The following is a 116,345-nucleotide window of genomic DNA, read 5'->3' as shown; positions in this document are numbered from 1 at the left end:
CTTGTTCATAATCGATATAATCAAAGCAAACTTCTTTATTTGGATCATTGTGGCTATAGTCTATAGGCTATCAGTTAACTATTTTTTATTTATCAATTATTATGCAACATTGCCGACATAAAATATCACTTTGCAATCTTTGCCACTAAGTCTGGGTTTAGGATATCTTATATAATGTCATGGTAGCAACTTTTGACATGAGATGAAACCATTACAGATTGAGTGAAATAATCTCCACAAATGTTTTAAGTATGGTTCCATCATCCCTACTGAAATGAGAGAAGTTCGATGGCAGTTTTATGTCTAAAGCTGCTACTTAAGTTTCAATAAACACATGATATCAGAAGTTTTTTATGTCACTATATATCATATTCTATCCATATACAACTATATAGATATTGTATCAACTCTTTATTCTATACAATCCACCAAATAGATCCTCAAAGTTTATGTACCTGCCACAATCATTTAAGAAACAAATTCAAATTGTGAGGGACAAAATAATGTAATTTAAGTAAACATCAAGATAAAACTATTTTACACTGAAAATATGTCTTTTAATTAGATTTAGAAAATGCAAACTTTGTCCCCTAAAAAAAAAAATGCAAGTTTGTGGCTAAGTAACAATGCTTCATAAAACACGTTTAAATAAAAAATTCTCATGCAACTTCAAAAAAATGATCGGAGCCTAAGTTCATCGGCTCATCTAACTATAGGTTCTCTTGCTTTCTTCCAAATATATCATTTCTCCTATAGATTCCCCTTAACATATCTTGTCATTTTTTTACTACCATTTCCTTTTGCAACTTTTTTTAAACAAACAATTTTATTTTTTTTAGAAAAGACAAACAATGTTAGTATGTTAATTATTCATTTGTTGATATTTTGTTAAAGGTGAGAATCGAATTATAGGCCATCCTTAACAACCTGTTCATCAACTCTTTCACCTCAATCAACCAAAATAACTTCATATTCATTAATTGTGCAATTACTACATGATATCCCACATTTAGGGATATGAGTAGACATGACAACAAAGATTATACTTGTGGGTATCCGCACGAACCAAAGAAAAAAATTTGGGTTTTTCATCTTGGACTAGGGTTGAGTTTTCCCGGATTTCAAATCACGGATACGAGACGGATAATAGGGATATAAGTACCTACCCAAAACTCATACCCAAACTCATCCCAAATGTAAAAAATTTAATTTATTATCCCTTATATATATATATATATATATATATATATATATATATATATAAACTCAAACCCTAAATCATTTTACTCACACAATCACCTCTCTAAGTTCTGTCTCTTTTCCTTCCACAACTCACACCCTCGGTCTCTCTCTTACCATAGCCATCAATCGTCGTCATCTCTTTGTTGGGTAATGCATTACAACATTGAGCTCTGGGCTGAAAAATACTTCTTTTTTTATTTAAAAATTATTCATTGTGGGGACGGGGATGTGTCAAGGATACCTGAACCCTCGAGGACGAGGATGAGATTTGATTTCTCATCCCCGTTGGGTATGGGTAGAGTAACTGATAATTATTTGAGAGAGTAGGGTATGAGGACGCGGAAGGTAAAATCCGTCCCCACTCCACCCAATTGCCATGCCTAGATATGATGCAAGAAATGCTCTACTTTCCTAACTAACAATGTGTTTGGATGAGAGAATGTTTTTAGGCAATGAATTTTTTTGAGGCAAATAAAATTCTTTTTGGTAAATTCACTTGTTTGGATGGAATAATTAGAAGAATTTTTAAAATGATGAAAATATGAAGTATCTTGTTTAGATTAAATTTAGAGAATTTCAAATGACATCTAAAAGGTAGAAATTTCAATTTTCTTCCATAAAAATTTAAATTTTTTGCAAGTTATTAGTTCCCAAATTTTCTAAGATTTTCAAATTGATCGCTATAAATTTGCCAAAAAATTATTGGCCACTCAAATTTGCAATGATTACAAATCCGCCCCAATAAATTTTAAAAATTACAAATTGGCCCTTATTTTTTAATGTCCAAATTCGACCCATTTTTTTTTATAATTTACAAAAGTAGCTCAACAAATTTGACAATGAAGTCTTTTATTACTATATTCTAAAGAAAAACATTTAGAAATGAAAGGAATGCATTTGAATTACATTGAATTTAAATTTAAAAAAAAAAAATCAATTACCTCATTCCATCACACTTTAAATATTCTAGAACATCATGCAAGGCGGAGAAAGAAATCTTATATCCAAAATGTGTAGATCTCTAATTGGAGAGAAACAATGTGTGTACGAAAAAATTGGAGAGCAAAAAATTGAACAAGTCGTGAAAGTAACACATCGAAGAATTCTCAACTTAATGAATAAAGACTAGTTTTTCTTTCTGTGAAGACGATAGGTGTATGACAACAGTAGAAGACTTGCCAACAATGTTAATTGCCTTTCGAATGGGTGCCCTATACGATAATGTAATCCAATTGTGTTTGACTATCCTTGCAAAACGCCAAGTAGATAAGACTAATTTTTTTTAGAGGATTTTTGAAATTTAGAATATTTTCATGATTTAGATTTTTTTTAGAGGATTTTCAAAATTTAATATCTTGTTTTTTTCTTTTCTTTTCTTTCTAATATTCTATATTAAATTAGAACATGATATATTATATGATGTTAGAAATATATTAAATTTTCTCTCTTTTTCATGGATCAATCACACTCCAAAATTACAATCTTAGAAAAAAAATAAACCTATGAATTTTGCGAAACTTTATAAACTCCTCTTGTCAAATATTGGTCAAATATCACACTCTCTGCTTTAACCGTTAGACTCCATGACGTAACCGTTAACTCTACACGTAAACGGAAGGTTATGCCACATCACTCAAGGTAATTCTTTGCATGTACGCGTATCGTGTTCCACTCCACTGTACATAAAGAGATATTTTTGTGAGAAATGATATTTGTATAACCATTTTGGTACAACTTTTGATAACTTTCTCTCCCATACTCACATTATATTTTTATTCTCTCTCTTCCTTTTTATCTCTCTATTGTTTTTAACCAATGAAATGAAAGAATAGCAAGGTTGTCCCAATAGTTGTCTAAAAAGGGTTGTACATATACCTGAGCGACTTTGACATTTGGTGACTTCGTTGTATTTCACTACTAGGAAAAGCAAAATTAGGGAGGGAAATTTGTGACGGAAAACATAAAATTCCTCATAAATTTTTTGGTCGCAAAATTTAGTGACGGAATTAGAGAGGGATTTCATGTTTTTCCTCACTAAATTTCCCTCACTAATTTTTGTTTTTTTAGTAGTGTTTTAGATGAGAGAGTAATAAATGAATGATTAAAATAAATCATTTTGATGAGAGAGAATTATTGGTTAGGAGAGAGAGATAAAGACAAAGTCATCAAACACAAAGTCACTCGTATAACCCCACTCACACTCACGCAACACATCAACTAGTTGCGCTACACTGGATGGTTATTATTGTTCAATTAAATAAAATACGGCTGAAGTGTACTTTAATTGTGAGTGACTTGTACTTTATTTTTTTTACATAAATGACCACATTTTTTTTATTCACCAAAAAAAAAAGTCAAGACATAATTTAAAAAAAAAAAAAAAAAAAACTCAATATCCAAATGACCACCTTAAAATGAGCACACTTCAAGATCTCTCAAGCCTGCAAGACCAAACCAACTTATGTGGATTCAAGACATTAATATTAATTTTTCTTCTTCTTCTTCTTCTTCAAAAAAAGACATCAATATTAATTTCTTTTCTTTTTTTTTTTACCAAAAAAACATATATTAATATTAATTAGCTGAAGACGAATAACAATTTATTTTCTTTTCAAAGTGTAACCTTGTATTCTAATTGTTATCCGCATTACTATATGTAGTTAAAGTTTAGTGTAAGTTCAATTAAATCAATCTTGAGCAACTTCAGCTCACAGAGAAATGCTGACAGGACCAACTTTCCTAACGCAGGAGTGGGTTAAAACATTTGCAATTTTTGAAAATAAAAAGAAGGAAATATAAACATTGATGACAACCATATGACATTGGATTCTCCTTGAACTTTAGCTGACAAGTCAACCAAAAAAAAATTGAAAAGAGAAAAGAAAGAACTTGAAGATTCTCTCTGTTTGCTTGTTTTACACCAAATTATGCATCGTTTCTATACAACACCTGTGTCACAAGCAAAATATCTTATTTTTCTCTTATCCCTAAGAGAAAAGGTAATCCTATTGTATCAATCTATACTCAGAACACAGTAAGCACTCCAATCCAAAGAATTTTTCAATAAGGAAACAATCTGGCCGTAACTTGCCAAGCCTGTTAATTTTCTTGCACATGGTTAATTAAGCAATGCCACCTCTTTAAATAAAAGTATGTACCATGAACCAATAATGTATTCATCATATAGACAAGGCAGGATAGTTTTTGAATCCATAGCTAGAACATCTTCACATGAAAGAACCATGGCAGAACAAAAGCTATTACCAGACACACCATCAAGAAGTTGCAGAATGGCTGCCCGCGCCAGCATCCAACCAACCTACGGGGTGACGTACTATCATTGTCAGTGAATCCACTTTCACACCATTCTTCCATGAATGCATTAGCAGTAACATCGGACACGTTTTTGGCAGTCTCGCCACATATTTCGCACAACCTGTATGATCAGAAAAGATACTAACACAACTAAGGAACCTCAGGTTTATTCAGCCAAAAATATAGCATAAGCATATTTATCACATGATCAGAGAAATAGAAGATTCAAAGAATCATGGAGATAAGAATAATGCTTTTTTTTATCAACCACGAACACGTCAACATGAAAAACACATGCAACCATATGTTAGATACCAAACAAGAATCCATATCATCATTTGGATGTCATTTAACAGCAGTCCACAAACAACATAATTCAATTGCTAATCATGCTTATATCTAAACCAAATTCATCCATCTCATAAGGAACACCAATGGTTCATTAAGTCCATTACCAATAGATATTCAGAAAGTCAGGGTGCAAAAAATGAAACAAAACAACAACGAGCCACATACATCAACCAACTACTAATACAACTGCAATTTAGAAATTACAATTTTTAAAACCGGCTTGTATGGTGAGGAGTGCATGATGCAAAAAGCCCAACGATGGACCCGATAGGCTCTGATACCATGTAACAAATATCGAGGCCTAACTCATCCTTACAAAACCGGCTTATACAGTGAGGAGTGCCTCCTCTTTATAAACTCTTCTCAAGTATCCTATCTACCCGATGTGGGACTAAATCCCACCGAGTGTTGGCCGCTAACAGTTAGTACATTGTTAGAGGGGAGGGGGAAATGTTAGTTTCTGGGAATCCAACTGTTTTGTTCTCATTCTAATGCTACATTTATAAGGATGCTGCTAAACTGAAGATTTCACAAGGCAAGTCATTGTACAAAGAAGAAAAGATAAAATCTACTCCCTCCGTTTCAAAACGAGCGTCTCTTTATCAAAATGAATGTCATGTTCACTTTTCAATGCAAACTTTTACAATTATGCCCTCTAATTAATGGTGTGTACACTATTTTCAAATTAATATGTTCTACTTTTATGGGAAACACACCAATAGTTATTAAGGGTAGTTTAGTAAAAGGATTATATCTTTAGACAACTATATTGCATTTCTTAATATGTGTACAAAAACCATAAAAGACGCTCATTTTGAAACCATATAGAGATTATACATAAAAAAAATAATGCAATGCTAATAGGTTTATTTTCTTTCTAGATATCATTCCTAGTTGGATTATTAAGTAACGAGAACTTAAAGGTCTGTTTAGTCCCTATAGCATTGTTCAAAATACACAATGTCAACATTGTAAGCATTATTGCAGAACTCAAATGCACACATAAATAAATAAACATTATTCTAAGAATTAGTAATGAACAGACATTAACAAAAGAAAAAGTTACCTGTTTCCTTTAATCTTGAACCATGCCTCAGCGCAATGGCTGTGTGCGATTCCTAGCTCATCTTTACATGCACAACCAAGCATAATCAAACCTGTACTTTTATCAGCAATATTTGGAGTGCCAACAGCAGTTGCTTCTAACGGTTGCCCAGAGGCCAGATGGCAAATCCTACAAATCATTTCGTCATCCAAATTTTCACCAAAACCTTCACATGTGCCACAGTTCATATCAATCACACATGAATTTTTATCGGTCTCAGACACCCCTTTTGGTGCTTTTATTGATAACTTGCGCAGCCCTGATTCATTAGTTTTAGCTTCCAATTTTCTATTATCTCCATTGACAGTGACACGTTCAACTTGAGCAGAAGAATCTATTACAATACAGGTCTCTAGTGTTTCCCGATTAAGCGAATTATAACTAGTCCCTTGATCAACACTATGCAATTCATTGTCGATTTTTTCAGGATCACCACCAATGTTCTGACTCCTAACTTCTAAAGCTTTCTCCTCTAACTCCTCATTCAATACAAGATCATTGCACGTCTCTTCTGAATTCCGATCTTCACTGCATATACTAACCCTGACACCCAAACTATGTCCAGCTCCTGCATCAGTTGCAACGCCTTCAACCAAATTAATCAAATTCTTATCAACCCCTTTATCAACATGATCCAACATTTCACCACTACCTTTACTTGTTCCCTGATCCATAACTCAAGTACCAATTCCTTCCACTCAATTCCAAACCTGAAATGAAATTCCTATAAATAAAAAACTAAACTTTTTATTTCTAATTTACATGGGATGAACAATGTGATCAAATGAAAGTTAAAAAATCCATAAATCTCAACGACCCATTTCATAATTTGAGCCAAAATCTTCAAATATTGTTACAAAATCATAAATAAAAAAATTTCTGCATGCAGCACTGAATTCCTCAATTTATATTTTAAATAGCATTTACGAGTCCATTCTCATTATGAGTGGCAAGCATTGACAGAAATGGAATTTGGAATCCAAAAAGCAACCGATACTGGATGCAGATTCTCTGGATTCGTCAAAACCCGCCATTGCGGCAATAAACGCATCTGTATCATTGAATTGAGATTGAATTGCATAATCATATGGTCGATTTGCATAGTCGAAAGTCTATATATACTAATCTACAAGGCATCTTACACCAGTAAGAAAAATGTGATTGGAAAGTATGTACTATCCTAGAATAGGAGAATAAATTGATAATGGAAGACTTCCACACTATTGATTTTTTCTAATGATTTACCAGAAACCTCTGCAAGAACACAAACCATCCTTGAAATGGTGAAACCGGTTTGAATCTCTCAATACAATTTCCCTCTTTGTTGTCTTGGACATGAACTTCCCCATCTCATGACAGTCCCCACATACTCTTTGATTCTTCGATACCCTAACAGTCCTCCCAGGCGGTAAATTTAATATACCGAACGCCATTGCTGACTTTTCACTGTGTCCACATTGAATCATTTCCTTCTCCATATCATCTTCATTAATCAATACATACCTGAACATACTAAAGTAATCTTCATTCTGCATTTGCATTGTCAATTTTCTCAGCAACACGTCTATCCTTTTCGCTTGAGGGTGCTTACTGTTCCCAGCGACAAAGATATTAAACTTTCCTCCGACTTCGATCCAACTACAACCTGGATTCTGTTTAAATCCCCTTTTTTGCATCCTTTTTCGCAACTTTTTCACTTCTTCCCATTTTTCTGCTTCTGCATATACATTAGCTAGAACAACATAATACCTTGTGTTGTCTGGCTCTAGCTCAAAAATATGTTCCGCCACTTTTTCTGCAAGCTTCACGTCATGATGGATCCTACACCCAGAAAGCAAGACACCCCAAATTGTAGTATCTGGTTTAATTGGCATCGACTCGATGAACTTGTAAGCCTTTGATAGATTTCCCATCCGGGCAAGGAGATCCACCACGCAGGCATAGTGTTCTAACTTTGGTTCGACGCCGCATTCATTTCTCATGGAGTTAAAGAATTTCCAACCCTCATTAAGTAATCCAGAATGACTGCAAGCATTAAGTATCACGGAAAAGGAGGACTCGTCGGGCTCGATACCTGCAATCCTCATCTCATTGAAAGTGGAAATTGCCTCGTTTCCAAATCCATGCATGCCATATCCAGCTATCATAACAGTCCATGAAATCAAATCCTTTTTAGGAATCATATCGAAAAGTAGTTGTGCTAGAACAAGTAGCCCACATTTGGCATACATATCAACAAGTGCACATGCTACATGCAAATCTGAAAAGTACCCTCTTCTTAATATGTGACCATGGATCTCTCTGCCTTTGTCTAGAGCTGCTAATCCTGCACAAGCTGGAAGTACACAAGCCATTGTAATGTCATCTGGCTTAAATTGTTTTTGCATGTCCAAAAAAAGTTCTAGAGCTTCATTGGGAAGTGAATTTTGTGAATAACCTCCGATCATTGTATTCCATGAGACAATGTCCTTAACTGGAATTTTAGAGAAAACTAAACGAGCTTCTTCCACGCTTCCACATTTTGCATACATGTTGATGAGAGCGTTAGTGACAGGCAAATTCGACCCCATGCCATTCTTTATAACGTAACTGTGTACATCCCTTCCTTTATCCAAAGAGCTGCTACAAGCACAAGCATGAACAATGCTTGTGACAGTATAAATATCTGGCCTAACACCCTTGCTTTGCATTTCATCGAATAATCCAATAGCATCACTGTATAGACCTTCTCGTACATAAGCAGCAATGGTTGAAGTCCAAGAAACAATAGTTGTGTCACCCATCTTCACAAAAACTTCAGTTGCGCCATTTAAATTACCACATTTTGAATACATGTCTAGTAAAGTATTGCTAAACACAACTTCCTCACTAAAACAAGCTTTCACTCCAAAACCATGAAGAGCTCTACCAAGTGAAAGATTCCCAATATTTGCACAAGCCACAAGAACACTAACCAAAGTGGTCAAATCCACCTCAACCCCCAAAATCAGCATCTGAATGAAAATTTCAAGTCCATTTCCAGAAAAGCCATTCACAACACAACCATTTATCATAGAATTCCACGAAACAACATCTGGTTCACTCAATTCATCAAACAGATTATGTGCACTCTCAACTCCACCAAATTTGAAATAAGCAGCAATCAAAGAGTTAACAACAGCAGTATTAGACCCAAATCCTAATTTCAAAACATACCCATGAACCCTTTTACACTCCTTTACTTTTCCCAATGCAGCAAAACACTTCAACACACAGGTAAATGTATAACAATTCCCTACAACTCCCAACTTCTGCATTTTCTTAAAAAGACTCACACTTTCTCTAAAATTACCAATCTTTGCATATTCAGACATCAAAAGATTCCAAAGAAAAACCTTATCATTCATAATCTTATCAAATATTTTTCTCCCTTGAACCAAATCACCGCAATTCACATACATAAACACTAGTTTAGCTCCTAAAGCCTCGTCAATTGAAATTCCATTAGAAATAATAACAGAATGAACCCTTTTTCCATCTTCCAAAGATTTCTTCTCAGCACAAAGCTGCAAAACGGAACAGTAACTATTCAACCCAAGTTCATAGCTTTTTGACTTTGTGAGTAATTCAATAGCATTTCTAAGATCACCCATTTCGCAGAATTTGTTAATTTTTGCATTTTGGTTTTGGGTTACGCTGTGAGTGGTGTTGGTGAAAGATGGAGAGACACAGACAGTGGAATGTAGAAGACATGTTCTACGAGGTTGTTTGAAGAAGATGAAGCGGTTATGAGATTTTTTTGTGTAATTTGAAGTGGTTTTATGAGTGTGATAAGGTGAAGAGGTTGGTATAGTTTTCGACACAGATGACAAAGTCGTGAAAGTAAACATTGAAGAATTCTCAACTTGATAGCTTTTCTTTCTGTGATGACGATAGGTGCACCCAGAATCACATACTGAATTCATGGTAATCTCAAGATGCACCCTGTCTCTTATGTTTTTTGAAATGTCAATTTGTTTCTCTTCAGGAGGAAAATATAATTGATCATCCAGATCGATTAGTGCATCTTCATCGTCATCGCCACTTTTTCCAAGGGTTGGAATTTTGTCTTCCCCAAAAATAACACCGAAATCCATAGTCTCTGGTTCATTAACAGGTGGTTCTTCAGTGAGTAAAAGGGAGAACTCGGAGAATATGCTCTCAGCAGATGGCATGCAACACCTTCAACAGAAAATCACATTGAAACATGTTATTTTGATTGAAAAGAAAGTAGAAGAAATAATCTGTACTGTGGAATAAGACAATATAGAACATGCAAGGAACTATGTTTGTATATTCTCTTTTATTTTCACATGGAACAACCAATATCATTTTTCAGGCTTGACAGGCACGCTTTTTGGTTTGTTGCTTTATTCAACAAGTGCTTGCATGAAACTGCACATTTACACTTTTTAGTACCCCATACTCTCAATATTCTCATAGAATGATAGAACAATAAAATAAATATCCAGGAAAATAGTCTACAACTAAGCAATAGATAAGACTGTAGTTGTGATGCATTGCATCTAGACGCCTAAAGGGAATTAATCTGTTAGAAATTGTTGTAAACATACATGAGATACCATGTCACTACAACTGCCAAAGAATTACATGCTATTATCACACCAAAATCAGGTTTGGCATTGTGTAAGCTTTAATAAACTGAGATTGATAATGGAATACTATTGTTCCAGAAAAAAAACAGACCAATCATTGAACAATTACAACTTGGGGGGGAGGGAGGGACAACATTGGGAGGAAATCATCCGTAATTAACTGGACCAGTTACACCATACATTCTGAAACGTCGTGTTTCCCTCTATAAAGTCTATTGACCATCACCCAACCTACAATAAACTACCTCAACCTCAACCTCTCTCTCTCTCTCTCTCTCGATTAAAAAAATAATTTTTTAAATGCAAAAGATGTATAAGAAATCCTAAAGGCCTAAACTTAAAGAAATTTATAACTATATTCAATATGAGAGACATTAATAGGTAAGTAAAATATATAAAACTAATGATATTAGTTGTCAATTAATCTAATAATATGATGAACATTTTAATTAGATTAATTGGGAGAACCATAACCTAACATATATTTTATGAAACATTAAATAGTTTAATTTTAACATATAAAAAAATTATTAAAAATATAGGGGGGGAATCTTTCAATAAAGCTAAGGACTGAATGTAAAACAGAGAATTTAGATATATTGTACCAGTTTTGTCCCTAAATATAAGACCCTCTTGAAAAATTTCGTTGACTCCTTTTAAAGGGAATCTTTCAAATTTTCAACTGCATTAATTATTACTTTATCAAAATACCCTTAATTATTATCATTTTTTCTTCTAATCAATGAGCAAGCAGTAACAAATACAATAAAGGATAAACTTCATGGAGGTAGTAGATGCTAGGTAAGCAGACTCCATTAAATTGAAGTTTCACATTCGCAAAAGCAACAAAGGAATGCACACAATACACATATCATTCTATATCTTTCCATTTAATTCTTAAGCTGACTGGTAAAATAAGAGACATGTTCCCACCAAACTCACTGGCAGGCTAAATATTGTCTTCAAAATGATTGGGACATGAAACCATTCATTGCAACACAGGCAGGTACAAGAATGTTAGCACGACTATTTAAATATGCGGGGAAAATAAATTTTCCTCATCAAATAAACTCATGCTTTCAGTGGTTCAGCCTTCATAATAGCTTGGTAAGTGGGTTGTGATAAAATTTAGACACAGAGTACGCAGCAAACAGACAAGGAACGGTGTCTGTAACTGGTTACAAAGTTGCAAATTTCAATTTTGTCAAATCAAGCAAGCACTTTAGTAGTCTTAGCTTTAGATGTTAAAAATCAGACCGAGTAGAAATAAAAGGCACTCATGTCACCATTATAATCACAAGCTATAACTTTCTTTAAGGGACGCTGTCAATGAGAAAGAAATAATATCTTTTACACTGATGTTTTTACAGAGGAACGGCAATCATCCAAAGTAACTGAAGACGTCGAGTTTATGCTCTTATCATCGACTAGTTTTAAATCGGATGTAAAGAATAGAGTGATTAAGAAAGTTTCAACTAGAGAGAAAAAGAATACTCCAAAAAATGTATTTCATTGTAGTAGGCAGGATTTTTTTTCTTAATGCTGTTTGAAATGGAGCAGACACTCCTGGCTAGTTTGGTGTGTAACTTTTTCCTAATTAAACTAAAAACAAGTCAGCTACTCCATGTTTTGAGACACATACAACAACTCACCCTATTCCTGATCAGCATGATTCCTACATGGTGTCAAGGGGTTCTTATCCAGCATTTTTTGGGATATTAGATATAGTCACATTCAAGATACATAAACGAACATAAAGACAGCAAATGCAATTTAACCACGTAAATTTTATCATTTGGGGTAAAACAAATATAAAAGCAGTGTATAATCAATGGCACATGAAGGGAGAGGAGTCCAATTCCGGGCTATGAAGCATGACCGGCACTGGACATGACACTACAGTTACACGTAGACACCAGAAATAATTTGCGAAAATAAAAGTAATTGAATGTGACCACATGCGACAGTGTCGTGTTGGTGCCCTAAACCAACACATATGAACACTGGAGACACCTTCAATTTGAAGTGTTGATTCTTCATGGATTCCAGGTGTCGAGGGGTTATTTCTTTCTTTCTTACTTATCACATTTTTGGGATATTAGATATATTTGCAGATGATGCGTAAACAAACATAAAGAAAGAAAATGCAATTTCACCATAGATATTTGAACATTTGGGGCCTGAAGGATTAATCTATGGCAACAAACACAAATGTAAAAAGGCGTAAAATCATGAAAGAAAACAACACATAAGCTAAAGATGATAGGGAAATACCTATTACACACAAGCGTGAGGACGGTTTTTATGATCCCATCAAGCCTCAATTTCTTCTTCTTCCTGGTCACATCAATAGAAATCTGAACCGGAGCCCCATTCGGAAAATCCTTCACTGCTTTGGTAATTCACAATCCCATAACAGAAGCCTTATTTTTGGAAACATCAGTTGAAAGGTTTCCTAGGCCTAATCTCTCCAAAGTAGTGCAATACTCCAAATGTAAGATTGAAGCATTTCTCTTGTATATAACCGCACCTTCCCAAGGCAACCCTTCATCTTCATCAATTTCTTCTTCTTCTTCATCGCCCCAGTCAAAGGATGTCGTGCCTTCTTCGGTGTATAAATCACGACCACTCTCCTTACATTTTGATACATACTTGTGTAACACATTTGATTCAGTTCTAAAGTAAACACCGCCTATATGTCTTGCTTTACAAATGGGAACAGTTCTATGTAGAAAAGGGGTGAAGGAATTACAGGAAAATGTTGTTAAGGAATTGTTCAATTGAGAAAAACACAAAGGGGCTGAAGGGGATAAAAGTGGCATTATCAGGTTTTAGTATGAAAGAAAAGGGTAACTTAGTATACTCAATTAAAAGAGCAAAGAAAAAGTGAAAGTGCTTACAGTGACGTAAGAGAGTAGATGGAGAAGATTAGAAGCGTTGTTTTTTCTACCGGTGCTTCGGAAGCGGCCGGCAGACTCAAAAGGTTGGAAGTTCTTCCATACGAGAGAAGACCCGTGATTCCCTCTGCTTGCGGACTGTGCTGCTAAAGTGCTAAGATGATGATGAGTTGAGGATGTAGTCAAATGTGAAGTATATAAATTTGGGTTAATGAAGTAAATTTTGTTTTTATTCCCTATACAATAAAATCTCACTTTTCAGTCTTTATAAAATTTTCCATCAGCAGTTTAGTCTCTATCAAAATTTTCCATCAACATATTTTATCCCTAAAATGCATAAGAAAAATGTCACAGGAACTAAAATGTATGATTTTATTTTGTAGAGACTAAAAGCAAAACTATAAATATTTACGGGAAATAAAAACTTAATTAACCCTATAAATTTTTAAATTTAGAATGTTTTCATGATTTAGATTTTTTTTTTTTTGAGGATTTTCAAAATTTAATATCTTGTTTTTTTTTTTCTTTCTAATATTTTATATTAAATTAGAACATGATATATTATATGATGTTAGAAATCACTACAAAAAAAATAAAAATGATGTTAGAAATATATTAAATTTTCTCTCTTTTCTCGTGGTATTTATCTTTCTTTTTCATGGACACCCTCCAAAATTACAATCTTAGTTAAAAATAACTATGAATTTTACGAAACTTCAAAAACTCTTATTTTATCAAATATCCCACTTTGTTTGTTTTAGCCGTTAGATTTTATGACATAACCATTAACTGTACACATAAAGAAGATTGTTGTTCCCACTTCAAAGAATGCTAGGAAACACCATAAAATATCAATGTAACCTCATCGGCAATTAACCATCGATAATTTTGAACTGACGACGGTTAAATGTTAATGGAATTCAGGGTTAAAGTTGTCATTAACTCGTGTTTAGCATTGTTTCTCACATATTTCTGTGGCTCTCTTACTCCCATTATCGGAACATTTCCACCACCGTTCTTAATTGATACAAAGCCTTAGAACTGCATCAAAATTCATATAACATCATCGGTATATATTAATTAATTCCAAAGTCATAAGTCAACATTTAGACCCCTTTAATTCACCAAAAGAAAAAAGAGGATAAAAACTTAAAAAAATAAACATGCTCATAATTTTTATTTTCCTTAACTGGATCCTCATATCTATCTATCACTAGACATAGCAGAAAGGAATCCATACCCAAAAAACAAAACAAGTGAAACATGATACACTATCACACTTCCACATTGATATCTTCAAGCACCTTTGATGAAGGAAACAACTTGGTTAAGCAAAACCGCAGCATTGTCACAGGTTGGTTTGAACATATGAAACACATGATTCTCATCCTCTGTTTCAATCACTTCAACAACACCACCCCAACCACTTTTCTCAAGCAATTCCTTATAATACCAACCCCTATCCTTCAAAATATCTTGCCCAGCAACACAAATAAGCAATCTCTTACAACCCAACTTCCCCAAATCCGGATCATTAGCCGGGTTAATCAACGGGTCATCCGATCCATTCGTAGTTGGACATGCAAAACGCCATAAATTATGAATCTTTTCAATATATTCAGCTTGTTTCAGTTCTGATCCAATCCGATCCACACCCCAAAAATAAGGATGAATATAAAAACTCCCTTCAAGTTTTACACCATCCAAATTTTCCTTCCCGACCCGAATACTTAAATGGTGTGCAATATTAGCCCCAGCACTATCACCTCCTAAGAAAACTTTCTCAAAATCTGCATATTGATTCAACCATTCATCAGAACCATTTCCACCAACATGTGAAGCAACCCATTTGAGTGCAAGCCATGAATCTTCATGACCCGTGGGAACAGGATGTTCCGGTGCTCTTCTGTAATGAACAGAGACACCAATAACGTTAGCAAGTGAAGTAACAGAGTTGAGGTAGTTATGGTAGTTTGGTGAAAAAGGAGTTTCAATGCAGAAAGCACCACCATGGATGTAAACAAGAAGAGGGAGTTTTTGGGTTGGTGGGTAATTGGTTTTTGGAATGAAAAGTCTAGCTGAGATGTTATGTTCTTCGGAGATAACAACATCTTTTGATTCAACGTTGGTTTTGGGATCAAGAGATGGAGGAAGAACTTCTGTACCTGCAAGTCTCTGAACACGACCACTTTTGTATAGTTTAAGAACTGGGGTTAGATCAACGGCTACTTCATCGTCGATGGTGGAAGAGGTTGAATCCATGGTTGATAAGGGTTTTCTTCTCAGTTTCAGAGAAAGAAGAAATGGTTTTGATGATTTATGAAGGGGAAGGGTTAAGGGAAAGGAGAAGGAATGAGAATTGAGAATCATGAAGTTTGAGTTTGATTTTGTAGCCACATAGAGAGATATTTGAGTTGGTGGTGTCCAGTTAAGCTGCAGTACACCTTATCATTTTGTTTCCTATTATTTGTTTGTTTTTCATCATTAGTTTCCTATAGTTTTGTTAGGAAAATAAATCAGTTTCCTATTTTTTAAACAAAAATAAATAGTTTTCTATTAAATAAAAAAAATAAATCAGTAGTTTCCTATTTAATACTCCATCTATCTCATTAATTTTGATTGTCATTTACTTTTTTTTTCTCAAAATAATTGTTGTTATATATATCAACAGATTTTTCAACGGAAACACTACCACAAAAAAAAGTCACTACCAAAAAAGATTTTTCGACAGAAAAATAGGTGACGATTCTTATAAATTAAAATTTCGAGAATAAAATGATAGAAATGTGTATTATTATGTTTGTTATAAATTTATTAAATTTTATTCCTGAGAATAGAAAAAGATTCAGATAAAAAGGTGAAAAAAAGTTTATATGAAGTTGATAGTAAATCCATGAGTAACTACATATTAACCTCCAAACTATAAAAGATTATGAAAATATTAAAATATTAACCAAATATATTTTTCTAAAATTACCTTGGAATACAACTGTCATTTTTATATTATAAGGAAAGTGTCCCCGTAAACTTATCTCAGTTGGTAAGGACAATGCATAATATATGCAAGATCTGGAGTTCGAATTACGGACACCACAAAAATAATATTATAAGGAAAGTTTTGTTTTTAGGGAATATTATAAGGAAATTTATTCCTAGAGAAAAATTATGCAGAAGTTTTTCTTAACTCATCCAAACATGCAAAGTTTTCAAAAAAATAAAAATCATTCAAATACACTTAAAATCTTATTTATCTATCAATAAAAGTTGTGTAGAGTTACTCATATTGAGTTGACACCAATTAAAATCATTTATCTGTCTTACAATTTAAGTTATTTAATATGAATAATAGACAAAATCTACTTGCCAACTTATGGTGCATTTGTAAATGGTGACTTGCAACTTAAAGCTTACTCTATCAAACTCCAACAATATCAAGACTTGCACTAGCTAAATAAATATGGAGTCTAGATGTTCCTCCTTCAAAGTCTTATGTATGGAGGTTATTAATTAATGCATGATCATGTACCTACAAATAAAAACTTGATGATGACGAGTTGCAATATTACCTTAATGTGTAATCTTTGCCTCAGGAATATAGAGAACTTATTCCAAATTTTCTTTGAGTGTCCATTTGCAATCAAACTTTGTTCTTGGTTTGCAAACTCAATCAATATGATTCTTTAGTTCTCCTATATGGATGACATTTGGAAATTTTGTGACATGTCTTGGTCTCTACAATGTAAGGTTGTGATTAAAGCTGCTTTGATCAATCTTCTCAACATAATTTGGTATGTCAGGAACCAAACAAGTTTCAACAACAAAAACTTGATCTGGAGAACAACTATTTCTATTATCATTGCCAATACATCTCTATCTGGAAATGGAACTAGCAAAACTTCTAACAATTCTATCAGAGATTTCACTATACTCAAGCTTTTCAAAGTCAACATTCAACATCCAAATGCTCGTTTAATTAAAGAAGTTTTATGGCAGTCACCTATACAAGATTAGATTAAATGAAATATTGATGGAGCATCAAATGCCAACCTAAGTAATTCAGCATGTGGAGGCATTTTTAGTAACCATGATGCAAATGCCTTATGCTGTTTTGATGAACCTTTAGGCATAACTTCTTCCTATCAAGAAGAGCACTGTGGTTTTATCAGAAGCTCCTTTGTTTATTAGAGATTTATATAAAGAACAAACTAGGTTGGCCTAATTATAGATTTTGTACTTGATCTCTGGAGTTTTGGCCTAGTCCTTTCCATTTTATACTTTGCATCTCTTCTAAACATTTTTGGGTTGGATAGAATCTAAAATTCTAGCACACTTGTTTTAATAGGTTCTGTATGATGTTTCAGCGTTTGCAATGTTATGATTAATGTTTTAACATCACGCGATAAACAGAAAGATAAATGATATATGAACATCTATTAAGTGACAACTTTTGCAACAACTTTCTTTCACATACTCACATTATTTTTTTCTTTATCTCTCTATTGTTATGGTTTCCGTGCCAATACCATTTTTTTCTTTGTAAAATATGGTTGTCAAATAAGTTGTCACCAAATTGGTTGTTCAAATAACACTTCTCAAACAGAAACAATAACAAGAAAAATAAATGACAGGAAAGTAAAGAACACAATGAGTTTGTTGACCCAGTTCGGTGACAAACACACCTACTCTAGGGGCTACCAAGTCAGGAAGAAAATCCACTGGTGTAGTCCTCATTCAATAGCTCTTAGCAAACTTCTCGTTTACACTATATGACCTAGGACCTACCCGTATAGACTTCAACCTAGGAACTCCTAGGTTTGAGATCTCATCTCACTATCCTAATGGTCAGTCACATCCCCTGTGACTTATTAGACCTAAACCAAAACAAAGTAGAAGTTACCTTCCAACACAAACAACTAGCACTTTGTTTACAAAGAGTAATCAATACTCACACACAGTCCTAACAAGTATCACAATTGATACAAGAAGAACACACAGTAGATTCTAAATTTGTATCACAAACGATACAAGAGCATAATACATGAAGACTCAAATCCTAAAAATCTAACTTTTAGAATGACAGCTTGAATGAACAATTAGGTCTTGACGTCTTCCTTATATAGTGAAGCAGTTTGGGCTAAATAATTCGTTGGACTTCAGTAAAATGCAGATCAGTTCAGCTTAATCTGCAAAACAAGAATCATAAACAAATCTGGAAAGTCCTAAAATGTCGGAACATTTATAGGATCGTTCCAAACAATAATAAATATTTCCTAAAATATAAAATACACTTTAGAAATATTCCACAGCTGATTCTTAGAAGATATGCGCGTTGCTTGATCAATAAGTTAAGGAAATATTGTTTCCTTAAACAATAAAGGGCGCGCGTACATACAGGCGAGAACGCAGGCATACTGAACCGTACGAGGATGTTGGAGCATCGTATCTAACATCTTCCAAAGACGCCTAAACACATGTTGAAACATTGGTTCCAACTTACAGAACAAGATATTTGTTTTTAACAACAATTCAAATACCCAACAGAATCTTAGCTACCACCATTTTGGTTTTAAAAAAAAAATGTTAGAGAGATATACCATTTTTTGGTTTTAAAAAAATGTTATAGAGATGATATACCTTTTTTTTATTGAAGTAATGAAACAATAAAAGTTTAAGAGCATCTTCAATGAATATTATCTAAGTAACTCACAGTGAGTACGTATTATATCTCTCATTTAGTGATCTTCATTGTGTCACATTCACATTTATACAACCTAGAATATTTTTACTCCAACAATACATATTTAAGCAACTCGTAAGGTACGACAACTGAATTTTCTTTTTTGTTGACTGGTTGCAAAGATAATCAATTTACATTCATATGGAACGATGGCTTAAATAAGCTACTTTGCAATTTGTTATGGAACTTAGATTGCCACCGACGTGCTGCTCAAATGGAAACATAAATTATAAAAAAGCTAAATAGTGTTTGAAACTCAGTGATGAAACCCTTAATTCTAAATGCTCAAAATATGGTTTTAGTTTAAGTGATTATAACATTTTTTGTTTTGTTTTAATCAATGTAAATTTATTTTTTTTTAAATTCTGTCCTTACAAATTTAAAAATTATTAAGGTTTTTTTAGATTACCTTTGAAGAATGGTGGGTAATTTACCCACCAACCAATGAAAATGAGCAATTTGTTGGTGGGGTCAAGATAGTTCATGGATACCACTTAAAAATATGATTATATGGCTAATGTGTATTAATTGGAATAAATTACCCACCATTCTTCTATAGGTACCCTAATTATCAACAATTATTAATCTTTGACTTCATAAGGGATGGGAAACAAAATGATAAGGTGCGCGGGTTTAATTATTAGACACCACTACTGAAATGTATGTGGCTACAAAACAAGCTATATCTTCATGAATCTCATTGCCCATTCCTTCTCTGATCTCTAAAATTCACAAAATTCTTACACACAAGAACAACATTTATCCACCATGGATTCAACCTCCACCATCAACGATGAAATAGCCATTGATATACCCCCAATCTTGAGAGTATACAAAAGCGGTCGTGTTGAAAATTTAATAGGTGAAGAATTTCTTCCTCCATCCCTTGATCAAGCAACCAACGTTGAATCAAAAGACGTTGTAATCTCCGAAGAACATAACATCTCAGCTAGACTTTTCATTCCCAAAACCAATCACCCACCAATCCAAAAACTCCCTGTCTTTGTCTACTTCCATGGTGGTGGTTTCTGCATTGAAACACCTTTCTCACCATGCTACCATAACTATCTTAACTCTGTTACTTCACTTGCTAACGTTATTGGTGTCTCTGTTCATTACAGAAGAGCACCGGAATACCCTGTTCCCATTGCTCATGAGGATTCATGGCTAGCACTCAAATGGGTTGCTTCACATGTTGGTGGAAATGGTTCTGATGAATGGTTGAATCAATATGCAGATTTTGAGAAAGTGTTCTTAGGAGGTGATAGTGCTGGTGCTAATATTTCACACTATTTGGGTATTCGGGTTGGGAAGGAAAATTTAGATGGTGTGAAACTTGAAGGGAGTGTTTATATACATCCTTATTTTTGGGGTGTGGATCTAATTGGTTCTGAATCAAATATGGCTGAATTTGTAGAAAAGATTCATAATTTGTGGCGTTTTTCATGTCCAACTACGACTGGATCGGATGACCCGTTGATTAACCCAGCTAATGATCCGGATTTGGGGAAGTTGGGTTGTAAGAGATTGCTTGTTTGTGTTGCTGGGAAAGATATTTTGAGGGATAGAGGTTTGTATTATAAGGAATTGCTTGAGAAAAGTGGTTGGGGTGGTGTTGTTGAAGTTGTTGAAATAGAGGATGAGGGACATATTTTTCATCTGTTCAAACCAAGTTGTGAGAATGCTATGGCCTTGCTTAACCAAGTTGTATCCTTCATCAAAAAGGCTTGAAAACAAAATCAAAATTTCATGTTTCCTGTTTTCCTCTATCAATAAGGGTGGAAGACTCGAAGTGTTATATGATCATGTTTCCTTTATTTTGTTTCCTATGTATTTATCATCCTTTTCCTTTTTATTTATTAGGTTATGTTATGGTTTCTGCATGTTTGTATCCTGTGTTTAGTGAACATAACTACAAGTAATCTTTATGTGCATGTCTATTCTATTATTTTGAGTCTTTTAGAACTTGCTTGCTATTTGGACACACATTTGTGACAACAATTAGGACAGTTTTTTCTTTAAAGAGAGAATTCTTGTGATACAAAAGTTGAATTGCATCGTTAGTCAACTTCATTACTTCCTTAAACTTGAAATTTTGTGTAGTTTTTTCTTTTCTTTTAAGAAGATAAAATGGAATATATTACTGAAAGCCTGGAAAATCAACACAATAAATGCCAAAAAAATCAGCTGAAAGAGTATAAGTTACATCATAATAATCTTAAGTTACAAAACAAAAAGTGGCCATATGCTGAGACCCCTATTACAGATAGATGTCCAATCAAGGTAATGGTTTAACCACCATATGAAATTATGTGTTGTCAACCACTTTTTTAATCATTAACTACAAAAATGCAAGACATTAACCAAATGTCTCTAGGATGAATTAAACTTATCCTATAAGCATGAACATGTCCTACCAAGATAGCGCCTAACTCGACCGGTCTTTTAAAACTAAATTGATCAAATATAGAGAACATGATTCTCGTATCATCGTCATCTTAAAGTTGTATCTTGGTAAACCGAACATGTTCATCTGTGTCGATTAACATACAATGATATTCAACACTGGCTACCATTCTTGTATTGTCGTAGTTGAGACGGCTATTCATTTAGTCAACTTAGTCCTTCAAATCAAAGGTGTATAACATCAACATTGATCCTAAATTGTGTTTCTCCTTGTTGTAGTAAATTGCAAGTAGGTTTGAGTTTATTTCGAGCGGGTAACAATTCATTGTTTTGTGGTGTGAATGAAAATGAACAAACATCAATTTATAGAAGTTTATTTGTGCCGTAGACAAAAAAAATTGTTGGAGCGTGTTAGACCACACAAAATGTCGGTGCATTCTAAACCACATAAAAAAATCATGTGTTCTACTGGTTTGAATTCTATAATCTAAACACGTAATTTACATATTTTACACGTTCAAATTTTAGAATCCGATAGTTTTTGTCATTTTGTTTGTGTTAAAATTCTATAATCTAATTCACTAGGCTTTAAACACACTTAATTTTTTGTCATTACTGTATGTGTTAGATTTTATAATTCGATGGTACAAAATGCGTAAACTATTATACATTTGAATTTTAAAATCTAAATTCGGTTTGAAAAGAAGATCAAAAACGGTTTCTTCTATAATTTAAATTGAATTCTCCCAAACAATTCATACTTAAATATATATCATTAACCATTTTACTTTGACGTTCAACAATATTAAGAACTTCCCTAAAAAAAATGAATATTTAGGAACTCAAACAATACTCACTTTAACCTTAAATGTAGGTTTAGCATGTTGGACAATGAAATATAGAAGAAAAAATGAACCTACAATTAGAGGAGCCAAACCAACCAACCAATGAACTTTCGCTCCATTGACTTTTTTAAGTTTCATGAGGGATTTTAGAAACAAACACGCTTTATAGAAGCAATTTTAGTTAGCCGCAAAATTTTCACTTTGTACATCTAGTAAGAGTTTAACGAGCATACATTTGTCATTTAAAATAAATTTATTATTGGGTTAAATATGTCGTTAGTTCCTACAAAATCACAAATTTTCAAGTTTAATCTGTATAAAATTTTAATGTTAATTTTAGTCTTCCATAATATTGTAGTTTATACTTGTAAAAAAAATATTGTAGATCATAAGAATAGTTCATAATTTGAAAACTTTTTCTAAAAGATAGATATATTTAATTCTCCAAAATAATCCATATAAAATATAAATAGCCCCTCTAATTCAACTAATTATTGTCTGTCCCTCGCTTCAATTTTGTTTATCAAATGATTGCATGTCATCCCTAAGAAAAATGATTGCATGTCATAAACTTTGGATATTTTGAGATTTTCAAAGGTTTAATTTAACAATTTTCAAGTTCTGTAATAGAAATATGGAGTATTGGATAAAGGAACAAAAATAAAAATTTTGTGTTAGATAGTGATAAAAAGTAGTAAAGTCAATTTGTAAAAAGTTTATAAATTGTTGTTTCGAATGTAAAACAATTTTAAAAGTAGTCAAGTTTATAAAGTGCTACTGCTACATGATTGATTTTGTATAAAAGTTAAATACCTAAATTTTTATTCAAGGGCAAGATTGAAGGATAGATGGATTGATTCATGCAACAATTTAACATCATATAATAAAGTCCCATGAACGAATTGGATCAAAATTATATTTTCTCCTCAACAACCAAGTTAAATTGTTGTTTTTACTAAGTTAATTTCACAACCAATTCAACACAGAGCAATAAATTTGCAGCAGTAGCACCTTGAATGGAGTTAGATCGACCCTCATCCAAATCCCTCATTTAGTATTACCACAAGTGTACAGAAAACTTCGACATAAGCCACGTAAACTAGGAATGACTATTTAAAGTCACGGTTACTTTCTACCCATTCCGTTGAGATGAGATAAAAAAAATAAATGATAAGTTTAAGAAAGAAAAAAAAAACTACATTTTTAATTTTTAATTTATTGAATATACATACGATTTTAGAGATAATAATTTTTCGTTGGACTTTCTAACGAATGTCTTTATAGCAATGTTTTAAAACCCGGATCGGTGATCGACCCAGTCAAAGCACTGGGTCATTGATCGGACCGCATGACTATTGATAAAAATATTTATGCTCAAAAATTACATTATAAATGAAATTTTGATAAAAAAATCTGCCATTTTTTTTTCTATTTAAAGTTCGTACATGAATAACAGCTGCAAGTTTGCAAGTTAATTTCTTAACTGCAGCACAATTCAATTTCAATCCAAATTCAAATGAACTCATACATTAAACAATAGTTCTGCATAAAAAACCTCACAAATAAGTTCTAATTTAGATTCCATCTTTTAAAATTAAAACATATAGTATGTTCTAAACATTGTTGGAAATCATAATATGTACAGACTTACAAACCTAAGTAAGTTTTGAACATAGTCAACAAAAAATAATAGACTAACAAACCTAAGTAAGTTGTAAACATAGTCAACAAAACACAGATACGCAAATAAGTTATAACAATTCACTAATCAATAAACTATTTATGTCCATGGAGTCAAATTATCATAGTCTTGATATCCATATTCATCATCTTCATAACTTTATATATGCCTTGTCTTTTTTTTTTAAAAAAAAATGGGTCGGGTCAGGTGGGTTAAACTAGTTCAGCGGTTCACCCATTGACCCGGCCGGTCACACTGAGTTTCAGCAGACTAATTGTATATCCGGTCCAGAAGCTTACCCGAACGGTTGCACTCTCCGATTCCTGGTCTGACCGGTCCAACCGGCTGGGTCGGTCCGGGTTTTAAAACACTTCTTGTTATCATTTTCCATCTTTTAATGTCTTTATTGTGGTCTTTATTCAATAAACTTAGAAAATAGATTTTTTCCTATAATAATTATCAAAGTGTTGCATCCATAAAAAAGTGAGGTATAGACTACCTTTAAAAAATTCAGGATCATTTATTAATCAATCAATTAGTGTGTTATTCTTAATAAAAAACTGGTACGAATGTAGATTGAAGAATATTATTCCATATATCTATATGACCGTCCAACCAAATCTAAAAATTTATGTGTCTTATTCTTAATCAGAAACTTCGTATATAGCTACAACAACCCTCATAAATTTCCTCCATGTGAAAATGAAAACTATGAGATTATCTTTACCTTAGTTATTATATTTTAGTTATTATATTTCTTGAACTTTTGTTTCTTAGAAATTCATTTTAATATAATTTATTTCTATTTAGATATTCTAAATATTTCAGTGGCCATGTTTATAATGTTATACATATGTTTGGAAAAGTAACCAAAAAAAAATACATATGTTTGGAAAAATGAAATCATATGAAAATTGAAAAAGTGTACATGAATTAACTTAAGAATAGAGACCGAAGCTGCTAGCGAAAAATACTATGAGACTATAAGTTGAAGAATTTTTTTATGTAGATTAAAATCGAAATTTTATAGTCACTAAAAAAGATTTAATTCTTTCGGTAAAAAAAAAAAAAGATTTAATTCTATCATCATTAATATAATTAAAATGATTGTTTTATGATGTTGTTTTACAAATCGTTTATCATTCATAGTATTCATTCATATTGAAAACTGATAATGATCATTTTCATCCTTATTATTTTTATTTTTTTACAAATGTGAGAATTTATTTATCTAAACATCAATGAGAAATAGATATATATTTTTTGGTGAGGAGCTTGATTTGTAACTTCAAGTGATAAATTTTAAATTCTTTTTTTTGAAGAAGCCTAAAGATATAATAAAAAAAACATCTCTTTGACTCGTAAGGAGTGCTTCAAAGAGAATAAAAGTGTTTATAACCATATAATGCTAGATAACTAGCCAAAAAGAAGAAAAATGAAATATTACAAAGTAGAATAACCAAGACAGACTAATAGGTTGGACCACCTTGTATGATAGTCATAAAAATAATGAGAGTGTTATGTGATTTCAACCACCACACAAATGAAGTTTAATACGCTCAAGTAGCTAGTCCAACGGGCACTCAATAATATTACGAGAAATCCTTACATTGCGTTCCTTCCAACCATCCAAATAGTAGCCAACCAAATAACTTATAGACCAAACCAATTTTTTTCCCCAATAACAATAGAACTTCCAAATTGTTGTGCATGATCTAGAATATCATCCGGGTCAACCGTTGAAATACCCAACCACTTATGAATGGAATGCCAAATACTGTCAAAAAAGTTGCAATTTAAGAATAAACGGTTGATTGATTCTTTGTTATCGAAATTGACACTGATGAAAATCGAATTAGAGACTTTCAAAGCATCACATTCCAAAATCTCAAGCCAACATAATCAGACCAACTTAAGTGAATTTTTTAATAATAATTTCCCTTTCTAAACTTTTGTTTTAAATATTGATATTTTGATACAATATACATCAATTAATTTTTCATATATATATAAAACTTTAAAATATATATAGTGAAGATATGAAAATACCAACAAAGATTCAAACTGGTAGAAGGGATTAGACTCCCTCTCACAACATAGCGAACTATTGTTCGAATTCTAGTAAAGTGTGCAATATTTCACTTAACTAGAATTCTTGATGTTGATAATAAGATATAAAAACTAATATTAAAATTTGAACGCCTCAAATAAAATAATTTTTTTGAAGACATTTCTTAGCATTTGTCAATAAAAAAACTAAGATGTGAAATGGAGTGGATATTTTTTTGCTTCTTGTATCAAACCCATAACACTTTCCATAAAAGCAACGGAAAGATATAATCTACCTACTCTCATTCACCATGAATTTTTATGTTTCTACTAGTCTATCTACCAGTAATAAAGCTGTTATAAAAGATGAGCTAGCTGCCCCAGCTTATTTTATTGATTTGGATTTAAGATGTTACAGAATCTCTACCGGATAAACCTAGAACTTCTCAGAGTTTTCATTCACTCTAAACTGGATCGTCATAATATGGTAATAACCTAGCTATAGCACAAGTTTGGGATACAACAGGCAAACATTTGAATTTGAACTTAATAACTTCAACCATCATCATCTCTCAAGAAAAACTTCAACGGTCATAATTAGTGTGTTTCCTGACTTGCAATTTATCTTGTTATAAAGGTTCTATTTGGTAAAAAATAACGAATAATTGATAAGTTAGATTATAGTGGATAAACTTATAATAGATTGCTGATAATTAAGTTAGTCAATTCTTATAACAAATTGTTGATAAGTTAGTCGATTAAATTTGTAATGTTTGATAAAATTAACTGTTGAACTATCTTATAAATATGAAAGGATATAAAAAAAGATATTTAATTAATACTTAACTTTTACTCCCTCCGTTCCTTTTTAAGTGTCGTTTTAAAAAATTTCTACGAAAATAACAAAGTGTATTTTTACATATTTTCTTCCTATTATACCCTCAATTTAATCCACCAATATATCTCTATTTTTTTTATTACACTCTATCTTTCCAATAAATTTAATGTTATATTTTTCTCGTAACAAACATTTTTTTTAAGATTGTAACAAACATTTTTTACTTACTATCTTTTTTTTCCAACAATTTTTTTTGCACACTCTCTCATAACAAACAATTGTCAATTTTTTAAATATTATTGTGCACATCTCTTTAATTAATTTAAGTCAATATAAAAATTATTCCAACTTCACATTAATCAAAAGTTAAGAAAAAATTAACTTTCCTCCAACTCCTTTAATCAAAATTAAGACTTCAACTATGACTTCAACCAATGCTAGATCCACACGGGATGAAGATAACTTAGTAGAGCAGATAGAAAAGAGCAACAATGGTAGTGGTACAATATTTATCTCTTTACATTTGTTTAAATCTGAAGATAACAAGAAACAAATTTTGTTTTTAAAAAAAAATTTTAGTTTTCCAAATATATAGCATTAATTAGTTTTATTAAAAAAGATAAGAGTAATCAAACAAAGAAAAAGATACGAGTAATTGATAAAGAGTATAATTGAAAATTGTACCCTTAAAATACCAAAACAACAGTTAAATAGGAACAAAAAATTCACCCTAAAACGACACTTAAAAAGGAACGGAGAGAGTATCAATTAAAATTACAAGGAAAAAAAATTGAGATAAAAAATATAAGTCTTTTTTTAAAGGAAATAAAAAATATAAGTTATAAGCTACTTGAATTAACTTATAAAAAAATGTTATAGGCTAATGAAAATAAGTTTTAAGTCCATGAAAAATTGGGGGTTATCAAACTGGTTTTTTCAAGTAAAATGAGCTTATAAGACAAGACATAAGTAACGGTTCCTTAAAAAAAAAGACATAAGTAACGGTAAAAAAAAAACAACATCTTTAAAGTTTTTAGAAGGAAGATTTCAAATATTATTTTCTCATTGTACCTTCGATGATTATAACATAAGAGTATATGTTTACTTTTATTTTTTGTTACATAAGGAAATAAAAGAAAAGAAAACAACTAAAATAAATCACACTCCAAGAGTGTCACCTAACAAACAAAGCCGAAGAATGACATGACAGTGGTTCATAAAACATAACGAAGGTATCCAAAAAATTAACTCCCAATTTTGCTAAAATATCTACACAAGCATTCCCCTCACGAAGTATTTGATGGAGGGTAAGATTCCTATCTCTCTTTGTATAATCTCCAACATATTTTTATAATGATGTAAGATTCCTATCTCTCTTTGTATAATCTCCAACATATTTTTATAATGATGAAAATGTCGTGTGCACATATTAATTAAGCGCGTCCGGCGAAGAGAATTAAAGTAGCAAATAACATTCTGCAAGCCAGATTGCCAACACATATAGGATCATAGTGATTTCAGGTCGAAATGTGGCATACACCACTGTCAATATGATATTATCTTATCACACTTTACATAAATCATTATGTGGTATTATCATGGTGGGTCAATTCATAAATATTACACATAATATTTATATCTATGTGAAAACTTGATATCTCATATCCATGACACGTGAAATAAGATCGTCATAAGTTTATTCACAACAAAACTTAACTACAAACACTTTAAGGATAAACCTACTTTGAAGAGGGTTGATCACAATATCATCAAGCATGGGTCACAATTCAATGTGTATTTTTAGTTTTAACTCTCTATTGCCTATCCCTTTTTTTGACAAAATCATTGCCTTTCAGGTTTAAACTTTAAATTTGTTAAAAACAGTATTATTTAACAGATTTCATTCTTTTTACAAAAAGTGAAAATAGCTTTATTTGTTTTCTTAAAAGGAATAAAAGAAAAAGAAGCTCAAACAAGATATAGGCATTGCAAAGCTCAGTGTATTATTATCATCCTTGTAAAAAAAAGTGTATAGTCATCATTGTAGAAAGCATGTCACATGGGGTGTTACAAAACGACAGAAAATGCATGCAATTTTTTTTTTAGTTTATATGCATTTTTCTGTCTTAAAGATTTAAAGTATAGTACAATTTTAGTTTACGTAATTTTGTTAGAAAATGGAGTAATTCAATATTAAAACATTGAACCGTAACGGATTTGTAGTTATGATGGCAATGACGTTTTTTACACCTATGATCCGTTTACTGCCAAGGAGACAAAAAGGACCCTCCCTACTACAGTTATTTAATAAATCTGGACCGTCCATTGTAATCATTACCCTCGTTAACATTTCTATTCGATCACACTCTCTTTTTAAGCTCCTTCTTCTTCCACTTCGCTCTCTCCCTCATCTAAAAATAGCAAAAAAAAAATGAGTGATTGTAAACGTTCTTCTCCAACAATTATAGCTAACGGAACTTCCATTTCCAAGAAAAGAAAAATCACTGCTTCGCAGTTTCAGTCTTCTGAAATGAAGCATCAACTACCAAACTCGCTAGCTGAAGCTGCAGAAAATATTCTTTCGTCGGCTTCCGACGAGTTTCGCTCGGATCACACTCCGCTGTTGACTTGCTGCAGCTCCGGCAAGGTTACTGAAACCAACGACGTTAAGGAGCTCGACACTACACCGTTAGATCCAGAGGTTTGTTTCTCAAAATTCTGTATTCTCGAAATGAGTTTCCCTTTTCCAATTCCTCAGTTTTTTTTCTTTTAATTAACTCGTTTAATTTAATTTATTTATATAGTTTACTAATATTTGTGAATTACTGTGATGATCTTGCAGCTGAAAACTAAGTGTTTTGAAACGGTAGACAAAACGAACCACAATTTAAAATCGTTCAGGTAATTTTTATATTTTATGTTTCAGTTTCTCTTTATTTTCACGTTCAATTTTCTAACAAAAAAATTTGTCACTCATCAAATGCTACCTATTCAGGGAGGCGGAGATTGATGAATTCTTTGCAAATTTTGAGAGGGAAGAGCGGAAGAGATTTGCTGAGAAGTAAGTATATAATAAAACTACCACCTGCTATAAATTATTTTAACTTTTATTTTGAAATGAGTGACACAAGATAAGGAATGTGAGCAGTGATCTATTCCCTGTCCCTGTCCCTGTGCAGTGGCAGAATCAAACCCTAACTAACCAACAACTTTACTGCGTTGTTTGTAGGTACAACTTTGATATTGTTAGAGACATGCCGTTGGAGGGTCGTTATGAGTGGGTTCGTTTGCATTGAATGTCTTGAATGAGAGATAGAGAGAGTAGTGGAAAAAAATTAGAGTGCGTGCATTTTTAGTTTTAGTGTCAGAGAGAGAGAGAGTTATGGAGTGTGCTCAAGGGGAGAGTTAGTACTTACTTAGCAGAGATTATAGGTTTTCACGCATTCAAGACATCGATAATCGTTTTAAATTCAAACTCAGCATTTTGAATGTGTGTTATCGATGTTTCAAATGCGTGAAAGCGGTAATTTATTGCTCAAGGGTTGTAGAGAGTAGTGAGCAGTAGTGGTGCCCACTAGACAAGGTGACCGCATAAGTAAACTAACCTGACACAAGGTTAAAAGAAATTGACCGTGCAACATGGAGAGATGGTGATGCTGTTGACGGTTAAAATTTTTGTACAGATATAATTATATAGTATAACTGCTTAATTTCTCTTTATGTTGGATACAACAAAGCTAGTTTTTCTGCAACAAATCTCAGCTGAGCTTTCTCATAGATACAATTGTACAAGTTTAGAATCTTGTTATTTTCTTCAGGTTAATCAATTATTACAGTGGCATTGTGTCTATTTCAGTGCTTGTTTCCTGTACAATTAATAAGGGAATTAATCATCTAGATAGGTTCTTTGTTAGAGTGATCTGATCTATTTACATTATTCATTATCATTGGAAATTATATTGATACAACTTCAATTGCTATTTGGTACTAGTTTAGTAGTAGTAGTAATTTTATATGAAAAGTATCTTTTGTTGTAACTTCCTTTTTAGTGCACGTTTCCTTTTTGGCTTTCCGCAGCTTCAATTATCTTTATTTATTTATGTATGGAATAGAATTTTACCTTTTTCTCAACTTTAGGCTAATTTGGAATATCCTCTTGATCCCAAGTTATGATGCCCCAACTCAGTGTAGGGACCATGTGCCTGGCACATAAAGAAATATGACTGCATAAAACTACAATTAATTAACTCTTAATTTTTTGATCAATAACTAGTTAACTCTATATTCTCATATCTTATGCCCGCAAGTTAATGATTATAGATAGTAGCTATATTTATTCTTCTTACCAACATGCACAAAATTAACAACCACTTACAATGACAACCGAACCTACAACCTATACCATATTAATATATGTAAGGACTTAATCAGTGTACTGACCCTATAGGCTATATCTTTCAATTTATGGATCTGTTTTGTTAATTAGTGACCATGTTCCTATTAGCAATTTTTCCGTAGGGTTAACTTTTTTAAATGAACATAATGCGTATGAGAGAATCTAGACCATTTTATAAGTGTTGTATATATTGTCTTTTGGATTGGTCTTCAATTATTAGAAAGTTTGCTAAGTATGTACGTTTGTTTATCTCTTAAAAATATTAATGGTACTGAAGAAACTATTGCATGCCTTTAATTGAAAGCGAACGTTTAACAGTTCACATGACAATATATACCCACTAGCCAAATTAGCAAGTGCTATTGTCTTTAACATATATAGCATACCTAACTAGTAGCTTGCTTCATCAATTAGGTAAATAAAAAAGTAGCTTTTAATCTTTAATTCTGTATGTTTCCTTTCTCTCTTTTACTTCTTGTTTTTTAACGGTTGCAGATGTGACATAATATTCGTAATGAATCATTGAGATAAATAAGAGTAATAATAAGTATAAAGCTTTCATATGACTGCAGAGTAATTGTTGAAACGAGGTAAATTAACCAAAAGGGAACAAGGTTCATAGCTCCCATGTACATTGTCATCATTACACACGTGTCCAAAATTGGAACACCACTACTATCCATGGACCATGTCATCATGGAACCAAATGTGCAGTTTCCAGACCTTGATCCAGTATTCATAAACATACTACTTTTTTTTTTTTTTTTTTTTTTGTGATAGAACCAAAAAACCAATAAATAAAAATATATAAATGATGAAAGTAGAAGACTTGCACGTGGTATGGTGGAGTAACATCTCAAGGTTTAATTTGCTTTGGATCTGATGTGCCATTTTAAAATATAGTGCACAACACACAGGAGAGGCATGTTTATTAAAAAACACACACAAGAGATGCATATGGATTTTTTCACCAGCACTGAAAATAAAAATACAGTAATATTCTCGTTTTTATATAAGAAATATATGCCAAAAACTTTTCTTTTTACAATTACAAATATTTAACTTTTTTTTTCATTCAACAAAATAGTCACAATACATGATACAATATAATCAAAGAGTTGACGACTACTATATGATAATGCCACTTGAGTTAGTAAATAAGTTACATTGTTGGCTTGCCTCCTAAATCCTAATGAAACTTACCCTAAAGTTTGATAAAGAGTGCATAATAGTTTTACAATCATATAATAAAGCACTGAACTACATTCTTTGACTCAATCTACCCGACGTGCCTTCGACTACTAGTATACAATCCAGTTGTATAGGCACTCGAGTATAACCCAGATTCATAAGTCGGAGTTTTTTCAAATCCCATGTTTCAACCTCTTGAGGACTAGGCTAGCCAAAATTCCAAATGGTTTATGCAAATATAAAGTTGTCTTTAGGTGTTTAAGTGGTTCGGACAAAACCGACGAAACCGAAAATTTAAAACGAAAAAGTATCCGGCTTTATCTGGTTCGATTCAAAACCGAACCAAACAGACCTAAACCAATCTGATTTGATTCGATTCTAGATTTTTTATTTGTTGATCCAAAGAACCAATATAGTACCTAACTAATGCTAGTCCACTCTCCATGTTGCTAATATCACCCCTCCTCACACACTTAACGTTAGTCCCAACATTAAATTCAACGTAAAATATTTTTTATTCCATTCGGTTCCTTTCACTTTCTATTGTCTTTTTATAAATAAAAAAATATATTATATTTTAAAAGTTATTTTTGCGTGCTTTTGACCATGTGCTACTATATTAGTTTTTTTTAACTAATTGTTTGAGTCATGCTAGTTGTTTTACTAAATCAACGAAGACACCTTTTCTTAATTACACTTCATTATCTCCCTTAATTTTTGGCCAATAAAAAAATTTAAAATAATCTTAAATATAGCGAAAATTCCTATCACGAAAGCATCCCGATTGTTGTGATACGACACTTTTGTTTTTTTATGTATGTTTATCTCTTATGCGTTTTTCTCTCTTCTACGTTCTTCTCTCCCATTGCTATCTTTTTAATTTTATTTTTGAATATAACCATTGGCATCTTCTTCTGTAATTTATCTCTCTTTTTTCTTCCACAACCTTCACCCCTTCAATAGCATTTATCATTGTCGACAAAAATGGACTCTTCTCCAACGTTCAGCATGGTGTGTGTTTTATTTAACAAGAATAGATAACAAGGTTCACAATGAAGTGCCACAATCCTAACCAATCATGGTAGAATACTTGGATCTAGTCCAGAAGAATATCAAATGATATTAATAGCAGGTGCAGTTATGGTGCATAAGGAAATCATTATGCACCCTGCATAAATCCAAAAATGGTTTTGGAGTACAACTCACATAAACCATTTCCACAGTAAAATGATTTTGGTATAATTGGGTTGGGATTTATACAGAGTGCTGGAAACCATTAAGTACATCTAATAGTTTTGGAGTACAACTCACAAAAACCATTTCTGAATTTATACAGGGTGCATAAGGATTTCCTTATGCACCATAACCGCAGCCATTAGTAGCGGTGGTGGACCTGTGATTCAATTATTTTTATAATACTTTTAGGAAAGAAATATGAAAATTAGCTTTCTCAAAATTTCCGTGAGCATATGTCTCACGACATATAGCATCACTCAATTTAATTGGCTTAAACATTTTCTTGATCAATTCTTGATAAAAACTTTTTAGATAATAGCAATGCTTTTCCTTAATTACACCTCGGCACCTCCCTTGATTTTCGGCCATAAAAAATTTAACTGACTTAAACCTTTTCTTAACCAATTTTTGATAATAAAAAAAAACACAACAAACATATGATAATGACGCATAACATTTTCCTTTCAATTGTAATTCTTCTAAGTACATTTAATATGATCCATATCATTCTTTTCCAATTTATTGCTACTCATAAAGATCAAACCCTTACACCAAATCCATTAAACCACAAGAAAAATGGTTTGTCACACATTGACCAATTTGCTTGATTTTTGTCAATTTCATTAGGAATTTGGAACATAAGTTTGAAATTTGAGGGGTGGGGTGGGGTATTTGCTAATATGTGCAAAAATGACAAGAAATTAAAAAAAATTAAAAATTGGAAGAAAAAAAAAAGCAATTACCTCGTATGATGTGGCATGCCATGTAGACAGCCAACAACCACATTATGTTGACCAACAAAGATAACTAATGCAGGGGGCAAATTGACTAATATTTAACAATTTTACAAGAGTTTTTGCCTTTTTTCAAATTACAGGAGTAATTGCCATATTTATAATTTTGGAGGGGTATTTGCCTATTTATTGGTTTTCTCTTAATCAAATAATTAAAAAATATTAAATTTGTATTTTCGTTGAAAAGTAGTAAACAACCTAACATTGCGGTAATTATAAAAAAAAATACTAGATTGTTTAAAGATATTAAATGAAAATTATCACTATTAATGTAATGTATCTATTAAATATTGTTTTTGCAAAATTGCATTTTTGGTCCCTTAACTATTTAGGTAGTATCGCTTTGGTCCCTTAATTAAAATTTGATTTATTTTGGTCCCTTAACTTTTCTCCGTTACACATTTTGGTCCTTTCCGTTAGTCTTAATTCAAAAACGTTAGGTTTTCTTCATTTTCTTCTGGATTTTTTTTTGGATTCTTGTTGTTGAAGTTTGATGGAGATGATATGAAGATGAAAAAGAGAAGAAGATATGATTCATATCAGATGTTGATTTCATTTGCTTATATAAGCAAAAAACAAATTTTTATGTACATATATATGAAAGTCGATATGATTCAATTTTGAAAACTCTTGACTATTTTCAAAAGGGAAATGCTGAGAAGCCCAAAGAAGAAATTTTCTCTTGAAAATTGTGTATTCAACACATTGAAATTTTAAAAAGTAACTTCTTCTGCATAAGATTTAGCATAACCCTTTTCAAAATATCAAAATTAATGTAATGTATCTATTAAATAACTTTTATTTTATATGAAAACACCGTTCAACGTTTGCACCTCATTTGTTGCAGATTTTATGTGTTTATATCTGCATAAACAAATTTTTATATACATATTTGAGAAAGTCAATATGATAAAATTTTAAAAACTCATACTATTTTCAAAATATCTACTAAATAAATTCATTTTATATTTAAAACACTGTTAAGCACATACAATTAAGGAGATCACATATTTAAATAAGGACAATTATGAAATTTTGTTGGAGAACGATTTTTATATATTGTTAGTAGATTTGAAAACTCTTGACAATTTTTAAAATATCAACGCAAATATAATGTTTCTATTAAATATTTTTTATTTTATATACAAAATGTTGTCAAATATTTGCATTGTACTCGTTGCAGATTTTATGTATTTATATCTCAAAAATCTTAATATGTACCAATATGAGAAAGTTGATAATAGGGGTGGGAATAGGTCGGGCTGAGCCGGACTTTCCTTAAATAGGTCAGGCCTAGTTGAAAAAACTAAAGGCTAAGTCTGGCATATTAGTCTGTCAAAGGCTTTATTTTAAAACTAACCTGACATTTTTAAAAGCCCGAACTGGCATATTAGTCTGTCTAAAAGCCTAATTTGTAACAATTTTAAATATAACATTTGATATATTTATAAAAAGGATAATAAACTTTTTTTTAAAAGGTTAATAGGTCAATAATTTTTTTGTAAAGCATGCACATCTATTTTTCTCCCACTTTATTAGTGTTTCTATTTGGTAAAGCTAGCACATCTATTTGGTAAAGCTAGCAAATCTATTTTGTAGAGGTTAATACGCGTGTATTATATAATGTAATATATATTACACATACATGGACCGACTTGATAGGCCTAGTAGGTTTTTCTACAAGCGTTAGCCTAACCTATTTTAAATAATGAGCTTTTTAAAAAGTTTGAGCCTAACATATTTAATAAACGAGTTAGGCCGAATCAGGCTTTAAGTAGGCCGGACCATAGACCCAGATCTATTCCCACCCCTAGTTGATATGCTTAAACTTTAAAAATTAACAATTATTTTAAAATTATCAACATTAATGTAATATTGTTCCTATTAATTTTGATTTTTTTTTTGTTTTTTTTAAGGAATTAATTTTGATTTTCTTATATGTAGATTAGTGATATTAATAGATAAAGATACGGGGATAAACTATTTTCCTCATATATATTGTCGTAGAATAGTAGATATATATTATTGGTGCAATTCTTGGTTTTCGTTGACTTACAGTAAGTTCGTGGAAAAAAGTGTTTGCCTTTAACTAATAGCCGAATAACATAAAACTGAACTGAATATACGGAAAGATTAGGTCAAAAAATACGAGAACACACAACACTATTGAGTTCAGAATTGAGAATCAAAACAGATCAAGAGAATTGAGAATCAAAGAAAAAGGGGAAAATTAAGATGGAAAAAAAGAACACCTTCGAAATGGTTTCAGACGATTCAGATCACAAATTCCTCAGCCACAACATCAGTGGAAACTGCTTCAGAGATACAAAAAGCGCCCTCTACAAACGAATCATGAAAGAGTGGAAAATTCTCGAAAACAATCTCCCCGATTCCATCTACGTCAAAGCATATGAAACCCGCATCGATTTACTCCGTGCCGTTATCGTCAGCGCAGCCGGTACACCTTATCACGACGGTCTGTTCTTCTTTGACATTCAATTCCCTGACGATTACCCAAACAGTCCACCAAAGATTCACTATCACTCTTTCGGGTACAGCTTAAACCCTAATCTTTACCCTGACGGCACCGTTTGCTTAAGCCTTCTCAACACATGGCCTAGTACAAAGGGCGAGAAGTGGGACCCAACTAGGTCTACACTTCTTCAGCTTTTGGTCTCTATTCAAGCACTTGTACTTAACGAGTGCCCACTTTTTAACGAGCCTTTTTACCGTATATTCAAACGTTCTTTCCATGAAACCAAGTCATTTACATACAATGAAGATGTTTTTGTTAAAACGTGTCACGCTGCATATTTGATCATTCGGACACCGCCAAAGAATTTTGAAGTATTTGTTAAGGAACACTTTCGTGAACGAGGACATGTTCTTCTCGCTGCGTGTAAAGAGTACGTGAATGGGCACGTGAGGGTTGGGTATTATGGTTACAACACCATGGACAGCAGCAGCAACCGCGACAATTCTTCGACGGTTATTGAGGTTAGGGAGTCTTTTCAGGTGTCGTTACGGAGTGCTTACCGCCGTTTGTATACAAAGTTTAAGGAGTGTGGTGCTTCGTTGGAAACTTTCCATCATGACTTGGAGTTTGAAGTACAAGTCAATGCTGGGAGTGGAATCTGCGAGAAAGCAATGGCAATGATCAAACAAGCTTTGGGATGGAAGAAGGAGAGTACCTAATAACTAACTGCATGCATGATCATGGTTATTTTTTAATTATTCAAATCTCTTCTTGTTTTATTTTCATATGGTGAAGTTTGTTTCTCTCAAGTCTCTTTCGAGTATGAAATTTTTCTAGTTTCAATTTATAATGAAATGTTTCTGGTTTCAATTTATGACTAAAGTAAATGAGAAATTTTTACATGGAAACGTACATAACATGTGGCACTTACAAACATCCAATGAAATCGTGACATATCATTATATAAAAAAAAATGAAAATAGAAACAGAACCATCGTCATCCTTTTGCAACGTGGTATAGATCATGTCTTATTTTGAATCGCTCATAAACTGAATCTATGTTCTTGTTTTATATTTCTTTAATAGTGTTTGTGAAAATCTAGGAACATGTTCATCAACCTTAAAAAAACATTCAGCCACCATATCTCAACTCATGGAAGAGAAAATTTCAACATTTCAAGAGATTTGAATTTCCAAATGCAAAGTTATTAAAACTAACTATTTTAATATAATTTGACCCATTGCTCGATTGGATTGCAATAACACCCAATACAGCATGGTTTAGAAACAATCTCCGCATGATTTGGATCCGTTAATTATGGTGTTGCAATGAGTAGTCGATGAGCCATAACCATCTTCACAATTTAAACAACAAGAGAAGTTTGGAGTTTCTAGAATTATTCCACAGGTTTAAGCAAAGAGAAGAGAAAGAAAACTCATTTTTATTTAATTTTAACATTTTAATAATTTTTTAAGCTTTTATGACCTGTCATGATTTCATTGGATGTTTGTAAGTGCCACATGTTATGTACGTTTCTATGCAAGTATTTCTCTAGTAAATACGGTCTTTGAAGAATATAAACATGTATATAATCTTGTTTTGAAATTATACTATATAGTGATGAAAGGGAATTAAATATCTCATCAACAAATGAAATTGATCACCAATTAAAGATTCAAATTAGATCTTTGTTGGATTCTAAGTTTATAGGTTTATTCACCTTTTAAAAAAAAAATTATAGGTTTATTCTCTTGAGTCTACGCTGACAGTGCAAGAAATACTCAAAGTCGAATAAAGTTGTGTAAATACAAGAACAAGTACCAAGTATAAAAAATATGGAGAAAAGTAATCGAAAAAAATTGTGTATGAGAATGGTATTATTATTACTACTAAGAGTGAGTTACATACATCAATCAAACAATCAATAACATGTTTATCCTTTTAAGGGAGGATGTGTGATATAATATGCAATCTTACATAATGAAATGAACGTCCGAATAAAGAGAACAAATCTCATATTTATCGTATCTTCCTAACTACATTTAAAAACTTATTTTGCAAGTTTCTTATTGTATTCGAATTTTGATCTTTTATGGCCTCTATTTATACCTAAAAACAATTATCTTGTTAGCAAACATCGGTAGATATATGATTAAGGCGGATAGGCGTGTTTCCTCTCAATTGATGGAAGGTTAGACAAAGGCTATATATAACAACCAAGTTAAAGATATATATGATTCTTTCTCAAACATACTGACTAGTACATAAGTTTTGAAGACATCAATCTAAGTTAAAGCTCAGTAGAATTGGATAATGAGGCATCCAACCTACACTCAATGTTTACAGCGCCACTAACTACACGGAGAAAAAAAAGTAAGGAACCATGTCGTGGAAGTTGCGCATTATGGATCTTGTCAAGGGATCATATCGTAAAGTGGGGAGTTGACAATCAAATGTGGGGTGTCATGAACCCTTCAATGAGGAAAAGTAACACATTATCGGCGAAAGTAGTCGAGTGAGACTAGACATTGTGGTTCATATTGTTTCGGCTAATGGAAATAGTTTTGCATATAAATACCTACTTGGTACAACATAAAACATATGATCAATCAAACACATGATATTTTCACCATTTTTTATTCCTTTATTATTCAATATTTATCTTTACTTTAAATGCATTTCTTAGTTTAGTAAAAACTCAAAAACAACCATACTTAATGTTCTACTAGAGAAAATAAGGAACCGCGTCTTTCTTCCTCAATGTCAATTGTTTGAAGAAATGGAATCAAATTTGAGAAATCAAACGACTCTTTGACTAATTTCTAGCTCCATCAATAAATTTGGCACGCCCTGTGGGACAATACGACTTTTTACCATTGAAAAAATCAGTTCTTTAGTTGAAGATTATGTTTGGTGTATGTATTTAAGATTTGGAAAATGTTTTGGCAGTATGGATCAACTGTCATCATCAACATAAAAAAGGCTAGACCAACAAAGACCGAAATGAGACTTTACAGACTTTAGAAATGCCAACATATGAGGCTCCTCCTAGTGTTTTTGAGGCACCATTAATTGATCCACCTGAGACTATAGTAGTAATGTTAATATCTTTCATTAGCCAAGATATTGACATAAGTATATGTGCCATCATCGATCAAGTCTCTCGAGAACTTGCTGACATTTTTAAACTCAAGGTACATAACGAGGTTCAACAAGACAAGAAGTTGGAGACGAAACAAACTTATTATGGCGATAATTATATCACATATACCCCATGAGGAGTTTAAGAGAATGAAGGTACCTTCTTCTACTCCAGTCTAACAAATTTAGTCGATCATTGCTTGGATAAGACCTTAATAGGTTCAGTCGATACATATACATAAAGGTTTCTTATAATTTCGAGCCTAGTATTTTTGTCATAACTAACCTTATGAGGCACCTACTGGTGAATGATCCATACACTCAGGCTAATCTTCAGGTTGGACAGGTATATATGGCAAAGAGGTCACCTAACGTATTAGGACAAATTAACATTACAAAAATGTCGCCTTATTGCAATATTATACATGTGAATACCATATCTTACATCACAACGTCTAGTTGTAGATTACTCGATTCAACAACTATGAATAAATCCACTTGATTTCAAAAGAATATGTTTATAGTTGATTAATAAACCGAAAGTTAAGGATCACTTTGTTGGATAGTAAAAAAATGCTAATTGTAATGTTTGTTTTATTATTCAAAATACCAAACTCAAATATAGACCGTCCAATCTTAATCAAACGACAATCGATGTCTCAAATGTGTGTTGCTCTCATGAGCCGGGTCCATTATTGTGTGACTCGAAAGAGAAGGTGCATGATCATGAATCTGAAATGAGATGTGGGGTCGGTCATCTACAATAATGAAGGCTTAAGCAGTTTCCATCACCTTGAATTGAACTCAATCTAAAATCCAAAAAAACACACGAATCCCTAAAACTAAAGGCCAATTTGGATATCCAGTGTCTACTCAGCATCACCCATCACCCACCATTTTTTATATTCATTCTTATTCTTTATTACTCATAATAATTAAATTAAATCTAAATATTATTCTAATCTCAACAACAACAACACAATCTTTTTCAGATTCAAAACCATCACTGTTATTTTTGGATTGACCATAAAAAAAAAAAGCTTCAAACTTTTGAATTTCTCAGCTGAAATTCACGTGTTTCGCTTACTGGGTCAATCTCATCTCATCGCTATGCGTGGAGTTGAAGGTTGTGCCGTACGAGGCGGTAACATCTACTGGGGAAGAAAACATGACACTGATTTCAAAGGAATCGTTGTAATCTTTGCTTGGGTTTCAGTTCCACAAAACCTGTTACGAGAATTCGTTGACCTTTACTCTTCTTTGGGTTGGAATTCTCTTGTTTGTTATGCTCATTATCTATCCGCGTAAGTTTCTATTTTCTAGCTTCTAGATCATTTTTTTTTTCCAATTTCGTTGGCCATGGAATGGAATTATTGGATTTAGAGCTTGATAGATTGATGGGTTTGGTGTTACTTGTAGATGGAATTTTGTAAAAATCAGAGCTTTCTTGTAAAGTTTAGACTAAAATAATAATCTTTGTTTAGTATTTTTTGGTCATTGAAAGTATAATCATATACGTTTTTTATTACTGATACTGTTCTTTGGATTATCGATCAGAATTACTATATTTTGGAGGTTATTTTAATCCTTCTAGTTAAGTGTTTTGGGTTTTACTTTGCCTTAAGCGTGTGGAATGATTATAGCAACAAAAAATTGCCTTGGATGATGCTTTGCATGTGAAATTAGCATAATGATATTTAATGTCAAACGTTTGATCGTATGCTGGCACCTTTTCTTAGCATTAGTTGTCTGGTTGAGAATTACAAAGAAGAGAAGTGAAATTTGCGAAGTTAATAGATAAGTGGTAGAAAGTAGAAACTATATGCCCGTCTGCTTTGGCAACTTGAACAGGGGACCGTTTGTTGAGAATAGAATTATAAAGTTACTCCAAAAATTGGGTGGGTTAGTAATGTATGTGTAGCTTATACAGACTTGTGAAATTAAGAATATGGGTAGGTTGGAGAGGTTGAAAATTGTTTCTTTTAAGTATTTAATTCATACCAAAATATAGCGTTCAATCTTGTAAGACAGCCATGGATTCAGCTGGAACACTTGTGGAGGGTTTGTGATTTCATTTTTATCCCTATAGGAATGTAAGAGACTAGCCTGAATATGCATTTCTCAACATATTACATTTATTTAGCTGCTTCAATTTCTGGTTGAAGTGCTCTATGACAAAGCTCAAATAGTTCGATTTCAAGAAAAAAAATGTTCTACTTCCCTAGTTAAGTTAATGATATTTGGAATGACAAGGTTATTTTTACTATTATCTCGCAAGAGCATATTAGTATATGATCGAAACAGTGAAAATAAACGTATGAAACTATGTATTATTGAATAGTAAAGATGAGCTCAAGAGCTCTACAGTGGTGGAAAATAAAAAAGGAAGGGATAAGCCAGAGTTTTGAGAACTTCTAACCAGAGCTAAATGCTCCTAAACCAGAGAAAATATTCCCCTAGCCAACTCTAAAAATATTCAGAATGTCCCTTTCCACTACCCAACTCCCTCACATGAGATTGGTGCACACCTCACTAACTAACTCATCCTCTCCCCCCTTGCCCCACCTTTTTTCCCTTCGTGCAAACCTTCCAGAAGCTGGCTCGTGATGGTTTGCCCCATTGCTTAGCTCACCATGGGCTATAGGCCCAGGTGTCCTATCAATATACTTGTAAGTTTTATGTAGCTTGGTGTTTTGCTATCCTAAATCTGTTCTGACAAATACTTATGCGCGCTCAATTCATAACCAACTAAGTATCTATTGGTTACATGTTATTTTTTTGAATAAGGTCACCACCGTATTAAATTTGTACTAGCCTTGACTCATTGGTTTGGTGTACAATACTGATGGAATTTTTATATCACAATTTTCTCTTCATCCAGGTTCAATGAGGAAAGTGCAGTGCCATTGGCATTTTATGTTTTTGATGAACTTATCGAGGTTAGTTTCGAAATTTTCAAAACATGCCAAGATTTATAGCAATGCTCTTGTCAATTTACAATTAATTAGGGAAATGCTAACAAGTGCCCTTGGAGTACTTGTTTAGAAGTCAAAAGAAGAAACTTTTTTTTGGAAATTGTGTTTTTAACGCATTGAAACTTAAAAAAAGAACTATTTCTACATAAAATTTATAGATCATTTCCTCTTTTGAATCCTGGCACTTGTTAGCATAACCCAATTAGTTATTCTGTGACCCCAATTCTCTGGGTACCAATTCTTAGCTGTGTCATAGTCATAGGTTTAAGTGAAAAGGTTGCTTTGGGTTACGCAGGTGCTAAGGACCAGGCCATGTCCTGTTGTGTTTGCTTCTTTTTCTGCTGGGTCGAAAGCTTGTCTGTACAAATTATTTCAGGTAATTTCAGTCATCCAATTTTTATCTTTGGTATGAAGAATATTATTTGAAGTTGTGTATGTCTTTTGGGGTAGAAATGCCTACTATAATTGATTTCCATACAAATGCAGCTTAGTGAAGGAAGATGCACAGCTCCACTCAACTTGGTAATGCAATTTTCAAACCTCACTTTCTACTTCAATTGATGTGGTTTTCGACATCGCGGCCATTGTGGAATTTATTAATTCTTTTGTTATTTCGTAGCATGACTGTCAATTGTTTAGGAACTGTGTTTCTGGACATATATATGATTCTGGTCCACTAGATGTTACAAGTGATTTTGGCTTCCGCTTTTCTCTACACCCTTCCATTGCAAAAGTGCCCGGACCATCAAAGCTTGTTTCTTGGGTAGCAAAGTCTGTTGCATCTGGTTTGGATGCTTTATACTTGACTAGATTTGAATCTCAATCAGCTGATCATTGGCAGGCTTTATATTCTTCTGTTGTAAGTAATCTATCTTGACTATCTGGAATGTTTAGTGCCATGTTTCTGTTTTTATTTTTTACTTTCGTAAATTAAACCTAATTTCTTTGTTGTCTTCAGAATTTTGGGGCTCCATTTCTCATTTTATGTTCGGAGAATGATGAACTTGTGAGATATCAAAGTATCTATGATTTTGCTCAACGATTACGCAATCTCAACGCTGATGTCAATCTTGTAAATCTGAGAAGCTCATCTCACGTTGGTAAGTCTGAGACCCATGTTAAATTATGTTCTGGCAAGCTTGAACGAGTTTAACAGAGTTATCATAATAGTTATTATTATCTCATTCAGGTCATTATGAACATCATCCAATCCAATACAGAGCTGCTGTGAGCCATTTATTGGAGAAGGCCGTGTCAACGTATTCACGAAAAGTGATACTTGAACAAGAAAGGACTGGTATCGATGGTATGCACGACGAGATATCTGAGTTAATCTGTGACCTGCAGAAAGTTGCAATTAATTCAAATGAGAGTTTTAGAAGAGTTGCAGTGGGACCAAGTGACCACTTCTTTTTGCCTAGTTCAGCAGGACATAACAACAATGATAGAGAATCTGTGATTCCACGGGACGAACAGAAAGAAGAACCTGTTTGTGCTCCCAGCTTCCCAAGCATCAGCGCTCATAGTGTCCTTGGGCAATTTCTTTTTGACGTTTGTGTTCCAAAGAATGTTGAAGGTTGGGATGATGTGAAATTTTGTGGGAATCGAAATGGGAGGTCACGTGTGTCACCTTTTAGAGGAATTAAACGCATTGGTCGCTCTAGGTTATGAATGTGCTCTCTTAAATCTGACTTGAGAAGATACTTTGTGGTAATTTTGTTTGAAGCATCGTGAATTTTACGAGACAAAGGAGGATATGAATATGATAGATTTTGGTGCAACAGTGGGCCGGCCGTTGTATCGTATCTGGCAGTGCAATGGTTGCGGTGATTCAACTATCGGTTCTGTAGTTGAATGTGAAGATTGATATGGATAAAGATCGTTTGAGTTCCATCAGATTTGATTGCCGTAGATATAAACAGGTGATCATAAGTTATAATTGTTGTCACTCAGGAAGGGGAGTGGTTGATTACTTACTGTTAGAAATAAACTGGGTGATGTTTGACTAAGGTAACTACTCCATAGGTAATATAATTGTTTGAAATGGAAAAAGATATACTGAGATATTTATAATTTTCTTTTTGACAATTCTGAGGTGAGGTATATATATAGTTAGAACATGAAAATCTTTGTGTCTGTATATATCTGTGGGAATAAATAGGCCATGTTTAAGGCTTAAAAATTGTAAATTAGACATGTCTAACATGTAAGAAAAGCAGAATATTCCGGTGTTTTACTTTGTTTGTATTGTTTGGCAGAAGTTGATATGGCGTATGGTTGCTCAAACATTTTGTGAACAGAACTTTTACTAATTCGAGAAGTTTTAGGTAATGAGATTAATGTTGGTTTTTTAGAGCTAAATGAGATTAATGTTGTCAGTCAATGAAACTACTCTCTCCAAATATGTCACTTTAACACTATTTCACAAACCTCATTGCCTCCCGTGTACACCAAAAAACAATATATTTTATTAAAAATATTGTAATAAATAATAAAACAGTATAACAGAAAAAGATACATTAACGCTCAAGTGGTTATATATATATAAAAAAAAAAAACAGAGAGAGGCATTAATGCTTTAGCAGTATCTTGAAATTTTAACAATCTTTTTTACCATAATGACATAATTTGGGAAGGTTTATTTTTTTAGCTTAGTCAATATGACAAACTAGCATCACACACAATCAAATGACAACACCCCCATATTCGAACGGGTGCGGTTATGATGCATAAGGAAATCCTTATGCACCCTGCATAGATCTAAAAATAGTTTTGGAGTACAACTTACAAAAACCATTTCTAGATTTATGCAGATAACTGCAGCCGCCAGCAGTGGTGATGACTAATGAGACAAACTGAGCATTTGAATTGATGGTTTGGTTATTTAATTGGTCATATATGTAAATATACATTAATATTACAAAATGGGGATGTAGCTCAGATGGTAGAGCGCTCGCTTAGCATGCGAGAGGTACGGGGATCGATACCCCGCATCTCCACTTTTTGAAATTTTTTTCTTTTTAACAAAAAATTGAAAACAAAAGTTATAAAAAGTGCCCTCACGCAGGATCGAACTACGGACCTTCAGTTTACAAGACTGACGCTCTACCACTGAGCTATAAGGGCTCTTGCTGATAAATTACATACTGATTTATTTATATAATCTAACCATATATCTCTTAATTGAAAAGCGTAGGTGTCCATTTAGAACATGAGACACATAAATGAGTGCAAAGATGAACTAACATGTTATAGGTTATATTATAGCAGATATTTCGGAATGTTTTTGTTGTTAAAGGTAATATTTTTGTTACTGAGAGGTAGTAGATAAAATGATGTTCATCAAATATGAATTAGAGTCATACCCATATGCAGGTTAGATGCAAGATATTTTCAAAGAGGCTTCCTTCAATACAAATGCCCACTTTATAAAAATTCAACAAATTATAAATTGATTTAATTATATTATCTTGATCATTTTAATTAATGATTGAAATATCTCTCCTTTTCCAAAATATGACTACTACTCACCAAATTTTTCAACATTCGAAGCCAATTAGCACACAATCATTTGAAGAGACGCTTTCAACTTTTGAACAAAGCAAATACAAGGACTGATAAGTTTTCTTATTGATGAAAAGACTTGTAATTTATTTTGTAGACATGTTGGAACAAGATATCCTGCTTTGTTTCTCTGATAGGTGTTCTATAGCGTAAACGTAAACACGGTATACATAATTGCATTATTCTTTCAAGTAATCCGAAAATGAAAAAGCATCAAGAATATTTCAGCAGCTATTTTCAGCAACATTCGAGAACAGTCTTTAGACTATGAGCTCAAAACTTGACTTCTTTCTGTATTTGTCATGTGTTAACTCATAATTTGGCAACTTGATTAACGAAGGTTGGATCCACGCAGACAACCACCTAGAGAAATGATATAATTAGATTGTTACACAACAATTACAAAATCAAAATAGCACTGTGCAGAATTTCATAAGAAAGAAAATTACCTTCCCGACGCTTTTGCCTGAATGGAGATATTCAACAGCATCAGCAACAGAATGCAGGCCTATAAATTTCTTTGGATCCACAGCAACCTGTGTGAACAAATGAGAAAAAGTAAAGAAACACAAACTTTAAAACTTATGAAGGATAACGACTAGCAAATACGAGACCGATATGCCTTAAAAATATTTATTGATCCACAGAAATAAAATGCATATAAATTACCTTCAGTTTTCCCTTAGAGTAAAGGTCAAATAGTCTATCAAGATGTTCTTGATAAAAGTGACTGTATTGCACCAGGAAAAAGCCAGCCTGAAAAATTGGCCAAATATATATGACCATAAGAAAATTAAATTCTTAGTAAATTATGGAAGTTTGAATGAGAGATTGAAATCTTGAGAGAGAAAAAAATTAATTTGGGTAACAATCAACCCAAATACGTAGCTATTTTCTGGGTTGATCATATTGATTGACTATAATTAGAAATATTTCAGATTTTGGTAGGAATTGTAAATTGTAAGATAAATCCAAAATTTCCCCGGTTTGTTTATGGTGTTTAATTTATATTGTAACTTAAACCAATATATCAAAATCATTTAATACTAATATTTATTAGTAACTGCTAAGCTACAAGTGATTTTCCTAGCCATGGATTAATAAATTTTAGGTCTCCAACATTTAAAAATCTAATGTGCAGTTCTGTCATGAAAAATATAGTCTCTGAAGACTTTATTTTATCAGTAGCCGACTCAGAATGTAATGTAATTAAAATAGTCAGTAGTCAGAACAAAGCCAAGAATTGAAAGAGCAAGTATTTCTCCTTCTCACATTTTATCACAACAGGATCTGACTGGGGCCTAAAAGTTCAACTTTCTAACCCTACGAAAAATGTTTGACTCCTTAGGAGATGGATATTTATAGCTCAGTGTGTACCAAGAATAAGTGACATAATTAAATAAGCAAGCATAAACAACAACAAAAGTAGTGGCTTCCTACAAGTGTGTAACTTCATATTTCTACATACCACAGTTTGACTCTTCGCCAATAGCTTCTCCAACAGTCCAGGATATTTTGACGGTGTCCAACCATGTTCTCCTTGATACTGATATTAATGAAAACAATATAGTAGTTAAAACTCACTTTCCATTATACTTAAATGAGGATATTATCAAAGGTATTGCTTGACTTTAGAATCGCCAAATGAATCATGCTACCATGTCAAGATAAAGTAGCTAGTACTAGTATTTTATAGATGCAGTGAAATTTTCACAAGTACCAGTATACAATTGTGGCTTGAGAAGAAAAATAAAATAAGTAAAAACCTGAGAAATCATGCCAATGACAATGAGTCGTCCATGGACAGCCAAAGCATCCAAACACAATTTTAACATGTCACCACCAACAGACTCGTAGATGATGTCAATACCTTTCGGGAACTCTTTCCTTAGAACCTGCAAAAGTAGGTCACAAACTTAATACGTTGATAGGACACAGTTTCCGTAGGCTATGTCCATTTGGTTTTAAGCTTTTGTCAGTGGACATAATAAATTAATATTGAAAGTTTTGCCTATATAATTGAGCATATTTGTTTATAGAGAGTATAGAAGCGTTCCCTAATGCAATATGCTCAGCAGAGATGTTGTATCAATAGATTCACTGTTGTCAACAATTTTAAAATGGATTTCTACTTTTCTTCAATTCGAGAAAAGATAAATTTTTCATTTTCTTCTTTTTATTTTTTGTGAACACAAATCTTCGAGGCTCACTGGGTATCTGTTCCTGCGTACATCTAATCTAATGCCAAAAATACAACAAAAAGATTGTATGTATATCTTGTGCCAAAAATGATGCAGGTCAAACCACTAGTCCACATATACAACAAAAAGAATAGTTAGTAAGGTGTGAAGAACCAAAGGACATATTTGCATAAAAAAACATTAAACATGGTGTTACATAGTTCTTTTATGTAATTCATTTAAACAAAAATCACAACATTAAAACAGTGATGGGAACCACAACCTAAATAAAGCATTTTCTTCACTGGTTCAGATCAGCTACGATCAAACAATGATAATATACCGCAGTTATTGTTAGCAGAACCCCAAACAAATCGAAGGATTAAAAAAAAATACCGTTTTTATATCTTCGCTATTATAGTCTATGACTCTGTCGACTCCCAACTCTTTCAGAAGCTTGGCCTTTGTCCCACCTCCACAAGTGGCAACCACGGTATTACCTGCTAATTTTGCAAGCTGCATATATAATCCAGATTACAAAGAGAGGCAACAGAACATTAGACTAGGAAATCTGGATAGAAAAACATAGTTATCCAGTAATAGATTTGAGCATACCCAATATTTTTTAAAATTTCTTCTTCGTCTGATTATACTACACAAAGTAATATCTTACAACTACAGTTCACCTGAGAAATCATCAACTGTTTTGAGTCTATCTTGACTACTTTTTCACCTTTCTTATTTTCATAGGCATAGGATCTCATGTTTAGAGTCCAAGAATCTAAGAAAATTGGCATGAGCATATACACCAATCATGTCTCATAAAATAACTGAAACAAAAAAACTAGAAATCTGTCTTCTTTTTTTCTTTTTTTTTTGAAGAAACCAAACTAGCCCACCGAAATTGGCACCGGGGAGAATCGAATCAAGGTCCCAAACCAACACCACCGGGCCAATCCAAGTGGGTTAACTAGAAATCTGTCTTGAATAGTAAATTATTTATCTTAGGTCTTAAGGAATCAATGGAACACATGTAAGAGTTTTTTTTAATGATCTTAAGAACAAGTAGTGTTTGGCAAAAAGAGAGTAAAATTATTAACAATAACAAATGCATTCTGACAAAATAAGATCGTGGAGTAAATAGAGAAAACAAAGATGCTGAATTTTGTCTAAATCGTGATGTTTGGTTTGCCATTGCCCAGGCTCTGCCTATAAGTGCAAAATATCAAGAAGCTTCCAAACCGCTCAAACAAATGATTCCTAGTAACATATACACAATATGCATATGTACGAGAAAGGTGGAGTTAGATTTGTGAAGGCACCTGAACAGCAAATTGCCCAGTTCCTCCTGCCGCAGCAGTAACAAGGACCACTTTTCCAGATTCCATCTGTCCTGCCTTTACAGTAAACAGAAGTTATTATCAGGACAGACCAATCAAGTAGAGGATTAACCAACACTAAATATAAGCTTCATAGATGGTAGTAAATTATGAAAAGGTTTGAATTTCAATGATACATGAGATGAGTAGAGTTTCAAATATTAGCAAATCAGATAAGTCTGAAGCAAAGAGACAAGCATAGATTAATCAACCTTTTCTAGAGCAATTGACGCTGTTAATCCTGATGTCAGCATGGCAACACCTTCTGGATCTGGTCTAGGCACTGGAAGGGCATATTTTGAAGGAATCTAACACAAGAAAAAAGCCAAAAACACAACATCAATAGTAACTTGCATCATAATAAGCATTACAATGGTATTACCATCACATCCACTTAGTAATCAAAACTCTTAAGTTTGATAACAAGTGGTAGATGGGAACACCGATGATTATGTCTTATGGAAGAAATATTAACAATATGTTAAACACTGCTCACCATTGTGAATTCAGCATAGCCTCCAAAAGTCATGAATGCACATGGCATGCCAACTTTCAAGTCAGTGACAGAATCCCCAACTGCTGCAATTATTCCCACAGCCTATAATATAAATGAAATTCAATACACGAGTATAGGCATACAGCATCAAGTGGAAAGCTTCATAAAAGAAATCTATGTTTGGTGATACATCATACCTCAAATCCTGCATCAAATGGAAGACGGGCTGTGGTCTCCTTGTTATTGCCACCAAAATAGCGGCCTGAGCTAAAATTTACCTATCATTACAAATTCTTGTTAGAATTCTATGTAAACTTATGATTTTTAGATGAAATGAGGGTATAGCATGTTAAAGATAGATCCAAAATAGTGTTTATGTATACAGGAAAGTCGCAAGTATATTCGATTTACTAAGATTAGCATGTATTTCATGCCAAGTCTATGCCGTTTCCCTTGAACTTGAATGTATTGAGCTAACCCGCAGTAACTCTTTCAGTCAACTAGTTTAACAGTCAAACGAAAGCATATTTACTACAATTGAGGTCATTTGGCCAGAAGGAAGCTAAGGCCTGGACATGTCTCTGAGAGACATTTAAAAACATAAATGCACACACAAGTCCTCTTGAACGATGTAACAACTTACATCACTAGCATTTACACCAGCATAAATTATCTTCACAAGAACAAGGTTTGGTTTGACAGGTAATCTCAGTGGTGCTCTCACTATGCTGGTAGCATTCCGAAAGTTGTGAGTCAAGGTCTGAACAACTCTGCAAACAGTTAGCAGTTATATGAAACCACTAAATAACCCATCTTTGAATGAATAAAATCATGAGATGGCATAGTCAATTAGAATATGTAATTGCACCTTTTCTAACACGGTGGAAATAGAAAATAAACACCTTCTAATGGCATACGTGTGTGTGTGTGTGTGTGTCATAACAAGAGAAATAGAATTGAAATACACACATTTTCTCAAAACTCTCGGGTAGTTTAATTGATGGCGCTTTGTATTCAGCTCTTCTCCTCAATCGTCTAGGACGTACCAAGTACTTTGCTTCTTCTGATGGGGTAGGCCAGTACTCTAGACCTCGACGATTAGAAATCCATAGGCAATGGCCGGCTTTACTCTCATCCGTGATGAGCTCAAAAGCACCTTGAGAGGTTAAAATGTTTTCATATCAAAATTTATGTATACATGATAAGAAACATATAGATCAATCACTGAATTATTAACACGGACATTTTCATAATGTGTATTTTCTACTTTGTAATCTTTTATCCTGTTATAACTTGTTTATTAAATTTAATGGTACCTTATCCAAGGTTAAATTCTTGCACATTAAATTTTTTGAAATATTTAAGTGAAGGATAAATCAGTTCATTTTCTATGATCAGTTCAGTTCAAGCATCTCAATTTTCAAGTACCGACTTCAAAAAATGTATAAAGAGTATCTCCAACTCGGCACTCTTTATTGGAGTTCATACATAAACACATTACTCATTTTTACGTTTTCTGGTTTAAGCACTGCATACTTTCAATCCAGCACCTTTAAAATATTTACTAAATATAATCCTCAATTAATTGAACGTCTTTACGTTTTGTTATCAAAATATTTATTCATTGCACTCTAACCCACCACAAATGACATGAGAGAGGGGGGTACTTTTAGAAGTTCCAACTTCCAACGCCTATTAAGAAGTTTGCTCCAACAGTAATACTTAATAATACTCACTTCTTCTTAATGCATAAGTATCCTTGGAAAAACTCCAATAAATCGGTTTTCATATAAGCCGGTTAGATAGTTAGCCCAGCTGAGTTTTCACATCAACACTTTTAACTCTAATATAGTAAGAAAAGGTTCTTAAATATTAAATGAAACTGTTGAAAGCTCATCTAAATAACTTGTTGCGTCACCTTAATATATGAAGTTGTTTTCTATGAAGAAAAAAAAAAAAAACTTGAGCCACATTTATAGATACTCTAACACTACGCCACTAGGCATCAATTTAAAGCACAAGTTAGAAAAAATTAGGAGGTGTGCACGCAATGTAAGAGAGGGTAACAGAAACCTCTCAACCAGCTCTATGAGGCGGCGAGTCGACATTTGCAATATTCACCATATATAAAGCAGAGCTCTACAAATTTGTGATGTAAGAGTCTACAAAGTACAAACACCCACGCTCTTTTTGCCAAGGCACACCAAGGAACAAAAATACATGCAGACTTACCTTTCACCACCATTTCCATAGGTATAAATCCCCCCATCATACTAAGGAATTTGGGATCCACCTTTAAGCCCAGCTCAGTTTCAACAAACTGCACTTAACATCAATATTTGGGGAATTATAGTAAAGTGTAGTAAAGCATAAAATTTATTTTGAAAATAGAAACAAATTCAAAACCAATCCATGTTGGCTGAAAAAATAAGGAGTTTGGTTTTCCTTAAACAATGTCATGCCCATGTTTTGTCTAAGTCTTGACGACTTGAGTGCTACAGTCACATACCAAAATTGGTGATTATTTTCAGAAAAAGTTTCAAACTTTGTTGTACAAATTTTCATAAATAGAAAATGAAGAACAATGTGATATTTTAATCATTAAAAGTGAAATAAAAAATACAAATAAAAAAACGTAACACCAAATATTTTTATAGATTAAAGATTAATATGACAAAAAATATTCACTCTTCAAAGCCCAAAAACAACTCTTACCTCAGGGCAAAGCACATTGACTCGGATTCCTTTACGTTTATATAAACGAAGTGATCTAGTGAACATAACAACACCACCTGCAAAGTGAAGAAACAGTATAGGAGGCTATAGTAAGTTATTTTTAGGTAAGCAAAAAATTATATAATACTAGGAGTAGAGGGTGCTCCTGCTCCAGATCCAGGAAGTAATAGTAAGTTAGCATAAGTTTTGTGGATATGCATAACTCATTGTTTGGCAGTCAACCAAAAACAACTTTTTTTTTTACCTTAAATTTTTCATAATCGGAAAACAACATTTTAGCTAAAAGCTCTCTTCTTAGAATCTTGGCTGTAAGTAAAATATTTCTTAAATTTATAAAATAAATTCATTGACAGTGAAAAGATGCCAAAAATATTTGACTCATTTTTTCTGTTGTATTTTTGGGATAAATAAGAAATTTTACTAGAGAACAAAAAGATGAGGTGCATGTCAAAGGATCCATAAGATACCCTCAACCAAAGCAGGTAAATGACAAACCTTTGGAGCCACTATAGATAGGGTCAAGATACATCGGATAAAGACCAGAAGCAGAACCCATATTGATGATCGCACCAGGCCTTTTCAAAGCTTCCATGGTTTTAATCTATTGAAATGAAGACAATCAATGTCACCAATAAGCAATGGCTGTAATGTGATTATGTGGAACAAAAATCAGGACATTTTTCACATTAAGAATGTAAACCAACTTTGTTTAGGAAGAATCGAGTAAAAGTCAGTTTAAAGGATATGGAAAAACAAAACCAGGTCAAATTTCAAACTCACTGCAAGGCGGGTGGTGTCAAAAACAGCAATAAAATTCACATTAAGAGTGTGTCTCCAGGAACGAGTGCCATCCGTTTGATCCTTATCGAATGGTATAGGGTTTTCAATCCCCGCACTGATGATACAAATGTCAAGTCCTCCAAATGTTGAAACGTGCTTCTCAAATGCAGCAGCCAGATCCCCTGTTGGTGGCTCTATGTTAACACATCTGTATACACTTATAAAATAACAAACTAGCAAGTGTACTTGAATTTGTGACATTTACTTACAGGGTTATGCTAACTAGTTTTACTATATTTAGTTTCTTAACAAGTGCCCCCCAAGGGCACTTGTTAGCATTTCGCTTTCGTATATTATGTTACTTCGTGATAGTTGGAGGTTGGAGCCTGTTTGAAACACTTCCCAAAAACTCTTTTTTAGTTTTTAAAAACTTGAAAATTAAAAACTTTTTTGCTAAACTATTTTTAAAATTACAGATTTGGAAACTGTTTTGAATTTTTTAGTTTTGGGGACTAGAACTAAAACAGTGTTGTTACTTTCATTTATCTTTTTCCTGAATAAATTGGAAGTTAGGGGAAGCACCCAAGGCTGTTGTGACGGCCAGGAGATGCCCAATCTAGATAGTTATGATACAGGTACAAATCACAAACAATTTCACGGAGTCTAACTACTTAACTATTCCAAGAAGAGTAGCCACTATGTTCATGTTTGTCATCACGGTGAGTTTGTCAGAAGTACGTTGGCCATCGTGATTTTGCAAAAGCTACACTCTATAGTTTCTGCAAAAACACAGTGACTCGCTATGAATCTATCAAACTCACCATGAATCCAAATATACACCATGTATCATTGGCACTTCAGATAAGTGGTGCCCGACATATATTGGTGTCGGACAGTGTCCGACATATACATATGATAATACTCGGTTACTTACTTGAGTTGGTGACATCACATTTGACAAACAAGACAGATGGATGGTGTAAGTTAGGATGAAACTTGGTATTAATTTTCTCCACAAGGGTTGCGGTTTCTCTTCCTTTTTCTTCAGAAAAATCAACAATTGTGATAAACACACCTTTCTCTGCAAGAGCTAGCACAAGACCTTTACCTGTATAATAATTGAATGAATTTGATATTAACCGAACGAAGGTTGTTGGAATAATTGAATATTAAAGAAAATATGATTTGTGTGTTACCGATTCCAGAAGCACCACCAGTGACGAGTGCTGACAAACCAGCTTTGATCTCCATTATTATCAACACTGATTTTCACTGCAAAAAAGTTGAAGAAATTGAGTTGGTAGTGTAGTGTGTATAAGGGAAAGCTATTTTTCAACTTTGTTTTCGTCGAAACGACTTATCTACCCACGAGTCACGGAAATGTCTATGGTGGACTTCTGATGTTCGCAGGCATAACATTAATAGTCAACTGTCCGTCTTTGACTGTCTGATTACATACATGATGATGAGTGAAAGAGGACTGGGACAACAAGTATATCTATCCAAGATATATTTAGACAACATTCTTTTTCCTTTTCTTTTGGAACCAACCAAACAATAAATAGAGAATATAAAACCACAATCTGGAGTACGATAAAGTTGTTCAAATATCATTACTCATCTAAGAAAATATGACTCCACCACCACTATGTGTCTATGAAGTAATTTCCGCTAAAATTTGTTAAACTCGGCATAAGTATAGAAGCTTGATTTCTCGAATTCTATTTGTTAAAACCTATCTTCCTTTGGGTTCTTTTTGCGAGATTTAAACTTGAACACATTTATAATGGGGTAATAGTTATTTTTGGTTTGTAACGAGTTGTCATATAGTAGTCTTTGGAGAAATACTTGGTTATGCAGAACACCAAATATTACATGTTAGGCACAAACACACATAAAATTAAAAAAAAAATTAAAACGAAAATGATTGAAGTGATATCAATTGATGTGACTATTTTATTTATCTTTAAAAAAAATTATGTGTGTCTAAATTTTGTGCTTAATTGTTTGTGCCTATGCAAGACTATCTCGTAGTCTTTGATTGTATCAAAATTATAAAATAGTTTTTCATTATGAGGAGTATTATTTGAACAACCAATTTGATTGACAACTTACGTGACAACGATAATTTACAAAGAAAAAGTAAGTATTTGCACGGAAACCAAAACAATAGAGAGATAAAGTAAAAATGATGTGAGTATGAGAGAGAAAGTTGTCACAAAAATTGTCACCAAATGGATGTTCAAATATCATTTCTCCTTCATTATACACTTTGTGATCAAAATAGTTTTAGAGAAATGATATTTATACAATCATTTTTTGATACTTTTAAACAATTTTCTCTCATACTCACGTTATATTCTTACTCTCTCTTCTTTTTTTTCTCTCCATTGTTTTTGACCAATAATAAGAGAGAAAAATGAGGTTGTCATCAAAGTTGTTAGCAAATGGTTGTTCAAATATCATTGCTAATAGTTTTAACGCTAAAATAATCTCATAATGCTTACAATAACTTTTTTTATATAGGGACTGAAATGGTGGTAAGTATATATTTATAAGAACTGGTATGACAATAAGTTAGTATATTGAAAGACTAATATCACAATATTAACGAAACATTTTTTTAATATCATGAACTATTTTGACTAAAATAGTGCATAATCAATGACTATTGTGAAATTTCAATACATTGAGGGACAATTTTGTAGTTCATTACACGTTCAAAGATCAAAATGATTATTACTGTTGTTTATAATTAACTTGAGTTAATCATTGATGTTTTAAAGAGTTAATAATGATCGACAATAATGTAATTATTACGTGTTGAATTCGTAACTTGCCTACGAAGGTTTGTTTATTATATTGGGTCATGCTAACTTGTACCCTTATAGCACATGTTAAGGATTCTATATATGATAAATATTTATTACAAAACATTAATTTTCAATCTCTAAAAGAATAAATTGGTACAATTTCATAGACAATATTTCTGCTTTAGGCTTCTTAACATGTGTCCTTAGATTAACATTTTCCTACTATATTTTGGTGTGGATTTAATTCACTTGTGTTGCATGGAGCTATTGGTATTTAGGTATGTTATTTTTTTTTTTTTCATATTCAAAGAAAATGGTCTAACTCAATCGGTATTTACAAAAGGATAAATGTAACTCAATTAAATTATATTGATGTTTTATTGGCAAAATGGTTCTTGAACTCCCTTAATTTAATTTTAAATAATGATTTCGTTCTTTATCTTTTTTCATGTCATTTTCGGTCTTTTGACATATTTGCATATCAATTTTCAAACATCAAATATAAAATTCTCAAGAGTGTAAGAATGAAAGACCATATATTTGAACTTTTTTTTTTTTGGTAGATAGACGAAATGGTAAAGCCATTATAAATTCATATATTTGAACTTTAAGAGTACATCAATGTGTATTTCCCAAACTAACGAACAACTTTTCCAAGTTGAGTTCTCCTCCAACCTACTTCATGTTATTCGATTTGATGTATAGACAAGTTTTATTTATGAGTATGTTCTTTTATTTTTTGACGAATTATGAGCATGTTCTTTTTTTTTTTCAAGAATTATGAGTATGTTCTTCTTCAACCAATTTCTTTTGTATTTGAAGTATATTTCTAGAAAGGGGTTTGAATGTTTATTTATATTGGTTGTGATTTTGATTTAGAATATAAGCTAATTATTTTGATCTTTTGTAGACTTATTTAACTACTCAAAATCAAAGTTACATGCATGGACGGACCTCCTTAAAGTATAAGTCATAAATTATTTTTGTGTCTTTTATGTAGAAGTGTTACTGTTAGAACAAGATATCTCGTTTTGTTCTGTTGATATGTATTCTGTAATGTAACTGTAAACATAAACTTGGTATACATAATTGCATTATTCTTCTCACCAAAATAAATTGCATTATTCTTTCAAGTAATCAAAAAATGAGAAAACATCGAGAATATTTCAGCACTGGTTTAGCAGCTATTTCCAGTAACATTTGAGAACACTCTTTAGGCTAAGAGCTGAAAACTTGACTTCCTTCTGTATTTGACATGTGTTGACTTATAATTTGGCTGCATGGTTAGAGAAGGTTGGGTCCACGCAGACAACCACCTACAGAAATGATATAATTAAATTGTTACACAGCAGTTACAAAATCAAAATGAATAAATTAAACTTTCAACTTAATTCCTATTCTATCTCCTAAATGTCCCTAAGCTATGAAAATATAATAAGTAGTCCCTATGCTATTTTCAATTCATCAAGTTAGTCCTTCAACTATCATTCTCTCCAATTTTCAAATCAACTGGGCGAGGGCGACTGACTTGATTGATTAATAAAAGTTTAGAGACTACTTATTATATTGCTATAGTTCGGAGGCCAAATAGGAGAGAGATTGATGGTTTTAGAACTAAATTGAAGGTTTACTTGCTATACAGTGTTTCTTAAGAAACCAAAATACCTTCCCGGCGCTTTTGCCTGAATGAAGATACTCAACAGCATCAGCAACAGAATGCAGGCCTATAAATTTCTTTGGATCCACGGCAACCTGTGTGAACAAATGAGAAAAAGTCAAGAAACACAATCTTCTAAACTTAAAAGCATGGCAACTGAGAAGGATAACAATTAGCAAATAGAAGACCAACATGCCTTAATTTTTTTATTGATCGACAGATATAAAATGCATATAAAATACCTTTAGCTTTCCCTGAGAGTAAAGGTCAAATAGTCGGTCAAGATGTTCTTGCCACATGTGACTATATTGAACCAGGAAAAAGCCAGCCTGAAAATTTTGGCCAAATATATATGACCATGAGAAAAGTAAATTAGCAGTAAAAAATGGAAGTTGCACAAGATATCGAAATATTGGGGGGGGGGGGGGGGGAAATAACTAATAAGCAATCATAAACAAAACAAAACAAAAAAAGTAGTGGCTGCCTGCAAGTGCCTAACTTCATATTTCTACATACCACAGCTTGACTCTTCGACAAGAGCTTCTCACATAGTCCAGGATATTTTGACGGTGTCCAACCCTTTTCTCCTTGATACTGATATTAATAAAAAAGAAAATAATTAGTAGTTAAAATTCATTTTCCATAATACTTAAACGATGATAAAATCCAAGGCATTACTTGAATTTAAAATCGCCAAATGAATCATGCTACATTGTAAAGGTAACTAGTACTTAGTAATATTTTATAGATGCTGTGAAATTTTCACAAGTGCTGATGTGTATACAATTGTGGCATGAGAAGAAAAATAAAATAAGTAAAAACCTGAGAAATCATGCCAATGACAATAAGTCGTCCATGGACTGCCAAAGCATCCAAGCACAATTTTAACATGTCACCACCAACGGACTCATAGATGATGTCAATACCTTTCGGGAACTCTTTCTTTAGAACCTGCAAAAGTATGTCACAAAATGAACACGTTGATGGAAGCAGTTTACATTGGCTATGACCATTTGGTTTTATGCTTTTCTCAGCGAACATAATAAATTGATATTGAAGGGTTGGCCTGGTTGATGGAGCATATTTGTTCATAGAGAGCATAGAGGCACTTCACGATGCAAATTGCTCAACAAATATGTTGTATCACTAGATTCACTGCTTTCTCAACAGTTGTAAATAGGACTTCTACTTTTAATCAATTCAAGAAAAGAAATATTTTTTTGTTTTCTTCTTTGTGCAAACAAATCTTCAAGGCTCGCTGGGTTCTATTCCTGTGTACCTCTTATTTAATGTTCAAGAGTTTCACCTTGGTGCCGTTTCTCTATGAAATGGTAAACTGTATTGTATGGTAATGGTATAAAAAGGAAGTATAAAAGAAGGGAGTAGAGGTTGAGGTCTATCAATAGTAGCAATATTCTGGAAACTGAGTCTCAAAACTCTTTTAACAAAGTATATGAGATGGCATAAGTAGCTCCCCTAAAATGTTGGATATTTCCGTTAGCTATATATATCAAAGGACCCGAAAAACATGTGAGTGTCTTAATGTGTTTGAGTTAAGTTCAATGAATGTGCTCTTTTAGAATCTAATTATATGCATGTATGTATGTATATCTTATGCCAAAAATGTTGCAGATCACACCAATGGTCCACATATACAGCAAAAAGAGAAATTAGTAAAAATGTGCAGAGGGCCGAAGGACTTATTTATGTAAAGGACCCATTAACCATGGTGTTATATCATTATATGATTCTTTTATGTAATTCATTTAAATAAAAAGTGTTAGTTATGATAACTGTGACCTTAACAAACAACCAGTAAAATAAAGCGTTTTCTCACTGGGTGGGATCAGCTACATACAATCAAACAATGGTATACTATCGTAATGACGTAATGTATATCATAGATATTGTTATCAGAACTCCAAACAATTCAAACGATTAAAAAATACCGTTTTTATATCTTCACTGTGATAGTCAATGACTCTGTCGACCCCCAACTCTTTCAGAAGCTTGGCCTTTGCCCCACCTCCACAAGTAGCAACCACGGTATTACCAGCTAATTTTGCAAGCTGCATATAGAATAAATATTACCAACCCACGCAATGGAGAAGAACCGCAAAGAACAACTAGCAATCTTTTTCTTAAATAGTGATTAGTTATCTTAGGTCTCAAGGAATAAAGGGAACACATATAAGAGCTCTTTTATAACCTCAAGAATGAACAGTGTTTGGTAAAAAGAGGAGAAAGAAATAGCATCAATAACCAATGTCCTCTGTTAAAATAAGATCGTAAAGTAAATAGAGAAAACAAAACATGCTAAATATTGTCTAAATCATGATGTTTAGTTTGCCATTGCCCAGGCTCTGCCTACAAGTATAAAATATCAAGAAGCTTCCAATTCGTTCAAATAAATAATTCCTAGTAATACGTACAATTAATGCATATGTTAAAGAAAGGTGGAGTTAGATTTGTGAGGGCACCTGAACAGCAAATTGACCAGTTCCTCCTGCAGCAGCCGTAACAAGGACCACTTTTCCGGATTCCATCTGTCCTGCCTTTGCAGTATACAAAAGCTCTTATCAGGACATGCCAACCAAGTAGAAGATTAACGAACACCAAATTTAAGGTTCGCAGAATACATCTGAAGCAACGAGACAATCTTATATTAATCAACCTTTTCTAGAGCAATTGAAGCTGTTAATCCTGAAGTAAGCATGGCAACAGCTTCTGGATCTGGTCTAGGCACTGGAAGGGCATATTTTGAAGGAATCTAACCCAAGTAAAAACTCAACATCATCAGTAACTTACATCATAAGAAGCATCACAAATTCACAATAGTATTACCATCACATACACTTAATAATCAAAACTAGTTTGATAAAAAGTGGTAGATGGAAACACCAATGATTATCTCAATGTATGAAAGAAGAATATTAACAATATGTTAAACACTGCTCACCATTGTGAATTCAGCGTAGCCTCCAAAAGTCATGAATGCACACGGCATGCCAACTTTCAAGTCAGTGACAGAATCCCCGACAGCTGCAATTATTCCCACAGCCTAAAATACAAATGAAATTCGTTACATAAATGAGTATAGGCATACTGCATCAAGTGGTGAGCTTCATAAAAGAAATCTATGTTCTGGGAGACATCATACCTCAAATCCTGCATCAAATGGAAGACGGGCTGCAGTCTCTTTGTTATTGCCACCAAAATAGCGGCCTGAGCTAAAATTTACCTATCATTACAAAGTTTTGTCAGAATTCTAGATAGAATTATGGTTTCTAGATGAAATGAGGATATAGCATAGCATGTATAATAGATTAAGAAGATTAGTGTGTATTTAATTCTAAGTTCAAACTGTTTCCCTTGAACTTGAATTTTTTGAGCTAACCCGTTATTCTCTAACAGCCGAACCAAGGCCCATTTACTACAGTTGAGGCCGTTTGACAGTAAGCTAGGACCTGGTGGACATGTCCCTGAGAGAGATGTTTAAAAAAAATAAATGTGCACACAAGTCCTCTAGAAAGATTTAACAACTTACATCACTGGCATTTACACCCGCATAAATTATCTTCACAAGAACATGGTTTGGTTTGATAGGTAATCTCAGTGGTGCTCTGACAATGCTGGTAGCGTTCCGAAAGTTGTGAGTCAAGGTATGAACAACTCTGCAAACAGTACGCAGCTATATGTAACCACTAAAGAACCCAACTTTAAATGAATAAAATCATGAGAAGACATAATCAAAATACCAGCCAATTTTAATATGAAAATGCACCTTTTCCAACACTACGGAAATAGAAATGAAACACCTTCCAGAGGCATACATGTGTGTGTATGTGTGCGTGTGTGCCACAGCAAGAGAAATAAAGTTAAAATACTCACGTTTTCTCAAAACTATCTGGTAGTTTAATTGATGGAGCTTGGTATTCAGATTTCCTCCTGAATCGTGTAGGACGTGTCAAGTACTTTGCTTCTTCTGATGGGGTGGGCCAGTACTCCAGACCTCGACGATTAGTAATCCATAGGCAATGACCGGCTTTACTCTCATCCGTGATGAGCTCAAAAGCACCTTGAGAGGTTTAAATAATTTCATATCAAAATTTATTTATGCGTGATAAGAAATATATATACCTATCACTGAATTATTAATGATGACATTAATCTGTCAATAAAAAACTCAGGGACATATCATTAAAATATTAAATGAAACTGTTGACAGTAGGTCCAAATAACGTGTTGCTTCGCCGTAATATATGAAGATGTTTCCTTTCAAAAAAAAAAACTTATGATTTATTTCTAAATGTTCTAACACCACTCCTCCAGTTAAAATAAATTAGGAGATGTGCATGCAATGCAAGAGAGGGTAACAGAAGCATGTCAATCTGAGGCAGCAAGATATTTGCAACATTCACCATATATAAAGCAAAGCTCTACAAATTTATGATTTGGTACAAACACCCATGCTCTTTTGGCCAAAGCACAACAAAGGACAAAGAAACATACAGACTTACCTTTCACCACCATGTCCATAGGTACAAAGCCCCCCATCATACTAATGAGTCTGGGATCCACCTTCAAGCCCATCTCAGTTTCAATAAACTGCACTAAACATTTGGGAAGTTATAGTAAATTGTAAAAAAAAAAGCATAAAAATTGTTTTGAAAATAGAAACACATTTAAAACCAATGCATGTTGGCTGAAATAACAAGGAACTCGATTTTCCTTAAACAATATCATGCCCAAGTTTTGTCTAAATCATTATGACTTGAGTGCTATAGTCACATACCACAAACAATGATTTTTTGAGAAAATGTTTCCAATGTTTGTTCTATAATTTTTTAAAAATAGTAAATGAAGTAAAGAATAATGTGATGTATTAATAATTAAAGGTGAAATAAAAAAAAATATTTCATTAACATAAACAGTTTCTATTATTTCCATAGATTAAAGCTTAATTTTATAACCAAAAACATCCATTTTTCAAAGTCCAAAAACAACTCTTACCTCAGGGCAAAGCACATTGATTCTGATTCCTTGACGTTTGTATAAACGGAGTGCTCTAGTAAACATAACAACACCACCTGCCAAAGTGAAGTAACAGTTTAGGAAGCAATAGTAAGTTCAGTTTTTGGGTAAGCAAACAATTAGATAATACTAAGAGTAAAGGGTCCTCCATGGAGCAATGGTAAGATATAAATTATGTGGAGATACATACATAACTCATTGTTTGACACTAAACAACTTTATTTGTTCTACCTTAAATTTTTCTTAATTTGAAAACAACTTTTTAGCTAAAAGCTCTCTTCTTAGAATTATGTTTATAACAAAAATCTCTTAAACATAATAAAATATGTCTTCGGCAAAAGCTTAAGGATATCTTATGGATCCTTCAATTTAATTTTTTAAAATGCAGCAGAAAATTCTCAAGCCGGTAAATGACAAACCTTTAGAACCAGTATAGACAGGGTCACCATACATTGGATAAAGACCGGAAGCAGAACCCAAATTGATGATTGTGCCAGGCCTTTTCAAAGCTTCCATGGCTTTAATCTATTGAAATGAGGACAATCAATGTGTCAATAATAATCAATGGCTTCAAGCCCCTTTATTTATTTAAACAACAATGTTGAACAGTGTGATTATGTGAAAGAAAATCATTATATCTTCCAAATTAAGAATATGAACCAACTTTCTTTAGGAAGAATCAAGTAAAAGTCTACTTTAAAGGATATGAAAAAACAAAACCAGGTCAAATTTCAAACTCACAGCAAGACGAGTGGTGTCAAAAACTGCAATAAAATTCACATTAAGAGTGTGTCTCCACGAACGAGTGCCATCCGTTGGGTCCTTATCGAATGGAATAGGGTTATTAATCCCCGCACTGGCAATACAAATGTCTAGTCCACCATATGTTGAAACATGCTTCTCAAATGCAGCAGCTAGATCCCCTGTTAGTGGCTCTGAGTTAATACATCTATATAACAAACTAGCAAGTGCATTCGATGATTTACGGCATCCATATTTACTATATATTACATTACTTCGTGATAGTTGGAGGTTGAAAGGTATGGAAGGCAGACTAAATGTTAAGTGGTGTTAATTTTTCTTGTTGAATAAATTGGATGCTATTGCTAGGGGGGAGGCGCCCAAGGCTGTTGATAGGGCACCAACAGCATGATAGGGATGCCGGTATAGGCCCAATCTAGATAATTATGATTCAGGTCTTAGTCACAAGCAGTTTCAGTCAGTAATAAGTATTTAACTAATTCCGGGATCTCCTAGAAGAAGGTTGTCCACTATGTAACAACGACATTTCAAATTGAAGGTGTGTATGGTGTCAGACAAGTGTTGGCGCGGGACACAAACACATTTACTTAGTTGTAACTATTACTAATGTCAATGTATTTGTATTAGTGCCGTGTCCGTTGATTCATTTTAGAAAATTTGGAACCTCATCTATAAGAGGTGAAGGTCGGCCAAGGTGCTTATCCTGTAAGTGGTGTTAATTTACTACATGGAATGGAAACACAACACTATAGCCATACTTACTTGAGTTGGTGACGTCGCATTTGACAAACAAGACAGATGGATGGTGTAAGTTAGGATGAAACTTGGTATTAATTTTCTCCACAAGGGTTGCGGTTTCTCTTCCTTTTTCTTCAGAAAAATCAACAATTGTTATAAATACACCTTTCTCTGCAAGAGCTAGCACAAGACCTTTACCTGTACAAGACAGAAACCATAAACATAGAATCAGATTACACGTATCAATAGTATCAAACATATATATATTTATTTACAAACAGAAATCATTAATATGATGATATAATTGGCTATGCAAATATTTGTTTGAAATTGAAAAGTGAAAAGGAAGAAGATATGATGATTGGTGTGTTACCGATTCCAGAAGCACCACCAGTAACGAGTGCTGACAAACCAGCTTTGATCTCCATTCTTTTGGTACCGTTCTTCTTCTTCTGAACCTGCTTATGATGTTATCAACTTTTTCCTCAAGATAAAATAAAGACGTAATAAAGTTTTGGATTCGTATCAGATTTCAAGTGAGAGCAATTTTTTAATATTATTCTATTAATCGATGATTTCTTTTCATTTACGTGTTTATCTTGTTATAGTAAGAAATTGAATAAAATTTAGTTATAACCGTCGATTTTTGTACGTTGCTTTCGCCGAACCAACTTGCATAAAATGTGTTTGGTGGTGGTATTGTCTCTTCCCCGTAACATTGGCCGGTCTTTGACTGTCTGATTACATATATACTAAATCGAAGATATGTGATGTCACAACTTACCATACATTTATTGATTGATTGATTGGGTCACATTTTCAAATATACGACAGTTGGTTTAAAATAAAGTTAGAGAAAATATAGGAAAGTATATGGAAATGGTAAGAAAGATGTGAGAGGCTTTTTTGGTTTCATAGAAAGTGAAACGAAAGATGATCAATACAAAACAATAAAAAGGAAAAATTGTAAAAAGGGTTTTTTTTTCTTTTTTCTTTTTACAACTTTGCCTCTCATATTCATCTTTTCTTCTCAATTTTAGAAGATTGGAAAATTTGGCTTGATCATAAGTTAGTTATTTTGAAATCTGACTCCAAGACTTCTATGGATTTGATTATAAGAAGTCATAGCATTGATTTTCATCCTCATACGACTACTTTTTCTCTCATTAAAAAGTTATACTCTCTTCTTGTATAGTTAAGTTTACTCACACATTAAGGGAAGACTAGTTAAATTTGAAGCAATGAATATCGACATTTTGAAGATGTGGAGTTCTCCTCTCCCACAATTAGACTCACCTTGTTGGCCAACTCTTCAGGAGTTTTGAGGCAACGCATTTACTATTTTTCTTGTCTTTTTCTTTCCATTTAATCAAAAAAAGAAGATTGTACTCTTGTGAGACATTGATACCGATTTTCTTATCTACTATAGTTTTTCTCAGAGATCTTATCTATAGTTGAAATTTAAATTATATGTAAAATTTAGATTTAAGATTTTTATTCTCTTCCTTGAGTTTTCTCTTCTTTTCTTTTGTTCACAATTTATGCTAAAAAACAAAATAGCATGCCTAAAAAATACTCGGGTGCTTAGTTTATAAGTCATAATTCAAGATCATATCGTTTGTTACGGTGGCTGAGCCCCTCTAAAGCTCGGTGGACCACGTCCATCCCACTAAAAAAAATTAATTTTTAATCAAAGTAAATTGTTAATATACGTTTGGCTTTTAAATAAAATTAGATTGCAGGCCGCTGTAACGCCCCAATTTTATTTAATAATTTTTAGTTGATTTAAAGTCCTTTATATGATTTTTAAATGATTTATGTTGATTTTGTGGTGTGGGTATTTTATTAAATGAGTTATTTTACTATTTAATAGAATAAGTGGGAATTAGTAATTATTGGAGTTGTGGGGTTAATTAATAATTAATAGAATTAATTGGGGAGTTAAAATTGAAATAAGTGGGGAGTTAAGAAAAAGGGAGAAGTCAGAGAGAAACTGTTTTTCACGTACATCAGTTTTGGGAGAAAACAAGAGAAAGCAAGAGAACCAAGGGAGAGCCAGATGAAGAGAATCAGATTTGTAGAGCTTTGTTCATCTGAATTAAGGTAAGGGTGATGCTAACTTGCAATGATTTTAGTTTATATAATTCTGATTCTGTTTGGCAAAAGTTATGAATAAATTTGGTGAATTGGGAATTGGGGGTTAGGTTTTGGGAGTATGATTCTTGAATTGAAAAGTGTAGAAACCATGACAATTGTGTTAAGAATCGATGTTCATGTTGTAGAATAAACATAGGTTGAGTTTCCTATCAAATTTGGGGTTTGGGTGGATGAAAAATTGGGTTTTTGGCTGAAAACTGGTCTGTTCCCGTAGAGCTGTTCGTCGCAACTCGCCACAGCGAGTAAACTTACTCGCCTCGCGAGCTGCACAGTGATAGCATCACCTGTTTCGTGTTCTTGCGTCTTTTTCACACGTTTCTGTTTTGAATTGGCATTTGGTGTAAACATGAAAGTTGTAGATAATTTTGTTAGCTTTCCAATGGCTTTGGTTTGAATCGAAAATGATATTTGGTTTAGGAGTTATGATGAAAATACTCCAAGGAGGTCTTAGTGAAATCTTATGAAAATTCAGCACAACCATTTCTAAGTTAATCCAAAACTTATGGGATAATTCCAAGGCTCAAAACTAGAAGTACTATGAGTTCAATTAAGGTGTTTACGAGTATTTAATCCATGTTGTGAGTTGAACTTTGGGATAGCAATGAAAGTTGTATAGGATATTAAGGATGATGTTTGAAGCTGATTGTGATGAATTGAGGTTATTTTTAATATGATATAATTGCATACGCATTACTTGGATTATGTGGGAATTTTAGATAGTGTTGAATTGCAAAGATATTGTTATATCACGCTGTCTGTATACTGTTTGTGTTGCTGTTTATTGATTATGATTGTTAATGATCGTTGGTTTATACTTAACTGCATTCAATTAGAATGTACAATGTGTTGGTTCGAGTTGTAAGTGGCGAGTTGTCGTTTCTAAGTAACGGAGTCATAGGTTGTTGATGTTGACCAAGTTGGGGAGTGAGTGAGTTATTATGCACGATCGTTGTCGTTGCCTATGTTGTTGTTGTCGTAGTTGAGTTGTATGCTGATATACACAAGTTGAGTCCTTTCATGATTAGGAAACCGTTGAGGGCTCATGCCCTGGAATGCTTTGTCATTCAACTGTTGAGGGCTCATGCCCTGGAATGTTAATCATTCAACTGTTGAGGGCTTATGCCCTGGAATGCCTTGTCATTCAAATTGTTGAGGGCTCATGCCCTGGAATGTTAATCATTCAACCGTTGAGGGCTTATGCCCTGGAATGTCTTGTCATTCAAATTGTTGGGGGCTTATGCCCCGGAATGCTTAGTCATTCAACACGATAGAATTGGTGCTACCTTGATGTTGTTGTTGTCGTTGTTGTTGATGGAGAATTTGTCGTAGTTGATGTCGTTGTCGATTGATTGTGTTGTTGTCGTTGTTGTAGATGGAGTTGTTGTAATTGTGGTTGTCGTTGAGTGAGTTATTGTTGTTGTTGTTGATTGAGTTGTTGTTGTCGTCGTTAGTTGATTTAGTAAGTGTTTTTAAGGATGAAGAAGTATGAATATTATTGTTGAATATATGATGCTAATTATGTTATTTAATTAAGTTGATGATTTATATATCTACTATTATTGTTTGTGAATCTCACCCCTTCTGCTTGGAATTGTTGCCCTTCGTATGGGTAACTTGCAGGTATTAAAGCTTATTAGAAGTGGTGGCTCAAGTGTCTTAGGGCTCTGATACGTAACGGGATGGGAAATTGTTGTCGTGTTTTCATTCCTTATGTATCATTATGAAACTGTTGATGTTGAATTTAATCTTTACAGATATTTTGTTGAGGCCGTGTGCCAAGGTTTTATTGGAAGTTGTTTAACGTTGAAAAATACTTTCTGCTGCAATGAACTGATATTTTATCAAAGTTGATTTTAATAAATAGTACTTTATTCTATTTATGGATTTTTGAAAAGCAGTGTAGCATGCCCGTCAGGTGTTAAACTCTGATTTACTTTTATATTTATGTTGTTGGGAAAACGGGGTGTTACAGCCGCCCTCTTTCAAATTAGTCTCTCCTATGTTTGAAGAAAAAACTCAAATGGAATAACGACATTGATTGTATATCTTTCAATCATTGTCATTTCCACAAATCTAACAATAACAATGTTAAAAAAAAAAAATCAAAACTTATGTGCATGTGACGTCATCGGCTACGACAAAGATTAACCCCATGAGTTTAGATAGAATGATATCAAGTGTATTATAGACAATTACGCACGTGACGTCATCTTCAATTAAGAACGTTTAAAGATTGGTCTATTGTGATTCTTGTGTGTGTTTGTAACACAAATATGTTTATTTAATGTATGAAGAAGAGGGTGGAAAGGAACAAGGTGGAAGAGCATATAAGAACAAGGTGAGAGTTTTCTTAAAAAAAAGAAAAAACATTGTGGAAGTAATTTTTAAGATATTAAAAACTAAGTTGTGTAAGATGCAAGATTGCAACGCGAACCAACACATTCAAATTCGTTGACCCATGAACCCAACATGTTCAAAAAACTGTTAATTTTTTAGTTTTTTATAATATAGTTTAAGATTTGCATACTTTAATTTTGAAGTTTTCAAATAAATTCAAGCGTTAGCATTTTAAATACTTAGTTTAAATATTAGAATTTTTATGAAATAAAATGTAATTTATTATATTTTTTATATTTAACTTTTTTTAAAAATATGTTTAGTGACTCGTTAACCCAACCCACTCATTATCAAGTTGGGCTGGTCGCGGTTTGATATAAAATAGCGAGTCTTATACCCAGTATAAAATAAATAGATTTGATCGGGTCTGATAACGATTTGGCCTAAACCCTAAACTGACCCAACCCAACCCAACTTGTGCACACTTTTAGTTTTGGTTGAAAATTCAAAATAAATTGAGACTTAGTCAAAATGTTAGGAATCTTTGGAAAATCTTCTCGATGTATTTTTATATACGTGTCTGCAAAAAAACCAATTCAAAATTGGATTTCTAGGTCGAAATTTCTGTTGTCTTATGTTTGAGTTTTTTACGCTTTAAAAATTCATAATTAATCCTTCATTTGTCGAAAAATTATAATTTTACGTGGAAAATAATATTTTAACGTCATAAATACGTATGCAAAAAAGCATGAAACAATTCAACGTCTATATTATTTTTTTGGACTTTACATCTACAAGGTACGGGTTAATTGTTCAAATTGACCTCGTAATATACACGAAATCTAGAAAGTGATCCTGTAGAAATAAAAACACATATTATAACCATGTAATTTGATATTCTTCTTATTTTTGACCCTTTAATATACGCATACTCTAGAAAGGTGACTTTTTTTTTATAAGAAGAAACTTATTGCATTTCATTCAGAATAATAGTAGAAATACAAGATGGAATCCTAATGTGAATATGGAAACTAGCATGACGCAAAGCCACTCTAGCAAAGCTATGAGCGACTTCGTTGGCTTGTCTCCGAATAAACCTAACACCAGAGGTTACCAAATCAGAAGCTAACAAACGTCTATAGTCATTGATTACTGCGCTAAAATTAGATATGCCACTTTTACTGCCATAAAGACTATCTACCAAAATTTTGGAATCAAGCTCAAAGTCCACAATACCTAGTTGTAGATCACGAACCCAGTACATGGCTGATAATAAGCCTAAAGCCTCACCCAAATCCACATCAAGGAGCGGAGACATCCATTCAATCTTGGCCAAAACATAACGACATTCATCATCTTGAATGCACACACCAATGACAACCCGATTCCGAGCTTGAGAAAAGGACGCATCAACATTACATTTAAATCTGTCGAGACTTGGTTTAATCCACTTCAAGTCGTTCGAGGTACCGGGATGCTGAGGGATAGGATGACGAATAGATTGGGCATTCCTCCAACTAGTAAGAAAAGATCCTGCACGAACACAAATGGCTTGAGCTGTTTCAGCAACATTGTTTCATACTTTGTTGTTTCGATGCTTCCATATACTCCAGAGGGTCACACTGAAAACTTGTTTTTGTTGTTGATCCAGGTGTTGTAAGATAACAAACACATTGGTTGGAAAGTTTGCATCTACAAAAATACCAAAGTTTTATATCATTTGGAATAAGCCTCAATTTATTTGATTTGTTAACCAAAATTTTCAAAATTGTAATTTTTTTTCTTCTGATTAAGCATATACCCACGGGTCAAATTTTGTTATCTAATTTGTTTAGGCATAGTTAGAACATCATAAAAACCTTCATCGTTAAGTTTTAAATTTTTTAAACGAGGGATGAATTAACTATGAATTATTTAAGAAATTCATAATCAATTATTTCCTTGTCGTTTTTTTTTTTTTGTGTGGAAAACCGTAGTTTAACGTGCATGCAAAAAATCATGGAAAATTTTAACCTCGATCTCACTTTTCTAAACTACGCGTATATTATAATTATAGGGTCAAAAACAGAAAAAAAAACGCAAATTATGATTAGAATTTGTTTTTCTTTTTTTACAAGATCATTACTCAAACTTCATATATATTATATGATCAATATTAACATTAATCCGCAATAAAAATATGATGTTAGACTCTTTTATGTCTGAGTATTGACTGATTTGTTTGTAATTTTTGCTTAGACTCTTACATTTTTTGTGATTGTTGGGCACATCTTGTGCGGTAACAATTGCGGTGTCCGTATTAATATATCTCATTTTTGCCTGTTAAAAAAAAAAATATGATGTTAGAAATTGAAAGATCTCAATTGTTGGGTTAAAATCTGTTTTTTTATTTTTGTACAGAATCATATTTCGGACTTCAAACATTAGAAAGTCAATTAAAATATCCTAACCCATTAAAAAGTAAAAAAAGAAAAGAAAAACCTAAAATAGAATTCACAACTTACCCTCCGGGGAAGGACACGACGAAGACGCGAATAAGGAAAAAGTGTAAAAGAAAAGACGACAAAAATCAGAATAATGTTAAAAATAAAAAAGATAGAAGACTCAAGTTGAAAAAGAAATAAAATTAAAAACAACATTCCTATCTTTTCCTTCATTCATTCATCAATCAAATTTCTCTTCTTTCCTTTTGCGTATGGATTTTTCTCCTTTTCGCTCTCCGCCACCGCAAAACACCACCGTCGCAACAAACCACAATCACCACCGTCGTCCTCCGTTTCATCTCAAACCCTAATTCCTCCTTCAATTCCCAATTTCCGTAACGATGTTTCCGTGGAACATTGCAAAATCGGCCGAAGCCGTGTTCTCTCGTTGGGCTTTAAAGAGGGTTTGCAAATTCTTTTTGAAGAAGAAATTGGGGCAGTTTATTCTTGGTGAGATTGATCTTGATCAGCTCGATGTTCAATTTTCCGAAGGGACCATTCAGCTCACCGATCTCGCTCTTAATCTTGATTTCATCAACGCTAAGGTATCGTAATCCTTCGTTTTGTTTGTTATCTGGCTTATGAAATTATTAAGGTGAAGTTTGAATAATTTGTATTATTATAACATAGAGTTTTAATTCATCAATTGCATTTGGTGAGGATATATTGACGTAACAAATTTGATGTCAATTACGGTGTCATTTGGTTTTTGTGTATTTTTGAAATGCATTTAAGTTGTAGGAGATAAATAGTAAGAGAGAGATAGAGATAAACGTGTACTTTTGGTTCTGCGTCGACAAAGATTGATTTTGGCTAAAATGAGTTGAATGTAAAATTATTTGTGTTTGGAGAGATATTCATGTAAAAATAAGTTGAACAATAAATTTGAGTGTTAAAATCAATTTTAGAATCAAAAGCTCCAATTTCTAGCTTCAATCAATTCTGGAGGCAAAATCAGCAACCGAATATGTCAGAATCAACATGTATGCTTGGTTCTACAATAGTAAGAGCGAGATAGAGATAAATGTGTATGTTTGGCTTTGTGTTGACAAAAATTGATTTTGATTGAATTGATTCTGGCTAAAAGTGAGTTGGATGTAAAGTGATTTATGTTTGGATATATTCATGTAATAGTGAGTTGAACAATAAATTCGAGTGTTGTAAAAAAAAACAATAAATTTGAGTGTTAAAATCAATTTTAGGATAAAAAGCTCCAATTTCAGAATCAGCTTCAAGTAGAATCAATTTTGGAGGCAAAATCAGTGACCGAACATTTCAGAATTAATTCTACACCTCTAGAATCAATTTTGGACCCTCTAGAAGTGAAACCAAACATACACATAGTATAGTGTCAACACATTGTCTATATTTTGATGTTCAAATAACACAATAAGTAGTGTAGTAGTATTTTCCAATATATCTTATTACTTTTTTTTTTTTGCTGTTGTTTTAACAGCTTGGTAAAACGGCATCTATAATGGTGAAAGAGGGATCAATTGGATACTTGTTGGTTAAAATGCCTTGGAGTGGTAAAGGCTGTGAGGTTGAAGTTAATGAGCTTGAACTTGTAGTTTCTCCGTGTATAGGTAGAACCGCAACTTCTGAAGATGAAGTTTGTTGTTCTGATGTTGGTAATGATAATTGTGAAATCAAATATAGCTCGAATAGGACGAAGAATGAACTAGGAGATGATGCTATGAAGTCAATTTCGATGGATGTTCATGAAGGTGTGAAAACTATTGCGAAGATGATAAAGTGGTTGCTTTCAAGCTTCCATGTGAAAATAACAAACGTGATTGTTGCGTTTGATCCGACTTTGGACAGCGATGAAGGAAAGGAAATGGATTGTCATCGTACTTTGGTTCTTCGTGTTTCTGAAATAGAATGCGGGACAAGTTTGTCTGAAGACACCGAGTCTAATGTTGATGTTCTTGGCATAAGCCAGTTGACAAACTTTGTGAAGTTTGATGGGGCAGTACTTGAAATTCTGAAAATAGATAATGAAAATAAGCATAAGTTGGAAGCAGGATGTGGTGAAGCTGGTTTGGGATCAAATAAATCCATGTGTCCGGTCATGACTGGGAAGCAAGGTGGATTTGGTGGAAATATAAAATTAACTATTCCTTGGAAGAATGGTTCCTTGGACATTTGCAAGGTGGATGCAGATGTTTGTGTTGATCCCGTAGTGTTAAGATTACAACCTAGCATAATTGAATGGCTATTGAAGTCTTGGGGAACTCTTAAAAATTTGAATAAGGATGTCAAAGGTTGCAAGGATCACAACTTAAGAGAACCTTCCCATTTAAATTCTGCTCTGTCATGCCCTTCATCAACTTCAATTTCTATTACCAATGCCACCGGCGATATGATAACTGGCCATCGCAGTTTGCCCGCCGATTGTGCCTCCTTGACCCAACCAGAAGATCCAGAATCCCTCGAAGCTGTGCTTCCTGCTGCTAATCTTATTTCCGACTGGGTGCCATTTTCTACTCATTTGAATCATAAAGATGGTATTCAAGAACCTGATTTTGGGGCGAGGTAGGTCCTTGTTTGACATGTTTTAATTTTATATGTCTTTGTTGTTAGAGAAGAATGTGATAGAAATAAATTGCAACCATCAGTCCTTCTAGAGAATTTGGCGAACATGAAAATCTTATTAAGCTTGACCGCTTCATTTCTCCTGACAATTCACTATTAAAATATCCTCCTATATGCTATCTTGCGTGGATATGGGTATGGTACCGGGTACGAGATATGAGGTTTTTCAAAAAATTAAGGTATAGGTTCAATATAATTTGATATAAACATGATTAGATTGTTTAGAAAATAGAAATCATAAACAAATTATTTGTTACATCACAAATCAAAATATAATTAGGAAAAAAATATAGGAAAACATGAAAATTAGGATAGGAAGTAAATATATTGCATAACAGAAAATAGAGAAAGGTTATTTGCATGAGTTGAGATCCTCTTCATTTACAATTCTCTCCATTTCCTCCATTTGGAAAGATAAAGACACAAAAAATCTTGAAAAGAGTATACAATAATTAATGATGGTGGGACCCATTTATCGAAACCATTCACTATTAATTTTTTGTGTCTATCTCTCTCCAAATTGTATACTCCATTTACTTTAACAAATGGAGAGGATCCTTACTCTGTTTGCATATTAGAAATTAGGGAAAGAATGCACAATGTTATAGGGAAACTAAAAAAAGGTAGACGGAAAAACCTAAAATTATAATTTTTTGTACCAAATAAGAAACATTTATTTATCAGAGGTATGTACTAGTATGTACTCAAGAAAGCACCAATGTGTACCCAAATGGAGTACCCAATTTGTGTTTCAATCTCTGAAGCATGGGTACTCCAAACATGGATGAGTACCGTTACCGGGTACGCGTATGGTACTCGTAACTTAGCACCAAACCGTACCTATTTTTACTTAGTTGTTTCGTCGTAGTTGGTGCAGCAAAAACGTACGGGCGGTGAAAAAATAACCAAAATTATTTTTCTTTTTTATTGTATTTTAATTCTCTCTCTTGCTTTTGATGAAAATAGTAGAGGGGATGCACACAAAAAGTAAAACTCTCAAGCAACATGATGATAGAAGTGTAGTAATTCACTTGAAAAATCTTTTTTTATGATGTTTTATACCAACGTATCCGTACCTTCATCTTTTTAAATTTGGCGTATTATGTTCCATACCTGTACCTATGCATCATAGGTTTCAATATTTTTTTTGGCACATATTCGGCTTTTACCTGCAAGTACCCCCCTAATGAGTACCGGGTATGGGTACGATACCGGATACAACTTAAACTTTGGAGTACCCATATTTCGGGGAGAGGGAAAAAAATTCTTCAATTGATATCTATTTTTTTGTTTAAAACTTATATCTAGCATTCAAATGTCTCTAGATTCTCTACAAGTTGAATCTGTTACAGATGAATCTAAAAACTTTAACATGGTAGTGTAGTTCAAATTCATTTATATCAACAATTAAACCTTCTTTGTTATTACTTTCAGCTAATTTCTCTAATTTGTTTGTGTATGCTATGCAATTTTACTTAATGTTCACAATGTCCCCACAATATCACTTCCTCAGGAATGACATTGCTATTGTCTACGTGAAAGCTAAATCAAGTCTGTAGTTTTAGTGTTTTTTTTAGGTAGATAGATGAAATGGCAACAACCATTCGAAACTCACACAAAAGTGGAGGAGTCGGGGTTCGAACCCCGATTATGGCGTCCGGCCTAATAATTTCGGCATTTTTGCTAGTTGAGCTAGGACTTGTGGACGAAGTTTTAGTATTTTATTGGTCTTCACAGTATTTATTGAGTCATTAGTCATTTATCACATGTTCAAATAATGGTAATAATTCTGGTATTATGGGAATTCATGCAGTGTGGACCAGTTTTTTGAATGTTTTGATGGAATGAGGAATTCTCAATCTGCTTTAGGGAGTAGCGGAATGTGGAATTGGACATGTTCGGTTTTCAGTGCTATTACCGCTGCATCCAGCCTTGCTTCTGGGTCTTTGCATATTCCCTCTGGTACTTGACTTCTTATGATATTATTTACAGTTGTTGTCATGTAAACTTGTATCGTCAATTTATTTGCCCTGCGGTGCGGTTTTTCATCATTTTCAATCTAACTAAGGACTTTCTGTATACCGTTCATTTTTGCATATTACCTTTCACGTCTCAATATAGGCAAATATATGGGAGGTACCTTTTTCCAATTATTTCGCTGAACAACTAGGCAGGCCGAATATATAATTTCTCCTTTTGATAATACTAACGAATTGTTTTACGATATTGCTCAACAGAACAGAAACACATGGAAACCAATCTCAGGGCTACTTTTTCTGGAGTATCTGTTGTTTTGTCCTTCTGTGATGACGAGCAGAGCCATTTTTATGAACATAAAATTGGTAGCACAGCTGGATCACAGATTGATTATCTTGGTGCAGAGTGCAATGAAATTGTTGTTGCCTTGAAGGTATATTTTGCTTTTATAATTTCTCTCTGAACCCTGTTGCATCTTGTTAGTCCTTACGCATGGTTTCATGTTTGCTTTATGAGGCCTACCTATTTTTACTCGCTGCTATTTGATTTTGAATAAACTCTACTCTAATGCATTTCAGTGTCAACAGGTATGTCCACAAATGATAACTTTTGATGGCACGGTGAAGCATGTAGAGGTTGCTAATTTTTTGAACATTGGGAGTGATGCTGACAATCAAAGTGCTTTGGTTGGACACTTACAGACCAAGGTCCTTGATGCTCTCCCGCTGTCTACCTCTTACAATCTATATTCAGATTCATTAATTGGGCCTGTTGCAACAGACTTTCCATTTGGAAATAAGGATTGCTTATTGAAAGTTACATTGTTTAAAACTTCTGGTGTCACCAAGTGCAAATTTACAGTGCAATCTAGTTCTTCAGATGGTTGTGTGACTAGGCTGACATCATTCTCGCTCTACATGCCCCCTTTTATTTTCTGGGTAATATTTTCTGTGATTAATGTGCTCACTAACCTGCTAAAGGAAATTGAAAAATCACTTGAAGTGCATAATAAAGCAGAAGAGGTTTTGTCCGAAGCCTCGGATGAAAAGTGTGGATTATCTCAGAATGATGCGAAGGGAAGTTTCAGTCCCTGTGTGACATCCTTGTCCTCAACAGAATGTTTGCATGGTGATATATCAATTTCTAGTGCAAGAGTAATTCTGTGTTTTCCTTTTGAAAGGGCTGGAGATCACACAGATTCATTTTCCTGGGAAAAGTTTATTGCTCTTGATTTTACTCCGTTGTCACCTTTGAACAAGGGTTGCACCCCAGATGGTAGCCAAACTTCAAGTGCAAGTTCAAAGAAAAGATTTCCTTTTGAAGCAGCACAATCTCTTCAGTTGAATTTCTGTGATCTAGATATATACTTGATCACATCAGCAAGTAACGACAGTGATAGAATAAGCTCCAATGATGTGAAGAAAGAGAAATTTTCTGGCAGCTGCTTTCTTTCCATTGCCCGTAGAAGGGGCTGTTTCTCTGTTTTTCGTGCGGTTTGGCAGGAGGGTCAAGTGACTGGTCCTTGGATTGCTAAGAAAGCTAGATTATTTGTTAACTCAGAGCAGTCAATGGGAAAAGATGATTTTGCTGGAGGAGGGTATGAATATTCGTCTGCATCAACGGTGAAAGATTTGGAAGATTGGAAATCTCAAACTCATCAAGAGATGATTCTAAGCTCGTCATTTCTCATGCATGTCCATCTATCTGAAGTTGTGATTAATGTGAATGATTCTCAATATCAAGTCATATATCAGCTTTTACTTCAGATGGTAAATGAACTGACATGTGGGACTTCTCAGGAAGCCAATGTGGATAAAAAAAAATCAGTCTCACAATCCTCAGTTTTTTTGGAATGCGATTCTGTAGAAATTCTTATTAGTAGGGATACATCTGAGAGTATTGAAAGCTCAATCAAGAGTGAGCTTCCTGGACAATGGCATCAATTCAAGCTGAGGGTTCAAAGGTTTGAGTTGCTGTCTGTCACTAATACAGGTGGTGTTAAGGCTGCAAGTTTCTTCCGACTAACCCATGACGAAGGCAAGTTGTATGGGTTCGTTACTGGAGTTCCTGATCATGAGTTTCTTCTGGTTACTTGCAACAACTCCTCTGTGAAGCGAGGTAATGGGGGAGGTTCTAATGCGTTATCTTCTAGATGTGCTGGTTCTGATATTGTATTTCTATCTGACCCAGAGATTTCTCATAAAATTACTTCTATTGCCGTCAGCTGTGGCACAGTTATTGCTGTTGGCGGTCGCTTGGATTGGTTTGTTGTAATAGCATCCTTTTTCAGTTTGCCTACTTCTAATACTGAAGATGCAGATGATACTAGTATTCCAAAGGGGGAACAGGATATCTCTTATACGACTTGTTTTGTTCTCAGCTTGATTGATATTGCTTTGAGTTATGAGCCATATACGAAAAATCTTGTTCAGACTGAGGTCCTTGATTCCGAATCCGGCTCTTCTTATTTCAAAGAAGATATGGGGGAACAATGTGTTTCTTGTCTGTTGGCTGCATCCAACTTGTCACTTTCAAGTTCATCTATGTCAGATTCAGATGAAAGTGTTTTCCAAATTAGAGTGCAAGACTTGGGGCTTTTGCTTCATTTAATATCAAAGCTTGATTCGCTCCCTGGCACTTATAGTGTAGAACATCTTCAAAAGTCCGGTTATGTTAAAGTTGCTCAGGAGGCTTTTCTGGAGGCAATTTTGAAAACCAACTGTGCTAGTGGTCTTCTTTGGGAACTAGAATTATCTAAATCTCACCTTTATGTGGAAACTTGCTATGATACAACTGCTGCTCTCATTCAATTGGCTGCTCAACTTCAGCTATTATTTGCCCCTGATGTCGAGGAGTCCATAGTGCATTTGCAGAATAGGTGGGATAATGTTCAACAAGCACAGCAAAGCGATGAATTTAATAATGAAAGTAAGCATCTCAGATGTGACACAATGGCTTCAACTTCCGAGCAGTGCTCCCCAATGACATATTCAAAGGATGGATCCAGTATAGCTGGCTTGATGGATGAAATATGTGAAGATGCATTTCAAGTAAATGACAATGATGCATGGCAATCATGTTCTTTTGAATCAGGATTTTACATGCCACAGGATGGAAGTTTAATTGAGGCTGGTAAGATGAATTTGGATGCGCCCGAAGTTCTCTCTCCTGAATTATTGTGGACCGAGTCAGTGCCTGTAATAGGACCAGAAGGTAGTCACGCTACATTTCTGCAAGACGGAGGCTTTCCGGAGATTATAGAAAGTTATTGTTTGTCTGACTTACGCCCTCTCTCAGAGCTATCTATAGATATACATTCTGACGAACTTTCTAAAATCATGTTGAGGAATGTGTCACATAGAGAGATTGAAAGAGGAAGTGGTGGATGGTATGGAGGCAACTCTTCAAAAGTATTAGAAAACCATATTTCAGAAGAAAATGGAAAAACTGGACCGATGAAAGCGCATCATGACGTGCTTCATTCTAATGATTGCCCATCTCGCAGCGAGACTTGTGGACGTGTAATTTTAAAGAAAATTGATATAAGATGGAAAATGTATGGTGGTTCTGACTTGGTTGATTCAGGGAAAAATGCACAACATTCTGGGAGGAACACATCTGTTTGCTTGGAACTTGCATTGTCTGGGATGAAATTTCAGTATGATGCATTTCCAGTTGGTGGACTACATGTATCCAAGATGTCTCTGTCTGTTCAAGATTTTTACCTGTATGACAGAAGCCAAAATGCACCTTGGATACTGGTACTATTTTTTATTTAGTCGAATACAATACACCAATAATGGTGGGACCCCTTCCCGGACCCTGCGTATGCGGGAGCTTTAGTGCAACGGGTTGCCCTTTTTTTATTAAATTATATTTTAGCTTACTCGAACATCTCCTAACTTGCAAGTTCTTTGTTTTCATAATTTTATTTTTGAATTGGAAGGTGCTAGGATATTATCACTCAAAGGGTCATCCTAGGGAATCTTATTCAAAAGCATTTAAGTTGGACTTGGAGGCAGTTAGACCAGATCCTCTAACTCCCCTTGAGGAGTACAGGTGAGATTGTTACATTTCAACTTCCTTAATGTATTTGTAGACTTGTAGCTAGGTTTTATATTAGCTAAAAGATAACATTATTGTTTGAGTTTAGTAACCTTTCCCTATAGCTTTACATTGTGACTGCTGACTACATTGTTTATCATTTTGTGGCTAATAATTTTTCTGAGTTGGGATCTATTTGTGTTTACTATATATTAGATATTCTGGCTTCTCACCGCAACTTTAGCCAACTTGATGGAATTTCCCATAAATTTTTAAATAATATATTGGAACAACTAAGCAGGAGAAAGTTCCTTATACATAATTTATGTGTTTTTTCCCCCTCCTTTACAGGTTAAATGTTGCTTTTCTACCTATGCTATTACATCTACATCAGTGCCAGCTTGATTTTCTTGTTGATTTCTTTGGGAGAAAAAACTCATCAAATGACCAGTTTCCTAATAACTGTCATGAATTGGAGGGTTCAAAATCATTTCCTGAGAGGAGTAAAGATCATGCATGCCATTCAATTGTACAAGAGGCATTGCTTCCTTACTTCCAGGCAAGTTGTGCTATAAAACATGATTTAATATATAAATTCTTGTTGAGCTATATTCTTGAATGCAGTATTCTGCGGCGTTCTTTAAAGTTTGTACTTTGTAAGGGGAGGATTTGTCTGCTCTATTGTGATGGGGTGCACTTTACAATCATTTAGTTCAACATGTTGCTCCCATTTCTATTGTCTTGGTGTTCTGTCAAGAATCGATTTTAAGAAACACATGCAGTCGAATCTACATCTTATCTTAGACTTCATTTTAGGTCATGTCTCTTTGATGAACTTTTCTTCTAGCTGATCATATTAATATTTGTGTGGTTTCAGAAGCTGGATATACGGTCAATTATTGTTCGGGTGGATTACAGTCCTAATCATGTAGATCTAGCAGCATTAAGGCGTGGGAAATATGTAGAACTTGTAAATCTTATCCCTTGGAAGGTATAATTTAATCTTCAATTGTTGATTTAAGAAATTATATTGTTTTACTTTCTTGCTACCTATATTATCACTTGATTGACTCAGTGTTGTAATGGTGGAGCATCATTTACTTGAATAATTTAGAATTAATGACTTTAATGATTTACAATGATGTATGCAAGCTTATATACAAGAGAGAATATCTCAGGAAAGCAAAAAAGGAAACTAAATCAACTATAATAAATAAAGAATAATCAACACTCCCCCTCAAGCTGGACCATATATATCATATGCATCCAGCTTGTTACATATATAATCAATCCGAGGTTCCCGTAGTGGTTTGGTAAAGATATCGGCTAGCTGATCATTGGAGCTCACTGAAGAGGTTTTAATGATGCCAAAAAGTATCTTCTCTCTGATAAAGTGACAATCAACTTCTATGTGTTTTGTCCTCTCATGAAAAACTGGATTTGATGAAAGATACAATGCCGACCGATTATCACACTTAAGTTCCATAGGACCTAGTTCACAAAATTTCAACTCTTCCAACAAGTGTTTCAACCATAAAAGTTCACAAGTAGCATGTGCCATAGCACGATACTCCGCCTCAGTACTTGACCTTGCAACATCATGAAATTAAGTTTCCTCCCATTAGAACACAATAACCTGAAGTAGATCTTCTATCATTCACATCACCTGCCCAATCTGCATCTGAATATCCAACAATATTGGTATGTCCTCTGTCGGAATAAACAAGTCCTTTTCCAGGCGACCCTTTAATATACCTCAAGATCCGAACCACGACATTCCAATGGCTATCACAAGGTGAGTTCAAAAATTGACTCACAACACTAACAGCAAACGAAATATCTGGTCTAGTCATAGTAAGATAATTCAGCTTCCCAACTAACCTTATCTGCCTGGGTCAGGATACAAATCTCCTTGATTCTGTAAAAGCTTCACATTGGGGTCCATAGGAGTATCAACTGGTTTACAATCAAGCATCCCTGTCTCTTCCAAAATATCAAGAACGTATTTTCTCTGAGAAATAGCAATGCCTTCTTGGGACTGAGCTACTTCAATCCCAAGAAAATAACGTATTGACCTAAATCTTTTGTTTGGAAGTTGCTGAATAAATGCTGCTTTAGGTCTTTAATGCCTTCCTGATCATTACCAGTAATAACAATGTCATCTACATATACTACAAGATAAATGACTTGGTTCAAAGATGAACGTTTAAAGAATACATAATGATCCGTTTCACTAAGAATCATGTCAAACTGTTAATAACCTTGCTGAATTTTCCAAACCAAGCTCGAGGTGATTGTTTTAGACCATACAATGATTTTTGTAACTTGCAAACAAGGCCGTACTCCCCCTGAGCAATAAAGCCAGGTGGTTGCTCCATATAAATCTCCTCTTCTAAGTCACCATGCAAGAAAGCATTTTTAATATCAAGTTGATACAAAGGCCAATGGTTCATAGCAGCCATTGACAAGAAAAGACGAACAGAAGCCATTTTTGCAACTGGAGAAAAAGTATCACTGTAGTCAAGCCCATAAATTTGAGTGTATCCTTTTGCTACTAATCGGGCTTTCAAACGATCCACTTGTCCATCAGGGCCTACTTTAATAGCAAAGACCCATCGACAACCAACTTTAGATTTTCCATGGGGAAGTGGAACAAGCTTCCATGTACTACTAGACTCCAAGGCATTCATTTCATCAATCATTGATTGTCTCCATCCTGGATAAGATAATGCTTCCTTGACGGTCTTAGGAATAGAGATAGTTGATACAACAGACACAAAAGTATGATGCAGTGGAGACAGACGATGATAACTCAAGAAATTATAAATAGGATGAGGATTAGAAGTAGACCGGTTACCTTTACGAAGAGCAATAGGTAAGTCAATTGAAGGATCAGATGGATCAACAATGGGAGAAAGGATTGGAATAGAACCTGAATCATCAGAAAATAGTAGGGGTAGTCTCTTGAACAATATTGTCAAAATCTATAGAAGCACTTTCTGGAACTGTGACATGTCGTCGTTCATAAGTAGCTCCATAGCGACACAACTCAGGACGACTCTGTGACTGTGGAGGTCTCTGAGTAGGAACAAACGGTTCAAATAGAGGAATCGGAAGCACTTGAGAAGCAGAATCTGTTGTAGTTGGTGTGGCAAAAAGAAAGGTGTATTCTCAAGGAAAGTAACATCTGCAGAGACATAAAAACGATGTGTAGATGGACAATAACACCGATGCCCTTTATGAACTTTGGAGTACCCCAAAAACACGCACTTGACAGCCCGTGGAGACAACTTATCACGACCAGGAGAAAGATCATGAACAAAACAAGTAGAGCCAAAAACCCGAAGTGGGACAGAATACAAGGGGTCCTTAGGAAACAAGAGAGAATGTGGAATCTCGTTATCCAAAACTGATGATGGCATGCGGTTGATCAAATAACAGGCTGTCAGAACCGCATCACCCCAAAATTTTAAAGGTGCATGAGCATTGATCAATAAGGTTCGAGCTGTATCAACTAGATGACGATGTTTCCGCTCAGCTAAACCATTTTGTTGCGGTGTGTGCGGACAACTAGACTGATGTATGATACCATGAGAAATCAAAAAGGAGTTGAATTGTGCAGAAAAGTATTCTTTGGCATTGTCACTTCTCAAAACTTTGATTGTTTTCCCAAATTGAGTCTTTATCTCTAAACAAAAAGTCTTAAATGCACCAAAAAATTCTGAACGATCCTTCAATAAGGTTATCCAAGTACATCGCGAGAAATCATCGATAAATGTAACATAATACCTGTATCCTAAATTAGAGGGAACGTGGCTAGGACCCCAAATATCAGAATGCACAATATCGAAGGCATGCTTGGATCTTTTATTGACACTATTGTGAAAAGATGTCTGAACATGTTTGCCAAGCTGACACGACTCACAATCAAGAGACTTTAAATGTGAGAGTTGTGGAACCAACACTTTCAACTTATCTAAACTTGGATGACCCAAACGATGATGAATGATATCTGGAGATGCAGAAACATTGCATACAGTTGGTGAAGGTGGTTCAAGGTAATAGAGACCTTGTTGTTTAGAGCCTGCTCCAATTTTATTTCCTGTACTTTGGTCTTTTATAAAGAAAGAACTAGAAGTAAATGTTATGGAACAATCGAGAGAACTAGTAGGCTTACTGATTGAAATCAAATTGAAGGGGCAGCCAGGCACAAATAACACATAATCCAAAGGTAGAGATGGCAAGGGTGACGCTTGACCAATACCGGTAACTTGTGCCTTAGAACCATTAGCAAGGGTAATGCTGTGAGGTATTTAGGAGGTGACAAATTATAAATAAGAGACGGATTACCAACTACATAATCAGAAGCACCCGAATCTAAAATCCATGATCCCATAGAGTGAGATAAGCAAACCGTAGAATTACTGAAATGAGCCAATGTAACCGAAGTTGAAACCTTTTGGTAAGCCATCAAATACACACAACGGAATAAGCAAACTGTAAACAATAGTGATAAATGTGCAGATGTGCACAATGGATGCAAAACACAACAATAATTCACCAACAAAAGGAAGCCAACAACAAGGACACCTCAAAAGACCTTCTCAACGGGTCAACAGTTGCAGCAACGGGTAAAGAACCTCAAGAGCAGACAGCGAAGCGAAAAATCACCGAAACGCACCTCAAACGTGAGACCCGAAAAACTGGAAGGTGTCCCAACAGAACCAGAAACAAAATACGAATCTACTGGAACAAGCACCGCCGCAAACAGGCGTTCAGAGGGTGGTGCTTGACACACACACACCGGTTGGGTGAGCTGACAGAGGCGGCGCGTGTGAAACCCGGTGACGGAGAAACTTCGGACAAGGGCAGATCGGAGGGTCCCGATCACTGTGGTATGGCCGTATCACCGGTGGTGGTTCCGGTAGCAGTCACTCTGACCGCGTTTAAAAACAACAGTGGGTCACCGCTCGCGGCGGCTGAAACCCTAATTCAAAACAGCGGAAGGTACCTAACCAGAGAGCTCTGGTACCAACTTGAATAATTTAGAATTAATGACTTTAATGATTTACAATGATGTATGCAAGCTTATATACAAGAGAGAATATCTCAAGAAAGCAAAAAAGGAAACTAAATCAACTATAATAAATAGAGAATAATCAACACATTTTTTGGTTTATTAGCTAAGTTGTCCATCATATTGCTTAGTGGAGTGAGTCCAATTTACAGATATGTTTTGTGCTGATAAAGTTGCAACGAAAATGTATAGAACAACTAGGTTTCCTTTTATTTGCCAGTATCATATATATCTTGTTTAAACAAGCCATTCTTTTTTAAACTATGATGGATTTGTATATCTAATCAAATAATGGATTTTATATCCTGTCTCAGAAGTACTCCTGGTTTTGTACTCTGAAAATTATATAACAAGATTTGTTGACCTTTTATATTTCTGGTAATTACTATAAAATAACGTATTGTTGTGATTTTTTTGCTAAAAGTGAACCTTACATAAAGAATTAAAATATTTTCTTCTTAGGACGTGTTATTTGAACTGATATATGTTTGTAAATTGTCCCAGGGTATTGAGATTAACCTGAAACACGTTCATGCTTCTGGCATCTATGGTTGGGGCAGTGTTTGTGAAACAGCTTTAGGGGAGTGGTTGGAAGATATATCTCAGAATCAGGTATGCTGACTGGGATAATATTCCTTGTGAATGTGACGATTATTTTCCGCTTATGTAATTTATGATTTTTATCATGTAGATTCATAAAATACTGCGGGGGCTTCCTACTGTACGATCATTAATTGCAGTTGGGACTGGGGCTGCTAAGCTGATTTCGTCACCAGTAGAGAACTACAAGAAGGAGAGGAGAGTGATCAAAGGTTTGCAGAGAGGTAGGTTTTATTTCTTCACTAGTTTGATTACCTGTATAATTTGGCTTTATGTCTGAAGGAAAAAGTAAGCAGCAATAGCAATTGAAGTTATCAAAATATTTATTGTCTACCTAAGCATTGCACGAGTTATTTTTAATTAAATACTTTATTTTCTATAAATTAGATTTACTTTGGAATAAGCAAAATATATAAAAAAATATAAATGTTATAAATTAAGCCTTATCTTATTAAACTTATTAGTATAAAAGTTTATGCAAAGAAAATTAGATTTAGGTATTTTATTTTTATTTTCAATAATGAATTGATGGTGATAACACAAAATTACGGATTAAATTTGATTTGGATGTATAAATATTAAGTGGTAATTTGGGTCAATTTGAATTTGAAGAATGACCTCAAAAAAAAAAAAAAAAAGAACAATGAGAAAAATGTAAGAGAAACTGTGCGGAAGTTTCTTGAAAAGGTTGTGCTGTTACTCAGGAGAGTTTAGTGAGTGATTGCCTCGTGTTCATATAAAAGTGAACATTATGGCATCGTTTGATCAATGTAGTAGACCTACCTAGTAGATAATGTTTAGTTGTTGTTGTTTGTTTATGACTACAATATTCTTCTGCCATCGGCGAGTTAATATATAATAGAAAAGTACTTCTAATATTGTTAGCCGAATGTAATAAATGATATAGCTGAATGGAGCCCACTGTCCTGGTTTTATTCAGCTTGAATAATGATTATGGATTAATTGATTATTTTGAGTTTTTATTTAACTACGGCTAAAACTAAATTACTTATACATTGTTTTGAAACTTACACTATCACTAATGATTGTGGACATTATTAAATTACGTTGAGAACTTGCTGGTAGCTTGGGTAGTTGGTTTGTATAAAAATCAAGTTCTTATTACACTAAGAAATTTAAGGAAATGAGTTCCCTACCTTTGTGGCTGGAAAGTCACGTGGCTTTGGTGTATTTTTATGTATTTAATGACAGAGAAAGATGAAAGAGAAATGATAGATAAGATGAGTGAGAATAATATATGAGATAAAAGAGAAATGATATATAAGATGAGTGAGAATAATATGTGAGATAGATAGACACAAAGGTATGGCCTTTCCATCTTAAAGGTAGGCGATCTGGATCCCAAGTTTGAGATGAGGTTTATATTTTTTATTGAAATAAGCGAATACTTTACCCATTAACCATTCTTTGAGTACTGTTAACTATTTTCTTGGCTATTTGTTACTATTCATAAATATTTACTAGAATTTATTTCCTCTTTATATCCCTAAAATTTATTATATCTAGTTTGTTTCTAAAAGTGTGCTCTAGCGTTGTGTGTGATATTTGGGCCTCTAGTGGTTGGTAAGGAATCTTTTCACTCGTCAATTAGTTTTATGTCTAGTCACTGCAACTGCGACAAACTCAATTTTGATATTAATTTCATACACTGGCTAGGCTTTTCATTTTAATGTTAAAAACATCTTTGTAGGTACAATTGCATTTCTTAGAAGCATTTCACTTGAAGCTGTTGCGCTTGGAGTTCATCTAGCTGCCGGAGCCCACGACTTTCTTCTCCAAGCAGAATATAGTCTTTCAAGCATACCTTCTTCAGTTGCTCAGCCTGTAAAAGAGAAATCAAAGACAGGTGTTCGATCTAATCAACCTAAGGATGCCCAACAAGGAATTCAGCAGGTAAAATGTCAAAACATTCAGAACAATATGTTGCTTTATGTTGTCACATGTTATTCTTGTGTTAAATGAAAGGCGAGTAATGAACACCACATGAGTAATTTGGAGTTGCTCTTAGCGAATTTCGATATAATGTATGTGTATCAATATCACTAGACTTGTTGGAACTGTTGAGAGTCACGCATTGACATTGGATAGTGATATGACCTGAATAGAGCATGTAAACAATGGACATCTCTCACCTTATAAATTGGTTTTAATGGGTTTTGTTAAGTCTAAGTCAAATTCTAAGATGGTATGAAAATCTATCATTGATTTGGAGGGTATTGAAAGTCCTGCATTGGAGTGACATGGCTTGAATAATAGTTACAAGTGTCAGGCATCCGTCACCTCAAAAGTTGATTTTTACGAGGAACGCGGATACTTAGACAATAAGGAGTTCGGTGTGTTTGCATCATGTTTTCTAATTTTTATTCCATGCTATATTAAGTTTGTTTTCCTTGATTTTACAGGCTTGTGAGAGTCTCAGTGATGGCCTGGGAAAATCTGCTGCGGTGTTAGTTCAGAATCCCTTAAAAAAGTTCCAGCGTGGTTCAGGTGCAGGACCTGCCTTGGCTGCTGCTGTTCGAGCAGTTCCTGCAGCTGCCATAGCTCCTGCTTCGGCTTGTGCAAGTGCTGTGCACTATGCTCTTCTTGGATTTAGAAATAGGTCTGTTCAAAATTGATTTGAAATGATTTTTTCTCGGTAGACAACTTCCTATTTAGTAACTCGAGTGCTCTGAAACTTGATCTAACCAATATCTTTTCTTTTCCACCCACTCTACAGCCTTGATCCTGAACGTAAAAAGGAGTCTATGGAGAAATATTGTCCAACACAACCCTGGGAAGAAGACTGATTAATGGTGCCGTAAGTGACATTTTACCTTGACTTTGTACTAAATGGAATTACTATTCTAATGCTAAATAGTTCATTTATACTTCTCTATGCAGATTATGATGTGAGAATTGGGTAGTTTATACTTTTATTCCACTGACATAGGAAAATCGGAGGAGCTTTTTTTAGTCTGCCGGGCAGTCTCCCTGTGCATCATGTAAGTTGGGCCTCCTTTCCTAGTAGAACATAAGAAAAAATGCACTTCATGAAGCGGATGAGAAAAAAAAATGGCTTTTTTTTTTTTGGATAGGCAAATGTGTAAAGTTTGTGCTATGTTAGTTTCCGGGATCGAACCCGAGACCTCCTCCTTAAAGCTCCTTCAACGTTCCTTAACGCACCAATCGAGCTACCCACGCGGGACACTTGAATGCTGCTTACACACTGATATTGGACCATACTATGCACTTTCCATTTCTAAATATGTGCACTGGCTGCAGATGTACAGCGATTGAACCAGTCAGCTGATTCTTTTCCATCAGATTAATTGTATATATTGTAAAAATGGGTGGTGCTTTTTGATCCTTTTCTTATTCATTTAACCGGTTGTCATTGTAGATATGATGACCCCATTGGTTTAGTTAGATGTATGTACATAATATCATTCTTTGAAAGCTTTGATATTTGTGTATATTGCCTTCATTTTTTTGTAAATATTGTGGTGTATTTTACTGGACAATAGCGTGCAATCATTAAATTTGTCATTATTTTTAAGTACCTAATGCAGGGTAAAATATTAGCAATGTTTTCTCGTCGATAATAAAAAAAAAAAATTATACTGCCTCACCTTATCTGATGCTTAAATTACACCATCTTTAATTCCAATTTTCAAAATGATTTATTCTCTAGAGATGAATGTATGTTTTATTTTAATGTAATGCTCAATGCGAAGTAACTAATGTCAGTGCTCAATTTTTCAAATCTAACTGTAAATTTGTTTAATACTGAGACAGAGTGATAGCCCCTACTCTTGTACTCTGTCATCCAAAAATCTACGAACCTTTTTGTTCCAAATTCCCAATGTATTGTCTATTGAAATGTTTCACCTGCCACATGATCTGCAGACCTGATTAAGAAAAACATCCATTTTTTGATGCAAAACATGACATAATGGGAATTATGTTAGCCAGGAAGATTGTCATTTTTGAATTCATCCTCAGATTGTTTACATTTTACCAGCTGGGTAGGGCAAGCTAACTGATGTAATCTTTATATGCGAGAGATAGAATGATGGTTACTGTGTAGTCGATAAAGTAGTGATGGCGGGAAGATTTACATAGTTAGGGACCTTTGATGGGTTGTGATAGATGAAATGCATGGCTAGTTTGGAGGTCCATCGTTCATGCTAGGTTCGGGGTCAGTGAGTTGGTGTTTGAAGATGATGGTTGGTTGAGTGGAGAGAGTGAAGACTCTACATAAAGGGGGAAGAAGAGTATATAAAGGTTTACATTAAAAATGACACTTTTTAGGTTTTTGAGGAATTAACTATGCAACTTCCAATTCAATACTAATGCATATTTGATTCCTTAACAAGTGGGACACTTGTTAGCACGACCGTTAAAATTTTAATCGAGAGTATAAGGATAGTGCACTAGTGAGAGAAGGAACTAATACAAACTTCCTATAAACTTGACGTATAGGACAAGAAGATAGATACGTTTTTAAGATAAAATGTCAAGGGCATATAATTGATTCAAGTCTATTCCAACTTAAACCAATCTTTAAAAAAAAAAAAGATAACTTTTCTCTTTGGAACAAAAAATTGAGGTGAGTTGGATCGTGAGGACTTGCCGGAGTCAGAGCATGCATCAAAGCTCATATAGACGTTTGTTTTGCTAGGGTGGATATCATTCATTCAGTTTATAAACGTCAATTTTAAAATACAAATTCACGTTTGAGGTGGACAATCCCAGCATGTAACTGTCTAACTGATATTAGTATCTCATACTAGAAACCTTTAATATTCATGTTAAAAATACTTTCGCCAAACTTTTTATTGTTTGTGGGGAATCCTTGAGTTTCTGTATCCATTGAACCTCTTCCACTGCAAATATTTGCACAAGACACTCATTTTTGAACATGTCCTTTAACCAGCTTGGCTTGCTATTCTGAGTAAATTTTTCAGACTTGATCTTCATATTACTTTTTTCTTATAAACCCGTCATCATTTTTTTCTTCCGCTCCCTAGAACTTAAGTAAATCAAGAAGATACTCGCTTAAGATAATATGAAAGCAAAAAATATATAAGATAATTAACTTGCTTAGAAGTACAAAGTGAAGATACTTGACAACCTACAGGAACAATTAACAAGCTATAGGTCACACTCATGGAAGACCATCGAGTCATTAACTACAAATTTTTGTACAAAGATAATAATGCTTGAGGCACTTTCTTTCTACTACATAGGTTAAATTTAACTTTGCTCAAAAGGAAGTCAACAAAAATTCTAACACTTAATGCCTTAAGATATTAGTAGAGAATACCACCACTCCTACACAAAGAATGCTGCTGTTCCTGTGGAGAGCTCACTTACTTCTGCAACTTAGACCTCCTTCATAGCACAATTCCTGTGATAACTGATAAGAAATGGATCTGTTGTTAGCATATATATGCAAATATATAGATAAATGCCACTTTAAGTACTAAGGATCTGTTTGTATTGAATTATTTGAGTTCATATACTAACATAAGCCCGGAGAGACTGTTTGAGAGAGCTTATGACATGTCTATAAGCTCTACAAGATAGTTTATATGAACAGGTTATAACCTTATTTGAAAATAGTTTCACCTTATTTCCATAAGCATTTATATGATAAACGTTTGTGATATACACACTTGGTTAAGCTGTTATCTGAACAAAACATAAGTAACTAGTATAGCATGCAATGAAAAAGAATTAGATTATGAGAGGGATAGATGAACATCTTACCATACTTTCTTTGTTAACAGTTGTTTCTCCTTGTCCAAAACTAGGCACTGTTTGGTTAGCAGCAGACTTCTGCATTTTTTGTTTCTCCTTGTCTTTCTTAGATGCACTTGATCTCTTTAGGCCTAATCGCTCTTTCCACCTGCTTAAACTCTTTGGCCATTTTGGTGAATCATCATCATTAAGTAGTTCATCTCTTATAGTCACCTTCTTGGAACCTTCACTACTGAGAGGTAACAACATGCCCTTAAAAAAGGCTTGATCTGCTGATATCATAGAATAGTTTTTGACAGAGAATTCGAAATCCGAAGAGACAGGAGCTTCTCTGTATATGTTTTCATGTTTGATTGCTTGTTGGCTAACAACAAAATCATTGGAGAAGGAAATTCTTGGATCCATGGTTAAATTAGCTCATGCGCTACACAGATTTTGATGCTTATTGTTGAATATTGTTCGCTTTGAAGGGTTAGTTTCCACATGCAGATGTTTACCTTTATATAATGATGGTGAATTGGTGATAATGTATTATGTGTGCTTATTTAATTAGTGGGCATAACATGTTACTTAGATTTGTCTTCTTATGCTTGGAATGTGGGTTTTCACATTTTCCCTTAAGATCGCTTGATGATTAATAGGTTCATAAGTTGTGACACTATATGTTAATATCTATTAGCCATCTATGTGTTGATCACATATTTAAACTACATTAACCATCTAATTTGTTGTTGAGTTTGATGTCAATTTTGTGTGTCATAATATCATTCTCTTGTAACTTAGAGTGACTCGTGATATAATCCTTAAAATATTTTCTTAACTAAGTCTCATCACATGCTATATACTTCATACTAAACTCGTACGATCCGCCAAAAAATACTTGAAGTCTAACTAATTTTGGAAATCCTGATTTGCAACGGGAGATTAATTCATCAACATATTGAGATTCATTTAAAGAGTTGTGTTGATTTCTCTAAACCCATGATCATATAGTGTAACATCAAATTGGTATTGGTGTACAATTAGAAATTAATAAGCATGATTTAATAAGTTTATGTTTGCACTTATCTTATTTCAGACAGAACTGATACTTGACAAAGGGGTAAACGACATTATTTGCAGATGACTTTGACTATTGTGACTAAATATTGATTCTGGCATTTGTGAGTAAAATGAGGAAAGGAAAATAAGTGAACATATAGTGAATGGCCATTGTCTCTGAAGTCACATGTAGGTTCAGTCATGTTATTTAATGTACAAGTAGCATGCATGTCTTTATGTTCTTCTGTTCTTTCACCAATTGGAAAAGGGTAGATGTAAGCAAAGAAGGAAACAAAATATGCATACAAATTAACAATGCTAGACTAATAATAATTCATACACCAAAGATTCTTTCAGTTGAACTATTGATTCTTCACATGTACTTTTATAAGTGTCCTTCACATGAAATGCTCTATTTCCATAATTAGTGTGGACTTATTAATTACAATTGAGCTTAATTAGGACAATTGGTCGAATCTCACTTTATAGATTGATGTTAGCATATATAATTAAGTTAGAGACCCTGTGACACTGTCCCCCTTTTGGTCTCCTATACAGTAAGCAAAACTTGTCTCTTGTAATCCAATAAATGATGCTTTTACTCCTAATATTCTAATATAATCTAATCATATATCTAATCTAATTTATATATACACTCAATGCTCGAGGCTCATTTTACTATGTTCAGATCCAAAAACCCCCTAGTTTTATTTTTTGAGTGGCATGGCATATTGGCATGCATGCATCTTGATCAAAACGTAAAAGTACCTCTCTAGAACATGCATTACAGATAGTGTTAAATTTTGTGAAATATGGTAATTTTCCGTTGTTTCAATTCTGGATGCTAGTCTTTATAGCAGTTTAGCTAGTGGTAATATAAAATTATATCCTAACAAAAAAAGAACTTCAATCCAAGTCATAATCATGTTTGATAACAGATAAAAGAGAATATCTACAGCTCCTATACAGTGAGTTTTTTATACTCAGTTTATAGACTCATAATTGTGGATTAGTTTAACATAACTACAGGTCAAACTTTTTGTATAAAGAAAGAGTGATGCATAACGTGATATACTTTTTGAAAAACACATGCAAACAAGGCTTTTACAGCAGTGGTGGAATCTATAACATCAAACATGCATACCATGACAAAAATTGAAACCAATGCATGCGAGCTAAAGACTTTGTGTAAATATTATAGCTAGCATGTGTGCAGTGCTGCAAGAAAAACACCATTAATTTGACAGCTTTAATTTAGAATTATTAACAAAATTTGTAGTTCAGGTTCAACTCATCTGCAACTTCAAATTTCTTTTGTTGCTTCAGTTTACCTGTCATTGCAGTTTTTTTTTTTTTTTTTTTTTTTTTTAACTTTTGCCCTTTAATTGGGGGGGGGGGGGTTAATATTATTGTCGTGTGAAGAGATATGTTTCAGTTGTTGAAAGCCTATAGGGCATGCAAGTGATTATCTCTTCATAATTAACTCAATTATTAGATGATGATGATATAATCTAGTCCCATTTTCCTCGAGACATACGACTTTCAATATTTAATTAAAAGACAATTGTCACTTTATAGCCTCCACTAGGTTGGCGAGAAAATGCACAAAACCCTAGTTAAGTTGTTCAAAAAAATGTTGTCTATATGACTATTTTGCCAACATGTGCATTAAAGATGAACACTTTGGTATCTAGAAACTTGTTGGGTATGATTAACCAAATTAGTTCGTCGAAATAGAAACGCCCACGTGGTTGAATTCGACCGCGCACTTCATCTTTTTTTAATAAAGGAATTATAGTCTTCGTTGTAGGTATAAGTTTTTCGGTCACTTTAATCCTCTCTCTATTCATATTTGGTTCAAGTTTCTGTATTTTAAATGGTCGATGTCATTTTTTCTCTTGTTATTGTTTCGTTGTGTTTTAAGGGAAATTTGATGCAATTGAAGTAAAGACGCGACTATCAGTCAATCACCATCATTTCGTGCTACCACCATTCTTCTTCATCTTTGGGCGAGTCTTTCATTTGTTTGGGCAGAGATCTCATGGCGAGTTGTACGAATTTGATGTTTATCTCCACAATCTATGATGGGTCGGAAATAACATTTGAAGGCGGCAGTCTAAAAATCAAAGTTGGTCCAATCTATAACTAGATTAGAGAGTTTTGTAGAGGACGAGAGAAGTTCGGATTTTAAAGTGACAATAATGGTTATTTCTAATAGACAAATTATTATTTTTAGAGGTTTATAAACAAATTAATAATCAGATTTAAATTTATATTTTCTCCTTCACCATCTTAGTCTTTTAACTCCTCCAACTCCTTCAACAATTTGCTCAAACCATTTAAACTACACAACCCCCAATATTAATCCACAAATCATCCCATTATTGTCACTTTAAAAAATACATATTTTTCCCCATTTTGGAGTCTATTTTGATGTATATATGCATGTAGTTTTCCCAAATTCCAAAATTAATAGTTAGTTTTAATATTTAACTATTAATTGTTTGTTTTTAAGAAAAAAATAATATAAATTTTTAAGTTTGGGGGGCATTTTGCACATAAGTGCAAAATTTCAGGGGGGTATTTGCAAAACGTCATGTTCACTAACAGAAAAATTTGACGGAGGGGGTAAATTGACTAACGTTGTGAAATTTCAGGGGGGTAATTAAAGTTTTGTTAATTTCAAGGGGGTAATTGATGAAACTTACAATTTCAGGGGGGAAATTGACTATTTACTCCTTAAAAAATTCTCTAATGATGTTCAAATTGTTTCTTTTTCCATCCTCCACAATTTTTCTTTTCTCACCCTCCACACTTCTTAGTGGCTTGTGATTAGTTTGGTTTTTAAAATCCGGATGTGTAAATGATGGATTTGCACCTTTTTTACATGTGAGTGATTTAAAATCCAGACAAAACAAAGATATCTGAGAAGTGGAGGAAGGGGTGGAAAGAGAAATTCACAAAGTTTGCTTGAAAGTGCATGGTACAATCTTGTTGAGATTCATAAGATCTATTCACGTACTATAACTAGAGTGCGTAGTCCAAAAGTTTGTTTGGGAGGAAATTTTTGGAGAGTGTTAGAAGAGAGAATTTTGGAGGGTTAAATTTATATTTTAATAAATATTTAAGATTAAAAAAAAAAAAAAAAAGAATGCCACGATATATAATCATATGATAATTAGCGAATCAATCATCACACTTCATTCTTTTTTAGATACTTCTATAATTTTCTTGAATCAAAAAAGAAAAACAAGTTCTCTTCTCTCCTCCAAAATTTCATCTCCCAAACACAACCTAAATTCTTTGATTTTTTTTGTAAAGGATCTAAAATTGTAATTAAAAAAATGTAGAAAGTTGTACATTTATATGCTCTCTTTTTTGAAAACTTATCCTTCCACCCACTACATTCTCAAAAGAGAAATGATATTTGTACAACTATTTTCTAACAACTTTTTGACAACTTTCTCTCTCATACTCACATTATGTTTTTATTCTCTCTTTTCCTTTTTCTCTCTCTATTATTTTTACCAATCAAAAGAGAGAAAAATAAAGTTGTCATAAAGGTTGTACAAATATCACTACTCTTCTCAAAAGCCTCTTAAATTTTCAATTTTATCCCTTTTTGGATTACAAATCTGAAAGGTTATGAGAAGTTTAACATGACATACTAGATTTTAGAATGTGACTTTTAACACCTTTGGATTTACCAAATTCATAAATTTAATATGCAATTTTCAAAAATATTTACACCTTTAGATTTGGACATTTTAATGTAAAAATTCATGAAAATTGTTGTTTAAACCAAATGATTTGCTATTACACACACATGAATATGACAAAAATACTTCAATGATAATTAACTACCATTTACTCTAAAAGTGAAAATTAAACAGTGAATTATAGTTGATTACAGTTGGGAGTATTGAATGTCATTTTCATGTTTTTTAGCAAGTTTATATGTGGGAAAAGCAATTTTCATATGTTTTTACCTTTGAATTGAGCTAATTTGGAGGTGTAAAAAAAATGAAGTTAGCCACAGTTGACAGGGTGCGGTTGGTGCATAAGAAAATTCTTATGCACCATAAACCGATTTATGCAGGGTGCATAAGGATTTCCTTATGCACCATAACCGCGCCTTAGTTGATAGATCCAAAATATTTAATAAGCGGAGTCAAATTTATATTATAATTTTTTCTTATAAAATTATATTAACGTGTAAGCGTGCAAAAAATTATATGAGTTATGTTTATAATTGCTCTAAAATGTTGATTTTAGTAAAATATTTTTCCATTTCTAGCGGTGTAAAAAATATAACCATTAGTAATTTTTTTCAACCAACAACGTCAGTCATGAGCCTTTTTCAACAAATATAAGAATAGTTTAGAATATAACAGTAGTTATATGATCTTGATATAATAATTACAACAACTTTTTATAAAAAAAAAAAAAAAAAAAAAAAAAAAAAAAAAAAATCAGTACTTTTGATTTCTTAACTAGTGCTTTTAGAACACTCATTAAGATTTAAGAACCTTCTTAGTTTTGTAATTTTTTGTAATGTTATGAATGAACTATGTGAAAACAATAATACTATAGAAGTGGGGTCAAACTGCATAAATATATAATTTTGGGTAAAACACATTAAACAAGCGGAGGCAAGTGGGGTCAGCTAACCTCGTGGTCCCCACATTGAATCCGTCCCTCGCTAGGCATGAGTTGACAAAAAAGTATGAACTAAAAACAGCGATGAAAAACTTTTGAGGGACTAAAAGTCTAACAGTGATGCATAAACTTTTGAGGGGGATTAAAATGAAAAGTTTTTATATTTATAAAGATAAAAAAAAAAATGTTTAACCCTATAATATAACATGAGAGAGCTAAATTCTTCAATTTGCAACAAAAACATCAAGCCAAAAATTTAAAAAGTAGAATATTAGAGTTGGCTACAACAATAAAAAAGAACTCATAAGCACATATAATACTATATTACCATACTAATATATAAGCGAAAACCAAAATTTTCATTCACAATAAATAATGGCCAAAAATGAAGTATCATGAGTACTCGATACAATACTTCACCTTTTTACAAGGGAAAATGATATTTTGACAACCTTTAAGTTGTCCTACAACAACGTATTAACATACTATACATGTACTTTTTAATTTTTTTCTAATAATTATTTCATCGCCTGGATTTGTGTGCAGTGCAAGATTTTGGAAGGCAGCATACGGTGTTATATCGGACAACTCATTTGAGTTGTTCATATATCATAACTCTTTTACAAGTACCTTGTTTGAGAGTTGAGAGCGCACAAAAAATAATATTATTTAATTATTTTAAAAATATACATTATTTATTTATTTATTAGGGAAAATATACATTATTTATTATTTTTCTATTTCTACCTTTTTTTAAGTCATTATTAGATTAATATTTACTCCACCTCCAATTCCATATACATTAGCTCAAATCGGTTGAACTACCCATCTCGGAAGTGTGTGTTTAAATTATGTGCTTAAATGATTGTGACTGTTGAGACTATCTCGATCTATCTATATTAAACTTGGTACACTAAGATACCAAAGTAGCAAAATACAAGACTTGGAAAATTTCTTTTTCCACCCTTCTGACTTCTCCCACGACATAAAACATTTTGAATTATAAAATTTGAACAGCGTAAAAACACGTGAAAAACATCCTCAAACACCCTACAACATTTCATAATTCGAACCAGGTGAGAAGGGTGGGAAAAGAAACCCTCGGAGACATGGGCTAAGCCGGACTCCATGGTCCAATGGATAGGGTGCAGGTCCATGAACCAGGGTTTTTTTTTTTTTGAATAAAATGAGTTTTTATGCTTTGTTTTTAGCAATGTTTTTAAACGCGGACCGGTGATCGACCCGTTCAAGGCACTGGTCGGACCGCATGACTATTAACCCGGTCTATATAAAAATATTTATGACCAAAAATTACATTATGAATGAAATTTTGTTAAAAAAAAAAATCATGTCATTTTTTTTCTATTTAAAGTTCGTACATTAAAAAAAAGTATATTTACAGCTGCAAGTTTGTAAGTTAATTTCTTAATTGCATCACAATTCAAGCTAATTCCAATCCAAATTCAAATTAGTTCATACATTAAACAATAGTACTGCATCAAAAAACTTCACAAATAAGTTCTAATTCATATTCCATCTTTAAAACATAGCATGTTCTAAACATTGTTGGAAATCAAAATATAACAGACTTACAAACCCAAGTAAGTTACATGGTCAACAAAAAACAGAAACTCAAATAAGTTATAACAATTCACTAATCAATAAACTATTTATGTCCATGGAGTCAAATTGTCATAGTCTTAAAATCCATATTCATCATCTTCATCGGTTGAGATGGGAGAGGAGAACGGCGGTCGAACCACTGACCCGGCCGGGTCACATCGGGTTAATTGCATATCCGATCCTGTAGCCTGTCCGAACAGCTGCATCTTCCAGTTTGCGAGCCGAGCGGTCCGACCAACCAGGTCGGTCCGGGTTTTAAAACATTGGTTTTTAGATTCTTGGTTTGATGCGTAGTGGAGTCTTTTTTTATTTTACACACATTGCTTATACTTTACTCAATGCTTCCACATGTTGAAGTCTTGAAAATATAATAATTTTTTGTCGTTGAACATAAAATATTATTGTAAATAAATTACAGCCTATGTTTGTCCAAAGTTTAAGTATAAGATTTCACTTTCTTAAATTTAAAATAATGATAACGTGTTTCAGTTTGTTATAAGTTAATGACTACTTGTAATTAATTAAGAAGGTACCTTACTAATATGCATTGACTTGTAATTCAAGAAGACTGTATATCCTCGCCAGCTTAACGGTTGCCAAGTAATCATTGAAAATTTGAAATGAGTTCACATTACATCATTGCAAACGACAAATTATTCTGTATTCAACTTGTAATCTCGAACAGATACTCTTAGAAATTGCGAGGTCATTGCAATATAGTCTTCTCTTCCTATCTTTTGCAGTCGGATTAAGATGACCTGTAACTTGATTATATGGTCCTAAGGAGCTAATTGATAGAAAAATTATATGCTTAAGTCATGAGAATGATTTTTCTGGTGAAGTCAACATTGTAGCATCAAAAGTGTAGTGAGTAGCACCTCACTATTTATACGGTGGCATCAAAAGTTCAGTCTCCATAGTATCATCAATTTATCAGATTAACAAGATTGCACTTAATCTAATTTTATCCTACCTTGTTTTAAGTGTAACACCCCAGAAAGTGTAACACTTAAGACTATCGCATAATATCATCAACTATGTTTGCATGTTAAAGATGTCAACGATAAAATAGTTCATGTAAGTCCAAGATGTTGCAAACATTACTAGATGAATTACTATTGATCATTAATCAGCAATCAACAATTTAAAAATGAATCGAACATTAAGATCAAAATTAACTTTTTCAAAAAAGTCAGTTTCCTGACTGCATCGTAGAAGCTCCCTTGATGATATTAGTTATATAAATATATAACTTCCTTGTATCAGTGATCATGACAATGAAAGATGCATTTACCATTTATTTATGCTAATATATTCAAACACTTATTACTACTTTGATATATATATATATATGAATATATACTTTACCTTGCAACTACTGATTATTATATAAATTAATAAGGTCAACAAGATTTATATAAACTAATGAGACAGAAAATGGTTTTTCCTAGTAGTTACAAATCATATTAATGTGGAACACTCTTATATAAGTTCCTCCAATTTATATGTATACATTGTAAGATAATAAAGAAAAGTTTGTGTTGGTTAAATGAATTCCACCAACAACATTATGTATCCTGCCGTAAGTGAAACAGATCATAGTAGTCATGGCCATGGCCATCCCCCTCAAGGTCAAGGCTATGTCCTACAAATGCCAAGTTATGGCATGCCAGTGCAACAACCTTATGCTCCTCCATATATCAGCACCAGTTCAAGGGGCATCCCAAGAACACATCACTGGTCAACTGGTCTTTGCCGTTGTCTTGATGATCCAGGAATCTGTAAGAATCATGTAGTAGATTCATTCACCTTTCTTTAAACACAAATATATTATGGTTAATTACTTTTTTTCCTTTTCTAATTGAATAGGTTTGGTCACTTGCTTCTGCCCTTGTGTTACTTTTGGATTGATAGCAGAGATAGTGGATAAAGGCAATTCAAGTAAGTAAGCTTTTCTATAAAATTTAGGCAAAATTAATTGTGTTCTCTTAACTTAATTTTAAGTAGTATTTTAGTTTTTTTATCTTTTTTTCATGTCATTTTGGCCGATTTGCATATCAATTTTCAAACTTAAAATCTATAGTTTTATTTCCCTGTGACTTGTCGGTCTTCAAATTTATGATTCTTTATCCATGTTTGCATATGAACATGAGATTTTAAACTTGAAAATTCATATGCAAACGTACTAAAAGGTCCAAAATTACGTGAGAAAAAACTAAAAGACCAAAACATTAAAGTTAAGGACCACAGGTTTAATTTTGCATAAAATTTAAACAAATCAGTACTTATATATCTATAATCATTATTATTTATCATGTTTTGGTATATGCAGCTTGCACCTGTGATGGAACAATTTATGGGGCGCTACTGGCTGTGACTGGACTTGCATGTTTATATTCATGTTATTATCGGTCCAAACTGAGGGCACAATATGACTTGCCAGAGGCACCTTGTATGGATTGCTTAGTTCATTTTTGTTGTGAAACTTGTGCTCTTTGTCAGGAATATAGAGAGCTCAAAAACCGTGGATATGACTTGAGCATAGGTACCTAATTCTTTCTTCAAATACTTCAATATACTAAATTAGATTTGGATCTCTTAAGCAACGTCTCGAGTTTGAGATGAGAAAACATGGTTGGGATGAGAGACTTCATGTTGAGTACAAGTGTAAGTTGGTCAAGTCTCACATCGCATGTCAATGGATAAAATGTTGGATATATATAAGAGAGGTGACCCGTATACCTAATACATTAAGGTTTTGGGTGGAGATATGGTGTCTCCCTCTCTTGTGGCCTTGGAACATTTTGCCCTGTTGTTGTTCCCGACTTACCCAGACTCCCCAACAAGTGGTATCAGATCCCTAGTTCAACTTGGTAGGGGAGCAAGAGCTGGATCCTGTTTTGGATCCTATTATAGGACGTTAAAAACACTTGAGGGAGAGATCATTGGATTCAAGTGTGGATGGTTATTTCTCATACCATTTATTAATGAATAAAATGTAACGTTTTAAGATTTTGGGCTGAAGAGAGACGTCTCCCTCTCTTATGCTCCAGAGTCCAACAAATTGAAAAATAAATTGAGAGAAAGATTAATTATGCTTAGAATTGATTCAATTAGAAAAGTCTATTATAATACAGCGATCCTTACTAGGATAAAAATCTTAAGTAACTTGCACTTAATCCTAACCAGCTTGAAACTACCTTTAACAAACTTCAACTAAGATTTAACAGATCTCTAACTACATTTAACAGAGACCCGGCTAAAAGTGGTCAGTGAGGTTACTCAAGAATCTCTGCTTTCTTAATTTTTGTCTAGTTTTCGAGTTGGATTTCTAACTTATATTTTTAGGTATTGAAGGTTAAAAGTTTTTGTGAATTTGTGTGATATCATATGGTTTAGTGTTTTTGCTTGACCCTTGACTTGTTTTTGATAACTAATTGAGTCTGAAATATAGGTTGGGATGCCAACGTGGAAAGACAGAGGCCAGGAGTTGCAGTGGCACCACCAATGATTTCACCTATGACAAGATAAAAAAAAGAAAAAAATGAAACCTCTTTAGGAGCTCTTTTCACAAGCCACGGAAATTGTTGATCTTGTTTCAACTTCTTGGTTTGTATATATTCTGTTTGATGCTTGAAAATGTTTGTCTGATATGATCACCAGTATATTAAGCTTTGTCACTTAATTAGAGACCTACTTCAGTTCCAATTTACAGTACTTCATATTTTTGTCTTAAATCAGCCTATAATCCAACAAGTTAAGTTGCTTTTCGTAGATGATATTTCTTTGGTATCTATGCAATTAATTAGTACATTTTGTGGGATATGGATTTGGTGCTGTAAAGTACAACACAGTTTTTATTTCAGCTATTGGATGGTTTGATAAAATTACAATGGTCACAAATCAAAACTATGTGAAACTGTGTGGCAGCATATCCTGGTCCCATTTTGAATTTTTTTCTGCCCCTATTACCAAAAAAATTGATATGTCTGCCCCTAGTTTAAAATTATTGATAGAAATGCCCCTGTTCTTCATTTTAGTTGGCGAACATAACATTTTTTTTGAACATTCTGCCTGTTCTTCAAATAAAATGGCGAGCATGTTTTTTTTTTTTAAGTTTTCTTTCCTGTTCTTCGATTGAAATGGCGAGCAAGCATAGGTGGCCAAGGCCCAACCAGCCCAAAAATAATAATTTTTTTATAGGAAAAATTAGTAAAATATTCTTGACTTTTAAATAAAATTACTTTATGATTCACCTTATTCTCCGTCTCAATATACATTACCATCACATTTTCAAGTCAATCGAAATGCATAGAATATTATTTTGAATTTTTAAAATATGTAATCTAATTTTGTGATGGTCACCATTGTGTGTAATGCTTATGAACATATAATTTTCTTAATATATATTATAGTTTATTTGGCCAGTCCATCCAAACATTTTTGTCTAGATCCAACCGGAGAGGAGTTCAAGAATTCTTATAAGGCTAAGTGACCAAGAAATTGCAATTGGTCATAACCAGCCAAAACTTGACACCTCACATACATAAAGTAAATAAATAAAGAGAATTGTTGTTGACACATATGCATTGGTTGAGAAACATGAGTAATTTACCCAAATGTCACTCGGCAGTTAACTGCCGAATTATGGAACTGAAGTTAACTACCGAGGAAACCTCAAACCTAATTTTTTTTTTTTTTTTACAAAACCATAAATTTTCATTAATAATATTTATTGATTTTGAATGTTTCAATCATTATTTTGTACGTTTCAAACATTATCTGTCTCAATATGCATTACCGGTAAATAGTTATAACAAAAGAGAGGATATGTATAAGAATCGTTGGTCTACCAAAAAAACAGAAAAACGGTAATAAAAAAAAATAAAACTACCGGCAAAGAGAGAAGGTGCAATGATGGCCATGCGGGAACGATGACGAGGGTGGCGGTGAAAAAAGCAGCAACTTCGTTGTTGATGACGATGACGTTTACAGAGAAGGTGGAACAATGGCCATGCCGAAACGACGATGAGGGTGGTGGTGAAATCAAATGGTGATTCACTTTCACTGCTGGAAGCTCGTGGGAAATTAAAGGAGATTGAACGAGGAAGCTCCAAAAGACAACTACAAGGAAGCTCAAAACAAATCAAGAAATTTTAAAGTTCAAGACAACTTCTTTTGGCCTTGAAGAAGGCTAACGTAACCAATGGTAGTTAGTAGATCCCTCCATTAAAAAAGAAGTGATTTAGCATATCTCTAACTAAATGAAACATATGTCATTACTTTATATATATTGATCATCTAAAAGGATCACATGAACCAATTCCTTGTAGTAAGAAAATTTTATGGCTTAAAATACACTTGTTAAATTAAAAATTGTAGTCAGGAAGGACTAAATCAAAATAAGCAGAAGCACTAAACCAAACTAAGTTCCCTTTAAATACACTTCCAAAGTTCCAATACAACCACCACTAGGACTAAGAAGAAACGAAAATCTCACCAAAGGAGGGACACTGGACCATAAACAAAACCATCACAAATTGTCAATAAACTCTCAAATTTAGAGACCGAAACAGGAAGTTACAAGGGATAAAAAACATAAATAAAAATATTGCAACAAAAATAAGGAAAACTACGTAGCACAGTCCGCACAAACTAGAACATGGATGGTTTTTCTTCACAAGCATGGCTAGAAGTAGAACACGGTAGTGACATGTTTGAAATAGTCAGTAACATGTTCAATCTAGCCAAAAAGAACAATGTTCATATCATACACCTTCATTGTCATATGAATGGAAGTATTGACAATTGAGAAATCAGAAATGCATTATTGAAGTATAAGTGCTTTCCTTCAAAAAAAAAAGTATAAGTGCTAAAGACCCATATGCAAGTGGGTCCTACAGTAATCTTAAACAGATTCTGTTAGAAATTGTATGGTAAACGCAATGATATTAATTACATGCGAAATGGGAAATGCAGATAAGTGTCTCTGAGACACTTTTTAAGAATTATAAGTTGTAAGTATTTTTGAAAATGTGTACATTCAATGTATTTGATCGAAATGTTTGATTTTTTTAGAAAATAATTATTTAGTTTAGAATGCTTAAAGAGTGTCGGTATCGTTATATATATATATATATATATATATATATATATATATGGGTTTGCTAGGATACACCCACTAATTTTTATGTGGGAGTGTTTTAGCAAAAATATAACTAAAAAGTTGTTAAATACTCCCTCCGTTTCTAAATATAAGCAAATTTTACTTTTTCAATTAATGATGTATCTGGTTCATAATATGGACCACATAGATCATTATTAATTCAATTAACCTAAAAAATAAGTGGATGTATGTTAGCAACTCCTACAGGCATTTGCTATAATACACCCACTTAATTTTTAGAAAGTGTGTTTTAGCAAGTTATAACTAAAAAGTAGTTAAATGCACCTTAAGGTATAGCTTGTTAAAACACTCCCACATAAAAACTAGTGGATGTGTTCTAGCAAATCCCATATAAAAACTTCTTGGCAATGAAAGATGCAATTTGCCATTCATTTATGTTGATATTCCACCACTTATTACTTTGAAATGTATCATGTATGCCTTTCCTTGCAACTACTGACCATTCTATAAACCAATCAGACAGAAAATGGTTTTTTCCTAGTAGTTTACAAAATTACATTAGTGTGGAAATACTCTCTTATATAAGTTCCTCCCATTTATATGCATAGACACTAAGATAATAAAGAAAATTGTGTGTTGGTTAAAGGACTAATTCCACCAATAACATTATGCAGTATCCTTCCGTAAATGAAACAGATCATAGTCATAACTACCCCCCTCAAAGCTATGTCATACAAATGCCAAGTTATGGCATGCCAGTGCAACAACCTTATGCTCCTCCTCATCCTCAATATATCAGCACCAGTTCAAGGGGTGATCACCCCAAGGACACACCAATGGTCAACTCGTCTTTGCCGTTGTCTTGATGATCCTGGAATCTGTAAGGATCGTGTAGTAGATTCATTCACTTTCTTTAAAACACATATATATTATGGTTAATTACTTTTTTTTCCTTCTAATTGACAAGGTTTGGTCACTTGCTTCTGCCCTTGTGTTACTTTTGGAATGATAGCAGAGATAGTAGACAAAGGCAATTCAAGTAAGTAAGCTTTTATATAAAATTTAGGAAAAATTAATCTTGTGGTCCCTTAACTTAATTTGGTATATGCAGCTTGCACATGTGATGGAACAATTTATGGGGCGCTACTGGCTGTGACTGGACTTGCATGTTTATATTCATGTTATTATCGGTCCAAACTGAGGGCACAATATGACTTGCCAGAGGCACCTTGTATGGATTGCTTAGTTCATTTTTGTTGTGAAACTTGTGCTCTTTGTCAGGAATATAGAGAACTCAAAAACCGTGGATATGACTTGAGCATAGGCACCTAATTCTTTTTTGTCTAATTTTCAAGTTGGGTTTTTAACTTAAATTTTTTATATACTGAAAGGTTAGATTTTTAGTGAATTTGTCTGATGTCCTATTGTTTTGTTGACTTGTTTTTGACAATTAACTGCATATAGGGTGGGAAGCCAACACAGAAAGACAAAGACAAGGAATTTCAGTGGCACCACCTATAATGCCACCAATGACAAGATAAAAAATGAAACCTCTTTTGGAGCTCTTTCACTATTGATGTTATTTCAACTACTTGTTTTGTATATTCTATTTGAAGCTTGAAAATACTAAAGAATGAAAATATTTGTCTGATATCAGCAGAATATCAAGCTCTATCAGTTAATTAGAGATCTACTTGAGTTCCAATTTACCTCATATTTTTGTCGTATAGTATCAGCCTGTGATTCCAAAAGTTTCTTTGGTATTAAAGGTCAAAGCCTTGGACATATTTAAGGACAAAAATAATAAGTTGAAATGCTTTTCAATTTTTATAGATGAATATTACCTCCTACTTTATACTTCATCCATTCCTTTTTAAGTATCGATATTAGTAAAGTATATTTTTGCACCTTTATTTTCTAATATACCCTTATTTTAATCCACCAATATATTTTTAATTTTTTGCACACACTTTCTCTTTACTATGTTATTTTTATATCGTAACAAACAATTGTTAGTTATTATCTTTTTCTCCAACAAACAAAATTTTATTACCTCTGTTCCTTTTTAATTGTCACTTTTTAACATTTTACACAAATCAAAACAATCAATAAATGTTACTACTTTTGATGCAATTGTTTTTATATTGACTATAATGGCCTTATTAATTTAATATTTCATTTCATATATTTCTCTCTCCGCAATAAATATCTAGGGGTAATATTGGTAAAACAACATTTACTATTGCATTAAACTTTGAATGTGACAGTTAAATAAGAACAAAAATTTTCTCCAAAAGTGACAATTAAAAAGGAACGGAGAGAGTATTTTTTTGCACACTCAGTCTCTCATAATAAATAATTGTCAATTTTAAGATAACAAGAAGCAAACTTTGCCTTGTCAAAAAAAAAAAGAAGCAAACTTTGATTTAAAAAAAAAAAACAATTTTCAATTTTTCAAATATATAACATTAATTAATTTTATTGAAAAATGTAAGAGTAATTAACAAAGGAATATATCCTTTTATATAATTAATTAATAATTAATGTGTGTGGCGGGGTGCAGGAACAACGAATCGGTTCTACATTTGTTTATTCACTGTCATATTTTTGGTGCTTTATGGCAATATGTTAGGAATTGGCTTGGTATCTCTGGAGCTGATCCCTATAATATACATCCTCATTTTATTCAGTTTATTAACGCTACAGGCACTTCGAGGTCCAGACATTCTTTTATGCAACTTTTGTGGTTGTTGTGTGTGTGGATATTATGGAGCGAAAGAAACAACAAATTATTCAATAATGTTCACGCTACACTGACAGACTTGATGGATAAAGTTAAATATACAGCTTTATGATGGCTAAAAGCTAACAATGCTAGGTTTGTTTATGGTTTACAGACATGGTGGTCGAATCCTTTACGTTGTTTGGGCATCGACTGACTCATGTTACTGTTTTTGTAATCAAACATATTGTAATTTTGGAGTGACCTCTTGAATACACCTTGTGCTTTTGGGGATTCACCGCTGTTGTTAATATAGTTCCATTTTTTCTTCTTAAAAAAAAAATTAATGTGTGTGCATGACTAAAACTAAATTGTCATTTATATAAATATATTTAATATTGATTTTTCACCTTTCAAAACAAATTAGGGATATATCCGATAAAAAATATGCATCTAATAATTTGAAAATTAAGTTATATTAAGGAACAAATTTTTTTGTTGCTTAAATGTGTAATTTTGATCACCCTATTTTTAAAATTGTTAACGTTTGACACCTTTATTTTCAAAAGGTCAAATGCATCTAAAGGTTCTTTAAGTTTTTCGTTTTTTTTCAAAGTCGTCCTTTAATTTTCAAAAGTCCCAAACAAGTCCTTTAAGTTTCAAAAGTTCCAAACAAGTCATTTAAGTTTTTGAATCGTTTCAAACAAGTCCTTTTAGAGGATGATGGTGATGATTTAGATGATAGCAACAAAGAGCATTATCCACCATTTGTCATGCCTAAAAAGATGACTAATTTTAAGTGGGTGTTAGGAGCCAAATTTGGTACCAAAGATGAGTTCAAAGAAGCAATTACCAACTATGCTATCTACAATAGGACTTGTTTGAAACGATTCAAAAACTAAAAGGACTTGTTTGAGACTTTTGAAACTTAAAGACGACTTTGGGAAAAATGAAAAACTTAAATGACCTTTAGATGCATTTGACCTTTTCAAAACCAACTTTCTCATCCCCCTAGTTAGAAAGTCAACAAATTTTTTTGGTCCCCCTCCTCTTTGGATGATGTGACAAACTCATCAATGACGTGGATCCTATGTGGCACATATTTTGACACATCATTTCCACATCATTAAAATTTAAATATAATCATAAAATTAAAAAACAAATTAATATTAAAATTAAAAAAAAATTGGGAATAAAATTAGAAACCCTAAACTGTTCTTTTATTCCCAAGTTGAAGAGAAAAAAATTAACACAAGAACATATCCTTCAATTTCCTTACTGATTTATCCCATCGACTGTGGTGAACTAAGCTCACCGTGTTGAGGATTGTGGTGTTGTTTGTTTTTGGGAGATTGGACATCGCTGCGATTCTTATTATCCCATCGACTGTGGTGAACTAAGCTCACCGTGTTGAGGATTGTGGTGTTGTTTGTTTTTGGGAGATTGGACATCGCTGCGATTCTTATTACTCGAGTGCATATGACATCTCATGCTACAAGAAGACCCTTACTCTCTCGGGAAAACGCAATTGCCACACTTGTGAACCTTCTGCTAAACTGAAATTTAACAGAAAGAAGATATTGAACTGATAAACAAACCTCGTAATTCAGCATCAAATCAAACACACACACATTCATATCTTCTCCACTGCATGACTATGGATGATGAATGTGTTCTTCTATGGAAGCTATTCAATTTGGGATTTCTCTCTCTTTAATTTAGGAATAAAAGAACAGTTTAAGGTTTCTAATTTTATTCCCCAATCCTTTTTTTTAATTTTAATATTAATTTGTTATTTAATTTTATGATTATATTTAAATTTTAATGATGTGAAAATTATGTGTCAAAAGATGTGTCGCATAAACGATGTCACATAGGATCCACGTCACTAATGAGTTTGCCACATCATCCAAACAGGAGGGGGACCAAATTTTTTTGTTGACTTTCTAACTAGAAGGATGAGAAAGTTGGTTTTAAAAATAGAAGTAACAAAAGTTAACAATTTTAAAAATAGAGGATCAAAATTGCATTTAAGCTTTTTTTTTACTTTTAAATATGGCTAGAGTAGTGGACATCAGTTACAAGCATATCAAAGCCATTTTTTTTCCAAGAGAAGCAATTCAATGAGAAATGCTACATATCACGAAAAATGTTGTCACGAGATTATCACGATGTACTCTGATTAACACCTTTCTTCCACCTTTTTAATGCCAGTTGTCCATGTATTTCCATAAAGGCCAAATCTAACCGTTCAAAGGCTCAAAGCTATTCATGATGGATTCACGATGATTTCTTTCGCAATGAATAGCAACTCCCCAATTCAATATGAGGCATGACTATATATCCATCGTGTAGTGTTTTTTTTGGTTACAGAGAGGCTAACATAAGTAGAGAAACAGAAAACAGAAACAAAAGAAAAAACCAAAACAAGCAGCTATCTCCTAATAAAGACAGTGCCTATAGCATCCGCTCTAAGCAGAGGGAGGAGGTCAGCTGGCGGTGATTGGTGGACGACAAGATGAACATCTGAATTAGCACCCAACTTGGCAAAGAAATCCGCACATTGGTTCCCCTCTCTTAATGTGTGATGGAGAGTGATATTTCGAACATTAAGCAAATCCTTTATGTTCTGAATGAGGACGGCGTAGGTGTGATATCTCGGAGTGTCATTCATAATAAGATTAACTGCAAGAAGTGAATCCGAGTAGCACATGACGTCATTCATATTCGAATCAATAACCATATGCAAACCTTGGTGAATTGCGGTTAGCTCGGCTTGCAATATGTCCGTCGAATTTGGGATGAAACCAGAAAAACCTGATATGAACAAGCCTGCACTATTGCGGAGAATACCACCGTAACCGGTGCGTGAGGGAGTGCCTAAGCAGCTGCCATCCACATTAAGAATATGGTCATGGTGATTTCTGTTGTTCCATTTCACGAAACGGTCAGAATGGTTCACATTTTCCTCGCTATCAAAGGCAGACTTGATATCTGTAGCTGCTGAAACGATATTGTTGCACAACCGAAAAAGAGAAATTGTTTCATTATTAAGGCACATTAAGTTACGGTGTCTCCAAGCCCACCAAAGACCACCGAAAAAGATATCTGGGAGGGAGCTGGACATACCGATCTTGAACCAATCGTGAGCTGATGTAGCTGTGAAGAAATTATTACCTGTAAACCCGATTTTCTGCCATATGCTTCTAGAAAAATGACAGTCCCTGACACAGTGCAGGAAGGTTTCATCTTCTTCTCCGCATCGAGCACAGGTGGGAGATGGCGCTATGTTTCTACGGTGGAGCAATGAAAGAGTTGGTACAACATTTTGACAAGCGAGCCAAATGAGAAACTTGTACTTTTCCGGAACCTGCAAATTCCAAATCCAAGACCAAGAGGGGTGAGGGATGATATCAGCTGTCGGGACTCTGAAGGTGAGAAGCCAATGGAAGCCGCTTTTTGTAGAATAAGTACCATTTTTGTTTTGAGACCAAATTAACGCATCCTCAATGTTGTCATTAAAGTGGATGTGAAAATTGTTGATGTGATTCTCTACAGCTAATGGGAGGTTGGTGTAGAGAACCTGAGTACGGCTACCAGAAGCGGAAAGAACATCTTTAACAGATAGATGGAGGTCATGAATATCAATAACTGGTACATAGTTACCAATAGGACCGAGAGAGCTCCAATTGCTGAACCAAAAGGAAGAGGAACCCGAACCAATACGCCAAGTGTACCCATCCTTGAGAATATTTTTTGCGCGAATAATTGAAGACCAAGTTGGGGAGCTATTGCTAGTGGAGCTAGCGTGAAGGGTGTTGTGGCCGCTTGTGTATTTGTTTGAAAGGAGGGACACCCATAATTTATTTGTAGACTGAACCATGTCCCATACCAGTTTACCAAGAAGACTAGTATTTGCTTCTCTAGCTGCTCGAATGCCCAATCCACCAAGATTCTTGGGTTGCGAAATTTTCTGCCAATTTACCAAGTGGATTCCCTTATTAGTAGTGCCACGCCAGATGAAGTTTCTTGCAGTTTGGTCTATGCTATCACATATGCTCTGAGGCAGCCAATAAATTTGCATGAAATATGTAGGAATGAATGATAACACAGAGTTAGCGAGAGCCAATCTCCCTGTTTTATTGAGAAGTCTGTTTTTCCATGAAGCCAACCTGTTTTGCATTTTTTCTATGATGAAATGAAAATCGCTCCGCTTAGGTCGCCCTTTCAAGATGGGGAAACCAAGATACTTGTCAAATGCAGTAGTGCTTCGGATGCCAGATATAGCAGTGAGGCTATTTATTTTCCTTTGAGGAGTTCCTGTCGAATAAAAGGCTCTGGACTCTGATAGATTAATCTTCAACCCGGACGCCTTACTGAACCTATCAAATAAATCTGTAACAAATCTAAGCTGAGAATTTCTAGCTTTGATGAAGAGTAGGACGTCATCTGCAAAAAGAAGGTGAGATACTTGGGGCCCTGTGCCTGTGATTTGGATTGGTTCCCAATCTCCTTGAAAAACAGCGTTGCTGATAGCGAGAGAGAGTTTCTCCATACAAAGAATAAAGAGATATGGTGATAGAGGATCACCCTGTCTGAGACTGTGTGAAGGCTTGAAAGGAGGCATTTTGTTTCCATTCCACAGTATAGAGTATGTAGATGAGGAAACACAATGCATGATGAGCTTGATGGTGATGTCTGGGAAACCAAAATCCTGCAAGCAAAAATTAAGAAAATCCCAATTAACATTATCAAAGGCTTTCTCAAGGTCAAGCTTAAACGCCACAAATCCTTTTTTCTTCTTAGATCTTCTCATGTAATGAATAATTTCCTGCAAAACAATGGAATTATCAGAAGTTCCCCTACCAGGCAGAAAGCTGCTTTGGTAAGGGCCTATAATATTATTAAGAATAGGTCTGAGACGCTGGACCAAAACTTTAGTAATGATTTTGTAGATGATATTGCATAAACTGCCCATCGTGTAGTGTTTGATAAGTCGCATATTTTACTATTTAAATTGGTGTTTTTTTATATGGATAAATTTTAGTAGTTAGTTTTGTGAGGAGTAGTAAACAATTGATTGAACTCTAGACCTTCTGCATATAATTCTTTTGGTCTTTTAGCTCAAGCCACTATAAAACTTCTTCAGGAACATCGATGTTTTAAAAAATGAAATGTTAAAGAATGTCCTTAAGGTATTGGTTAAGAGGACAAAAATATAAATATTGTATTGAAAAATTATGAAAAATAATAAATTTAACTTTTAAAAGTTAAAAATTTGTTGAATGTAAACTAATTACTTTTATTTTCCTTTGACAAGTGCCTTTAAAAAAAAACTGAAACCTACGACGTTTGGGAGTTATGTTTAATTGGTTTAATTTTGGTTGCCTTGAATGACTAATAAACAAACATACAAAAGTAGTAGTAAATAGTAAAAAAAAAAGTCAAACATTTATGGATCAATTGTGGTTCAACACGGTTTGATCCAGTTCAATTAGACTATAATTCAAAATAAATTGAACAAACTCACAAAATGGTCGATTTCCAATTTAACTGATTAAATCGACATGTTCGATCCACGTTTAAAAGTGTTGGTTCAAGGGTCCGTTTGTCATGTATTAAAATAAAAGTGATTTTGACATAAAAGCGATTTTTTGTTACAAAATTAGTTCAATCTTTTAATACATATTTTCTCTCTCCTCTATTTTTTTTTTATAAGAGCAGCTCCTCATTTGAAACTGTTTTTAAATTTTTTTAGATTCTGATTTCTTTAAAAAGCTAAAATAAACGGATGCAACATTGTTAAAAGTGATTATTTTCTTAAAAAAAATGGTTTTTTTTCTTAAAAAATCTATAATAAACGGGCTCTAAATGCATTTAAAAAAGTTTTCCTAAAAAAAATGTACTTAAAAAGTTCAATTGTAGTCTTATAGAGATTATGGATATGCAGTTGTTTTTTGTTGCAACAAGAAACCTCTGTAATTAGAGTCTCTGACACCACCATAACTCCACATAGTTGTTTCCTAAAATATGGCTTGGTTTGTTTTGAGTGTTGTTAAATCTAAGTTTAGATTAGATGATGTAAGTATGTCTTTATCAATAATTCTCAATGTCTTAAGATCAAATAAAACTAGATTGGAAACATGCATAAGTTTAAAATCCATGAAAATGTATTACAATCATGTCTTATTAAATCATTTTAACATTTGAGAAAATGCTACGGAATTGGATATGTTATATCAGTTTGTAGACGTAGCTTTGCATCTCAATACATAAATGTTCATGTTGAATGTAGTTGAAGACAGACAAATAAAGTTGGTCAAACGTTAATAGGGGTAGCCACATTTTCGGTTAGTTTCATTACTTATATTGATATATCAATATGTATAACTTAGTTTCTTACTAATAAAACGCTATAAGCATCATTCTCTTCAAAAAAATCATCGTAACCTTTGAGATAATTATTTTTCAAACATGCATTAGAATAAGTTTGACTTAAATGTAGTTTTAGTCCCCTATTTAAAAAAAAATTAATTAAGCTTTTTTCTTCCCATTTAAAAAACTGATTGTTTAGTCCCATGTTCTCTATTTTCTGAATTTTCCACCCATCCCATTTTTGGGTCATTGTTGCGACATGACATGTTCATTAATGATGTATAGGGGTTGAGTAGTTCAACTGATTTGAGCTAAGGGATAATGAGTTTAAGGTCTTGGGTTCAAACCTGGACGAAGGAAAAAAAGTAATCTAACAACTAATTACTAATATTGGTCATTTCAAAATAAATAAATCATTAATGGTGTATTTAAGCCTCGAGTCTTTTTTAATTTCGTTCGTGATTTGAATCACGATGAATGGTGATTCAGATCATGTTAAAGGGTGATTTCAATCAACCAAGTGGATATGTTGATTCAAAATAATGATTTGAATCACTCGATTAAAGTTGGTTCTTAGACACCTAAAACACTTGTGACTCGAATCAACTATATGGTGATTCAAATCAACTTCATAAAAAAAATATTGATTCAAATCATCAATATTATGAGTTGAATCATGCCCACGATTTTTTTTGAAGTTTTGATGTATCATAATTAATTTTTCATTCGTTTTCCTATGTAAACCTCATTCACCCATTCGTCGAGGTTTAACTTTTATCTTCTCCCTCGTAGACTTAGATAGGACTTCAATGTACAACGAGTGTTCAAATTTTTTAGTCTGAAAGTGAAAGTTGTTCGATTGCGCATAGGTTGAAAGAAAGAAAACCATTTGTTTTCACCTAGATTAGGATTTTCAAGGGTTTTAGGTTGTGTGTTCTTCAAGCTATGAAATAGGCTGGATCGATCATAGATTGAAGATTTAAATTTGAAGTCTTCAAAATTGGATTTGTAACTGTTCAAGTTGAAGAACAAGGCCGTATTTTAAAGTGATTCAAAATTTGAGGTTTGCATGATTCAACACAAGTTGAAGGCAATTGATTCAGAAGGTGTTTAGGATAATAAGGCTCAAGGATTTTCTGCTTGTAATCAAACATTTAAACACTTACGGTGGAATATGAAGAAATTCTCTCACATTGTGAGGAAATTGAATTAGGCCACAAAAAACTTTCTAAGGTTACAAATCCAATTTGTAAAAAATATTTGTTCTATAATACTTGACCTTCTCAGATTTCTAAGTAAAATTTGACAGATTT

The 116,345-nt window shown here is 33.5% G+C and overlaps 11 protein-coding genes, 2 non-coding genes and 2 pseudogenes across 18 annotated transcripts; 8 read left to right on the top strand and 7 right to left on the bottom strand.

Moving 5' to 3' along the window:
- Window positions 1-4,044: 4,044 nt before the first annotated feature.
- On the bottom strand, window positions 4,045-13,747 carry LOC11446221 (uncharacterized). 2 transcript variants are annotated; one of them, XM_024783039.2, is made up of 3 exons: window positions 13,548-13,747; window positions 5,975-6,723; window positions 4,045-4,678 (listed from the first exon to the last, which is right to left on the bottom strand). In XM_024783039.2, the coding sequence occupies exons 2-3, from the start codon at window positions 6,685-6,687 to the stop codon at window positions 4,459-4,461; spliced, it is 933 nt and encodes a 310-aa protein (XP_024638807.1). In that variant the 5' UTR covers window positions 6,688-6,723; window positions 13,548-13,747; the 3' UTR covers window positions 4,045-4,458. The 2 variants fall into 2 exon arrangements, with proteins under 2 accessions (XP_024638807.1, XP_003608009.1); XM_003607961.3 differs by lacking the exon at window positions 13,548-13,747 and adding an exon at window positions 7,259-7,396.
- Window positions 6,794-13,548, bottom strand: LOC11445155 (pentatricopeptide repeat-containing protein DOT4, chloroplastic-like; annotated as a pseudogene).
- An 849-nt stretch (window positions 13,748-14,596) lies between the features above and the next one.
- LOC11441408 (probable carboxylesterase 12) lies at window positions 14,597-16,002 on the bottom strand. The gene has a single exon (XM_003607959.3). The coding sequence runs from the start codon at window positions 15,912-15,914 to the stop codon at window positions 14,841-14,843; it is 1,074 nt and encodes a 357-aa protein (XP_003608007.2). The 5' UTR covers window positions 15,915-16,002; the 3' UTR covers window positions 14,597-14,840.
- Window positions 16,003-19,899: 3,897 nt separating this feature from the next.
- LOC11445977 (probable carboxylesterase 12) lies at window positions 19,900-21,229 on the top strand. The gene has a single exon (XM_003607958.4). The coding sequence runs from the start codon at window positions 20,050-20,052 to the stop codon at window positions 21,010-21,012; it is 963 nt and encodes a 320-aa protein (XP_003608006.1). The 5' UTR covers window positions 19,900-20,049; the 3' UTR covers window positions 21,013-21,229.
- Window positions 21,230-29,433: 8,204 nt separating this feature from the next.
- Window positions 29,434-30,955, top strand: LOC11446956 (cyclin-dependent kinase inhibitor 7). The gene is made up of 4 exons (XM_003607956.4): window positions 29,434-29,801; window positions 29,943-30,001; window positions 30,096-30,161; window positions 30,330-30,955. Exons 1-4 carry the CDS (start codon window positions 29,532-29,534, stop codon window positions 30,394-30,396), a joined length of 462 nt encoding a protein of 153 aa, XP_003608004.1. The 5' UTR covers window positions 29,434-29,531; the 3' UTR covers window positions 30,397-30,955.
- A 6,021-nt stretch (window positions 30,956-36,976) lies between these two features.
- LOC11446955 (putative ubiquitin-conjugating enzyme E2 38) lies at window positions 36,977-37,912 on the top strand. Its single transcript, XM_003607955.2, has one exon. The coding sequence runs from the start codon at window positions 36,977-36,979 to the stop codon at window positions 37,910-37,912; it is 936 nt and encodes a 311-aa protein (XP_003608003.2).
- A 3,228-nt stretch (window positions 37,913-41,140) lies between these two features.
- On the top strand, window positions 41,141-45,555 carry LOC11439584 (uncharacterized). Its single transcript, XM_003607953.4, has 7 exons — window positions 41,141-41,639; window positions 43,217-43,274; window positions 43,606-43,686; window positions 43,797-43,832; window positions 43,930-44,169; window positions 44,269-44,410; window positions 44,500-45,555. Exons 1-7 carry the CDS (start codon window positions 41,446-41,448, stop codon window positions 44,979-44,981), a joined length of 1,233 nt encoding a protein of 410 aa, XP_003608001.1. The 5' UTR covers window positions 41,141-41,445; the 3' UTR covers window positions 44,982-45,555.
- Window positions 45,556-46,236: 681 nt separating this feature from the next.
- Window positions 46,237-46,309, top strand: TRNAA-AGC (transfer RNA alanine (anticodon AGC)). Its single transcript has one exon. It is a non-coding gene; the product is annotated as a tRNA-Ala (tRNA).
- Window positions 46,310-46,364: 55 nt separating this feature from the next.
- TRNAT-UGU (transfer RNA threonine (anticodon UGU)) lies at window positions 46,365-46,436 on the bottom strand. The gene has a single exon. It is a non-coding gene; the product is annotated as a tRNA-Thr (tRNA).
- A 464-nt stretch (window positions 46,437-46,900) lies between these two features.
- Window positions 46,901-55,965, bottom strand: LOC11441407 (prostaglandin reductase-3). Of its 2 annotated transcripts, none has more exons than XM_003607952.4 (19): window positions 55,811-55,965; window positions 55,642-55,717; window positions 55,380-55,553; window positions 54,446-54,627; window positions 54,161-54,266; window positions 53,645-53,721; window positions 53,162-53,249; window positions 51,899-52,085; window positions 51,573-51,699; window positions 51,127-51,207; window positions 50,930-51,031; window positions 50,646-50,741; window positions 50,377-50,451; window positions 49,451-49,570; window positions 48,641-48,769; window positions 48,343-48,420; window positions 47,544-47,630; window positions 47,324-47,410; window positions 46,901-47,237 (listed from the first exon to the last, which is right to left on the bottom strand). In XM_003607952.4, exons 2-19 carry the CDS (start codon window positions 55,694-55,696, stop codon window positions 47,187-47,189), a joined length of 1,902 nt encoding a protein of 633 aa, XP_003608000.1. In that variant the 5' UTR covers window positions 55,697-55,717; window positions 55,811-55,965; the 3' UTR covers window positions 46,901-47,186. The 2 variants fall into 2 exon arrangements, with proteins under 2 accessions (XP_003608000.1, XP_024638480.1); XM_024782712.2 differs by having other exon boundaries at window positions 55,815-55,955.
- A 2,257-nt stretch (window positions 55,966-58,222) lies between these two features.
- On the bottom strand, window positions 58,223-66,159 carry LOC11445154 (prostaglandin reductase-3). Its single transcript, XM_024782713.2, has 18 exons — window positions 65,823-66,159; window positions 65,474-65,647; window positions 64,691-64,872; window positions 64,369-64,474; window positions 63,929-64,005; window positions 63,436-63,523; window positions 62,807-62,993; window positions 62,463-62,589; window positions 62,076-62,156; window positions 61,875-61,976; window positions 61,590-61,685; window positions 61,396-61,470; window positions 60,865-60,984; window positions 59,738-59,866; window positions 59,432-59,509; window positions 59,158-59,244; window positions 58,924-59,010; window positions 58,223-58,574 (listed from the first exon to the last, which is right to left on the bottom strand). The coding sequence occupies exons 1-18, from the start codon at window positions 65,875-65,877 to the stop codon at window positions 58,524-58,526; spliced, it is 1,902 nt and encodes a 633-aa protein (XP_024638481.1). The 5' UTR covers window positions 65,878-66,159; the 3' UTR covers window positions 58,223-58,523.
- Window positions 66,160-72,556: 6,397 nt separating this feature from the next.
- On the top strand, window positions 72,557-90,281 carry LOC11441425 (autophagy-related protein 2). Of its 3 annotated transcripts, XR_003011461.2 has the most exons (15): window positions 72,562-72,971; window positions 73,883-74,964; window positions 76,838-76,986; window positions 77,262-77,434; window positions 77,589-80,762; window positions 80,948-81,060; window positions 81,397-81,604; window positions 81,923-82,036; window positions 86,627-86,734; window positions 86,814-86,946; window positions 88,434-88,636; window positions 89,146-89,342; window positions 89,460-89,540; window positions 89,624-89,724; window positions 89,818-90,281. XR_003011461.2 is itself a non-coding variant. In XM_024782084.2 (14 exons), exons 1-13 carry the CDS (start codon window positions 72,768-72,770, stop codon window positions 89,527-89,529), a joined length of 5,928 nt encoding a protein of 1,975 aa, XP_024637852.1. In that variant the 5' UTR covers window positions 72,562-72,767; the 3' UTR covers window positions 89,530-89,540; window positions 89,624-90,281. The 3 variants fall into 3 exon arrangements, 2 of the variants coding, with proteins under 2 accessions (XP_024637853.1, XP_024637852.1); XM_024782084.2 differs by having other exon boundaries at window positions 89,624-90,281; XM_024782085.2 differs by lacking the exons at window positions 81,923-82,036; window positions 86,627-86,734; window positions 86,814-86,946; ... (3 more) ...; window positions 89,624-89,724; window positions 89,818-90,281 and having other exon boundaries at window positions 72,557-72,971; window positions 80,955-81,060; window positions 81,397-81,536.
- A 1,527-nt stretch (window positions 90,282-91,808) lies between these two features.
- LOC11441406 (uncharacterized) lies at window positions 91,809-92,977 on the bottom strand. 2 transcript variants are annotated; one of them, XM_024781524.2, is made up of 2 exons: window positions 92,495-92,977; window positions 91,809-92,141 (listed from the first exon to the last, which is right to left on the bottom strand). In XM_024781524.2, exons 1-2 carry the CDS (start codon window positions 92,888-92,890, stop codon window positions 92,091-92,093), a joined length of 447 nt encoding a protein of 148 aa, XP_024637292.1. In that variant the 5' UTR covers window positions 92,891-92,977; the 3' UTR covers window positions 91,809-92,090. The 2 variants fall into 2 exon arrangements, with proteins under 2 accessions (XP_024637292.1, XP_024637293.1); XM_024781525.2 differs by having other exon boundaries at window positions 92,500-92,977.
- Window positions 92,978-101,244: 8,267 nt separating this feature from the next.
- Window positions 101,245-103,582, top strand: LOC11444523 (protein PLANT CADMIUM RESISTANCE 2). The gene is made up of 4 exons (XM_003607945.4): window positions 101,245-101,589; window positions 101,678-101,749; window positions 102,141-102,353; window positions 103,263-103,582. The coding sequence occupies exons 1-4, from the start codon at window positions 101,358-101,360 to the stop codon at window positions 103,337-103,339; spliced, it is 594 nt and encodes a 197-aa protein (XP_003607993.2). The 5' UTR covers window positions 101,245-101,357; the 3' UTR covers window positions 103,340-103,582.
- A 2,591-nt stretch (window positions 103,583-106,173) lies between these two features.
- Window positions 106,174-107,662, top strand: LOC11444595 (cell number regulator 1-like; annotated as a pseudogene).
- Window positions 107,663-116,345: the final 8,683 nt, after the last annotated feature.

The sequence above is a fragment of the Medicago truncatula genome, chromosome 4 (assembly GCF_003473485.1).
Source record: "Medicago truncatula cultivar Jemalong A17 chromosome 4, MtrunA17r5.0-ANR, whole genome shotgun sequence".
NCBI classification, from domain to species: Eukaryota; Viridiplantae; Streptophyta; class Magnoliopsida; order Fabales; family Fabaceae; genus Medicago; species Medicago truncatula.
The sequence above is the reverse complement of the archived record's forward strand: the minus strand, read 5'-3'. Positions and strand labels throughout refer to the sequence as shown.

Coding starts and splice junctions, on each gene's coding strand:
- LOC11441406 (XM_024781524.2), bottom strand. CDS start 92,890: ATGGATCCAAGAATTTCCTTCTCCAATGATTTTGTTGTTAGCCAACAA. Junction 92,142..92,494: donor CTGTTAACAAAGAAAGTATG/GTAAGATGTTCA, acceptor ATTTCTTATCAG/TTATCACAGGAATTGTGCTA.
- LOC11441425 (XM_024782084.2), top strand. CDS start 72,768: ATGTTTCCGTGGAACATTGCAAAATCGGCCGAAGCCGTGTTCTCTCGT. Junction 72,972..73,882: donor TTGATTTCATCAACGCTAAG/GTATCGTAATCC, acceptor TTGTTTTAACAG/CTTGGTAAAACGGCATCTAT. Junction 82,037..86,626: donor TAAATCTTATCCCTTGGAAG/GTATAATTTAAT, acceptor AAATTGTCCCAG/GGTATTGAGATTAACCTGAA.
- LOC11444523 (XM_003607945.4), top strand. CDS start 101,358: ATGAATTCCACCAACAACATTATGTATCCTGCCGTAAGTGAAACAGAT. Junction 101,590..101,677: donor TCTTGATGATCCAGGAATCT/GTAAGAATCATG, acceptor CTAATTGAATAG/GTTTGGTCACTTGCTTCTGC. Junction 101,750..102,140: donor AGTGGATAAAGGCAATTCAA/GTAAGTAAGCTT, acceptor TGGTATATGCAG/CTTGCACCTGTGATGGAACA.
- LOC11439584 (XM_003607953.4), top strand. CDS start 41,446: ATGCGTGGAGTTGAAGGTTGTGCCGTACGAGGCGGTAACATCTACTGG. Junction 41,640..43,216: donor TATGCTCATTATCTATCCGC/GTAAGTTTCTAT, acceptor CTCTTCATCCAG/GTTCAATGAGGAAAGTGCAG. Junction 43,833..43,929: donor GCACAGCTCCACTCAACTTG/GTAATGCAATTT, acceptor GTTATTTCGTAG/CATGACTGTCAATTGTTTAG.
- LOC11441407 (XM_003607952.4), bottom strand. CDS start 55,696: ATGGAGATCAAAGCTGGTTTGTCAGCACTCGTCACTGGTGGTGCTTCT. Junction 49,571..50,376: donor CTGGGCAATTTGCTGTTCAG/GTGCCTTCACAA, acceptor TTATATATGCAG/CTTGCAAAATTAGCAGGTAA. Junction 48,770..49,450: donor ATAGCGAAGATATAAAAACG/GTATTTTTTTTT, acceptor CTACTTTTGCAG/GTTCTAAGGAAAGAGTTCCC.
- LOC11446221 (XM_024783039.2), bottom strand. CDS start 6,687: ATGGATCAGGGAACAAGTAAAGGTAGTGGTGAAATGTTGGATCATGTT. Junction 4,679..5,974: donor TTCAAGATTAAAGGAAACAG/GTAACTTTTTCT, acceptor CTGATCATACAG/GTTGTGCGAAATATGTGGCG.
- LOC11441408 (XM_003607959.3), bottom strand. CDS start 15,914: ATGATTCTCAATTCTCATTCCTTCTCCTTTCCCTTAACCCTTCCCCTT.
- LOC11446955 (XM_003607955.2), top strand. CDS start 36,977: ATGGTTTCAGACGATTCAGATCACAAATTCCTCAGCCACAACATCAGT.
- LOC11446956 (XM_003607956.4), top strand. CDS start 29,532: ATGAGTGATTGTAAACGTTCTTCTCCAACAATTATAGCTAACGGAACT. Junction 29,802..29,942: donor CTACACCGTTAGATCCAGAG/GTTTGTTTCTCA, acceptor ATGATCTTGCAG/CTGAAAACTAAGTGTTTTGA. Junction 30,002..30,095: donor CACAATTTAAAATCGTTCAG/GTAATTTTTATA, acceptor CTACCTATTCAG/GGAGGCGGAGATTGATGAAT.
- LOC11445154 (XM_024782713.2), bottom strand. CDS start 65,877: ATGGAGATCAAAGCTGGTTTGTCAGCACTCGTTACTGGTGGTGCTTCT. Junction 62,157..62,462: donor CGGGTGTAAATGCCAGTGAT/GTAAGTTGTTAA, acceptor TTGTAATGATAG/GTAAATTTTAGCTCAGGCCG. Junction 59,510..59,737: donor TCATTGGCATGATTTCTCAG/GTTTTTACTTAT, acceptor TATTAATATCAG/TATCAAGGAGAAAAGGGTTG.
- LOC11445977 (XM_003607958.4), top strand. CDS start 20,050: ATGGATTCAACCTCCACCATCAACGATGAAATAGCCATTGATATACCC.